We start from the raw sequence: 135223 nt of genomic DNA, 5'->3' as shown, positions 1-135223 counted from the left end.
AGCTCAACAAACCTTTTCCTGCCTCCCTGTTTCTTATCTCAGTTAATTACATCACCCTTTCACTGGAGCTAAATCTTTGAGTCATCTTTGACTTTTAAAAAAGTAGCCTTTTCTCTCTTCCCTGCCAAGTCCACTTAATTTTATTTTCAATCTGGAGCTCAATGTCTTACATCACTTTTGGAAAATTTTCAGCCATTCTCTCTTACTATACTGCTTTTGGCCCCTTTTTTCTGTAGGCGCTTTCTGAGAATCCAGAATGGATGCTGGTCTGTGGGTAGCACTCTGACCATCACTTCTGCATTTTCCAGGCTTTTTGCCTCTATCTGTGTTATTCTGGGTATCTTCTGACTTATTTTTAAGTTCTTTTATTTCTCTCTCTACAAGGTTCAGTCTGGTAAAACTCCACTCATTGTGTTCTTAATTTCAGTTATTGCATTTTCAATTTTTGAACATTTAGTAGTTCTTTTTCAATTCTGCTATGTCCTTAAATAAAATATTTCCAGTTCTCTGCTGAAATTTTCAACACTGTATTTTATTTCCTGGAACTCAAGGAGCTAATTATTTTAAAGTCTGATCAGTGTCACTTCTGGGGACCATGTAATTCTGTGTCTATTTTCTACTGGTTTTGCTGACTCTTGTTCACAGTATCTTATCTCAGTCTGTGCTTCGTTTTCTTTGCTCGTATCCAAAATTATATTTGAAAATGGCTTGTAGAATTTTTTAGAAAAAATGTTGGTTTATTTTAGACTTAAAATAATGTGTGTGTGTGTTTTTTTTTTGTTTGTTTGCTTCCTTTGTCTCCAGAAAGGATTTCCATTTGCTTCTTTCAAGAGCCTGAAGGCGTTAGCAATCTGGACTGTCTTTAATCCAGTTGAAAGACCTGAGATATTCTGGGCCACCCAGATGATCTGACGTTGGGCTATCAGCAGTGTGGAGGCTCTTTTTCTTTCAATTCACTCTTGTTCCTGAAATGCAGTACTTCAGGGTCCCATCCCACACTGCTGTGTTTTCCCCAGCATCCACCTTTTATGTCTATACCAGGCTACCAAACTACTCAGATATCAAATACTAGCTTTGTTATAATTAGCAAATGCTCCCAGGAGAAAAGTGGCCTCAAATGTCAGGCTTACTTCTCTGGACTTGCATCTTCTCCCAGATGGCCAGATGGTGGCCAGGTGATTTTTCACTGCCATGATGGTTCCACAATGCTTTTGAGCAGACATTAAAAACATTTTTTGTTGTCTTTTCTAGTGTGGAGTTGGTCTGAACTACCTAGTCTGCCATTAATGGATGCTGAAGTCCCTTTTAATTTTATCTTTACAAGTTCTCTAGAACTAATTTATTTCCCTAAGGTTATTATGGTGTTAAATTAAACCTCAAATATCAGCAAATGTTTATTTCTCTCTTGTGTTACTATCTGAGTGTGGGTTGGATTGGGTGAACTGGAGGCTTATTCCAAACAGTCAGTCAGGCACCCAGGATTTATTTTTTCTCCACTTGCCATTTTGTAGTTCACAATTTGGAACATATAAGCAATTTTTAAAATATACTTTTCCAGATTCTTTTCCATTATAGGTTCAGTTCAGTTCAGTCGCTTAGTGGTGTCCTACTCTTTCCAGCCCCATGGACTGCAGCACACCAGGCTTCTCTGTCCATCACCAACTCCCGGAGCTTGCTCAAACTCATGTCCATCGAGTTGGTGATGCCATCCAACCATCTCATCCTCTGTTATCCCCTTTTTTCACGTCTTCAACCTTTTCCAGCATCAGACTCTTTTCTAAGGAGCCAGTTCTTCGCATCAGGTGGCCAAAGTATTGGAGTTTCAGCTTCAGCATCAGTCCTTTCAATGAATAGCCAGGACTGATTTTCTTTAGGATGGACTAGTTGGATCTCTTTGTAGTCCAAGGGACTCTCAAAAGTCTTCTCTAACACCACAGTTCAAAAGCATCAATTCTTCAGTGCTCAGCTTTAAGAAAGCTGAAAACAATTATAGGTTATTATAAGATATTGAATATTGTTCCATATGCAAGAACCCTTGTTGTTTATTTTACATAAGGTTATGTGTATCTCTTAACACATACTCTTAATTCATCCACCCCTTCGCCCTGCCCCCCTTTGGTAACTGTAAGTTTATTTTCTATGTCCGAGTCTGTTTTTTTGTATGTAGATTGATTTGCATAATTTTTTAGATTCCACATATATGTGATATCATATGTTTGTCTTTCTCACTGTGACTTACCTCACTTAGTATGGGAATCTCTAATCTGTCCCTGGCGCTGCACATGACAATATTTCACTCCTTTTTGTGGTTAAGTAGTATTCCATTGTATGTATATACCACACTTCTTTATAAGATTTGATATCACCCTGAAAAAAGACATGGGGAGGGAGAAGGAGGCACGCTGGCTTTTCACTGCCTTACCTGGAAATGCAGTGTTATTTCTGCTCCTAGTTTGGGTGGAGAATAAAGGAGAGCATGTGAATTATTGAGAGAGCACTAGTTGCTTCTGTTACTCAACTCTACTAGGCAGAGGTCTTGTGAACTCTCACTTGGCACATTGAAAGATTCTCCAAACCCCAAAAATGCCAAAAATGCCGTGACTGTGCTACACGGTATTCTGGGAGATTGAAGCTAAGTTGTAGGGAGCAAATCTTGTATGGAAGAGCTATTTTGGCCCTTTCCAGGAGAAACCAAAATTGATATCTTTATTAGAATCAAAAGCCACTAGAGTACAATAGATTTTGGTCTGATTCAAACCTGGCCTTAACAGCCATGCGGACCAATTTGAAGAGCTAAGGAAGCTGAAATTTTCTTTAAATTTCATTTCTCACTGGATCCTGGACCTTATGCTAGGCCCTTTCCATATATGATCTGATTTAGTTCTCATGGCCACTCAATGAGGACATTTCAACTATTTATTCCCAAGTATTTAACTATTTATTAAAATATAAATGGCGTTTCAGAGCAGAACTTATACTCAAGAAATCTAATGGCCATATTTTCATCTTAATTCTTTTTTTAAAAGTTGAAGTATATTGATTTACAATATCATATTAATTTTAACTAAATATTAATCTTAATTCTTGATGTTTAATCTGGTCTCCACCTGTTCTCCTGGCTGCAGTAATTCCAGACAAGGGTATTTCTTAAAGTCAGGAGAACATCCCAGTAATTTCAGGAAGGTGTGAGCAGACTGATGGAATAAGCTCTGGTCGTTTGATCCAGATCCCAGTCCAAGGCCAGATGAAAAACCAGATGGACAGGTGAGATCTCTCTTCTCACCAACCACTGAACTGGAGTGAGATGGAAGAAAACCCCTAGGGAAAATGGGGCCCCTCTATTTTCCCAATTTTCCCTGGTTACCCTGATAGGAAGGTTGAACCCAATGCTTGCTCTGTGTGTGTGTGTGTGTGTGTGTGGTGTTGTTGGGGAGTTGCAGGGGGTTGCCAGAAGATTGAATTTCTCTCAGGCATCCAAGATATGGAAACACAAACAGTGCCCAGATGCTCAGTACATGCCCTGCACAGAATAGAGGCTCAATAGACATATTCTTCAAAATCTGATGCATTTAAGGATGATTATGCTGGAGGAGATTTTCAGGTTGATTGGTCAAACATGGCAGGTTAAATGTAAGTCTACTTCCTAACATTATAATAAAGGAATAAAAGAGCATATAAATTTTCCAGGACAAAGAAAAAGGAAGAGACAACCACATTTGGGGAGTGAAATAGGGATTTCACTCCCTATTCACTTCACGTCAGCTTTAACTGACTTAGGCAGAACCAAGTCAAAAAAGAAGGAAGCTGTTTTGTGTTACCAAATGAGGGGAAGCTGAGACGTTGGCGGTACGAGGGACAGGTCCCTCTGGAGAACAGAGTGAGTGGGTAGACTGGCTTTAGAGGACGGGAGCTGAAAACTCAGGGCTGGTTGAAGGTTAGAAATGTCTGATGTAGCAATCCTAGGGAACGTGCATGTAAGGAGTAGCCTTAACTGCAGAGCTCACCCACTAAAATGCCCCTCCCCACACCTAGTGCACAATGGGACAGGAAATCTCTGCATTCAAGAACACTTGTCATAGCTGCATATAAATTCTAAAAGGTAGAGACTTCAGTCTGTTTTGGTCACTGATGAATCTCAAGTACCTAAAACTGTGTCTGGCATTTAACAGTCACTTGGTAAATATTTGTTGAATAAGTGAATAAATGAATGAATGAACCTCATTAAACACAGGGGTTTAATTAAAAGTTTCCATTCTAAACACTGAAAACTTCCAGCCACATTCATGCACAAGTTTCCAAAATGCTGGTCCTCAAACTCATACCCTCTAGGCAGGAGACCTAAGAATTTACAGTGTGAGGGGTGGGAACTCACTTTCTAAGAGAAAGGCTTACAGTCATTGACATTTTGGGGTTTCCCCATCAAAATAAGTAGACCCCTGCCCAATCCTTTCCTGTGGAGACCACTCACCATGCCCTCCCAATGGGAATAAACATTCATTCATTCAATCTACAGTTATTTATCATCTATAATGAGCATTTCAATTATTGAGCATCTATAATGGTCTAGGCACTGGGAATAGAAAATAAACGAACAAAACAAGTCTCTGCTCTTATAGAGCTTACATTCTAGAGGGCAGACACGGCCAGTAAGCAGGTTGATAATTAAATTCAGTATATGGCATGTGAGAGGGTGATCAGTGCTAAAAGACAAACATAGATCAGGGTAAGCGGACAGGGGGTGAGGGGGTTGGCAGTGAACTTTCAGCAGAGACCTAAAGGCAGTGAGGCAGCAAGTCAGGAGCCTATTTGGGCCAAGGGTTCCAGGAATAAGAAAAAGCAAGTACAAAGGCCGTGCATGAAGTGGGAATACACCTGGCATGTTTAAAGAACACCAAGTCTTTTAAAGTGATCAGGTTCTAGATGTGTTTCGAAGGAAGACAGAACATTTGCTGAGAAGCAGAAGACTGGGGAGGATCAGACTTGGTAGGGGGAGAAATCCAGGATCAAAAATTTTGGATATGTTTGACTTGGGAATTTTATTTGCCTATTGATTGCTGAGTAGCAATACCAGTGGGCAGTGGAAGGCAGTCTGGGATTCAGAGCAGAGGTCAGAGCTGGAGCTGTACATTCATGAATCATTGTCATATCACACCGAAGGTAGTTAAAGCCACGAGACCCAGATGAGATCATCAAGACTTGCACGTGATTGAGCCCTGGGAGCACTCCAACAGAGAGAGATGTCAGGAGATGAGGAGGAGATGGCAGAGGATATGCAAAAGTGAGGGAGCGGGCTAGAGAAGGGGACCCAGAGAGGATGGCACCCTGCTGCTAGGTGAAGAAAGAATGGCTTGGAGGAGGGATGGTTGTTAGCTTAGGGTCTGGGCACAATTAGTTGCATCAAAGCTGCTGTTAAATGAAGTAAGAGGGCTGAGAATGGGCCATTGGAACCGGCGGCATGGAGGTCACTGGTGACCTTGATAAGAATCGTTTTAATGTAGTAGTGAGGATAAAAGCCTGATGGAGTGTATTCAACAAAGCCTGGACTTTTTACTGTCTTCCTCTTACATCTGAATAGACAGCCAAAGACTGCTGAGAGTTCAGGAAAGTTCCCGATACTAAAGACAGAGGTCAACACTGATAGGGAGGAAGGTAATTGGAGGAAACCCAACATTGCAGGGAGTAGAACAAACCTTAATCTAAAAGAGAAGAAACGTTACTGCGTGAGTGATGCAAAAATAAGTTTTTATTTCTTTTTTTTAAAGGAAGAAATGTTCAGAGAAGCAGATAGGGCTAGATAGAATCTTGAGTCTGGGAGGTGACTACGACTCCGGGGCTGGAAAGCTCTTCCAACACAGGAACAGAAACAACACAAAGTAACCCCTTTTTCTTCCTTTTCCCCCTTTCCTCCCTTCCCCTCTCCCTTCTCTCTCTCTCTCGTTTTGTTTAATGACAAAATTAACACAACTTCGTAACGACTCTGGTGTCCTTTATTTAAGGGAAACAAGCCGTGGCTGAGGGGCGGTAGGGAGGGGTAGTTCGATGCTCACTAGCCGTGAAGCAGTCTTCCAAGCGATTCTGGGCAAGAGAAAATTTGACAAAATGTTAGCAGGGACAACTCAGAAGCTGGGTGTGCTTGGCTAGGAGGTCGAGGATGTGCTAAGAAGGCGTGCAGGCCCTGTTTTCCAGAATGAGGTGAGCTCACCAACGCTGAGTCGGAGGATTGACTGGGGTTAGGTTTCCCCGTCAGGCGTATCCTGTCAAGTGCTGACTGAGGTGTGATTTGCGGCGTGGGCGGGGCCATCTTGGGATCCTGACGAGTTGAGGTAACCTTCTCCTGCCTGATTATAATGTCTGGATGCTGAAGTAAAGTTGAAGTCAAATTACTCAGACATACCACGGATGTGAGAGACTTTTGACCCTTTCGGCCAGCTGTACGATGACCTCTGTAGGATCCGGGTCAGCTGCCAGGTGGATCTGCTTCTCTTCCTTTCCTCAGCTTTATCGGGTGAGGCTGGATGGAGACACGTTTCAGTCAGGCTTGTGGCCGGGCAGAACTAACCTGCCGTATGAAAACGAGGAGAAGAAGGGGAACGTGTGTTGATGAAGTTAACTCCGCCACAAATTTCGTGCACAGACAGTCTCACAGGAAAAGGAGGAGCGAAGACAGATCCCGAAGCCGGTTGTGTGCTTACTCACTCAGTCCTGTCTGACTCTGCGACCGCATGGACGGCAGCCCGGCAGGCTCATCCGTCCGTGGGGTTCTCCAGGCCAGAGTACTGGAGTGGGTCGCCATGCCCTCCTCCAGGTGCTCTTCCCAACCAGGGATCGAACCCAGGTCCCCTGCACTGCAGGCGGATTCTTGACGGTCTGAGACACCAGGGAAGCCCAGGAATACTGGAGTGGGTCGCTATTTCCTTTTCCAGGGGAATTTCCCGACCCAGGACTGGAACCGGGGTCTCCTGCATTGCAGGCGGATTCTTTACCACCTGAGCCACCAGGGAAGCCCCCTGAAGCGGGTTAAAGCCACTCTTGCTGTGGGTCGTGGTTGTGCAAGTCTGTGGAGACCTGCAGACTTCTCAATATGAGGTCTACAAACACCCAAGAAAATATGAACCAGATGGTAAGTTGTAACTTCTCCCCAAAAGTCATCTGGAGAGAAGACTTATCAGTAATCTTCTACAGCTGCTGTCATAGTCTCAAAGGTTCCCATGATCCAAAAGAGTCTAAGATTGGGAATTCCCTGGCAGTCCAGTGGTCAGGACACTGGGCTTGCACTACCAGGGGGCACTAGTTGGATCCCTGGTCGGGGAACTAAGATCCCACAAGACACACAGCATGGCCAAAATAAAATAAAATAAGATTTGACTAGAACTACCAGTACTAAATTGAAGGAAATCTAGTAAATTGTAGTCACTGTCTGAGATGCTCTTTGTGGAAGACTGATTCTCTAGCTTAGGCGCCTGGCCTTCTCATAGTCCCATTTTCTTTTTTCTTTGTGGAACTTCATTTTCTATCATAGTTCCCATCACCTTCCTTCATTTGGAGTCTTCGTCCTAATCCTTTCCCATACCCCCTTTCTTCTTTCTCTACTGTTTAATAGATCCACTGGGGAGCTTGGCTTGTAGTGGTGGGGCAGTCAGGTAGGCAGGAACTTCTCCAATTTATTTATCATCTTTTCACACTGTTCCTAGTAGTGATTATAAAATATTGACATTAAATAGATAAACTCATTTTGAAAATACTTGCATGTAGTTTGAAGCTACATGATGTTTGACCATGATGTGTACTAAAGGGTGATGAGAAACACCCCAGAAAGATAATGTTGACATCCTTGATTGGAATGTAACTGTGAATTAATGGAAAATACTATGAAGTACTGTGAATAAATAGCCATAAAGCCTGGTTAAATATTATCACTTAAAGAACCATTAAGAAATAATGCTATTTATATAACCAAAGTGAATTCCATTTCTCTGCAGATCAAACAATTACGCACAGCAAGAGCAAGCATCTTGGCTTTTACTAATTACAGAATTTTTTTTCCCACAAAATAGCTTTTCATATTTTGATAGTGCTGATTGTTTTAAAGTTGTTCCCAAGGATTCATGTTCAAAGATCATCTTTCAGTCTATCACATTTTTAAGAATGATGTAATGCTTTCTTGATTATTTCAACATAACATAAAATGGAAATTCCATGGTTTGAGGTTTGCAGATAGTTCCTTTTTAATCTTCTTTAGGAACACATTTCATAATGAGTTTTGGTTTAAAATGTGATCCTGGTTTTCATCAGAATTTCTCTCACTCTATTTTTGTCTGAAATGGGGTAAAGAGTCAAATGACTTTTGGCTCTTTTTGGTCTAGTGTTTGTGGTTTCACACGGTTTTAATATGCTTGAGGATAAGATTTCATTTTTTGTAGAGAAAGATTTAAGGCACCGGTTGTCCAGCATATCCCTGTGAGCTGCACTCTCTCTGATGAAGGCCATAATATTTTATCTTTTTTAGAGAGATCGAAGACCATAGCTTTTATGGATGGATTCATTACTGTTTTAAGGATGAAACTGGTATTTAAAATATGCAAATGTTATTTTACTCCTATTTAAAACCCCAGAGATTTCTGTATTACTTGTCTATCACTTCAGGGAAATCACCACTGACTTTATGTCTTTGAGACACAAAACTGTGTTCAGGCTCACACCTCTCTGGGTTGGCTATTTCAGCAGGTGGTTCTTCTCCTGGTCTCCCCTGGGGTCACCCTTGTGACTGCTCATCTTGTGCTGGACTTGGTTCGGATGACCCAGATGGCTTTGCTGGCTGTGGTGCTAGCTGTCGGCTATAGTGCCCTGGTTCTCTACCACATGGCCTCACATCCTCTGACTGGCTAGACCCAGCTTCATTACATGATAGACATTATAGCTATAATAGGTACAATGCCCTTCTTACAGTATAAGAAGGAGAGAATGGAAGCAGTAGGGGCCTCTTGAGGCCAAGTCTCAGATGCCTCACAGCATCACTTGTCCCACATTTTTTGGCTCCAGAGCCATCCCCTGTTCAAGGAGAGGGATGATAGATTTCACCCCCTGATGGAAAGAGCCTCGAAATCACATTGCAATGGGACATCCATATTGGGTTGCAAGGATTATAGTGATCATCTTTGCAGGCAAATCTACCATAGCTTCTCATCTCAACTAAAATAAAAACCAGAGTTTCACTATGGCTCCCAAGTCCCTACATCTTCTGACTTCCTTTTCAATTTTGTATTGTTCCACACTTCCCTTCGTTCATTGCCCTCCTTTCTGTTACTCAAATGACCTCACCTTGTTGTTTTCCCTGTCTCAAATGCTCCTTCTTCATATCTAGGCTCCTTCTTGTCATTCAGGTCTTAGTTAAATGTCACTAAAAGTATATTTTAAAAAACACTTTATTGAGGTATGACTGAGACATTAAAAAGCTATGCTTATTTAATGTATATAACTGTATGAGTTTGGGAATAAGTACATACCCATGAAACCATCATCAGTGTCAAGGTCATAGACAGACCCATCACCACCCAAAGATTTCCCCCCATTATTAGTGTGTGGTGAAAACACTGAACATAAGATCTATACTTAGTGAATTTTGAGTATACAATACTGTTGGCTAGACACCGTGCTGTGTAGTAGATCTCCAGAATTTATTTTGCATAACTGAGATTTTGTACCATTTGACCATCACCTGCTCATATCCCTTCCTTGCTTCCTAACCCCAGTGACCACAATTCTACTCTGCTTTTGCGAGTTTGACTTTTTTTTTTTTTTTTTGCCACACGGTGCAACACATGGGATCTTACTTCCCCAACCAGCGATCGAACCCATGCTCCTTGCAGTGGAAGAATGGATTCTTAACCACTGGCCCACCAGTGGTGGTGAGGGGAGGTCCTGAGTTTATCTGTTTTAGATTCCACATAATAGAACCCTCATAATGTCTTAAGTTGCCTCTTACACTTTCTTAGCAACTCATTATTACTTGTATGCTTTTATCTATTTTATTTATCACTTTCTAAATTATCTTTCTTTTTTAATATGCTTATTGCTTATTTTTTCCACTGGAATTTAGGGTCTTTGGGAGCTAAGGCTTTGTCTGTCTTGTTTATTCCTATTTATTCAAGGATGAGAATGTGTCTTTGTAATGGTCCTTAACTTTGGCTACACTGTAGAAGGTGTGGGGTGATGCCCAGGCTGTACTCCAGACAACAAGAAATGCCAAAAGGATCCCAAAGAGCAGCCAAAAGGAAGGACCACTGGCTAGCCTGAAAACTTCAGAGAAGAGCAGGAACCAGGGCTGGGTCTTAAAGAGAAGGCAAGATTTAGAGACATGGGTCGAAGAAGAAAGCCTTCCTCTCAGAAAGAATGGAGGAGGAGCAACAGGGAAAGGAACTAGATACTGCAGAATGAGTAACGCCAGGAATCGGCTTGTTAACTTGATCTGATAAGCTGTTGGTATATTGACCGTTCTTCCTGAATTTTCCAGACTAGCTGATTTTCAATACTGTGTTCCATTTTCCATGTAAATCAACAACGCATCTTTTAACATTTGAGCATCTAAACTCCAACTCTAAGGCAGAAGCAACACAAAATCATAGTAAAATGATGAATCGTTTTTTTTTTTTAAATGATGAATATTTTTTAGAAAATATTAGGTTGGTGCAAAAGTAATTGTGGTTTTTGCATTGTTGAAATTTGCCATTTGATATTGGAATATATTCTAAATAAATGTGGTTATGTTATACATCATTTTAATGCACATTTCTTGCTTTTCATTTTTTCTAATGGCTTATTGCTTACTGTTTATATTTATTTTAGACTAGAGAAATAATGTTAGACAAAAAGCAAATTCCAGCAGTTTTCTTGTTTGAGTTCAAAATGGGTTGTAAAGCAGCAGAGGCAATTTGCAACATCAACAGCCATTTGGCCCAGGAACTGCTAATGAACATACAATGTAGTGGTGGTTCAAGAAGTTTTGCAAAGGAGATGAGAGCCTTGAAGATAATGAGTTCAGTGGCTGGCCATCAGAAGTTGATAACAACCAGCTGAGAGCCATCATCGAAGCTGATCCTCTTACAATTGAAAAGTTGCCAAAGAATACAATGTCAGCTATTCTTCCATCATTCGACATTTGAAGCAAATTGGAAAGGTGAAAAAGCTTGATAAGTGGGTGCCTTGTGAGCTGACTGGAAATCAAAAAGTTGTTATTTTGAAGTGTCATCTTCTCTTATTCTATGCAACAATGACAAGCCATTTCTCAATTGGATTGTGACGTGTAATGGAAAGTGGATTTTATACAACAAGCTGAGTTGCAGAAGAAGCTCCAAAGCACTTCCCAAAGCCAAACTTGCACCAAAAAAGGTCATGGTCACTATTTGGGGGTCTGCTGCCAGTCTGATCTACTACAGCTTTCTGAATCCTAGTGAAATTATTACATCTGAGAAGTATGCTCAGCAAATCAATGAGATGCACTGAAAACTGCAATGCCTGCAGCTGGCATTGGTCAACAGAAAGTACCCAATTCTTCACAACAGCGCAGGACCACCTGTCACACAATCAACTGCTTCAAAAGCTGAATGAATTGAGCTTTGAGGTTTTATTTCATCCGCCATATTCACCTGACCTCTCGCCAACTGACTACCACTTCTTCAAGCATCTTAACAACGTTTTTCAGGGAAAATGTTTCCACAACTAGCAGGAGGCAGAAAATGCTTTCCAAGAGTTCATTGACTCCCAAAGCATGGATTTTTACACTACAGTAATAAACAAACTTATTTCTCATTGGCAAAAATGCATTGATTGTAATGGTTCCTATTTTGGTTAATAATGATGTGTTTGAGCTTAGTTATAATGACTTAAAATTCACAGTCCAAAACCGTAATTATGTTTGCACCAACCTAATAGCTACTCTGATATAAGAAATCTTGTCATTTAAGAAAGCAACTTTGTATCCTTAACTAGGGGCACAGGAGTGATAAAAGTGATGTTTTAGGATTGTTCTGTAAGAACACATTGGAGATTAGAGGCCAGAAAAGGAAAGAGGTAGGTACCCCAGCCATGCTGGTGTATTTATCCACGTGAAGTGAATATGGGTCATGGTGATGGGGACATAAAGTCGAGGGTGGATGTGAGAGGTATTCAGGAAAAAGAGCAAGTCATGATGATGATGGGTCAAATCATGATGATGGGTCAGTAGTGTAACAGCTAGGAGGGAAGGGTGGCCTTACCCTCATGGGTTAAATTATTTTGGTGAGCATTTATATTGATCAGTTTCACAGAATTAAATTCACGTAATGCTGTGTGTTACCTGAATGACAGGGCAAAGAGCAGAGAGAAAAAGCCTGGCCCCATGTTTCCAAAACCTAAATCCTTTAGTTTCTAAATTGAGATATAATTCACATGCCATACATTTAACTCTTTTAAGGTGTATAATTCAGCGGCTTTTCATACATTCAAGAGGTTGTGCAGTCAACATCACTGTCTAATCCAGAACATTTTTATCACCCCAGAAAGAACCCTGTACTCATTAGCAACCATTCCTCATTCCCCTTTCCCCATCTCTTGGCAATCACTAATCTACTTTCTGTCTGTGGATTTGCCTATTGTGAACATTTCATATACTTCTTTCATTTCTTCAAGGTTTATCCATGTCGTAGCATATGTGGGGATGCATGTTCAGTTCAGTCATGTCCGACCCTCTGTGACCCCATGGACTGTACCTGCAAGGCTCCTGTGTCTATGGGATTATCTAGGTAAGCATACTGGAGTGGGTTGCCATTTCCGCTTCCAGGGGATCTTCCCTACCCTGGCATCAAACCTGCCTCTCCTGTGTCTCCTGCATTGGCAGGTGGATTCTTTACCACTGAGCCATCTGGGAAGCCCATTGTAGCAGATATCAGTGCCTTATTCCTTTTTATGGCGGAATACTATTTCATTGTATGGATATACCACATTTTATCTATTCATCAGTTATTTGGGTTATTTATGCTTTTTGACTTTTATGAGTAATGCCTAAACCCTGCATTTTAAGATTGTCTTTACTACATTCTACATTCTCGTGCTATTCTCAGTATTTCAAGGGACTACTGGAAACATCCCTTTGGCTCACACAGATGTTAGAATGATGCCATTAAAATGGAAGGTCAGGCCACTCCTTTTCTCAGAATGCTCCAGTGACTCCCTTCTCACTTGTAGTAAAAGACAATCCTGAGTACAAACTCAGACTGTTTTCCTAACTGTGTCTCCTGGCCCACCCTTTGTCTCAGCTGCCCTGGCCTTCTAGGTGATACTCAGCGCACTGGGCAGGCTTTCGCTTCTGGTTCTTCCTTGCCCCTCTTCTCCCAGGGATCTCAATGGATCACTGTCACCTCCTCACTCAGACCTTTTCTGATCTCACAGTTGAAAAGAACACCCTTGTACCCCCACTGTACTTTGCATATCCCATCTCCCTTCTTGCTGTATTTCCCTTAGAACTTATTCTATCTATATATTTTATTTTCTTATTTATTGTCTCTCTTCATTAAAATGCAAACTCTGTAAGAGTAAGAAACTTGATGTATTGTGTTCATCCATATATCCCCAGCACCTAGAATTGCATTTGCCAGATAATAGGTGTTAAATATTTGCAGAATGAATGAGTGAATATACTTCAAATTAGGCTGCTTAGGCTATTTAAAATAACAGATTTTGGGGGGGGGGCGCTGGGGGTTTTGACTGAAAGGATAACCATTCAGTATGAAAGTGTGTCTAACTCCTGCTGATTGAAAGTTCTTAAGAGCCTAAGTCTTTGACTATACTCATTAGTTTGACTAATGTAAAAGAAAAATACAGGCATTGTCTCTCAGATGCACCAGTTTATTTGGCAGAAAAAACTTCAGAAACCTGGGTCTCTCCTGGGGGAGGCTGTGGGGAACACAGGGAGTGTCTGATGGTAAGAAATTTGGGAACAGCTACTCTAAACAGCTATCTGAAAGGATGTTGGTTAATGTGGTTGGTTAATTACTGAGAAATTCCAGGAAAGAAAAAAAAGCTGCATTTTAAACAAACGTTTATCAGCATGTACCATTTGACTGGTCTACTGTCCAAAGGTTCCTGTTGCAACTCTTTTTGGCAGCACTTGTGTAAAACTGAGGCAGCAGTAAGTGACAAAGGTTTTATTTATCTCCCGTTATTACCTGTTGACTTTTTAAAAGGCTCAGTAACGAACAGCAGCAGGGTTAAGCAATGTCTTGTGAGGCCTAGGGTTCCCACGAACCCTCGAAATTTTCTGAACCAGTGAGAGAGAACATCAAGGAATCTTTTTATTATGTAGCTGTGTGAAATGAGGCTCCAAAAGGGGAAGTAATGTTTTTAAAGCCACACTGTAAAATAAGAATCTGCCAAAGCAAAATGAAACTAGTACTAATTTGAGAGAATTCATCTGAGTTGTACTGTGATTACACTGGACATTTTCTATACACAGATTCTATACACATATTTCATCAGTAGTGTGACCTTTGAGATAGAAGTTATTTTTTCTTTTTACTTTCAAGAGATCTGAGACTGACAGAAGCTGACTTACCCTAAACTTCAAGTAAATGGCAGAGCTAGGATTCAAATCTCCTTATTCAGATCTGTTATGAAAATCTTTGGTCTCTTTCTTTGAAGTCTTGTGTCTCCAGGTGGGAAAATCTCAGTACAGATCTCATAGTTCCCACCTCCTGACATTCACAAATAATGATGATGATGGTGATGATTATAACACATACTTACTGTGTGTCTACATTATTCTAGCTTCTGGGGTATGTTTTAAAAAAGCAAGAAAAATTCCTGCCCTGTGGGGAAAGAAAGACAATCAATACAATATAGAAACAGTTTATGTAGTTTTTCAAAGTGATATATGTGATGGGGAAAAAAAATAGAGCAAAGTAAGGGGCATGTTCAAATAGAGTGATCAGGGCAACTTCACTCAGAAGGTAATAGTTGAAGGAGTTGATGATACAGTTATCTGGAGTGAAATGTTTGATGAAGAGAGAAGAGCGATTGCAAAGGCTCTGAGGTGGGATCATGCCCTATGGGTTTGAGAGAGAGTAAGAGTGGTCAGTGTGACACCCATGGTGAAAGTGGAAGCAGGGAATGTTGCGGGAAGGTGAGATCAGGTGGGACAGGGGCCAGATTGTGCCTCATAGGTTACAGTTAAGACATTGGTTGGCTTTTACTCTCAGTGAAATGGGGGAGTCTTTGTAGGATTTGGGGAGGAGAATAAAAGTTACACATTAAAAGGATCCCACTGGCTGTTGTGTTGAGGAAAGTGAAAGGGGAGAAAGATGGCCACACCAGATACGTGCCTCCTTCAGAAATCTAGACAAGCAATGGTGATGGCCTAGACCAGAGTGGTAGCAAGAGAGGGAGAGAGAAGTGATTGGGTTCTGGATAAGATTTGCTGAAGGATTTGAGAGAAAGAGAGGAATCAAGGATACCTGTGACTTCCCCACGAGACATCTCCCCACTGAATCTTCTAAGCAACTCTGCTGCAAGGCAGTTGAGGGTTCAAGAACCTTCACGGTGTGTGTGCATCATATGGCAAAATACTTTAAAGTGTGAAGGGGAACGAAAAAACTTAAACTATTTCATCAAAACAATCACTCTATATAAGACACAATATCAAGTATCAAGAATCAGAAATCTACTGCTGTTATCTATTTGATCATGGTCAGAGCTACTTCATCTTTCTGAGCCCCAAGTTCTTTTTCTGTAAGATTGGGATCACTGTTATGCTGTCTCAATTATAAGACAGTGTGAACTCTGAGCAGTGATTTGTTTGGTTAACCGCTGGACTCACACTTAGAATGGTGCCTGTGACATTGTAGGCGCTCAGTAAACTCAAATGACTAGATGGAAGAGAATGTACTCAAGGACCTTGGGGGTGGGAATTGTAAGTCTGTGTTAGGTTTATTATTAAGTAAGACAACTGCCAAGACAAGCAGCTTTGGGGGAGACCTAAATTAACAGGATAATTACTTTGCTTTGACTCAGCCTGTCACTTTTGATTGTTCATATAATGAAATGATGAGGACATCCCCTCAGAGTTTCTAGCCTTTGGTACTCATATGCCTCTTCATAAGCCAGCAGCACCTGGACTTACGTAAGAACAACTTTGATGAGCATCCTCTTTTTAATTAAGGACATCTGCTTTTTCTGTCTGTCTCATTAGAGAGTTTCTTTGCACCATGAATCTGATCGTGGGTGAAGCCGATAATGAAAATATACAAGGTGCATAAAGTCGAGGGGAACTGAATTCTGATCTCCAGTCAATGACTTAATACATGGAAGCCCTTAGAACTGTAAGAAAATGCTCCAGAAATACTAGCCATTCTTATTATCTGTTTGTTCATTCATCCGTTCATTCATTTTCCTCCTCCCTCCATCCGTCCATTTCCTCCTTCCTTCCTAACTCACTAATCCATTCATTTTATGGTGTTTTCTGACACCTATTTGTGAAGGGTCTTGTGCTATGTGTAGGGCATATAAAGATGAATGAGATACTGCCCCTACTGAGTGAGATGTTCACACGAAGCCAATTAGAAAACAGTGCAGCAATGGCATCTGTCCAGCACATCTTTTTCCTGACATCCATGTTGTTATTGTTGTTGTTCAGTCACCCAGTCATGTCTGACTCTTTGAGATCCCATGGACTGCAGCACACCAGGCCTCTTTGTCCCTCATCATCTCCCGGAGTTTGCCCAAGCTCATGTCTATTGCATTGATGATGTCATCGAGCCATCTCATCCTCTGACACCCTTTTTTCCACTGGAGGAGAGAATGGCAAACCACCCCAGTATATTTGCCATGAGAACCTCATGAACTGTCTAAAAAGATTAAAATGACATTATATTAATGTAACAAATACCTGAGTGGGTGGTCCTAAGTTCCCCAGACTTTTGAGGTCCCCCTTTCTCTTCATATGGGAATAGAATGTTTCCAGCCCCCATTGCACGTGGGAAATTCAGCACCCTACGAAGAAGCGTTCTGATGATTCCTGTTTGTCAGTTCTCACCCCAGTTTCTGTCTTGTTCTTCATTAGTCATCTTGTCTCCTACTTTTTCTGTGCTAGATCTGAATGGATTTACCACAAGCAACCCAAGCACCACTACTCAAGCTTACTATGGATAAGAGATTTTTATCATGCGTTTTGTGTGGATAATGGGAGATGGAGTGTGTAATTTAAGCACAGAGTAGGAACCTAAGTTCATACTCGATGTCTTAATGCCTTGAAATTATCAGCCTTTCCTGCAATTCCCCTGTTAGAAATGCTCCCCTTTTCTACTTAGTGTCTTGCTCTAGATGTCACTCTGTTTTATTCCCTGTAATTTTCTCTTATAACCCCTCCTTCTGGTCCTTCTAGAGACTGGGGTAGGGGTTGGGCACAAGTATGGAAGCAAGAAGGCCAGAAGGAAAGTTGTGGTGGAAATCCAGGCAGCCAGTGATGACGATGTGGACCATCAAAAGGGGAGGTGATTAGTGAGCAAACAGATCTAAAAGTTTTTTTGAAGGTAGCGTTGTCAGGTTTGCTGATTTATTGGATATGGGGTTTTAGAGAAAAAAGGTCCAGATAGCCCCAGGATCATTGACTTGAGCAACAGGAAATGTAGAATTAGTAAAAGTAACTCATGTTTGGGCTTTCCTGGTGGCTTAGATGATAAAGAATCCGCCTGTAATGTGGGAGACCTGGGTTCGATCTCTGGGTTGGGAAGATCCCCTGGAGGAGGGCATGGCAACCCACTCCAGTATTCTTGCCTGGAGAATCCCATGTACAGAGGAGCCTGGCAGGCTACAGTCCATGGGGTCACAAAGAGTCAGACATGACTGAGTGACCAAGCATACACACACAACTCGTGTTTAATGCAGAATATCTGGAAAATATTTAAAATATAATTAAGAAAACAGCCATTATCCAGAGTTTCTGTTACCTAAAGATCATCATGGGTAACATTTCCCTGTATTTCCATCCAGTCAATTTTTTGTTCCTTGTTAATTGTTTTAGGTTTTTTCCCTCTGAATGTGTATATGTTCATATATACAAAAATGTAAGTACACATATAGAGCAGTGTATATATACATATACATATATTACTTTAGCTATTCAGTTCAGTCACTCAGTTGTGTCCGACTCTTTGTGGCCCCATGGACTGCAGCATGCAAGGCTTCCCTGTCCATCACCAACTCCTGGAGCTTACTTAAACTCATATCCATTGAGTCAGTGATGCCATCCAAGCTTCTCATCCTCTGCTGTCTCCTTCTCTTCCTCTCTGTACAGAAACCTATTTATCCTGCTTTTTAAAAACTGTTCATTCATTCGATTGTGTCCAATCTTAGTGGTGGCACATGGGATCCTCACTGTGGGGCAGAGTCTCTAGCTGTGGCACACTCGATCCTCACTGTGGTGCATGAGCTTAGTTTCTTCATGGCTTGTGGGACCTTAGTTCCCCGACCAAGGATCAAACCCATGTTCTCTGTGTTCCAAGGAAGATTCTTAACCACTGGGTCACCAGGGAAGTCCCTATGCTGCTTTTTAAAAAACTTTTAACCTAATTATATCTTTGAGCTATTCATATTCAGCATTTCTCTGTCAGCAAGCAGTGTAGTACCACCAAACTTCCTTGTAGCATTATTTTCTGATATTCTGAATATTTTCCCCTAGGTCAATAGATGGTTTCGGAAGACATTTTTAATAGATGCATAATGTACCACAGTATAGCTGTAGCATAATGTCTTTAGCTGCTGCTCTCTTGTGGACTTAATTTCCATATTCCTGCTATGAAAAATAATGCTGCAATCTTTGCCTGTAAATATTTGTATGTGTCTGATGATTTCCTCATGAGAAATTGCTAAACATGGAATCAGCAGTCAGTATTTTAAAGGTTAAAAAAAATGACTTCTTGATAATTGATCATTTCTCAGCATTATGCCTAACACATTTTGATGATAAGTTGAGAGTTTAAGGTCCCCAACAGTGAATCATTTAAACACTCACTTATTTAGTTTCTCACCAGGCTTTTAAAACTAGTGCCTACTTCTCTTCCAACTTTGATTAAACTGAAAAGGCTAACTATAATTAATCTGTGTTAATGAGCATGAAGAGCATTTGAAAGTCATGTAGAAACTGATGATTATGAAATCTTTTCATCTACCACGGTGCCTTTTATTTCACAGGAGAAGAATTTCCTTTTCCACCAACCCTATTCCCTTCTCTGCCCCTTATTTGGCATGGTCCTGGGCCCAGTAGTAGACATGTCTAAAACTAAGAGCCAAATCTAAAAACAATGAACGTTTTTCTAAACTTACAGCTTCTCTGGATGCTAGCCAAGAATGTCACTTAGGATGATGACAAATAACTGGAACCCAGTAAAACTGTTGGAGGGCTCCAGAGGCTTGGGCGTGAAGCATGAGGACAAAGTTAGGTCTCTGGCTAAAAGGCAGCCTTAGACTTGCACAGTAAACCTTGCTGTGTGCTTTGGATTCTGATCTGGCTTTGCAGGGTTGCAGCACGTGTGGGTATATCATTCTTCTGAAATACACTTAGATTCACTTGTTATTTATATTCCATTTGGGTCTCTCCTTCCCACCCACTGCCTCCCTGCTTGCACTCATACCCTCATCTTAGTTGATGTTATCTGATTATTTTTGGCATTTGAAACATTCCCATAATTCTAAGAGTCAAGGCTGTCTGAAAGGTATGTTCAGAGAAGTATCACTGCCCACCTCATCCCTGCTACCCCATCCCCCCTTCCCCCATTCTTCCCATCTCATCCCACCCACTCCTCACAGAAAACACTCTCATTAGTTCCTGGTTTATCTTTCCTGAATTTCTTTTGGATGGAAGCGTGTATGTTTTCTCATACACTTCTTTCTTACAGGAAAGGTAGCATACTGTATACATTCTTTTGTACTTGACAGTATATCCTGGAGACCATAGCAACTGCTCATAGAAATCTTCCCCGTCTTTACTTATTTATAGCAGCATAATGCATTCTCTTGGCAAAACTCTATTAGCCTTTGCCCTGCTTCATTTCGTACTCCAAGGCCAAATTTGCCTGTTACTCCAGGTGTTTCTTGACTTCCTACTTTTGCATTCCAGTTCCCTATAAAGAAAAGGACATCTTTTTTGGATATTAGTTCTAAAAGGTCTTGTAGGTCTTCATAGAACCCTTCAACTTTGGCTTTTTCAGCATTACTGGTTGGGGCATAGGCTTGAATTACCGTGATATTGAATGGTTTGCCTTGGAAACGAACAGAGATCATTCTGTCGTTTTTGAGATTGCATCCAAGTACTGCATTTCGGACTCTTTTGTTGACTATGATGGCTATTCCATTTCTTCTAAGGGATTCCTGCCCACTGTAGTAGATATAATGGTCATCTGAGTTAAACTCACCCATTCCAGTCCATTTTAGTTCACTGATTCCTAGAATGTCGACATTCACTCTTGCCGTCTCCTGTTTGACCATTTCCAATTTGCCTTGATTCATGGACCTAACATTCCAGGTTCCTATGCAATATTGATCTTTACAGCATCAGACCTTGCTTCTATCAGCAGTCACATCCACAACTGGGTATTGTTTTTGCTTTGGCTCCACCCCTTCATTCTTTCTGGAGTTATTTCTCCACTGATCTCCAGTAGCATATTGGGCACCTACTGACCTGGGGAGTTCGTCTTTCAGTGTCCTATCATTTTGCCTTTTCATACTGTTCATGGGGTTCTCATGACTGGGCCAGTCATAAGGGTCACCTCATTTCTTTCACTTTTCTCAGGGATGATAATCCTGAATTCTACTATCCAATGTCTAAAAAAAATCCTTTGTTTCATACATTTTGTCTGCTTTTCTAGTTGTTTAAGGTAAGAGCTTAAATTCAGTCCCTGTTATCCCATCAACGGTGTTAGCATGTGAAAGTGAATAAGCTGGTCCAATAGTCAACTGATAAGACTTCTAGACACAGAGAGAAAATTATCAATGATTATCGAAGCAATAGAAAAGAAAATTCTAGAACTGAATAGACACTTTCTCTTACACTGAAGGGGCTGAAGAAGTTATAAGCAGAGTAAATGCAACCACATCCACCCTGTGAAAATTCATAACTCTAAAAGAATAAAGGAAAAAATGGAAAACTTATACAAAGGGAGAAAAAAGAAAAGAGAAGGGGAAGCTTTCTGTGTAAAAGAAAGAAGAGCCGAGTAGGGACAGGATTCTCATTGCCAGAATGCTAAAAGATAGCAGACCAAAATTTTAGAGGCCTGAAAGCATTTGATTTTGAATCTAAAATTCTATAACCAGGCAAATTAAGATATGAGTGATAGTAAAATTTTAAGAGAATACTGTGGACAGCTTAATAGGAACAATTTAGAAAATAAAGTTGATATGGATTATTTTCTTTGAAAATATAGATTAATAAAAATTGACTTAGGGAGATGTAGAAAAATCAAATAGACCTGTATTCATAGAAGTTGAAAATTAAATTCAGTATATGCCTATTAAAAGGCACCAGGCCCAGAAGGATCTATAGGAAAGTTCTATTGAGAACAGATGAAAAAATTATAAAAATCTTTCTCATTCATTCTAAGAGGCTACCAGACCATGTTAACAATGCCAGACAAGCACAGAAGACCAGTGAAGGTCCAGTCAGAGACAGAAGTCTTGCCAATTGTTGAAAATGATGGAAAGAATTGATAACTAGTTGTAAAGTTGTTGCTCAGGTAACCAAAAGGATAAAAGGAGAAGTCTAAGGTGTCAGAATTGTAGCAGCTGCAAGAAAGCAGTTTACACAGTAGGGTATGAAGGAATAAAGACGTTGAACATATTAAAATGTAGACATATGAAGAAGGGAGCCCATGAGCTGAAACTCAGATCTCTGAAGAGAGGCTGCTGCCATACCTGTGCAGGTGTATCAGCATTGTGGGGAGATGGAGGGAAGTGGTGGTTGCTGAGGCTGCTTCTGCAAGGGTCAGGAAAGCAACAAACTGGATTCAGCTGTTGCTACGAGAAGAAACTGCCCTGGCTGGGTGAAGAAGTGTTGCTAGGATACTGTACATAGGAAAAGGAAGCAGACAGCAAGATCCCGGCAAGCTGTCAGGGAGGAGCAAATCCCTTCTTCCTCTTCTAGCCTCGTCATCTCCTTTGTTAGTCAGAGACTAGGAAGAAGCCAGATGGCGAAGCAGAAATGTGGTTTGTGCAATTCCAATCCCAGCATCACAAATCAACATATAGAAGAGTGGGCTTGGAGCTGAGAGAGCTCAGAGAGCACATACACAAGGAAAATTTACACCCATCCCATATTATAAATGGATGAAAAAAACTAAAACATCAACATATTAAACCTAACAATGTAGAAAAAAATATATCACAGCAAAGTAGGGTTTATCGCAGGAATACAAGGAAGCTTCAACATTCAGAAAGCTATATATCAACAGATGGAAGTAGATCGATTCTGAAAAAGCATTTGATGAAAGTGAATGCCTGTTCCTGATAAAATCTCTTAACAAAGCTAGTTAGAAAAGCATCATTGTATATAATGGTAATACATCAGAAAAATTCTTACCAAAGTCAGAAATAAGACAGAGGCATATTATCACTGCTCCATTTCAACATTAAACTGGAGGACTTAAACATACAACTTAATAAGAAAAGAAAATATTTACACTTGAGTAGAAGAGATAAAATTGTCACTTTTGGTAAAAATCTGATGTACTATTTTTTAAAAATCCAAGAAAAACAACGGAAAAGCTAGTAAGACTAATATAAAAATTCAGAAGGATACATACATGATCATATGATAAGCTAGAAACCATGTCTTTCTGAGTGTCAGTGATGATCAATTAGAAAATATAAAACTCCTGTTTATCTTACAATAAAAGTGTAAAACACATATCAGAAACTTAAGATTTGTAGAGAGAATAAAAACTATAAAATATATATAAATAAACCTAAAAATGTACAGAAAGTTCTATTAAAGGACACAAAAGAAAGTTTGAATAAACAGATCTAGATGGGAAGACTGAATTCCATAAAAGTATCACTTTAATTCAATCCCAATAGCAATTACAGCTGGATGTTTTTAAAAGGAAAACTAATAAACTGATTTTTAAAGTTCATCTGATTGGAAAAAAATGGGCCGGAATAAAAATTTTTTGAGGAAGAAAAAGGTTCTTGCCTTACCACACGGTAAAATGTACTATAAGGTGATATTAATTAAAATAATGTGACACTTAATGTGGAAATAGATAATTTGATCATTGACAGAGAAGACAACATTTAGAAACAGAGGCATACATTTATGCAATTTATGGTAAAATTATCATTTCAATAGCATTGGAAAAGAGAGACTATTGAATATTGATTTGGAAAAGAAAGTTAGGTCATAATTAACCACCAATTCTCAGATTAATGGGATACGGTTAACTAAGAAATTATTAGGAAAAAATATGTGACCACGTATTTAAATCTTGAAAATTAGAATGACTCTCCTAAGCAAAATATAAACATAGGAACCATAAAGAGAAAGAATGGATAGATCTGACTGCAGAAAATGGAAATTATTTTACCCAAAGAAAGACACTGTATTTAAGAAATGTATGACTGCTTGGGGGAATGTTTTTGCAACATATTTATCAAAAATGTACTTATAATCCAGTCACTGTGCTAATTCTTTGCAGACATGATTTAGCCCTCAGAGCAAGAGGACTAATTGGAGTTGATATTATTTGTCCCCAATCTGGCAGAGAGAAAACTGAGATTTGGAAAGTATTTATAAGCATCTTGCTTAATTTCTCACAGTTTCTAAGTGGTAGGGCCAAAGTTTCATACCAGTTCTGTTTGACTTTCAGAGCTCTTTCCCATGACCTTTTTTCTTCCTAGTGCTAGCTTAGTTTACCTTGAACATATTTAAAATTGCACTGTTATCTCATATGAAGTATTCTCTGACCTCATCTCTTATGCTGTGGTCCTATGGAGTATAGTCCCTTAAATCACCCATAGCACAATGAAAGAATAAATGGATTATATGGATAGTGTAATGTCAATGAGTCTACAAATATTTATTCTATGCAAAGGGAGAGGGATAACCTTATCATGTCCATTCACAATTAAAAGCTTGGCATAAACAGGAGCTAGTAGAGAAATTTGAAATTGGCCAGTTCTCTGATTTGTCGTGCGGTATTGTCAGAATTATTCATCAGGCTAGCTTCATGCTGACAAGTGATAATTTCTGCAGGGCAACTGAATTTCATGACCCAAGCCCACAGGAAAATCTTAAGCATGGAACTTGAAGCTTGCTTTATCAATGAATGACTCTAAACAAAGTCTAGATTGGGATAAAGTGGTGAAAAAAAGAAGTTCCCAGAATTTGGGGGAAAAAAACAAACCACAAACCCTTTATTTAGATAAAAACCTACAGCTCCCATTTTCTACCTTATCTTTGGCCAAATATTTGAACAGAGTTGCAATAACAGAGCTAAACTGACAGTTTTCAGTTAATTTCTTTTCATCTATTTCCTTGTGGTGCTGCTAGATTATGACTCCTGTTCCCTTTGTTATATGGGATTATTAACATTTCCTGAGCTGATCATTCCCATACCTCGTGGCTGTTTCCACTGTCCTCTGTCGTTTTAACGCTGGTATTTTTTAGACCTCTACCCAAGGCCTTTTCTGCTAGTCTCATCCAACCTATAGCTCCAGTTACTAGGATGTGCAAGTGATATCTGTATTATTTAGGGAGGTTTTGGCGACATCAGAGGACCCAATAATGACCTAACGATGATATCAGGTACCTCACAGGACAAGAAATCTGGAGATAGTGTGTTCCAGGGTTGGCTCAGGAGTTCAGAGACGTCATCAGGTACCAGGGTACCTGGTACCTCTTTACACCTTTCAGCTCTGGCACTCACGGAGCCATGTTACCAGTTTCTAGATGGCAGATGAAGCTCCAACCTGTTTCTCACATAATACTTTTAAAGTGGGAAGGAAGGGGGTTTTGAAGGCAGAAGAGGGCTCTCTTCTCATGTTGCTCTTTGCTTTTTAAGAGAGGAAAATCTTTCCTCAGTGGACTTCACTTGCCTTAGAAGTAAGTCATGTATCATATCAATGACAAAGAGAAGTGGGGTTACCAGGACTGACTTTGAGTGTGTGTGTGAGTGTGTGTGTGTGTGTGTGTGTGTGTGTGTATTAGATGCTTAGTCATGTCCAACTCTCTGTAACCCCATAGGCTGCAGCCCACCAGGCCCCTCCATCCATGGGATTCTCCAGGCAAGAACACGGGAGTGGGTTGCCATTTCCCTCTCCAAAAGGAACTATAGAAAGAAAGAAAGTGAAGTCGCTCAGTCGTATCTGACTCTTTGCAACCCCATGGACTGTAGCCCACCAGGCTCCTCCACCCATGGAACTTCCCAGGCAAGAGAACTGGAGTGGGTTGCCATTTCCTTCTCCAAGAATTGACTTAACCAATTTTTATTTCATTATTTGAACTGAGTACATAGAGCTCTATTAGCAAGGAAGATGGGAAGGAGTGGTCATTGGATGGTTAATTAACAATGTCAAATGTAGCACCCCAAAATCAATATCTTCAACCCAAATCTACTTCATGAAGTTTAGTCCCATTTATGCAAATACCTGCAAGACATCTATCTCACACTTCTCAGATTCCATAAACTCGCCACTTTCCCTGACAGTCCTTTGCCTAAACCCTGAGGTCCCGCCCTATTACACACATAGACCTTCTGCTTTAATGAAACAAATGACATTGCCATTCATTCAGTTTCCCAAAATAAACACCTAGGTGTAAACTTTAACATCCCTTATCCCTTAATCTTCACATTTAGTCAATCACAAATTCCCAATGTGTCTTCTTAATATGGCTCAGATCTTATGCTTTTCTTTATCTTCCTTTCCATAGAAACAAGCAAAATCACTAACAAACCAACTCATTATATAATATTTACAAAATTTTCAAATTGTATTTCTAAAATTTTTTTATAAAACTGTTTATGGTTTTAGTAAAAAAATTTGTATTTTAGTTATTGATGGATAGCACACATTTTTAAATTTTTAAGCAAATTCTGTTAGTGTACAGTCCCTAGAAAAGAGAGTATGAAGCAAAATTTACACACTTATTGGAGAAAAGGATGCAATCCTGAGGACATAGGAGAGGGGAAAAAGGGAATAAAGTAGAGAAGGAGGGAAAACAATAGAAGCTGATGTATTGTCAAGCTTAGGTATGCCTTCTCAAGAAAACATTGCTAGCTAATGTGGGAAATCTCCTGAGTGGTCAGTCATGTGGATTCACTGCTTTTCAGAACAGTCCTTTGTGAAAGAAGAATAAGGACATGGCATGTATCTGCAGTCTTGTTTCCATCTTCTGGCTCATTGGTGAAAACCTGCCTACAAGGCATTGAGAATCTCACACTTACCCCTTTATTACTCAGCCCTTTTGGACAACCACTGGCTGGAAAAACTAGAGTCTTCATGGAGTTCAGCCAGGTTTTGCCTCACACCAGACTTGCTATAGCTCCCGTGCTGTTGGCACAGTGGAGCCCGTGTCTCAGCCCAGTCCTCATCCCAGGGGAGGCTGAGAAGATTGAAGACGTTAGGATATGAGGCAACGGTGGCAGCAGCTGGTGTGTGAGCCATCTCTGGGATGGCTCCCATCTGGGAAGAAGGGCAAGTGACCCGTGCTGGAGAGTACATGAGGATGAGCAGATCTGGTGCGTGCGTGAACTGAACATCACACAATGCACGAGAAACGGGTGAAAGGGTGCGGGAAGTGCTCAACAGGTGACAAAAAAGGTAAAAAGTGCATATGGCAGAATTCTTTCATCTACTGTAGTATTTTTCCCGATACTTTTGGATGTCTTTTGTTTAATAATGTGATCTTGTTTTTTTAACTTATCCCTCAAATGTCAGAAAAGTCATAATTTTGTATTTTCAGAATTATACATTTAAATTTAAGTTTACATTTATTTTTCCATAAAGACCTGTATTTGAAAAGCAAAAGTTCAAAATTACTAGAATAAGATATTGAAGCATATTTTCATGATTTAAGGCAGCAAAATAATTTCTTAATCAGAAGACAGAAGCACAATTTGTAGAAAAAAGAATTCACATTAACATGTTTAAATTCTGTGTATCAAAATTGAAAGATAGCCCATAGGCTGAGAGAAGATCTTTCCAATGCATATAACCAGAAAGGTTTAGGATCCCACATATATAAAGAATAGTTACAAATCAACAAAAAAATCTAGGCAACCCAGTGCTAAAATGGGCAAAGAATATAGATGCAGGTCACAGCATCGGAAAACTGAATGCCAAAATAATAAATAATAAATAAATAAAAAGTTGCTCAGTCACGTTTGACTCTTTGCAACCCCATGGACTATATAGCCTACCAGGCTTCTCCATCATGGGATTTTCCAGGCAAGAGTACTGGAGTGGGTTGCCATTTCTCCCAAATGCCAAATAAACCAGTAATCAAAGAAATCCAAAATAAATGTGTTATTATTTCATACCCCAAAGTATAAAAACTGACCATATGATATGCTAGTGAAAATATAGCGGAATAAGAGTAGAAATTGGTAGAGCAAGCTTGTAGAGCAATTCAGGAGTCTTTTAAAGTTGAAACGCTACATCACTACAGTTTAATTTCTAGGTGCATATCCTAGAAAACATTTGAACCTGTATGCCTGGCGTTAGATGCAAGAATGCTTGTTGCAGGATTGATTGAAATAGTGAAAAATTGGAAAAAATCTTCATGTCCATCTATGGGAGAGTGACGACGTTGCGGATAATGATGAAGTAGAATTAAAACAAATGAATTAGAGCCTAGTGTTGAAGAAGCGAGTTGCAGAGTAATGTGCGTAAAACTTATTCCAAGTGTGAAAACAGAGAAGAGCACTGTGTACTGTTTGTGACTTGGTATATAATAAAAATGTAATATGTGCAGGAACGGCCACACACAAAGCTCATTACAGTGGCAAACTTGGGAGAAGAAGGAAAGTGGATGGCACTGGGGGTTGACAGCACCTTCAACTACATGTAAGGTTTTATTTCTTTCAAATAAGAAAATGAACCAAATGTGATTTTGATGAGTTAGTGACTTCTCGGGGTTTTAAAAAAAGATACTCTTTTTCTGTATGGTTGAAGACTTCATACCAAAAACATTTATAAAAGATAAAAATCTAAAAGAAATTAAAATTATATGCTTAAGAAATTTAAATAGAAAATTTAATTTAAATGTAAACTAAACGTATATTCAGAAGCATTTATTGGAAATGGTTGGAAAAAATCCCATCGCATATAAAATGCTAAAATTTTTATTTACAGCCCCAAACAATAGAGATCTGTCAACTTGATAAGAGTCTGCAGAATGATTCTACATGAAAAAGGAAAACAAAAAAGCCATAGAAAGGAAATGAGAAGGGCTGACTCTAATGGATAATCTGATTAAAATGCCTGTCACAGTATTTATTGATGCTGTTGATGTTTGCCAATATCTGTGTAAAGAGGAATATTAGGCAGGATACAGTTTTAGTGGCTGTCACAAAGAACCAAAAAAATAGCAGCTTAAACAAGGGAAAAATATATTTCTCTGTTGCACATAGCCTAGGTGTGAGTAGTCCAGAACTGACGCAGTAGTTCTAGAGTGTCAGAGGCCTGAACTCCTATCTTGCTGCTCTGTCAATTCTCAACCCACAACCTTCTCTTTTGGTCGAAGATGGCTGCCCCAGCCTTCACCATCATGCCCACATTTCATCCAACAGGAAGGAGGTGCAAAGAAAGTGGAGGGCGTGCGTCTTCCTTGTAAGGACGTGACTAGTGAGTTGCTCTGTCAATTCTCCCATTCCATGGCTGCACCTGGCAGCAACGGAGGCTGAGAAAGATTGTCTTCGTTCTGGGTGTCATGAGAACCCAAGCATTCTCATTCTTAGCACATGAAGGGTAACAATTAGGAATCTGAGGTCAAGTGGCAAAACTTCATTCTTTAACAGCTGGTAGAAAATTCTTAGGGTGAGAAATGTCTTGTTTATGGAACTATCTTTCAGTCACTTGGTGTGAAAACATATGCAGTGCAGAGACTAGAAAGAGAAGGTGCAGTAAAAGGAATGTGGATGTTTCTCTGCATAGGTAAATTTGCATTTCTTTTCCTACAAAGAGGAAAGAGGGAGTGATACTAAGTTATTTGACAGAAGTCTGGACTCCCCAAACAGTTATCAAGTCTGCCACTCAAAGAAAGGCTCTTTGGGGACTTCGTTAGTGGTCCAGTGACTGAGACTCCATGTTACCAATGCAGGGCGCCCAGGTTTGATCCATGGTCAGGGAACTAGATCCTGCATGCCACAACTAAGAACCAGCACAGCCAAATAAATAAATATATTGTTTTAAAAGGCTCTGTGAAGTTGGATTTTATATATTGATGTGTAGAAATCTAGGAAAGGACTGAGTTTCGGTGTGAGCCAGTATCATGCATGACAAGAGATTACTTGAGAAAGTAAACAGTTCACAAATGAAAGTATTCAGAATCACCTGTCAGCTTTCCATTGGTTTGTCCTTGAACCCAGTTTTGGAGGAGTTATTTTCCAAGAACCTTCTAAATTTTCATAGTGAATGAAGCCCTGGCAGGTCTCTGTCGTGTCTGCCAGATATGCTTGAGTTTTAAGAAGAGCACAACCCAGGCTGAAGCTACAGGCTTTGCTAATCTCAGTCTGATCTTGGGGGCATCCATTTACCCTCGGCCCAAGCTTCTCCTATCACTGAGAGACAACGTGTAACATTAAGACTCCACACCAGAACACTGTATGAAGTCACTGAGATTTGTTTGAGAATTTTGGTGGACATAGTCACAAAGATGTTCAGACTCTTAAATGCTGGCCATGGCTTGAAAGATCTCTAAGCATTAACTCTAGTACTTTTAAAAAAAAGTCCATATATTGTGGCATAAGATTAAAACTTAGGTTTAAATTGTTAGTATTTTAAAAGTTTTTCATATCTCAAGGACTTAGTTAATGATGTTGATTCATTCATTGACTGTGTTGTGGAAGATAACACAATGTATTAAATATGGTCCTTGCACTCATGGAGCTTTTCATTAATTGATTGATTCATTGAATATTTATGGAGCACCAGCTGTATACTTGCCACTGGGTTAAAAGTGAGGAATGAGATCTGCCAGCAGTCCTCAAGGAGTTTCCTATGGATGAAACAGACAAGGAGATAAACAATTACAAGACAGTGGGATGCATGCTATGAAAGAGGAAAGCTTAAGGTGCTGTGCTTGTCGATAGCAAATATACAGCTTTTAAAGCCAGTTACTTGTGGGATCTTTAAAAAAGAAAAAAAACTACAGATTGGGAGAGCCTTCCCAGTTTTCAAAGCATCTGTGATTTCTCTGGTCTTGTTTACAGAACAGAGCCTGAGAAAATCTTTCCTGCTAACAAGCCAGAATTTAGTTTATAATTAGACAAGAGAGCTCAACAACCAGGGGTGATGGAACATTGCCGAGAATCTTGGAGAGGACCAAGGGAAACAGTTTACAATTAATTTAAATTTTGAGGTTTTAAAAATGTCCATTTATTTTTCATGGAAACCAATGTCAACCCATCTCAGAGACTGGGAATTTAAGGGTGGAATTCTTTGTGGTATCTTCTACCTGCTTTAATCACAAGTAGCGACTATTGATGGCTCAGATGGTAAAAAAATATGCCTGCAATATAAGAGACCTGAGTTCAATACAGGAGACACTGGATCAGGAAGATCCCTGGAGAAGGGAATGGCTCCTCAATAGTCCAGTATTCTTGCCTGGAGAATTCCATGGACAGAGAAGTCTGGCAGGCTATAGTCCATGGGTCACAAAGATTTGGACACAACTGAGTGACTCACACACACACAGTGGCTGTTGAACACTAACCATGTGCCAGTCATTGCTTGATGCTTTACACTTTCTATCTTATTTTTTCTCTAAAGAGGCTAGAGGGATAGAGGATGCAAGTGTGAGATTCAAGATTTTGCCTCAGTGAGACTTTGCTAGTGGTCCAGTGGTTAAGACTTTGCTTTCCAATGCAAGGGGCACAGGTTCAGGGATCTAAGATCCCACATGCCTTGCAGCCAAAAATCCAAAACATGAAAGAGAAACAGTATTGTAACAAATTCAATAAAAACTTAATAGTCCACATTTAAAAAAATCTTAAAAATAGTTTTACCCCAATCAGTATCTGAGTAACCATCTCATCAAAAGGATTTGTGTTAACTTAAATGTAGGGAAGAAGCTGAAGGAGCTGAAGATGAATGGTTCTATGAAGACCTACAAGACCTTTTAGTACTAACACCCAAAAAAGACGTCCTTTTCATTATGGGGGACTGGAATGCGAAAGGAGGAAGTCAAGAAACACCTGGAGTAACAGGCAAATTTGGCCTTGGAGTACAGAATGAAGCAGCACAAAGGCTAATAGAGTTCTGCCAAGAGAACACACTGGTCATAGCAAACACCCTCTTCCAACAACACAAGGGAAGACTCTACACATGGACATCCCCAGATGGTCAACACTGAAATCAGATTGATTATATTCTTTGCAGCCAAAGATGGAGAAGCTCTACACAGTCAGCAAAAACAAGACCGGGAGCTGACTGTGGCTCAGATCATGAACTCCTTATTGCCAAATTCAGACTTAAATTGAAGAAAGTAGGGAAAACCACTAGACCATTCAGGTATGACCTAAATCAAATCCCTTATGACTATACAGTGAAAGTGAGAAATAGATTTAAGGGACTAGATCTGATAGACAGAGTGCCTGATGAACTATGGACGGAGGTTCGTGACATTGTACAGGAGACAGGGCTCAAGACCATCCCCATGAAAAAGAAATGCAAAAAGACAAAATGGTTGTCTGAGGAGGCCTTACAAATAGCTGTGAAAAGAAGAGAAGTGAAAAGCAAAGGAGAAAGGGAAAGATATTCCCATTTGAATGCAGAGTTCCAAAGAATAGCCAGGAGAGATAAGAAAGCCTTCCTCAGTGATCAATGCAAAGAAATAGAAGAAAACAACAGAATGGGAAAGACCAGAGATCTCTTCAAGAAAATTAGAGATACCAAGGGAACATTTCATGCAAGTATGGGTTCGATAAAGGACAGAAATGGTATGGACCTAACAGAAGCAGAAGATATTAAGAAGAGGTGGTAAAAATACACAGAAGATCTGTACAAAAAAGATCTTCATGACCCAGATAATCATGATGGTGTGATCACTGACCTAGAGCCAGGCATCCTGGAATGTGAAGTCAAGAGGGCCTTAGAAAGCATCACTACGAACAAAGCTAGTGGATGTGATGGAATTCCAGTTGAGGTATTTCAAATCCTGAAAGATTGTGCTGTGATAGTGCTGCACTCAATATGCCAGCAAATTTGGAAAACTCAGCAGTGGCCACAGGACTGGAAAAGGTCCATTTTCATTCCAATCCCTAAGAAAGGCAATCCCAAAGAATTCTCAAACTACTGCATGATTGCACTCATCTCACACGCTAGTAAAGTAATGCTCAAAATTCTCCAAGCCAGGCTTCAGCAGTACGTGAACCGTGAACTTCCAGATGTTCAAGCTGGTTTTAGAAAAGGCAGAGGAACCAGAGATCAAATTGCCAACATCCGCTGGATCATTGAAAAAGCAAGAGAGTTCCAGAAAAACATCTATTTCTGCTTTATTGACTATGCCAAAGCCTTTGACTGTGTGGATCACAATAAACCGTGGAAAATTCTGAAAGAGATGGGAATACCAGACCACCTGACCTGCCTCTTGAGAAACCTGTATGCAGGTCAGGAAGCAACAGTTAGAACCGGACATGGAACAACAGACTAGTCCCAAATAGGAAAAGGAGTACGTCAAGGCTGTATATTGTCACCGTGCTTATTTAACTTCTATGCAGAGTACATCATGAGAAACCCTGGGCTGGAAGAAGCACAAGCTGGAATCAAGATTGCCAGAAGAAATATCAGTAACCTCAGGTATGCAGATGACACCACCCTTATGGCAGAGAGTGAAGAGGAACTAAAAAGCCTCTTGATGAAAGTGAAAGAGGAGAGTGAAAAAGTTGGCTTAAAGCTCACCATTCAGAAAATTAAGATCATGGCATCTGGTCCCATCACTTCATGGGAAATAGATGGGGAGACAGTGGAAACAGTGGCTTACTTTATTTTTTGGGGGGGGCTCCAAAATCACTGCAGATGGTGATTGCAGCCATGAAATTAAAAGATGTTTACTCCTTGGAAGGAAAGTTATGACCAACCTAGATAGCATGTTAAAAAGCAGAGACATTACTTTGCCTACAAAGGTCCATCTAGTCAAGGCTATGGTTTTTCCAGTGGTCATGTATGGATGTGAGAGTTGGACTGTGAAGAAAGCTGAGCACCGAAAAATTGATGCTTTTGAACTGTGGTGTTGGAGAAGACTCTTGAGAGTCCCTTGGACTGCAAGGAGATCCAACCAGTCCATCCTAAAGGAGATCAGTCCTGGGTGTTCATTGGAAGGACTGATGCTGAAGCTGAAATCCCAGTACTTTGGCCACCTCATGGGAAGAGTTGATTCATTGGAAAAGACCCTGATGCTTGGAGGGATTGGGGGCAGGAGGAGAAGAGGACGACAGAGGATGAGATGGCTGGATGGCATCACTGACTCAATGGAGATGGGTTTGAGTAAATTCTGGGAGTTGGTGATGGACTGGGAGGCCTGGCGTGCTGCGATTCATGGGGTCGCAAAGAGTCGGACACAACTGAGCGACTGAACTGAACTGAACTGAAATGTAGGGATTCATAGTCTCACTGAGAAATAGCACTAATTGGCATAATTTTCATTACGTATTTAGGAATCCATTTGAACCAAACTTGCTTTCTTTTTTTATTTTTTGTTGTTTTTTGTTTGTTTGCTTTTTGCTGAACCAAAGTTTCTTGTTGAACATCTTTTTATGCAAAATGGAAGCAAGAGATAACTGTGAGAGAAATCAACTATGTAGGTATTTTTCCATCTAATCTGGGCTTTGTGAAGTGTAGTCAAACAACTTATTCAAGAAACCATTTTACTTTGCTATTCTTTCTTACCAATCAACAAATGGGGAAAGAGGTATTAAAAAATAGAAAGTAGCTTCTGGGCTTAGAAGGAGATGAGAAAAATATTTGTAGCTCTATTAAGACTGTTGGAGCTATTTCCTCTGCCACTTTATGTTTTTTGTAAATTATCTAGTTTTGCTCTCTTAGCTCATGATACTGCTGTCCTTTATCAACCTTCTTTGAGGAAATCCTTCTTTTGTTTTTAAAGTCAATTTATTTAAACTAAAACTAAAAAATAAAACCCAATCCACCTATTTCTCTTACTCCCCAACCTCTGCTTCTGGCGAATACCATTATATTCTTTGTGTCTTTGAACTTGTATTCCCCCCCCCCCCAGGTATATATATGTTTTTAATTTTTTATTGAGTTATATTTGATTTATAATATTATTTTAGTTATATGACATAGTGATTCAAATTTTTATAGGTTATACTTCTCTGAAAGTTATTATAAAATATTAACTATGTTCTCTGTGCTGTACAATATATCCTTGTAGCTTATTTATTTTACAGATAGTAGTTTGTACCTCCTAATCTGCTACCCATAGTTTGTCTCTCCCCACATCCCTCTCCCCATTGGTAAACACTAGTATTTCTCCATTTCTCTGAGTCTGTTCCTTTTTGTTATAGTCACTAAGTTATTTTATTTTTAAATTTCACATATGAGTGATAACAGATACTACTTGTCTTTCTCTTTCTGACTTACTTCACTTGGCATAATGTCCTCCATCCATGTTGTCACACATGTAAAAATTTCATTCTTTTTTATGGCAGAGTAGCATTCCATTATAGCTGTATAACGCCTCTTCTTAATCCATTTATCTACTGATAAACACTTAAGTTGCTTCCATATCATGGCTGTTGAAAAAAATGCTATTATGAACATTGGGGTGCATATTTCTGTTTGAATTAGTATTTTCATTTTCTTCATATATACACACATGAATGGAATTCTGGATCATATATTTTTATATTTTTAGTTTTTGGGGGGAACTATTTTCTGCAGTGGTTGTACCCATTTACACTCCCATCAATAGTGTGTGAGGGTTCCTTTTTTCCCACATCCTTGCCAACACTTGTTATTTCCAGTCTTTTTGATAATAGCGATTTTAACACATTGTGGTTTTGATTTGCATTTCCCTGGTGCTTAATGATATAGAGCATCTGTTTATGTACCTGTTGATCATCTGTATGTCTTCTTTGGAAAAATGTCTATTCACATCTTCTATCTGTTTTTAATCAAATTATTTGTGATTTTGCTATTGAGTCATATGAATTCTTTATATATTTTGAATATTAGCCTCTTATTGGATATATGATTTGCAAACATTTTCTAACATTCAGTAGGTTATCTTTTCATTTATTGATGGTTTCCTTTTTGGTGATTTTTAGTTTGATGTATTTGCACTTATTTACTTTTGCTTTTGTTGCTTTTGCTTTTTGCATCAGATTCAAAAAATCATTGCCAAGACCTATGTCAAGGAGCTCACCACCTATGTTTTCTTCTAGGAGATTTATAGTTTCAGGTTTTATATTTAAGTATTTAATCCATTCTGAGTTTATTTTTGTGTGTGGTTTAAAATAATAGTCCAGTTTCAGTCTTTTGCATGTGGCTGTTCGGTTTTCCCGACACCATTTATTGAAGAGACTATCCTTTCCGCATTCTGTATTCTTGCTCTTTGTCATATGTTATTGGACCATATGTGCATGGGTTTATTGCTGGACTCTTTATTCTCTTTCATTGATCTTTATGTTTATTTTTACTACTGATAACACAGTTTTAGTTACTGTAGCTTTGTAATATGGCTTGAAATCAGGGAGTGTAATGCCTCCAGCTTTTTATTTTTCCTCAAGATTGCTTTGGCTATTCAGGATGTTCTATGATTTCACACAAATTTTAGGACTGTCTGTTCTATTTCTGTGAAAAATGCCACTGGAATTTCGATAGGCAGTTCACTGAATTTGTATTTTTCCTTGAGTAGCTATCCATTTTAGCAACATTAATCTTCTAATCCATGAGCGCAGAATATCTTTCCATTTATTTGTATCTTCTTTAATTTCTTTCATTAATGTCTTGTAGTTTTCAATATATAGGTCTTTTACCTCCTTGGTTAAATCTACTCCTAAATATTTTATTCTTTTTGATGCAGTTGTGCATGAGATTGTTCTCTTAGCTTCTCTTTCTTACTGTTCATTATAAGTATATAGAAACATAACATATTTTTATATACTGACTTGTATCCTACAACTTTACTAAATTTACTTATTAGTTCTAACAGTTTCCTGATGGAGTTTTTAGCATTTCCTATACATAAAATAATGTCATCTGCAAGTAATGACAGTTTTACTTCTTCCTTTCCTGTTTGGGATGCCTTTGTTTATTTATTTTTTTATTGTTGAATCTCTCTGGTATTGATATCCAGTACTGTGTTGAATGAAAGTGGCAGCTTTTTTTCAGCTTTCCATTGATGAGTATTTTATTAGCTGTACAGTTGTCATATTTGGCCTTTACTAGGTTTAATACATTCTCTCTATATCCACTCTGTTGAGAACTTTTTTAAATCATGAAAGGATATTGAAGTTTGTCAGATGCTTTGTTCTGCATCTACTGAGATGATCATATATGATTTTTATCCTTCATTTTGTTACTGTGGTGTATCATATTTAATCTTTATAAACATTTCTGTGGAAATTCTTAGTTTCATTTTACAAATGGATAACTGAGTGTCAAAGTATAGTCTGTCTCGGTTTACACGGTCAGAGGGAAGAGCTGAGATTTAAACACAGTGTCTGTGAGATTCAAGCCCTGTTCTCTTAGTCCCTAAGCTGCAATTCGTCCCAGATGCTACCATTCTTACAATAAAAACATTTTAGCTGTCTATCATTTACAACTTTATGCTCTCCTGGCTACTTTTGAAAAACACAGCTAATAAGAAACATAGCAATAAATGTTTAAGAGAAGAACAGTTGTGACAAAAATTAAAGGGAAATCAAAAGCCCTTTGAGGCGGGGACAATATCACACTAAAATAATCACATTAATCATTTTCCATAAATGTTTGTTGAACGAGCAAATGATAGTGATTTTAAGCTTAAAAATTCCTAGAAGCTGGAGCACGAAGAGGAGCATGATATGTCTAACATAAGAGAGCATATCAGTTCAGTTCAGTTCAGTTGCTCAGTCGTGTCCGACTCTTTGTGACCCCATGGACTGCAGCACGCCAGGCCTCCCTGTCCATCACCAACTCCCAGAGTTTACTCAAACTCATGTCCATTGAGTTGGTGATGTCATCCAGCCATCTCATCCTCTGTCGTCCCCTTCTCCTTCCCCTCAATCTCTCCCAGCATCAGGGTCTTTTCCAAGGAGTCAGCTCTTTACATCAGATGGCCAAAGTATTGGAGTTTCAGCTTCAACATCAGTCCTTCCAATGAATATTCAGGACTAGTCTCCTTTAGGATGGACTGGTTGGATCTCTTTGCAGTCCAAGGGACTCTCAAGAGTCTTCTCCAACACCACAGTTCAAAAGCATCAATTCTTTTGCGCTCAGCTTTCTTTGTAGTCCAACTCTCACATCCATACATGACTACTGGAAAAACCTTAGCTTTGACTAGATGGACCATTGTTGGCAAAGTAATGTCTCTGCTTTTTAATATGCTATCTAGGTTGGTCATAACTTTCCTTCCAAGGAGTAAGCATCTTTTAATTTCATGGCTGCAATCACCATCTGCAGTGATTTTGGAGCTCCCCAAAATAAAGTCTGCCACTGTTTCCACTGTCTCCCCATCTATTTCCCATGAAGTGATGGGACTGGATGACATGAACTTAGTTTTCTGAATGCTGAGCTTTAAGCCAACTTTTTCACTCTCCTCTTTCACTTTCATCCAGAGGCTCTTTATAAGAAAGCAAGTTATTTTGTAGACTTTAATAACTGGGGTAACATAACTGATGATATTGTTTACTGTAGTATTTCAGAAGCAGAAATTATCTATATATATAAGCTATTTTTTGTAATGATCTTTGAAAAACAGATGATAAATCCTTATGAAGCATCTTATAAGGAGCTAAGTTAATATGCTCTAGATAGGTCTCCTTCTGTTAAGCTAATGTGATGATTCTGATTCTTGCTTGGGAGGAAAAGCACTCCTCCCAAAGATGTCCAGTACAGGGAAAGAGTGAGGTGTCAGAAGGCTGGTTAGTCTTGGTTCAAGCCCCACTGCTTGGCCATTCTAGCCTCTGACCTTAGGCAAGCTCCTTAACCAGCTTCAGCTTCCTCAGCTGGAAAAAGAAGAACAGGATCTACTTTGGAAAGTTTTTGTTAACATACTGAGGGCAACTGTATGCAAAATGGCAGCTTACAACATAACAAAAATGATGATGGCTATCAAACTGATTCCTCTCTGTGCAGCCGTCAAGGTCTAAATTAGAATTTATTTCAATTCTCTTCATTCACTTTTGCTTTTTTCTTTTTTTCCCATTTTGTTTTATGTGAAGTATCTTTGGAGTTTCCTACATTATGTGTTTCACAAAGATAGGAAATGTATCCGTCTTATGTACTGCTGTATGCCTAATAACTGGCCCTGAGCAGGGGCTCAGTAAATATGCATTTAAATGAAAGATTGAATGAATGAATGGATTAGGGTGAATTGGGGTGAGCTGTTGCTTATACCTACAGTCTTCCTCATCATACCATACACCAAGTTTTCTGGTTTGGAAATACTAGAAGAAGTACATTGCTCCTCAGGGTACAATGTAATATTACATTGTAATATGTTCTTCTAATATTATATTGTACCTCAGTATGAGTTTTTCTGTTTCTGAAGAGGTCAGAGGAATCTGGACCCTCCCCACACTCTCACTGGTCTGATTGATAGTCACAGGCTCTATTTTCTGCTATTGCTGAAAACCTATTTGATTTTCATAATTTCCTCCTCCATCTTACTTTCTTTTATATTTCAGGAAGAAGAAGATAAACTCCAGATATGACTACAACTTTAGATTTTATATGTTCTTGCTATAGACACCTTTTCCTTATTTTATCCCATAGGCAGTAGTTCTGCTTTTTCAATGTAGTTTGCTCAGCAGTTAAGCCCAGGGAAGCCCACATTTTCAGATAGATGATTTAATATTATGCTTAATAGCAATACTTTAGCTATCTTATTAATGGAAAAGCCCACAATTAGTTGTATTTAATCGTTGGCAATGGATTCACAGAGACGATACTACCAAAATGATTCATAGAGACTAGTGTTTAGAACTTAATTTTTTTAATCAATTAAGAAGCAATGTTAGCAAAACAGGTATTCAGTACTCATAGACAGAGAGTAATAGAATCACAAAGAAAAGCGGAAATTTCTAAAATTTTTGTTCAGTGAGAGAGAGAATGGGAGGAGGTAGCATCAATGAAATTTAACTCAGTAATTAAATCCTAATGAGTAATGATCTAGCTTTCTCTATAAAATAATGGTTGGCCCTGTTCTGGTAATAATCTGATTCTCTTTGATAAGCATAGCAGCAGAAAGGGATAATGCTTTCAAAATGGGCTTTGTTGAGTAACAAAGAATTCACTCTTTTCAGCTTCATCTATGATATCTGATCCTCAAATCTGATACAAACACCCTTCCTTTGCCTGCAAGCAGGAAAGAGGAGGCTGGGCTGACAGCATGTTATGTCTAAGGTAATTCATCATTCTGCAGTGAGATGTGTCTCCTTAAATTGTCACCTTGTATTATATCCTCCCACTATAATGGATGATGATGAATCACTGTAGTAGTATGAGTTTATTTCTCAAACATAAACTCCAGAGATTGGTATACAGAGTCAGCTCATCTTTTACCTATTGTTTTGGTCCTGCTTGTAAGACACCAGGGCTTCCCTAGTGGCTCAGATGGTAAAAAATCTGCCTGCAATGCAGGAGACCTGGGTTCAATCCCTGGGTGAGACACCAGTCTGAGGGCTTATACCCAAGGGGTGGCATCTGATTAGTTGGGCTGGACCAGGGGGAAAATTTGCCAGACATGTTAAAATCGATGCTCTCAAAAACTATAGGCTGCATGGTCCGGGAAGGAATATTTCAGCCACAGAAATACCACTGAGGTTTTAGATCTAGAAATGAGCAGGTTTAAATCTCAGGCCAAAACTCAAGAGTGTGAAAAATAGTCCTGTTTCCCATTTTGCCAAGTTGCCAAGAAATTAAATTTTGGTCATTATTGGCACTCCACCTGGTGTTGTGTCAAGTTCTCACACATAATCAAAGCTCCTCCAACCATGGAACGTCACCCACCGTGTTCACGGTTGGGCTGACCTTTGTCCCAGCCTGTGGGCCTCTGCAGCTCAGTCACCTCTGTGCTACCCTCAGGTTACCCAGTTTTTTGGCAGTGTTTGGAACTATTCTACACAGCCCTCCCTCCAGAGGGGAAGTTGTTAGAAATGTGATTTTGAGGAACATGGCTGACAGTGGAACATTTTACAATCAGAGCAAGTAGGATGAATAGTCTAATATTTATTCCAGAAACGTTAGAATTTCATTATAAAACTATGTATATAAAACTATTGATAAAGCATTTGGGAGGTTGGCTTGAATCAAAGAGACCTTCAGGGACCATCCCAAGAAACTGTCTAAATCATTTAAGAGCTTGTTTAATTGACACCGTTTTACCATAAAGGACAAAAGCTGCAATTTATTCAGGATTTACTCTGTGTTAGGCCCTGTTCTAATTTTTTACACACAGGATCTCTAAATCTTTACAGCAACTTTGTGAGGGTGATATTATTGATACTCCCCATAGCTCAGGATGAAGACACTGGGAAGCAGAGAACATGACTGATTCAAACCCAGGTTGATTTGTGCAGCGACAGCTCAATTTAGAGGGAGGGTTAGTGATACTGTATTCTCCCTCAAAATCTTTTAGCAACTTTGTATTTTTCTGATGGAAAGTTTTTCTCTGAATCTCATTTAAATTGCTCATGCTGCAGTCGAAGCCCTTTTTCTCTTTGTCTCCTTTGTGACTACAGAGAACAGCTGGTCACCATCCCACTGAAAATGCAATGATGCATCGTTCAAGGAGGGGACAGTAATTGTCCTCCTTCAGAACTGACAGTCTCAGCTCCTTGAACTGTTTTCCCTTGGCCCTATTTTCCCCCAAACCTTCAATTACATCTTTGTTTCTTGCCCAGTCCTTTGAGGACGGCTCCACAGATTAACTCCTCACCAGCACTAGATGTGGGGCAGGGTGAGGTTCAGGCAGTTTGACTTTATGTTCTTCTGAATTTCCTTAAAATGAGCATCACTGGGCTGATTCTAATCTGCAGTCAGCCTCAGGGGCCCCTTGGAGTCCCTCTTGGATCCCTCCTTGGATCCCTCCAAATGCAGGTCTTAGCTTCCTGTGCGTCTGCTCCCAACTATAGAGGGCACACAGACCTCCGGTGACCTTCATCTCATTTTGTTACAATTTTTCACGTCTCCCTATCTCTGCCTCTCCCCTTAAAATGCCCTTCCCCCACTCTTCAAATATCCTCACAACTTCCTTATCTTCAAAGGCTTTGCTCAAAGACCCAGGCCCCCCTGATGGCCAGGAGAATGGACTCTCACCCACCTCCAGCCAGCCATATACCTTTTCTATTTCTCTCTAAGGTCTTTTGACTTTCTGCTCAGAATATCTGTGTCCACATCATATCATTCATTTAAAAATTGATTGGCAGTTTTATTTTTAAAATAGGCAGTGCATGCAAATAGTATTCAATCCAAAATGTACAAAAGGCACACACTACAAACATTTTCCTTAATACTTTGTCCCTGCAGAGGCAAGCAGTTATTGTTATCAGTCTCATATGTATTCAATATAATTCTAGACATAGCCTATGTATCTAGTTTGCAATTTTATGTATGTATTTAACAGCAAACACATTTTTCTGTACTTTCTTTTCAATTAGTAATATAGCTTGAATACTATTCCGTTATAAGCGTCTTTATCTTCTTTGTGGCTGTGTAATATTCTCTTTCGTGGCTATACAGTAATTGACTTCACCAATCCCTGGTGAAGGACATTTGGTTTTAAGAGGAGAGGATTTAGAATCAGACTACCTTGATAAAATTCTTCTCATCGCTTGTTAGTTATATGACCTTGGGGGAATTACAATAGTGCTTTCTTCCCAGGCTTCCCTCGTGGCTCAGATGGTACAGAACCTGTCTGTAATGCAGAAGACTCGGGTTTGATCCCTGGGTGAGGATTATCCCCTGGAGTAGGAAATGGAAACCCACTCTAGTATTCTTGCCTGGGAAATCCCATGGACAGAGGAGCCTGGCAGGCTACAGTTTATGGGGTCGCAAAGAATCAGACACAGCTGAGGGACTAACACTTCTTCCTAGGTTGTTGAGAATTAAATATGTTAATCAATGTAAAGTACTTAGAATAATGTGTGGCACATAGTAAGCTCTTAATAAATGCTAGTTTTTGCTTGGATTATTTCCCAAATTTTGCTATTGCATTCTATGCTGAAGTAAATGACCTTGAACATAGGAGTGATATCCAGATATTTAGCAACACTTATAGCACCAGCACTGACCAATCAGAATGAGGTTGGCCATAGTGCTGAGCATGATCCCGGAGCCCCTGCAGTATCACCCATTATATCTTGAGTTACTAGGTCTCGGCTCAGGTCGGTACTTACCAATGAGTAATGCAGGAGATCTGGGTTTGATTCCTGGGTCAGGAAGATACCCTAGAGAAGGGAATGGCTACCCACTGCAGTATTCATTCCTGGAGAATTCCATGGACAGAGGAGACTGTGGATTACAGTCCATGCGATTGCAAAGATTTGGACATGACTGAGTGACTAACACTTACTTTCTTTTTCAAGCAACAGTTTCAACATTTTAACAATCAGTACAGCAGTTCTGGAATATATAGGCGAATTTAGCTGTTGTCATGCATCATTTCACCTATCTGTGCATATATCTTTTAGAATAAATTCCCCAAAGTGAAATTGCTAGGTAAAAGCTCATGCACACTTGCAATTTGTCCTTCTTAGAGGTTATACCAGTTTATATCCCCATCAACAATAGATGAAAGTGCTTACCCTCACTGGCACAGTATGTTACTGAATTTCTTTTTATCTTTGCTCATCTGATAGGTGAAAAGTGATATCTCAGTGTGGTTTCAATTTGCATTTCTTTTATTATGATTGATTTTGGATATCTTTTTATATGCTTCTTGGTCATTTGTATCCTTTTTGTTTCATCTTTTCATGCACTTTACCAGTTTTTCTTTGGTGTTGTTGATCATTTTCTTATTGATTTGCAGGAACTCTTCATATATCATATTACATTCACTCTTTTACTTAACTGTGGAGATTCATTGGTCACCTACGGCAGGCTAGGGATATAGAGATTAAAAACAACCACAGAAATTGCCTCCAAAGAGCTTACAGACTCATGAGGGAGACAGACAAGGAAATAAACCATTGTGATAAAGAATAAAAAGTACTGTGAGATGGGTTCGCCTGGGATGCTTTGGGAGTGCAGGGGAGAGAGAGCATTTGTGTGGACTGTGTCTGATTAGGGATCTGCAAAGGATATCCAAGCCTCTGAGTAACACATGCCTAAATGCTTGTCCTTTGTATAAAGACTGGTGTTTTAAATACCTGGTTGACTCCTCTTCAGACTCATTTCTAAGAAAATCAGCATTATTATTTCATTGTATCTGATTCTGCTTCATGGTCATGACTTATATCTGGCAAACACAACAGGAGTAGTGTAGATACCCCACCGCTACTCTAAAAGCATACTTTCCTGATAGTAAGTAGCTTTGTCTCCGTTGAAGACAGATAGTTTACCATTGAACTATCATCTAAATTTCCCAAACAGATAGAGGCATTTCCAAATATAAAATAGGCCATATCCCCAAATGTGGTCCTTTGTTCTATCTATTAACAATCTTTTTCAGCAACCTTTGGGTTTTAAATGCAGGTTGGACATAATATAGCACTCAGGCCCAACAATGACCTTCATCTTTCTATTGCCTCTTTTATTTCCCTTATTGAGAACCTGCTGTGAATGTTTTAAATCTAATTAACCCGTTTAGCAACACATGGCATTAAATGGGTCATCTTATTTTAAGACCTTTTTTTTTTTTTTTTTTTAATGTGTTGAATGCAGTTTGGACAATCCACTCCAGCTGGGGCTGGAACAATGAAACACAAGCCTTGGATAGAACAGAAACTCTAAACAGCTTCTCTTCTGTGTTGTTCTAATGCATAGCAGACTTTTGAATTCCTGTATCATAAACCATCTAAGCAGCTCGTACTTGATCCCCCGAGGTACAGAGTCACTGCTTCAGCTCTTAGCAGTGCCAAAGTAAATAATTCCATTTTTTATCAGAAAGACTTCCTGTTGTCTGAATTAATACACTGGACCAGCTACATACTTTGTGGGGCTCAGTGGAAAATGGAAATAGAAAGACCTTTGTTGGAAAACTAAGAATTTCAACAGAACAGCAGCACGATGTTAAATCAAGCGTATGGTCTTCTAAGTGAGGGGTCCTGTGTGAACAAACAGGTCACATACTCATGAGGCAGCCCTGCAAATGGGTTGCGGAAAACTACAATATGTCAGCCTAGCACAGCTGATCCCTTCATCAGGCCTGTGGCACCACAGATGCGGAAGGAAACTTGGCTGTCCTCTTGTTGAACATCCTTATCTTCCAGGTAGGGAAACAGGCATGGAGAGATTGAGTTAAGATCCAGGCAGAGCTGGGTAGCAGCAGAGTCAGATCTATAACCAAAGATACAGTGTGACTAAAATACATGGACAAGAGAGGTTCAGATTACTTATCACACCCTTTGAAATTGATCATTTCTCCTATTCTAAAACCATGACTTAGGTTATGTGTACCTTTGAGAGTTTTGTCACATTTCTACCAATACTTTTCCAACAAAGAAAGTAGATGGGATATGTGTCCTTTCTCTTTGCCCTTGGCTTCCCACCCCACCAAACTATGTCCAGAATCCAAGTCCATGGGCACTGATTCAATGATCTTTTGACTGATCACATGCTTTTCAAACTTTCTTAACTCTGACCTTGGGACTTCGCTGAAAGTCTGGTAGTTAAGACTCTGCACTTCCTATGCAGGAGGCGCGGATTCCATCCTTGTTTGGGAAGCTAAGATCTTCTGTGCCACACAGACAAAACAAAATGAGAAATCAAATGTCAGAAACTATAAATGAGTACTTGTGTAATGTCGGGGATGAAAGTGTCTTTCTGAGAATAACACCAGAAGCATCAGCATTAAGAAAAAGACTGATGCATTTTACTTTGCAAAAACTAAAAAAAAGAATTTCGTATGTTAAAAGCATCCATGATATCAGTTCTCTGTCAGATACATGTATTAAATATTGTCTCACAATCTAAAATAAATGTAAATAAATAAGCAAATAAACTTTGACCTTACAACTGTGTTATACTGAAATCTAGTTTGCAACAACACCCGCATACATAAGTGACACCACTTCCTTAATCAGTGCTTACCTTTCTGCTTGCAAAGGAAATATTTGCTATGCTATTTAAAAATGCTATTTCACTGAAACAAACAAATGCTGGTCATGACCTACTAAACTGATTTTGGGAACAACAATGGGTTATATCGTGCCGTTCAAAAACCTCGTTTGAATTTCCATGTTGATTCTCTACTGGGAGGGGTAGGTGAGGACTGGAAGCATCTCACAGAAATGCTCTTCTGGAAAAAAGAATCACCAAGGCCCCCATGTGCTGGCCAAAGGGCAAGAAATAGACACATTTGGATCTTACTAGGGGGATAAAAATTGGCACGATCTTTCTGAAGGCAGTTTGCTAAGTTTACTAGAGTCTTGGAAGTGTGATCACTCTGACCTAGTAACTCCGCCTCTAGAAAACAAGGCCAAGGACATAATCACAGATGTAGCCAAAGATTTAAACTACCAAGGATGATCATTGCAATGTCATTTATAATGGAAGGAAATTAGAAATAATTCAAAGGTTCAGCAGTAGGGGTTCAGTCAAATGAGGGCATATGCCTGTGAATTCAATAATACATCTCCATTAAATTGTTTGGTATTATGTATGTAATGAAATATTTAATAATATCAAAATAGTTATGATACATTAAATGAGAAAAGCATATTCAGAACAGTATATGCCATATGACACCATTTTTTAAGAGAAGACTTGAATGTATCTATTTTTCATTAAAGAGTTTGGGAGAAACTATATCACAGTGTATTCTATACACTATATCATAGTGTATTCTGTGACTCTGTGGGTTTTAAGAATATTGTTGTTCAGTTGCTAAGTCATGTCTGACTCTTTGTGACCCCATGGACTGCAGCATGCCAGGCCTCCCTGTCCCTCACCATCTCCCAGATTTTGCCCAAGATCATGTCCATTGACTCGGTGATGCTATCCAACCGTTTTATCCTCTGCCACCCTCTTCTCCTTTTGCCTTCAATCTTTCCCAGCATCAGAGTCTTTTCCAATGACTCGGCTGTTCACATCAGGTGGCCAGAGTACTGGAGCTTCAGCTTCTCAGTCCTTCCAATGAGTATACAGGGTTATTTCCCTTAGGATTGACTGGTTTGATCTCCTTGCAGTCCAAGGGACTCTCAAAGAATCTTCTCCATCCAGGTTCAGATGAAGGTTTAGCTGCATTCTTCAACATCTGCAGGAGGGTTCTCTCCCTACTGCAGACCCAGTGACTCCAATGAGTCACTTAGAATAGCTGAATGCAGAGGTGGGTGGAGTCCTTATAGAGCTTCTATTGGTAATTTCTGGAAAATTTCCTATCTAATGGGGCCAGATGCATCCCTTTGCTGTTTTATGGTGCACATCTTCATGTGACATTTCACATTGATCTTCACAATAAAAGAGGAATTTTCCCTGTTGTTGCTGGTACTGGGAGAAAATTCAGACCCAGAGATTGACTTGCTCAAGGTCATATGGTTAGACTAGTCAGAACTCAAATCCATGCCCCTGACACTAACATCAGTGCTTTCAGCAGTGCCTCTACCATGGTGCCCTTGGTTTTGGAAGCTTCTTCTGGTTATGAAAGCACAGCTTCTTGAGAGTGGTGTCTTACTGATAGCTTACAGTGAACAATGTTGGATTTGTGATCTCCAAAGAAGATTTAGCTTCAGGACCAGGGACCAGGCTTGAATATGCAGAGCTTTTGTGTAGCAGAGTTTTATTAAAGTATAAAAAGGACAGAGAAAGCTTCTGACATAGACATCAGAAGGGGGAAGGAGAGTGCCCCACTTGCTAGTCTTATCAAGGTCTTATATACTTTTACCAGACTCACTCCCACAGCATACATCTTAAATTAACAAGATTAGAACTAACAGTAGAAAGGTCTTACCAGACTCACTCCCAGGATATACAATTTAAGATAACAGGATTAGTTAGAAGGTTCTTAAGAAGGACAAACATGTCCTCGAGCAGGATACATTGTTATATAGTTTAAGATGAGTTGTTTTGTTGTATAATCATCAGCTCTGGGCTTAAAGAAAGTTAGTCTTAAAGATTATTGTCATAACTCAGAATTTAAAAAAATATATCTTATGTGACTAAGACAAAGCAATGTAGAATAAAACATTTATTCCTTTCTCCTCCTTGAGAGCCCTGGACTTCTTATCAACCTATCTAAGAATTAACTCTCTCATTACCAAGGAAAAGACATTATTCACAGCTGTAAAGACCATTGCAGATGGAACTTTCTGATAGATACATGTTGGAGCAGAGATTAATGCTCACAGGTAAGCCTGAGTCAATAGGAAAAGAGGCCAGCATCAATGACCCAAGCTCTTCCTTCCTTCCTTTCTTCTGTGCATCTTAGTGTCTGTCTGTGAAGTTGAGTGCCCTGGCTCTGTTCTCTGTGTGATCACCCAGGCCTCCTAGGCTGGGTTTCACCTTGGCTGTCCAAGTATTCAAAGTTCACCTGTTCTACTTCCCATTTTTACCTCAGGATATTTTATAGTCCCTGATCTGGGGTGAACTCAATCATTAGAGTTGGGGAGGGAGTGGATTTTTCCAAAAAAGGACGAAACCTGGAGAAGATAAGAAAGTCAACACATTAACCAAGAAACACTATCAATGAATGGAGAGTTTTGTTTTTTTTTTTTTTTCAGAATGGCTTTTCTACTATATACTTAATACTGTATAAAAGTTGGTCACTGTCAATATGGTAATGACTTCCTTCATCTGTATTCTATTCAGCAACTAATTAAAATAAGCCAGTATTGAGAAGCACTTCATAGAATAAATATTTTGATTTCACTTTGCTTGGATTGATTGTAGAACAAAATATAGGAGAAAATATCACAGTTTTGGAGAAAAGAACTGAAAGCCCAGCTTTCTTGCTTTCATGAGCCATTGAATGTCTAACTCTTACTTTCCTCATTTAAAAAATGAAGAAAATACTTCATAGCTCCTAAATTACAAAGACAACATGTAAGAAAGTCCTCATTCCCCCAATGGTGGACTGAGTCAACTTGCCCTGGCCCATGAGAGCCAACAGTTTTCAGGTTTTTCTGAACTGGTTGTTAAACACAGCACCTATTAAAAGTTAAATTACATTAACTTATAATTAAAGACATTTAAAAATCAAGGGTAATATGTACTTAAAACTCTTTACATTCTAACTATTTTAATTTCACAATTATGTATGCTCTCGTGGCTATTCACATCTATTGTAGGTGAATGGTGGAAATTCTAAGCAATTATGTGCCTCTGTACATCTCTTTCCATCTCTGTGTTCAGTCACATCATAATGATGGCTTGAAATTGACCACCGTGAAGATATTCACACCATGGGAATGAGCTAAATGAACTAAATCTACAAATCTGTACTTCGTTTACTGTTTTGCTAATTGTCTAACACTGTTTCTTGATGCTTTTGTGCTAAGTCACTTCAGTTGTTTCTGACTCTTTGTGACCCCAAGGACTGTAGCCTGCCAGGCTAGGGGAAATCCTTGTCCATGGGATTTCCCAGGCAAAAATACTGGGGTGGGTTGCCATATCCTTCTGTAGGGGATCGTCCTGATTACACCCACCTCTTTTACATCTCCTGCATTGGCAGGCGGATTCCTTACGTCCAGTGCCACCTGGGAAGCTCCAGTGTTTCTCAGCCTCAGCACTATTGACATTTGGGGCTCAACAATCCCTTGCTCCAGAAGGATGCGCTGTGCGCCATAGGGTTTTTAACAGCGTCTCTCTTCTCTACCTACTAAATGCCACCGGCACTCCCTCCGAGTTGTGACAACCACTGCTGTCTCCACATATTGCCAATATCCCCTGGTGGGCAAGACTTCCCCCACTTCTTCCCTGTTGAAACCCGCTGGCCCAAGGGGTTGGCAGACTAAGGCTGGGGGACAAAATTTGGCCTATGGATGTTTTTGTACAGCCTGCGGGCTAAGAAGAGAGTTTAAATTTTTTAAAGTTTGAAAAATATGACAGAGACCAGATGTGGCTGCAAAGCCTAAAATATTTACTTTTTGGCCCTTTAGAGAAAAAGTTTGCTGACCTCTGGTCTAAGTTGTGGTGATGTTAATAATGCAGATTATTTACATTGTGAAGAGCACACACGAAACATTGAATAAATGCTCTTCCAGTATTTGAAAGCTATTATTTGATTCAGCAAAAAAGCTGTTCATATCTCTGATGAACTAGTGAATTTCCAACATATGTAGTATTGGAGCCAAAAGAGCATTCAGTTTAATGAATGTAATTTGTGTGAGACTAAGAGTTTAACAGTACATCATGTGTGTGATATCAGGAAAATAAGTGTATTGGGAAGGAGTTAATGGAATGGAATGCAGGTCCATTTGTCAAACCATGCTTGAACTGCAACCATAAATTAGCTACAAGAGTTCAGCAATATTTTCCTCCTGACATTTCAGACTGTCACATTCGCATGCCTGGACTAGATCTGAAGGATCAAGGGTGAAAGGTACTGAGAAGGATAAAAGGGAGCATTTCAGGATAAGGAAAGGTTCTGAGGCACGAGCGAGCTTGGAGAACCCCATTAAGTAAAGAGAACATCAGTGTTTTTCAACTAAGAGTGCGGAGGAACTGTGAAGAAATAGGGGTAGTATAGGTGGGGGCAGTGGTGTGCTGGGAAGTGTTTAACAACCAGCTCTCAGGGGGTACACACACACATACACATATACTCCCAGGTACATATACACTCTCAAGTTTATTTAAATTTTCTCTGATGTAACCGATGTCTAATATGTTTTTACAAATAATAATAAAATATACAATTTATAAAAGTATATAATTGTATAAATATATACAGTTTATATATGCAATTGTATATATGTATGTATACAGCTCCAGGTAGTCAGCTGATTCTCACAGAATTCTTTCAGCCTTCACCTTCCACAGCTGATGAAGAGAATGAAGTCATGACAAAGGCTTTCATCATCCAAGAATTGGTCTGGGAGTCATGCCGGAGCCCCTTGGGCAGCCCAGAGCGGCAGAGTCCACTGTGTGTCATGGGAAAGACTCTTCAGATTGGCAGGGGAGTGTTTACCAAGGCTAGGTTTTCCCTCTTCCTGGTAATAGAGGGTAGGGGTGGTGTGCTTCAAGACAGAAGAAGCCCATGGGGTAGGGAGTCTGAGCCTGTAGGACCCACAGATGCTATTTAATTATTAAATATAGCTTTCCTAATAGATTTAAGTGTAGGCCTTCCACCAAGTTTTTTCCATAGTTTGCTATGATCCACACAGTTAAAGGCTTTGGTGTAGTCAACAAAGCAGAAGTAGATGTTTTTCTGGAACTCTCTTGCTTTTTCAATGATCCAGTGAATGTTGTCAATTTGTCCTCTGGTTCCTCTGCCTTTTCTAAATCCAGCTTGAACATCTGGAAGTTCACAGTTCATGTACTGTTGAATCCTGGCTTGGAGAATTTTGATTATTACTTTGCTAGCATGTGAGATGAGTGTAATTATGCAGTAGTTTGAAGCCTTTCTTTGGGACTGAAATGAAAACTGACCTTTTCCTGTCCTGTGGCCACTGCTGAGGTTTCCAAATTTGCTGATATATTGAGTGCAGCACTTTCACAGCATCATCTTTTAGGATTTGAAATAGCTCAACTGGAATTCCTTCACCTCCACTAGCTTTGTTTGTAGTGATGCTTCCTAAGGGCCCCTTGACTTCTCATTCCAGGATGTCTGGCTCTAGGTGAGTGATCACACCATTGTGGTTATCTGGGTCATGAAGATCTTTTTTGTATAGTTCTTCTGTGTATTGTTGCCACCTCTTCTTACTATCTTCTGCTTCTGTTAGGTCCATAACATTTCTGTCCTTCTTTGTACCCATCTTTGCATGAAACATTCCCTTAGTATCTCTGATTTTCTTGAAGAGATCTCTAGTCTTTCCAATTCTATTGTTTTCCTCTATTTCTTTGCATTGATCACTGAGGAAGGCTTTCTTATCTCTCCTCGCTGTTCTTTGGAACTCTGCATTCAAATGGGAATATCTTTCCTTTTCTCCTTTGCCTTTAGTATCTCTTCTTTTCTCAGCTATTTGTAAGGCCTCCTCAGACAACCATTCTGCCTTTTTGCATTTCTTTTTGTTGCAGATGGTCTTGATCACTGCTTCCTATACAATGTCACAATCCTCTGTCCACAGTTCTTTAGGCATTCTCTCTATCAGATCTAATCCCTTGAATCTATTTGTCACTTCCGCTGTATAATCAAACTGTGGAAAATTCTGAAGAGATGGAAATAACAGACCACCTGACCTGCCTCCTGAGAAATCTTTATGCAGGACAAGAAGAAGCAGTTAGAACTGGACATGGAACAACATACTGGTTCCAAATTGGGAAAGGAGTACATCAAGGCTGTATATTGTCACCCTGCTTATTTAAGTTATACGCAGAGTACATCATGTGAAATGCCAGACTGGATGAAGCAGAAGTTGGAATCAAGATTTCCAGGAGAAATATCAACAACCTCAGATATGCAACTGACACCACCCTTATGGCAGAAAGTGAAGAAAAACTAAAGAACCTCTTGACAAAACTGAAAGAGGAGAGGGAAAAAAGTTGGTGTAAAACTCAATATTCAGAAAATGAAGATCATGGCATCTGGTCCCATCACCTCATGGGAAATAGATGGGGAGACAGTGGAAACAGTGTCAGACTTTATTTTTTTGGGCTCCAGGATCACTGCAGATGGTGACTGCAGCCATGAAATTAAAAGACGCTTACTCCTTGGAAGGAAAGTTATGACCAACCTAGATAGCATGTTAAAAAGAGAGACATTACTTTGCCAACAAAGGTCTGTCTGGTCAAGGCTATGGTTTTTCCAGTGGTTAAGTATGGATGTAAGAGTTGGAATATAAAGAAAGCTGAGCACTGAAGAATTGATGCTTTTAAACTGTGGTGTTGGAGAAGACTCTTGAGAGTCCCTTGGACTACAAGGAGATCAAATCAGTCAGTCCTAAAGGAAATCAACCCTGATATTCATTGGAAAGACTGATGCTGAAGTTGAAGCTCCAATACTTTGGCTGTCTGATGCGAAGAGCCAACTCATTAGAGAAGATTGATCCTGGGAAAGATTGAAGGCAGGAGAAGGGGATGACAGAGGACAAGATGGTTGGATGGCATCACCAAATCAATGATATGAGTTTGAGTAAGCTCTGGGAGATGGTGAAAGACAGGGAAACCTGGCATGCTGCAATTCATGGGGTCACAAAGAGTTGGACATGACTGAGCAACTGAATTACAACAACAAAATGTATTGGGTGTTTCCTCTTTGTCAGGCAGTTTTATAAACATTTTATGCATTTTAAACTGTGCATGTAATTCTCACCACCACACATAGGACAGTTACACCATCCTCATCTTATAGACAAGGAAACCAAGACTCAGAAATGCTGAGTGTCTTTCCTGAGGTTGTAGCAGATGAGCAGTTATATCACCAGAGCCCCACACTTTACGCTGCTATGCAATTCAGAAACCAGAAGAGAAGAGTGAGAGGCCAAGCAACATTGTTCTTCAGAAGGGAAGTGGTGATAGGCCTGAATCAGCAGAGGAGCACAGTGGGTTGGAAACAGGAGACATTAGAAAGATGAAATCTGCATTAATCTGTTACTCTTTGATACAGAAAGCCCAGGAGAGGGAGAGTCGAAAAGGTTCAGAGTTGCTAACTTCAGTCCCTTGTAGGTGGTGGAGCTATTGAAAGCAGTTGGACAAAGAGAGGGAAGATGACAATTCAGTTTTAGATGATGTGTGCAGAAATCGGGGTACCTGGGACCCTTAAAACACAGCCTGCGGAGAAGTGTTTTCAAGGCTTCAGGGCGCCCCTCTGCTTTGTTACAGTCCCTGTCCAGGGGCTTTGGGAGTTCGTCCTGGGAATCTCGAGCATGTCCCAAGGTTCCTTTCTCTGTTTATATCATTTAGCAGGGAAAGGACTGTTAATGACTAATCTCTGTCCATGAGGCACAGAGCCAAGGCAGAGATGCTGCTGCTAGGCGGGAAGGCCGCCCGTGACTGGCCCCGGCTCCTGCTGGAACTCCCTCCTCCTCACCCCACTGTCTCCTGGACTCGCCCCAATGCAAAATCAGATCCTGAGCATTTGTAGCAAAACCACTGCGTTTTGGAGAGGAAGACTGGACTCAGAATCTTCCCAGGGCTTTGAAAGTTCACCTCCAGCCTAAGACAATCTCAGTGAGTACCTAATTCCTCTGGGAGTGGGGTATCCATCCCAAAACAGCAGAGGGGACATTGTCATTGAAAGTTTCTCTTTAGCATCAGGAAGTTTGGTCGATGAATGAATTCTCAGTTGGTAGAATTTGATGGTTTTTAAAAAAATAAAAAAATTCTTCAAAACAAAGAAGCAGAAATCAATGGGTAGTACTCTACTGAAAAGTAAATTGCTTTTCTTACTGAAAAATTATTTTGGAATATCTTTTCAACATTGTGATCACCCAGGAGAATGACTGGAGACTGTAAATTTCAGAAGTGTCTCTCTTCTGATTCCGTAGGCAATCTCGTCTGTATAATGTGCTGTGATTTATCAAATCCTAATGCAAGTTAGGGAATATTACTAATGTCAGAAGACTTCAGATCTAGGACTTGGATGACATTTAAGCTATGCTTGATTGAAAGTTTTTCCTAGAAGAGTAGGTTTCAAAAGCTTTCTCTTTGGAGTCCTACTGCAAACTTTTCTATTGGTTTCCATTTCTCATATTAGTATCAGATGGAAATATTAAAATAAGATGGAAAATGTTAGGAAGAACTTTATTACTAAAATTCTCCAAGGTCTGAATCTGCAGATAAAGCATCTCCTGCTCTACATGCTGCCATAGGGTATTAGGCAACTGTGAGCAAAGCCTGGGTCATATTTCTCTCAACTGAGTTTTTATTTAGAAGGGAGGGGCTGGGGAAAGGGATGCAAATGACTCATGCTGGATCCTTGGTCTGAGAAACTCACCTGAGCTTTAAAGAAATCTGATGATGTCACTGATCCTGCCTTAGAACCACCTCAGCAGTATCAATAAGGGGAATAGAGACAGCCAACGCCAGGATTTTAGTGTGTTTTGTAAAATGATAGACACTGTTGTCTCTGAGTCTCCCCCACCCTCCAAATTGTGGACTGTGCCATTTGCACCGTGGACTCTTCTGTTTGGCTGAGAATGTTGCAATATGGCTGATGCAACTAGAGTTAGCTGATAAAATACTGGCCAGGGATGATGCTTTCTCCTGAGTCCCTTCATCAGGATTTGCAGCATTGCTTTCCACCACACACCTCTGCCCTCTCCCCACCAGTTGGAGAAGCAAAGTAATGTAATTCCTGTCCTTCCTTTTATTTCCACACCTCCAAAATCTGGCCACATGGTGGTGGAACACCCAGTCATTGTGTTTGGAAGGAAAAGAAAAGAACTGTGTATGCAAGAGCATGTACCAACATGTCAGAGACTTTGTCTAAATTGCCTGTTTCGTTCTCACAATAACCCTGAATGGAGGTTCTTATACTCATTTTTACCAATGAGAAAACTGAGGCTCAAAGGGAACAAGTAACCTGTCTGCAATCACACAGTTAGGAAGTAACAGGACCTGAATATGAGGGCAAGTCTTTTTAACTCAAAAGTTCTTTTCTTGCTACCTCGGTATTGCTGGAGGTTGGGAGAATTTGAAATCTGGAATGATGGGAGGAGAGCAGGTGGACCAGACCACGAATGTTTCAGGTTAACAGGGGTGATTTGTTAAGACCTAGCACAATTGTGAGGAGAAGGCAATGGCACCCCACTCCAGTACTCTTGCCTGGAAAATCTCACGGACAGAGGAGCCTGGTGGGCTGCAGTCCATGGGGTCGCTAAGAGTTGGACACGACTGAGCGACTTCACTTTCACTTTTTACTTTCGTGCATTGGAGAAGGAAATGGCATCCCACTCCAGTGTTCTTGCCTGGAGAAGCCCAGGGATGGGGGAGCCTGGTGGGCTGCCGTCTATGGGGTCGCACAGAGTCGGACACAACTGAAGTGACTTAGCAGCAGCAGCAGCAGCAGCACAGTTGTGAAGATTCCCAGAACTTCTTAGGGCATTTTCTAATAACTACACTCAAGCAGGGCAAGTGGAAAGTTATTAGCACTACTTGCTTTAACCCAAAGGTCAATCTAGGAGAGCTGACTGGACACCTCAGTTATTGTCATCTTAATTAAAGATTCTGTGAACCTTCCCTGGTGTTGTGATCAGGGACTTTCAAAAGGCGCTCAGAACTGCTGTGTTTCACAGAAACCTCGGGTTATGAACACCAGGAGAATACGTATCGCCTTGTGATAGGTTTTCAGAGACTTGCATTGTCATTAGGTGGGTGGATAAAGAAAAGAATGGAGGTTCATGTTCTTTTCTTGATAGGGAGTGGTTTTCCTTCGTTTTGCTCAGTCTCATTTTTCTCTTAAATCTTAGCAACATACATCACGAAGGGGCTAAGAAAAACATGGACAGTTTTTTCTTCCCAGGTATCTCTTGTTGCCGTGATGTTTTCTACCAGTGGAAATGTACGAGGCGTCACTCTATGCATCCTCAGTCACCCAGCTGTAGGGGAGGCAAAAGTCATCAGTACCTAAAAACATCTACCCTCCTCTCTTCTGCTACCTCCCTGTTCTTTCATCCCAGTCTGCAATCCCCTGGAACCCTTGCCCTCCACAATGAGTTATTTTCTCCTTTAGTTTGCCCCTTTCCAGTCTGGGCAATAAAGGAACGTCTGCTCTTCTTTTTCTCTTCTTTGTAAACTTGTTTCAGTTCAATGCCAATATAATGCAGCTTGATTGCCAAGGGAAGTATTGTATAAGAAAGAAAGTATTACGCAGGAAAAATATGTTTTTTCCTTGTTAGGTCTAAGAATGACAACAGTTCTGGCGACCAGAATCAATAGGTGTGACTATAAAATAAATTTTTATTAATTTTAATTTTTCTGTATAAAAGTCCAAATAAAGCTTTGATATTTCAGTTCCCATTTTAAATAGAAGCAATGCTACAGTGAACATTCTTGTGTACCTGTGCAAAGCTTTATCCAGGGAAGATACCTAAGAATTAGAATTGTACTTTTATTTTTCAGAATATACTGCTAAAGTGTCCTCCAAAAAGATGTAACAACTATGCCCCCACTAGCAGTGTGTGAGAAGGTGTATTTCCACACATCTTCTTCAATTTTTAATATTATCAGACAAAAAAGCATTGATAATTCAGTAGGTGGAAATAGTATCCAGTTGTATTAATTTGCATTTTTCTAATTAATAACTAGCTTCAGATGTTTTTGTATGTTCATCGACTACTTGTATTTCCCTTTTGGTGAATTTCCTCTTTGTATCCTTTGCCAGTTTCTTCCTTGAGTTGTTTATCTTTTCTGTTTTTATTTATAGGAGTTAGTAATATGTTGTTTGTACTAATTTTTGGCTGTTATTTATGTGGTAAACACTTTCTCCCAGTTTATTTCATATATTTAGCTTTGTTTATGGTGTCTTGATTTTAATGTAGTCAAATTGATTCTTTTCTTGTTTGTTTCTTATTCAGTCTTTTTTTCAATGCCCTAAATTCATAAAGATCACAAATGTGTTTTTCTATATTTTCTCCCAATAATGTTTATCATTTTAAAAGTCTTTAGTCCACCTGAGACTTAAAATGATACAAGATAGGACTTTTAAATTTTTTACCCCAAAGGAATCATTTTTCTTGATATTGGGTCTTGAATAGGCCTCCGTTCTCCACTGGTTTGAGCTGAGTCCACTCACTGCAGCATGGAGGACAATGTATGGCTGCTTAGAAGACAGCCTGCTGCTTTCCTCCTATGGCCATCCCCCCTGCATGCCTTCTGCTTAGTTTAGTGCTTACTTCTTAGAGATTAAATTCACGAACCAGCCCCCCACCCTCAAAAAGACTTTCTTTCTCTCCTAGTCACATCCATGCTTAACACGCATCAGTAAGACTCCCATTTAGAATAAATTTGAACTCCTTATCATAGTCAACAGGCCATAGAGAGGTGCTTACTCTCAGACCTCATCTCCTGCACTGCCCCTTTGCTTACTCATCTCCGACCTCACTGGGCTTTCGCTGTTCCTCCAGCACCCCAAGCCAAGGTCCTTAGCACTCGCTGACCACTCTGCCTGGACTTATTTCCCCCTTTTTCGGCTTACTTCTTCTTCTCCTCCACATCTCAGTTCAAATGTCCACACTCTAGAGAGCTCTTCTAGTCACCATCTCTAAAATAGTGCCTAGTTCCCAGATGGCGCTAGTGGTAAAGAACCCGCCTGCCAGCGCAGCAGATGTGAAGACGCAGGTTCAATCCCTGAGATGTGGAAGATTCCCTGGAGGAGGGCATGGCAACCATTCCAGGATTCTTGCCTGGAGAATCCCATGGACAGAGGAGCCTGGCAGCCTACAGCCCATGGGGTCGCAAAGAGTCAGACACGACTGAGTGACTTCGCATGCATGCATGCACATCACTTTATCCCTTATCTTCTTTATCTTCTTGTTATCATCATTCAAGACCTTACTACTTGTTTACTTGCAAATTATCAGGATTTTTTTTTTTTTTAATTCTGTCTCATCCATCATTCTATTTCCAAGACCCAGATCAAAGCCTGGTGCATGGTGAACAATTAATGAATGCTGAATGAGTGAAGCCTTTGCTTGTGCTCCTGAAGGGACTTGTGCTTACCTCTAGTATAGCAATCCCCATACCGTTTTAATTGGGTTGTTGTCCTTATCTGACTTTTCCACTGAGCCTCTTGAAGGATCATGATTTTTTTTTTTTGGCCTGTATCTGTTCAATGCCTGACACAGAATCAATACATATATATTGAATGAATAAATATGTGAGTGAATGAATTCTCTTGGCATTGATATTGGAAGTGGACATTGAAATGCCACTTTAAAAGAGAAAATGTAGTATTTTTAAGCAAGGGCTCTCTTTTTTAGACCCAGTAAAACAAAAGACAACATGCCATACTGTTCATTTTGGGAGATTGTATCAGTTATCTAGTACCATGTAACAAGCTACTGCACAACTTAATGGCTTAAAAAGATAGTAATTTACCATTTCTTATAATTCTGTGAGCTGCCTAGGTGGCTGTTCGCTGGTTTTTCCTGAGCTCAATCAGGTAACATATCAACTGGAGGGTCAACCAGGTCTCATTCTCACGACCGGGGCCTTGATGCTGGCTGTTGACTGGGATAATTGAAATGACCCAGAGTCTTTGTCCTGGAGTGTTTCATTCTTGGCTTCTTCATGGCATGGGGTCTCAGGACAACATCCCAAGAGGATGAAAGTGGAAGTAACAAGGTTCTCTTGAGGTTTACCTTCAGAAATACAACAATTCTGTTGGTCAAAGCAAGTCATCAAAACAGCTCATTCAAGGGTGGGGCTTTACTTATTTCTAAGAAGAATTGCAGAGTTAGCTTTTGGTTTAAGATAACATTGCTCTCATTAAACCTATTTGCTAAAACACTTTGTGGATTTCTTATTAGTCTTTTTGGGACTTGCTCCATGCCTGAAAACTTACCTCCTTAATTTTTTGAGACAAACTTCTCTCTACTTTGGACACATCAAGTGTTGTGGGATAATGCCTGGAATTCTTAGAAGTTCTTTTACCTGGTTGTGAGGGTCTCCTAGGCACCTCCTTATGTTTTTTGAGCTCTCAGCAAAGGATCTTATAGCCACATTCATGATTTGATATTTACTGTGGAATCATTTATTTTGAGACTCTTATGTCATATGGAAGAACAAAAGTGTACAATAGTCTTGTTTATCAACCCAGCACATCCTGGACCTCTCACGTGCTAAGTTGCTTCAGTCGTGTTTGACTCTGTGCGACGTTATGGGCCTGCTAGGCCCCTCTGTCCATGGGATTCTTCAGGTCAGCATACTGGCATGGATAGCCATGCCCTCCTTCAGGGGATCTTCCCGACCCAAGGATCGAACCTGGGTCTCCTACATTGGCAGGCAGATTCTTTACCACTGAGCCACCAGGGAAGCCCAAAATGCTGTACTATGCTGTCACTTCAAATCCTGCTTAAAACGAATAGCTCCTTCCTAATTCCTCTCTGTCTTCATGTACCTATCATTCACAGCTAAAGACACCGCTTGACACATTCACCCTACTATTTGGAGTTCTCCTTAATCCCAAAGGGAGCCACAGAGGTACTTGGAGGTCAGTGGGGAAAAGGCTCTGCCACTCCTGAAACCAAACCAGACAGAAACAAACAAAAACCCACAGATTCATTAGGAAACTGTGTATCTTCCAAGTTGAACAGTTTTGCCCCTCTGTGTGTGTTGGGGAGGTGGGGGGATGGGTGGCAGGAGAGAGTGCAAAATACGACCTACTCATTTTTCAGCTTCCTATAGTAAGTTCCTCCCCACCCTTCCAGTTTCTACATGTCCTCACTGCCCTTCCAGGTTCTGTCCACCTCCTAATCCCAAAGCCAAAGCTATTTGTTTTAGCCTCTTTTTTTTTTTTTTTAAATCATCCCCCTTCTAAGTACAGGTTTCTGTAGCAGTTGTTTATTTCTTTGTAACAACTACCCCAAAGTTTAATGACTTAATTCCCATATTTCCGTGAGTCAGAGGAGCAGTTCCTCTGGTAGTTTTGCCTGGGCTCACTCAAGTGATTCTTTCTGATGGACGATCAAATGAAACAGAAAGTCCAAGATGGCCTCACACAGGTCTGGGGTCCTGGTGTGACTGTCAAATGTGACAGCTTGGATAGCTGAGTGCTCTCTCCGTCAGGTTTTGTATCTGGGGCATCTACAAATAATGTGACAGTTTTCCCGGCAGCATTCTTAGACTGAGGGGACAGAAGTTGCAGTGCCTCTTAAGGGCAAGCTCAGAAGTCTCACAACATCACTTCCGCCATTCTAGTGATCAAGGAAGTTACCAGACCAGTTCAGGTTCAAGGGCTGCGGAAATAGCCTTCACCTATTGATGGGTAGTGGCAAACCCTCATTGCAAAAGGGCATAGGGAATGGGAGAGGCCATGGTGGCCACTTTTACAAATAACAAATGATTTATATAAATAATAGTTGGGATGAGGTGGGAAGTGTGAGGAAGGTTCAAGAGAGAGGGGCCATACATATACCTATGGCTGATTCACGTTGAAATATGGCAGGCAGAAACCAATATAGTATTGTAAAGCAATTATCCTCTAATTACACATAAATTGATTTAAAAAGTAATAGTCATAAAATTTCAGAAGATCTAATGAATTATTTGAAAAGAAGATAACAAGTCAGTCTTGACCATTTTGACTATAGCAGATAATGGGGAGAAACTTCCCTGGCTGTTAAGAATGAATGTTAAGTAGAACAAAAAAACTATTCCTGGTAGCTCTCCAGGAAGAGAAATTAACAAAGGGAGCTTTGGGAGGATTATTAAAACTATTTCCTGGGGTGGTCAGTCCAAGTATAAAATGTAGGGGATCACTGCTTAAGAGATTTCCAACAAGAACGGATTTTCACTTCACTAATTAGGACTCCTTTGTAGGGAAGCAGCCTTAGTTGTCAGGTTTTTTTGTGTGACTAAAAAAAAGTGCTTCTTCAGCTCTTGCATGTGTTTTTATCCTACACCTGTATTTACTGTTGATTCTGTGGCTGAAATAAGACTGATTCTAAAAATGGTTATCTGGTGAGATATATTATTTATTTATTGTTTATGTGTTTAGTTCACTTATTCATTTGTTCATCAGTCAACAAATAATTAACTGTGTATCTAACGTGTACTTGGCCACGGACTGTGACTGGAGATCCAGGGTGAGCACCCCTGGAGCTGATGGTCCAGTAGGGATGTGTGCGTGCATGCGTGTTAAGTTGCATAAGTCGTATCTGACTCTTTGCAACCCTATGGACAGTAGCCTGCCAAGCTCCTCTGTCCATGGGATTCCCCAGGCAAGAATACTGGAGTGGGTTGCCATGCCCTCCTCCAGGAAGAGGATCTTCCCTACCCAGGGATCAAACCCAAATCTCTTTCGGCTCCTGCATTGGTAGGCAGGTTCTTTACCACTAGTACCACCTGGGAAGCCCCCAGTGGGGTGACCGACAGCCAAATCACCACAAAAACAAATGGAGAATTACAGCTGGACGCATACTCCAAGAGGTGCCCAGTGCTATGATAGTTTGCTGGAAATCAGCCCTGGTCAAGGTTGAAAAGGAGGCCTAGAACTAGAATAAGACAAATGAGATAACCTAGGGTGCAAAATGTAAAGAGTCCTGACTCTCGAGTTCATGGCCCTGGGGGCCTTTATTCCAAGTGCTTCTTTTGCACTTAGTTGAAAATAAAGGTTAGCCACTCTTTGAGCCCTATTGTATAACCTCCAAAGCACAGAAGCTCAAAAGTAGAGGTCTGGTTGACTCAAAAATATTTTTATTGTACAACACCTGAAGGAAGTGTACCTTTACATGGTGACTTTATTTTTTATTATTTAAAAAATAATTTATTTTTTGTTTGTTTATCTATTTGACTGTGCTGAGTCTTAGTTGTGGCATGCAGGATCTTTAGTTGTGAGGTGCAACTCTTTGTTGCAGTGTGTGGGATCTAGTTCCCTGATCAGGGATTGAACCCAGGCCCTCTTAGCCACTGGATGACCAGGAAGTCCCTAAATGAAGACTTTAGAAACAGCAAAGAAGTTTGAAAAGAAGCAAAATAATATGACAGGCAAACTTTGTAAAGGCTTACTTAATTGTGCGTATAAACAGATAGTGTTGAAATGCTCTAGGCAGAATTGACCTTGCAGAAATGCCAGCTCACCCTCACTAAGCACTGCTGAGTAGTTAATGACAGTCTCAGTGGGAGAGTTGCATGAGAAAACATGAATTTAGAGTTAGGTGGTGGGTTTACACCCCACTCTGGTTCTTACTAGCAGCATGACCTTGGAATGTTTGCTTAATCTCTCTGACCCTCAGTTTTCTCATTTGTCAAACGTATATATTATTACCTACTTGGTTTATTACAGATCAAATGAGATAACATAGCATGAAAGCTGCCGCATAGTAAGTACTCATAAAATAGTAGATATTATTTTAATCTATTTTCACAAAAGATGTAAAGGTTACTGTGATAGCAATAAAGGTCATCCAGTTCTTACAGGGCACTACTCTCAGAATAATGTGATCACAATGGCCACACATTGTCCTTTAAATCTCAACTTCGGAAAGGATCTATTCTCTTTTCCCTTTTTTCCCCCATGAGAACAGTTTGTTTGTTTGTTTTCTTTAAAACTTTTTATTTTGTATTGGAGCATAGTTGATTAACAATATTGTGAAAAACCTTTTTATTTTGTATTGGAGCATAGTTGATTAACAATATTGTGATTATTTCAGTTGAACAGTAAAGGGACTCAAACGATACATCTACAAGTATCCATTCTGCCCTAAATGGAAAAGATCTGTTTTTCTAAATCTGTATTTTGGCCCTGGAAAGAATCACTTTGGTTTGATTACTTCTGGGAAAACCAAATCCCCTGTGAAATAAAACCTTTTCTTCTAGAACTCCTTTCTCTTTTCTCTTAGGAACATTCTTTCAGCCTTGGGCTGAATCCAGGACTTCTGCTGAGCATGAAATGATGATGGTTAGAAAAAGTTTATTTTTTATTGCCCTTTGTGAATGAACTACATAGATGTCCCACAAAGTGTATGCTTTACCACCAGCAACTGGGTTTATCTGAGAAAAATGTCACTGAGAAGGGTGACTTTGGGTGTGGAGAGTTCATGGGGAACCAGCACAAGAAACTGTTTTTTTATCTTCATTTTCTGAGAGCTGAGATTCTTCTAAATCAGAGTCAAGGCCGTTTAATTGCAGCAGAGTCTTTCCAAGGTCTCTTCCAAATGGGTTGTGCTAAATCAGAGAAGCTCCATCCACCATGAACTCCCTGTGACACACACTATCTAAACAAGTACAAACTGATAGCCAGAAAGTAGGAGTCCAAGCTACCAGTCACTCTGTGTCTTATCACTTTAAAAACAAATAGTGCTTACCACTTCTGAAATGATTCCTGGGCCCTTAAGTTAAGGCTTACATTACATCATAGTACAAATAAACATAAAGTAAAATAAACACTTTGTCCCTGCTTCCACCAGTACCGGAGTCTTAAACTTTGTATCATAGCCTGCTTTCTCTTCTTCCCCCTCCTCTCTGTAAACTGTACTCAAGTCACTTCCTTTCCATCTTTACAGAAACCACCTTGCTTTGAACCTAATCATCTCACTTCCGGAATGAGAATTTCCTGAATTTTCCTTCTCCTTTCACTGCTTACCCTCCTGTCCCGGTTTCTCATAAGAGTAAGCTTCTTGAACATAGATTTTATTGTGCTATTAAAATTTCCAGCAGCACCTCATTGACCACAGTTAAAAAGTCCCCAATATTTTATAGCTAGGAATTACTTCCTCCTCAAAGCCTCAAAAATGTGTGTGTGTGTGTGTTTGTATGTTTAAGAGTGTGTAAGAGAAAATCTCTGTTTGAGTTTACATATCTTTATAAATGAGGAAATTCTTCAGATATATAATTTCATTCATTCTTTTAAATTATGAAATATTTCCAACATGAACAACATTGATTAATATCATCAGCTTTCTTGTATTTAACCCCTAGATTAAGGGGAGCATTAAAGATGCTTTGAAATTCCGTATGTATCCACCCAGTCATTCTGACCACGTCCTAAATGTGGATTCAACACTTCCAGGCTTGTCTCTACAGGTTAGTCAGGGATCACAAGCTTTTTCTATAAAGACCAGAGAGTGAATATTTTAGGCTTTGCAGACCACATGCAATTGTGTTGCAACTACTTAACTCTGCCACTGTGGTGTGAAAACAGCCATACAATATGTAAACAGAAAGGCATGTTTGGTTCTGGGCAAGCTAGAATTGGCCTCGGGTTCGTATTTGCTGACCCTCGCATTAGGGTATCAGGATTAATATGTAGCATTGTTTTGCTTATCTTTAAACTTACATATACTATATCAAACTACATGTATTACTCTGCAACCTGATTCTTTTCCTCAATATGAAGTTATTCAGTTTATCCAAATGAATACTTAGTCCAGTTATTTAAATGCTGTATAGCACTTACAAATATACTTACAGCACTATGCATATGCTATTTCTTTATTGTACTCTTTCATTAATGGACATTTATTAATGTTTCCAGTGTTATTTATTTATTTATTTTTTTACTGTTGGAAACAATGCAGTCAAATTTTTGTGCCTGTCACTTTCTCTATGGACATTTATGAAAGATTACCTTATAATTTTACATCATTCTATTATTTCGATTTTTAAACATTTAGCTGAGGGTGTATAACGGGGCAGAGTGTTAAGTGCGTAGTTGCAGGTTATAGATGAAGCTATGAAAGGTCAGCACTGGTTCTCCATTCTAGTCTTCTTCTTTTTCTTTTCTTCAATCGCTGGGTCAGGAAGATCCCCTGGTGGAGGAAATGGCAACACACTCCAGCATTCTTGCCTGAAGAATCGCATGGACAGAGGAGCCTGGTGGGCTACAGGCCGCAGGGTTACAAGGAGTCAGACATGACTGAGTGAGCACACACGCACTAGTTGATTTACAGTGTTGTGTTAGTTTCTTCTGTAGAGCAAAGGGACTCAGTTATACACACGTACATATACACATGTTCAATATATTCTTTTTCATATTCTTTTCCATTATGGTTTGTCACAGGATATTGAATACAACTCCCTGTGTTATACAATGAAGTTAAAGTCATTCAGTCATGTCCAACTCTTTGCAACCCCATGAACTGTACAGTTCATGGAGTTCTCCAGGCCAGAATACTGGAGTAGGTAGCCTTTCCCTACTCCAGGGGATCTTCCCAACCCAGGGATTGAACCCAGGTCTCCTGCATTGCAGGTGGATTCTTTACCAGCTGAGCCACAAGGAAAGCCTGTGTTATACAGTAGGACCTGTTGTTTTTCCCTCCTGTATATAATAGTTTCTCTCTGCTAATTCCAAACTCCCATTCCTTCCCTCCTCATTCTAATCTTCTCATGTTTCATCCCTCTTGACATCTGTCTTGGGCCACAGATATTATTTCTGTGTATGCATAACTCTGCCAGCTGTGAGAGGGGATACAAAAGGAGCATAGCTATGGTTCCTGCCTGCTGGGAGTTTACAATATAGTGGAGAAGACAACAGATGAACTTAAATCATTAGTGACCACATGAGGAGCAGGGAAGATAAATGATAGGGGATGCATTCCTGGAGAAGTTGGGACATACATGAAAGAAAATGTACAAAATTGAGAGTTATAAAAGCATGTTTGAATAAATGAAGCCACAACTTGCCCCTAAAAGACTAAACTGAATATTATAAAGATATAAATCTTCCTACCTAAATATATAGGTTTGGTACCATATCAAACTCCCAAAGAAACTTTTCTTAAAGAATGTGATACAAGATGTGATAATTTATCATAGAGAATAAGAAAGTAAGAATATCTTAGAAAAGGTTGAAAACAAATGAACAATAATAGGAAAGGGTGATCTTGATGCAGATGTAACTATATGATCAATGGGAAACTAAATTCAGTCTCAATAAAAGAAAAATTATAAATCAATGGAAAAGGAAAAAAGTATTCAGCAAGCAATTCTCAGAAAAATCACCCTGTACCAAAAACTAAAACTAAAAAGCTTTTAAAAATCTAATATATTTAACTACATACAGTGCAAATCTTTTCAAGTAAAGATAATTAAAAGACAAATGAAAATGTTTGTAATAAATATATCAGAATGCTAGTACACTCAATATACAAAGAACTCCTCTAAGTGAATAAAAAAAGCAAACTTCCATAGACAGGTGCAAAGGACATAAAAAATATCTATCACATACAGACAATAATGATGTAAAATACATTTCTTTTCAACTTCTTCATATTCAAGGAAATATAATTTAATAGAGTGGGATAGAATTGTCGCTGGCACATTAGAAAAGAATGTTTGAAGTGGGAGCAAGTAATGCCAATGAAGGTGTGATGAGTCAGGCACCCAGATCCACTGCTGGGACGAGTGTAAATTGGAGCAAAATTATAGAATGCCACTTGGCATTTTGTAAATACTTTTCTCTGTTGTCTGAATTTTTAGCAATGACCTCCTTATTTTAAAAATGCTTTCATTTGAAAAATAAATTGTAACAGCTTTTCAGGAAAATAGTGCATGAAGGTAGAGAAGGTATTTTTCTTTATCTGCTGCGATTCCTAACTTAATGCTTTGTGTGTTGATACATGCATGAATTCACCTGAATAGAAAGGATGGCTTTCTGTTAGCAGGGATTTTATCACTAACTTCAGAGATGCTTAGGCGCTCTCTCTGCAGTTGTTCAAAGTTCATTATTAGCCAGAACCTTTACCTGTATTTCTAAGAAGGTGCTCCCCTGGTGTGTGTGCTCTGCCAGTGCTGGCGCTGGCTGTCACCCAACAGTGGCGTCTTCCTTCCTCATCTGCTTGCTCTTTCCTCCACACTAGATGGTTGCCTCCATTTGTGCTCTGGAACACAGAGGGTGAGCCACCCTATTTGTAGAGGAAGTCTACTAAGCACCAATATGAATAGCTAGTAATAAACTTACTCCAGAAAAAATTTGTCTAAACATTTAAAATACTGAATTCATTAGAAATTTTTTTAATCCAAATTTGTATACAAAACTTAGTTATAGAAAATATGATAGAATATTCAGTAATAGACATTCAACCATATGTTAGGATAAAATTCTGCAGTGTAGTGGAATGCAATGGGAACTCAAAAAAGGACAGGGATGATTAAATTTTTTTCCCAATATTTAAAGAACATTTCCTTGTATTTCTTAGAATGATGAAGAAGATTATTAAGTTGCTGTGGTATTTAGATTTAATTGAAGAGATTTGAGTGATGTAATAACATGTAAAAATGTCAATTTTTGCAATATATCAGCAATTACAGTTTTTGAACTAGTTTATTTTTTAGTAGAAAACTTTAGATGCCAACCCAAAAATGTGTTGAGGGAGCATATCATTTTTTTTAAAACTTCATTTTTGGGGGTAAGCAAGCAAAATTCAAAGGTCACTAAGGTAGAGAATATTCATTTTCTTATTCTCAACCTATAAAATGACTCCTTGTATGGAAGAGAGAAATCAAGGAGGAAAAAAGACTCCAGAGCTACGATCTTTCTTAGATCTTCCAGGGAGATATTCTCCTATTGTGAAGCAATTCCCCCAAAGGAAGGGAAGAGTATTGGAGAAAGGAAGACACAGATGTGTGGAAACATTTGCTAAATGCTTCAGACGTAGTTTTTGTTGTTCAGTTTCTCAGTCGTGTCCAGCTGTTTGTGACCCCATGGACAGCAGCACACCAGGCTTCCCTGTCCTTCACTATCTCCCAGAGTTTGCTCAAACTCATGTCCATTTGGTTGATGATTCCATCAAACCATCTCATCCTCTGTCACCCCCTTCTCCTCCTGCCCTCAATCTTTCCCAGCATCAGGGTCTTTTCAAATGAGTCAACTCTTTGCATAAGTGGCTGAAGTATTGGAGCTTCAACTGCAGGATCAGTCCTTCCAATAAATATTCAGGGTTAATTTTCTTTAGGATTGGCTGGTTTGATCTTGCTGTGCAAGATCTCAAGAGTCTTCTCCAGCACCACAGTTTGAAAGTATCATTTCTTTGGCACTCAGTCTTCTTTATGGTCCAGCTCTCACATCCATACATGACTACTGGAAAAACCATAGCTTTGACAATATGGACCTTTGTCGTACATGGAAGGTGCTCATTAAATCACAGGATAATTAAGACTAAAGCTGCCAAACCCAGGAAGGATCTGTCAAGAGGCAAAGAAAAGTCTACTATCATGATATGTATAAAATTAAGTGGGGTCACACCCCCAAGGTACTCATTATAGTTATTCATAGTTTACTATGATATTACTTTGATTTTTAAATTTTTCTTCTATTCTTTATATAAGGCAGGAGGAAACAATCTTTTCCCACAAAGGGGCTAGATAGTAAATGGATTTTGGTTTTGTGGGTCATACAGTGTGTGTTGCAACTATTCAACTCTGCCATTGCAGGGAAAAAGAAACCATAGATTGTCCAGAAACAAATGAATGTGTCTGTGAGCCAATAAAACTTTGTTGATGAACATTTAAATGTGAATTTTATATAATTTTCATGTCATGAAATTTCTTTCTTCTGATATTTTCCCAACTATATGAAAACGTAAAAACCATTCTTAGTTCACAGGCTTTACAAAAACAGGTGGTAGGCCAGCTCTGGCCTACAGGCAGTAGTTTGCCATACTCCAGTTTAAGGTATGGGGCCCTTTATGCTAAGAGTGGATACAGTATGAGAAGGATACCCAAGAAACCAGCTCTGGTGGCAAGGGAAAAGGGTGACAGAACTCAAGGAAGATTTATTTTTCAGTGTAGTGTTTGAATTGCTTGCCATGTGCTTATGTTACCATTTCAAAAATTAAAGAGTTTCCTTTGTACTAACCCCCTTCAGAAATCATAACTAACAGACCTGATTTGAGCAGACTTAGTCAACTGTCTGGATTCTGGGAGATTTTTGTTGTTAGCCTACCAGGGGCTTCCCAGGTGGCTCAGTGATAATCAGCCTACCAAGGATGAGATGCAAGTTCAATCCCTGGATTGGGAAGATCCCCTGGAGAAGGGAAAGGCTACGCACTCCAGTATTCTTGCCTGAGAAATCCCATGGACAGAGGAGGCTGGCGGGCTATAGTCCACGGGGTCACAAAGAGTCAGACACAACTGAGCACGCACACACACAGCTAGCATATGAGTATGAATGTGGTCCCATCAGTAGTGACAACTGAATTTTTACTGGTTTACTCCTCAGGACTTCTAGTTCCTTATCAAAGCCCTCCTCTCCCTGCAGATGTTTTAGGAATGCCCTGGGATCTCTTTATGTTCGTTCATCATCAAGTCTACTCTGGCCACTGCTTCTGTTACTTTTTGTGTTCATGGGGGAAAGCAGTGCCCAACAAATGGTCACAATTCCTCTGCTGGGCACGTTTCCATGGGTTATGGTGATACCTAGATGGTACCACTGTTTCACAGATGCCCCAGAAAGGCCCAGAGTCCCCTTGGAGTCAAAGCTTCTGTGATTATGATATGTTGCAGTTGTTTGAAGGTGGGGATGGAAGTGAGATGAGCTCTCTCCTCCCTGTTTCATTCTTTTGGAAGTTCTATCTTACAGTTCAATATTTCCAGACTCATCTTTATTTATACCCCTCTCCCTTCTTACCTCAGAGTGTCAAGAAGACCTCTTGAATCTAATACAGGTTGGTCAAACACTGTGCCACATTGAGGATTACACATTCCTCTAAGGACCGAGGCTTTACTTTGAGGTGAAGATCATGGTTCCTGGTTCCCTCTGACTTTAGGATGAGTTTTCTCCTAACAAGCCTCTTGGCTTATTGGACAGTAGACTTTGGTAGGGCTAGGCCAGTGGTTCACCAGATGGACTCAGGTATGTCTGCAGTCCCACAGTGGATACAGCTTGTATCATTTCTCAACAGCCACTCTCTCCTGTTTCTTCAATCTCTCTGGTATATTCTAGATGTGACCTGAAATTGCTTGTCTTTATTTTTTTGTTTTTGTTTTTTAATTTTTTAAATTAATTAATTTATTTATTTTACTTTACAATATTGTATTGGTCTTGCCATACATTGACTTGAATTTGCCATGGATGTACATGTGTTCCCCATCCTGAACCCCCCCTCCCATCTCCCTCCCCATCCCATCCCACTGGTCATCCCAGTGCACCAGCCCCGAGCACCCTGTATCATGCATTGAACCTGGACTGGTGATTCATTTCACATATGATAATATACATGTTTCAATGCCATTCTCCCATATCATCCTGCCCTTGCCCTCTCCCACAGAGTCCAAAAGACTGTTCTATACATCTGTGTCTCTTTTGCCATCTCGCATACAGGGTTATCATTACCATCTTTCTAAATTCCATATATATGTGTTAGTATACTGTATTGGTGTTTTTCTTTCTGGCTTACTTCTATACTTACTCTGTATAATAGGCTCCAGTTTCATCCACCTCATTAGAACTGATTCAAATGTATTCTTTTTAATGGCTGAGTAATACTCCATTGTGTATATGTACCACAGCTTTCTTAGCCATTCATCTGCTGATGGACATCTAGGTTGCTTCCATGTCCTGGCTATTATAAACAGTGCTGCAATGAACATTGGGGTGCACGTGTCTCTTTCAATTCTGGTTTCCTCAGTGTGTATGCCCAGCAGTGGGGTTGCTGGGTCATATGGCAGTTCTATTTCCAGTTTTTTAAGGAATCTCCACACTGTTCTCCATAGTGGCTGTACTAGTTTGCATTCCCACCAACAGTGTAAGAGGGTTCCCTTTTCTCCACACCCTCTCCAGCATTTATTGCTTGTAGACTTTTGGATAGCAGCCATTCTGACTGGAGTGAAATGGTACTTCATTGTGGTTTTGATTTGTATTTCTCTGATAATGATATTTCTCTGATAATGAGTGATGTTGAGCATCTTTTCATGTGTATGTCTTCTTTGGAGAAATGTCTGCTTAGTTCTTTGGCCCACTTTTTGATTGGGTCATTTATTTTTCTGGAATTGAGCTGCAGGAGTTGCTTGTATATTTTTGAGATTAATTCTTTGTCCATTGTTTCATTTGCTATTATTTTCTCCCATTCTGAAGGCTATTTTTTCACCTTGCTTATAGTTTCCTTTGTTGTGCAGAAGCTTTTAATTTTAATTAGGTCCCATTTGTTTATTTTTGTTTTTATTTCCAATATTCTGGGAGGTGGGTCATAGAGGATCCTGCTATGGTTTATGTTGGAGAGTGTTTTGCCTATGTTTCCTCTAAAAGTTTAATAGTTTCTGGTCTTATGTTTAGATCTTTAATCCATTTTGAGTTTATTTTTGTGTATGGTGTTTTGTGTATGGTATTAGAAAATGTTCTAGTTTCATTCTTTTACAAGTGGTTGACAAGTTTTCCCAGCACCACTTGTTAAAGAGATTGTCTTTTCTCCATTGTATATTCTTGCCTCCTTTGTCAAAGATAAGGTGTCCATAGGTGAGTGGATTTATCTCTGGGCTTTCTATTTTGTCCCACTGATCTATATTTCTGTCTTTGTGCCAGTACCATACTGTCTTGATGACTGTGGCTTTGTAGTAGAGATTGAAGTCAGGCAGGTTGATCCCTCCAGTTCCATTCTTCTTTCTCAAGAATGCTTTGGCTATTCTAGGTTTTCTGTATTTCCATACAAATTGTGAAATTATTTGTTCTAGTTCTCTGAAAAATACCGTTGGTAGCTTGATATCCAGTTCCATTCTTCTTTCTCAAGAATGCTTTGGCTATTCTAGGTTTTCTGTATTTCCATACAAATTGTGAAATTATTTGTTCTAGTTCTCTGAAAAATACCGTTGGTAGCTTGATAGGGGTTGCATTGAATCTATAGATTGCTTTGGCTAGTATACTCATTTTCCCTCTATTGATTCTTCTGATCCATGAACACGGTATATTTCTCCATCTATTTGTTTCCTCTTTGATTTTTTTTCACCAGTGTTTTATAGTTTTCTATAAATAGGTCTTTTGTTTCTTTAGGTAGATATATTCCTAAGTATTTTATTCTTTTCATTGCAATAGTGAATGGAATTGTTTCCTTAATTTTTGTTTCTGTTTTCTCATTATTGCTTGTCTTTAAAAATTGCCCTCAAAATCACACATTTTCCTCCAGCTACTTCCCTATCTTGACTCCTTTTCACATCCCTTTCCCTCCTGACTTCAGGGTGGTGAGAAGGCCTCTTGAATCTAATACAGGCTGGTCCCCACTATAACATCCTCATCTATGCCTTTATCAGCAGCTTTCAAGAAAACATGTAATCATCTGTGTATTCCTGTGATTGTTTTTTAATGTCTCTATTCCTCATTAAGCTTGATATCAAAGATCTTGGATGATATTTTTACTGTTATTTTATTTTCAAAGATCCAGCACAGAGCTTATTCCAGAATAACTTCTCAATAAATATTTGTTGAAAACATGAATAAATGACTGCATACAACAAATGTAGTCTGGTGGACTACCTTACCAGCAACCAAATATCTGCTTGAACTGTCACTTCTGCTTGATCTGGAACATCTTGCTGAGTGAGGAGGAAACAGAGAGCTGTGAATAATAAGGAAGTTCTAATGAAATAAATATTTGCCCAACAAACCCCCTGTATTCTCTTTCTGAGTTGTAAATATAAGTAGTTATCTGTAAATGAAATGATTTGTTGGTAAAGACAGGATTAAGAGTTTAAAAACCATCCTCAGAAGATGGCCTTGAAAAAAGTGTTCTGAGAACATACCTTTTCATTATTCAACTTTTTTCATTACTTTTTCAGGGGGTAGAAGACATATTGGAAGGAGGGAAGGAAGAACTAGAAATATAGGTAAAAGTGAACACTGCATCTCTTGGGCTTTTGGATATACCCTGGACATCTTCTCAGGATGAAACTTCAGACGTTTGGGTGAGACTTACCATTATTTTTCTTCTTGCCATAGCTTCTTTTACCCTAGATTAAATACATGACAAAGTAGACCATGAGAATGAAAATGTAAGCCCCTTAAATTTTCTCTAAAAGGCAAAAATAAAGATCTTGGATGAACATCTTCTGAATTTTTTATCTGCTAATATGAAGCCTACTCAACTTAAGAAAATTCCAAGGAATTCCTGGTGGTCCAGTTGATAAGACTATATGCTTTCACTGTTGGGGGTGTGGGTTCAATCCCTGGTTGGTGAACTAAGATCCTATAAGCTGCACAGTACAGCCAAAAAAAGAAAATGAAAAATTCTGGTAGGAAGTGATCTGAAATCATTTTTGTGTCTTGCAAAGACATGTTCATCTTCAGTGTAAAATTTAAGATATATTGATTCACCCCATTTTTAATCAAGGCTTTTATATTTGTTTTTGTTTTTTCTATACATAAAATAGACATATCCAAAATATCATCATATCTTGCCCAAATCTCCAAGTGCTGAAAACAAATGAAAACATGTGGTATTTTCCCAGATAAATTAGAGAGTATCTATTCAGAAAGCATATATCTTAGACATTTGTAAGTCCAAATGAGTGTAAAAATGGTAATTATCAAGGAAAGACATGTAAAGAAAAGCTATGATAAAATGTCTACAAATGGAGTCTTTTGTGCTTGTTAAAATTAGCTTGCTCTGTCTCTCCCTCTCTTTCTTAATCATCTCCCCACCCTCCCTAACACTCTATGTATTTATTTACCTTTCAGGGGATTTTTTTGAAGACTACCATAACGAAGGTAATACATTTTCAAGTAGAAAAGTTTGGATGGGATCAAAAATGAATCTCATTGAACACTCCCACTTACCTGCCACAGATGAATTTTCTCTTTCTGACAATTTATTTGGTAAGTTGTCAAGTTCATTCAAATATTAGTAAAAAAAACCAAACAAACAAAAAAAAAAAACACAACAAACTGCAATTTGGACATACAAAAGCAAAAAAACTTAACTGTTAAGTCCAGAGAGAGTCCAGAAAATTTTTTTGTTCCAAGTACTCCATAGACATTAGCTACTCTGCAAGGTTAGAGATAGATCAGACCTTGGATTCATTGAACGTAATAGTCTTTTTTATAGATGAGAACTGCAAGAGTCAGAGAGTTTTGTGACTTGTCCAAGGCCACGGGGCTAGATAATTAACAGAGCTGGGAGTAGAAATACATTCCTGTCTAGGGCTAATTCTAATATTATTATAGGATGTACTAAAGTATGAAATCATGATTCTTACGGTTTAATATTATACCTATTAAAGGCTGAGGTTACTTAGATTACAGCTCCGTGCTGCGTTTCCTTTCCGCCCTTCTTCCGGTACTGGAGAGATATGGCACACTGTCAGGATTAGTCATTTAAACTGGATTGAGCACAAATTGTACTAAGCTGTTTTCAGTAGATCTGTAACTAGATGATACCATAAAATGATCTATTGCTCCACGTTATGCTTTTATTAAAAAAAAAAACACCTCATTATAAAGAGTTTGAATTGAGAACATCAGCAAAATGTTGGCAGGGGCAGTATTTTGGGTGGGGTAGAGCAGCTTTCTTCCACTCTTAAAATAGGTTCCCTTCTGCTTTGTAACTCTGCTGGGAGGCTTGGATACTCGCAGTTTTTTACGCTATGTTGAAATATGAACCATGATCGATGATGATAGTGAGAATGCAAACACTTGAAGTTACACAAAATTCAATGTGTTAAGGCACCATCCCCTATTTGGTTGCAGAAGTCCCTGGAAGATATTAATCAATAGCTTATACTATTACCTACTAGTCATTAGCATTAGTGTGAAGTGGTTTATCAGGTCATTTCCAAGAAGGGGTCATTATTATCCCTTTACATGACTACCTGCCCCCATTCAGTTTAAGAGCATCTAAGGGCAGTGACTATATTTTATTAATCCTAGTATCTACTTAATAAGTAAGACTCAGACATTAAATAATAGTAGGGAAGGAGAAAAGAGGTTTAAGGGGAAAAGATGTTTATCAGTAACTCGCAGAGAACTAAAGGCAGCAGTAATTATTTATGAAATGCCAGTTCTCAGACATACTTGCTACATCTTATTCCTTCCAGTTGGCTTTTCTTCATCCTGTGGATACAGTCAAGGGCAGTGGGACATAGACCTCCATGTCTGGACACTTGACCATTTACTTCCAGCCTACCCTTCTATGGGTCCTTAGAAATATAATGCATAGATATCTTTATAGTATTGTATCTACTCATCAGAACTCATAGGATGATTAGGACTGTAGGTGCAGATCATAGACTAAGGAAAGTTGCACTTGAGATTATTTTTTTCACATATAGACTCCATTTCCTGCTCTGAAATTTTATGACTGCATGTTAAGATCTCCAAATCTAAACTCTGATGTCATCATTATTAAACAAATCCATCCAGCTTTAATTTGTATATACATCAAGAGGAAACTGTTAAGATTTTTCTTACAAACTAGTCTACTTTAAGCAAGCTCATCAGATTGAAAGCTGACCTGAGTGGTGGTGAGGTGAAAAAGAGGTAAGTAGATAGAGAAAAAGTTGTGAAGGAGCTGTCAAGTTAGAAACATCTGAAAATGATTTCTATAGAAGCATTGTGGTTCATGCTTTCTGTCAGTGGTGCTCTTTCCTCATCTCTTCTTTGCAGGACCATATCCTTATCCAATTTCCTAACACTTTCTGTAATGTTTCTTAGAATACATAGCACAAAATGCATAAGCTGCAATGCATGGCTCTTACTCTTCAGTCTTCTCTATTAAGTTCTAGAGCCGGGTCTAAGGTTTTTTTTTCTCCCACATAGCTTTCCCTCAGGGCCTCTGTCTCACTGTGTTCAACATACCTAAGCAAAGTCTGATGAAGGGGAGGATGAAGAGCATTCTGTTATCCTTCCTGCCCATCTTCTTTCGTGTCTTGATGACACTGATGCATTCTCTGGACCTCCCACTCTGAGCCTAGGGTACAGAGCACCAGGGAAAAGACTGTGGCTCATGGATGAGTAGCCCACAATACCTACGTCACCACTTGTAGATCTTGAGATGTGCCCAAAATTCAGAAATTTAACTCACAGGCTCAACTAACTGGAGAGCTCGACTCTTTTCCTATGGTCTAACTATGTACTGAAAACCAGCCATCGTGTTGTTATAACAAGAGCAACTGAAGTTTATGGTATTGCGTATGGATGGCTATAATTTCTTCCATCTAGACATTGAACACTGACCATATGCTGGATGTTGGAATAAAGCAGGAAATAAGACAGGCAAGATCCTAGTGGAGAGTAAACTCTCAAGAAACCGGCAAAGGAATAAATAAATGAAATAATATCAGGTAGTGGTGAGTGCTGTGGAAACAACAAAAGAGGGTGATGTCATAGTAACTGAAAGAAGGAGGCTGCTCTTACTTGTGTGGTCAGGGGAGGCCTCTGAGGAGCTGACAACTGAGCTAAAAAAGACAGTCTTAATCTGAAGAGGTATTCTGGGTAAAGGAAATGTAAATGCAAAGGTCCAAAGTCTAGAATGACTTGGAAGGGCTTTGTCTTCTCATTTTTATTGAGGAAAGTTGAAAGAGTCTAGAGAACTGGCTCTGGACCCCATATTTCCATTAACCAACATTGGTAAAAGGAGATTATTAGGCTGGGAATTCTAGGACCCCTAGAATTCAAGTCCTCAAATCTCTACAGTTGTCATGTGAGGAAGTGGCAACTTGGACTCAGTGGTACTCACCTGACATATGATGTGACTTTTAAGGTGGTCCTGGGCATGGTCCCCCTTCCTGCAGGTCACCCAAAAGGCCATAATTAAATCCCAAGGCACTGACATTTAATTTAAGACATTGAGAAAGTAACATAAATGTTACTCAACAAATACTGATGAACACTCACTAATGGGCTGTGGATACACTAATGATCTCATGAATGAGGTCTTTCAGCTGCTTCCAGAGAGGACTGTGGGCCCCTCTAGAAGGCTTTGCTTAAGGAGAAGGGGAAGCCCTTCCATCTATATAAATGGTTACCCTGAAAAGCAGAGCCTGAAGCAAGGATTGTGTGCAGACTTCATGTGAGAGATGATCCTAGGGAGCAGAAGCCAAGCACTGGGGTGATAAGACAGGGAAGGAGGAAAAACCAAGACGAGGTAAATTATAGAGATCACTGCTGTGGGCAAGGAGAGCCTGATTGCACTGGGAGAAGCAGAGAGAATTGTCCACCAAGGCACCAGGCACTGGAGAAGTTATTAACTGACCTCTGCTCCCTTTGGTTGAGGGTCACTCGGGGGGCATTAATGCCCTGCACTTCTGAGCTGCGCTTTTGCTACTCCCAGTGCAATCAGGCTGTGTGGTCTGCCGTGTCCTTGGAGAAGCTCTGGGCAAAAAGCAGAGATGTGCAGCCTGCTCGTGAAAGGACAGGTGCCGGTGTGAAGTGAGTCGAGCTTCTGCATGACCCCCTGCTCCAGCTCCAGCTGAAATGAGAGGTGGGCCAAGGGTGTGCACCGTCACCAGAGGGGCTGCCACACAGTGCTAATGGGATCCCCCCGGTTCCAGATCAGTCGGAATACTCAAAGGAAAGCTAAGATGGGGTGGGGGAATGGTGTACATTTGTTCTATAGTTCTCTTTTCTTCGGTTGGACCTTGTAGAAAAGAAGGAAAGAAACAGAGTTACAGAGATGGGTCTGGAATCACCTTGTAAGATCACTTGACTCATTCTGTGGCCAGGCCTGCCTCACAAATCCACATGGGGATCCAACTCATTGGTAACTCAATCCATACACAGGACTCAGGATGGAAGGGCATGGTGACCTAAAAAAGACAAGTTTCTTTTCCTTTGGGAGATTCCAAAAGCCAGGAAACTTGGTCAAAGATTAATTTGAGTGGGTTAAGAGAGGCTTCTCTGATGAATGAAGAAGGCAGAGTCTTATGCAATTAGTACATAATAAAAGGTAATAATGACAAAGTCCACAGCTTCCCATGGTCTGACATAATGAATAGGGTAGAATGTGACATGTCAATTAAAATCTGTCTTCTTTTAGCAAATTGTGGTTTAAGAACTAAAGGAAAAAATCACAGAGTTTGAAAGACTCAGAAAATAGAAAACCATTCTTATAGCACAGAATAAGCAAGAAAAGGTACAATCTTTTTTATTGGAGTGTAACTGCTTTATAATGTTGTGTTTATTTCTGCAGTGCAACAAAGTGAGTCAGCTATATGCATACATATATCCCCTCCCTCTTGGACCTCCTTCTAACCTACTCCCCACGACAGCCCCTCTAGATCATCACAGAGCCCTGAGCTGAGCTCTCTGTGTTATATATACAGCAGATTCCAAAGCAGCTATCTGTTTGCACATGGTAGTATATATATATATGTCAGTTCTGCTCTCGCAACTCATCCTACCCTGTCCTTCCCCAACCTGTGTCCACGTGTCCATTTTGTATATCTGCCTCTCTATTCCTGCCCTGCAAATAGGTTACTCAGTACAGTTATCCTAGAATTCCATGTATATGTGATAATATACAAGATTTATTTTTCTCTTTCTGACTTACTTCGCTCTGTATGGCAGATTCTAGGCTCATCCACATCACTGCAAATCTTATGTTCCCATACCAACTATTTCAAGTACGATGAATCCAGTTTCTTTAGCCCGGTGTTACTGGGAAAAGTTCAATGAGTGTGAGTGGAAATAAGTGATGAAATTGAAAGAAATAAAGTCTCAGAGGCAGTTGAGACTCTGAACTTCAGTTTTCTTCCCTGTAAATTGGGGTTAATAATAACACTTCACTGCTTGTTGGAGGATTGAATGACTGTGTGGGAAAGTGTCCTGTAAATCTGAAGGCATCATAAAGCAGTATAGCTCCTCCAGGGTTTGAAATGTAGTTGTTATTATTTAAACTGTTGGAATGATAAGCACCGCTCTACTTATTAAATGGAGGAAATTCTGTTGATCTTAACATTGTTGAGTGCTAAGAATTTTCAAGGAGCCAACAGAAACCAACAGTATCAAGCTAAATTTCTGGGTGTTCTAAGGGAAAAAAAACATGTTCTGTCTCAGGTTGGCATTACAGCATTGTTAACAACAGCTATGGACTCTACATTTTTGTGTTACTTTTATTATTGTTTCTAACAGTGTTTCCAAAGCCCCGTTATGAATGAGGTCCAGCAAGTCACAGGAGGTCAGATCCTAAATAATCCTATCCGCTTACACTTCATTTCCTTTAGCTACTTCTCATTACGTTATGCTTTTCTCAGCTGTTGATGTTCATATTCTCTGTATAGCTTTATTTTTATTGAAATCTGGTTCTTGCCTATGTCTTTTGCTTAAATTAAAAGAAACTTTCAGATGTTGCAGAACCAGCCAGATGGTTTTAAAGTACAATTAAAGGTCTTGAGATGCAATGTTGTATAATATTTCTGACATTTGATTTCAAGTCTTTTTCCATCTCACTTAGTTTAACACAAGTCAATATAGTTCTGACCTGGTGGGTGAATCAAAGCTGAAAGTTTCCAGAAGATGGAAAGTACCATTGTCTCAGACAAAATGGAGCTTTGCTTTAGCCTTATTTAAATATTTTGTTACTACCTTTTATTACCCGTATCTCTACCACAGATTGAAGCAGTCTCTAAGATTTTTATTAATTCACTGTGGCTTTGGTTTTTCCTCTCCCAGGATTCTCTGATCTGGTACTGTGGTTATAAGGTTAAGAAATGGGAGAAGGAAAATGAATATCAGTAGAACCTTTCCCTATTACAAAATAAATGACTGCTTCTTCTTTCTTTTTTTTTAATAAATGACTGCTTCTTTTAGATAGGGCATGCATCGTTTGGAAGAGGCATGCAGTGAGGTACCGGCTGGCCAGCTAGTTGGTGAATCCACTACCATCCAAGGCCTGGCTCTCAACCTTGCAGGCTAAGAAATAGGTCTCAAGGACTCTCAGGATAACCAAACTGAGAAAGGTTGACTATGAGATCAGGCTGCAAATTTATACATTTACAGCGGTTAAAAAAGAAAAATGTGATCATAACCACTGCCGTTTCTTGAGCCCTTTCTACATGTCAGGCATCGTGTGAAGCACATTTTAGATTGGTTAGTGGATTCTGCATTCAGTCCCATCTATGCCAGTCCCATATCACTGGTATGAGGTCATAGGCAGATTACTTAACTTTGTGCGAGTTACTAATCTCATTTAAAGAATTCTCAGAGGAATGCCTGGCACATTGTAAATACTCTATTTACTATTAATGTTAATTCTCATAACACTTTTATAGGGTAGATACCATTACTATTCCCCTTTTGATGATGAGAAAATAGAGATCTGAGGATGTTAAATAATCTGCTAAGATTCCATAGATAGTGAATAGACAACCAAAGTATAGTCCAGACCAGGAAATCAGATTTGGATGAATAAGGATTCAGGCTAAGAGAACACTCCTATTCACCTTCTCAGTGGAGAAGGTCTTTCCAGTGAGACTGTTGGTCAAGTCTTTTCTCAAGGATAGTTCTCAGAAAATCATTGTTAGAGTTTGCTCTGGGACTTCCCTTTTTTATGGCATCATAGCTAATGCCCCCATTTGGCACAACTGGCATATCATTCACATTGTTCCCAAGTACCATCTGCAACAGTGCTGTCCAGTAGAACTTTCTGTGGTGATAAAAAATGTTGTAGGTTTACTTTGTCTAATGCAGTAACCACTACTGATCACTTAAAATGGGACTAGTGTAACTGAGGGATTAATTCTAATTTAATTTGAATTAAATTAATTTAAACTCCAGGACTTGGTGATAGACAGGGAGGCCTAGCGAGGTGCAGTCCATGGGGTCCCAAAGAGTTGGACACTACTGAGTGACTGAACTGAATTTAAATTTAAGTAGCCATATATGGGGAGAAGGCAATGGCACCCCACTCCAGTACTCTTGCCTGGGAAATCCCATGGATGCAGGGGCCTGGTAGGCTGCAGTCCATGGGACCACTAAGAGTCAGACACGACTGAACGACTTCACTTTCACGCATTGGAGAAGGAAATGGCAACCCACTCCAGGGTTCTCGCCTGGAGAATCCCAGGGAAGGGGGAGCCTGGTGGGCTGCCGTCTATGGGGTCGCACAGAGTCGGACACGGCTGAGGCGACTTAGCAGCAGCAGCAGCAGCCATATGTGGGCAGTGGCTACTGTTTCAAACAGCACAGACCTTCAGGGGAAAAATGTATTTCGAGGATTGAAAACAGCTTTGAAAATGGTTATTCTTGGTTGAGCAATCCAAACTGAAATACACCCAGGAACCATCACTCTTTCCTGGCAGTGAGGGCAGGTGTGCTTTAGCTTTTCCACCACAAGTCTCTGAGTGAGAAGACCTGGATTAGAGCCTTAGCTTCATCCCTTAATAGCTGGGTAACTTAAGACAAATCACATAAGTTCACTGAATTGCTTTCCAAGTCTGCAAAACAAGGTAAAAGATAGTGGGCGTCAGAAATAATACCTTCCTCAAGGTGCGCAAGTAAGAATCAGGTGAGATAATGGGTGTGTGTGTGTGTGTGTGCGTGCGCTTAGTTGCTCAGTCTTTGCGACCCCATGGACTGTAGCCTGCCACTCACCTGTCTATGGGGATTCTCCAGGCAAGAATGCTGGAGTGCGTTGCCATGCCCTCCTCCAGGGGATCTTCCCAACCCAGAGAGCGAACCCAGGTCTCCCACACTGCAGGCAGATTCTTTACCATCTGAGCTACCAGGGAAGCCCAATGCATAGAGAGCCACTTTGTAAACCTGTCAAGGTTGTAGAAATGGCTTAGCAGTGATTATTATGTTTATATAGATCATGTTTGCCTTTTAAAACTGCTTTCATATGTATTATGTCATTTTATCTTCACAGCAGGTCCACGAGGGAAGCAGGGCAGGAATTATGTTTTACCATCTGTTGATCTGTCTGGTTGCATTATCCCTGAGCTGAACCCCAGAACTACTGAGTCCTATTCTAAAGCCCTCCCTTCCAAAAAATAACCCACAGTCACAAGCTTGGTATCCACAGGTTATGCCACAGAAATTATTCTTACTCAGGAAGCAAACCACCCTACATTGTGAGTCCAAGGCTGAATAATGAAAATATCAATATAATGATGATGGGTAGCCACCCAGTGTGCTAAGCATTTAATAAATATTATTTGATTTAATCCTCATAATAACTCTCTGAGGTTGTGTGGTTATCAGTCCCATTTTGCAGATGAGAAAACTGAGGCAGTGGTTTGTCTATGATCCATAGAGCTAGTGAGTGCCAAGGGAGCCTGCATGTATCAGTTGGCTGAGGCCGCTGTAATAAAATACCACATATTGGGTGGGTTAGATGACAGATGTATTGTTGTACCAGTTTGGAGGTTAAAAGTTCAAAATCAAGGCTGAGTTGGCTCTTTCCAAAGGCTGAAACGGACAGATCTGTTTCTGGCCTCTCTTCTTAGCTTGTAGATGACGTTTCCCTGTGTCTTTTGCATCACCTTTTCTTTGAGCTTCTGTGTCTGAAATACAGATTTCCTGTTTGCATAAAGATGCCAGTCATATGGGATTAGGAACCAATCTAATGGCCTCATTTTCACTTGGTTAGCTCTGTTAAGACCCGGTCTCCAAACCGTGTTGCATACTGAGGAGCTAGGAGTTAGAACTTCCACTTGCTGACTGTGGGGAGGGGACACAGTTCTACCCATAACACTGGGTATAAACCCAGATTAATTGGCCTCACACCGTTCAGTATTATGCTTTCATGTTTCCTGACATTACAAAATTATACCATTCTGTACCCTTTTGAGAGGAACAAATGCCAAAACATAGAACATGGCACTAGACCCTCAAATCCACTTTTAGAGCCACTGAACCAAAATCTATCCTCTGAAAACTCCTAAATTGGAATGTGCTCCCCCAAATGTTTGTCTAAGAGGCTGCTTTCCAGCTTACTAGGCGATTTGGCATCGAGGACTTTTCCCATAAACATTTACAAATATTCTGCTCAGTAATGAAGTTAATCAGTAAACCGCACAACCTCTGGCCCCTGTCACTCCTCACCTAGTCTCATTTTCAGTTGCTGTGAGTAAGCTAAGAATGGTAATGCAGTTTCAGGAGTTAGAAAATCCAGTCCAAATCAGTCCTTGTCACAGCCACACGTCTTCAGGATTCGCCATGGAAGTGATGAGCGTGAAGCCTGCCAAAGGTAAGAGAGTGTTCACAGCTGCTCACGATGGAGCTTCTGCCAATGGACTGAGGCAGCGTGGGGGACTTTTGCTTGAGATTTCAGCAACAGAGCTCCCTCGAAGATGGCTCAGTCAGAACCAGAGACGGGTGAAAAGCTGGCTGGGGTGGTAGGGTTTGAGGTAGGTGAATATCTCATAGAGATTAAATCTAAGTGTGTTTTCCCTACAATTCTTCACTGGATATGGTGTCAAAGTGGCACAGTTCTTCCAAGTTAAACGCTAGGCAGCTAAAATATTAATGCCCTCGGACACTTGAAAAGACATTTTAAAGTACATTGTTGAATGCAATGTTTTTAAAATGGCAAGTCTTACATCCTAGTGGGTCATGACGTCTATTTTGTGACTTGTGACCAGCATTAAAAATTTAGAATTGAATAAGTACAGTAGAAATATCAGAGTGCAGTCAGGGGTAAGGATAAGTGTTATTTCATGGAAATTTTGTTTCAGATTATTTATACATATGTATAAGTGTGTATAGGGATCATGATATAAGATTTATTTCAAACTATGGGTTGTTGTGAGAAAAATAAAAAGAGATCCAAAAAATTTATTGAAATAGTTTCACAACAGGTTTCCCCCAATAGCCAATGGAAAATCAGATGAGTAAAGAGTTCAGCATTAAACCCGGTATGTTTTTTTTCTCTGAACTGTAATACAGATTATAATTAAAATGTAGGTAGTATAAATAATATTGTCTGTTTTCATATTTTTTCAAAATAGAATCTTACCTTTTGAATTTCCAGCTAGAGAAACTCATCATTTTTACAATAATTATAATTTTGAACATATTTCTGATTGTAGACTTCACAGCATGTTATTTTGGTTAAATGCATTATTTAAAAATGACTGAGACTGTATTTAGAAATGGAAAGTAGATAGAAGGCCGGAGAAGCAAATTTCCCATCATTTCAATTTAATAAACATTTATTAAAGATTTAAACTGTGTCAGGCACTGTGTAAGGTGCTACAAATGAAGGAAAAAAGGGAATATAATATATAGTAATCCAATGTATTCCCCAAAAGTCCACAGACTAACCACAACAATAGCAAAAAGTATTGAATGTTTATGCTTAGTCAGGCACTGGGCAGTTCACATTCTTTTTCTTAGGTTATCTTTAACCTTTCACCTAGGTACTAGATTTTGTTTCAATTACTATATTGTCCTAGCCTTTTTAAAATTAATTTTTATTGGCATATAGTTGTTTTACAATGTTGTATTTGTTTCTGCTGTATAGCAAAGTGAGTCAGCTATACGTATACATTTTTCTCTTCTTTTTTTGGATTTCCTTCCCTTTTAGGTCACCACAGAGCATTGAGTAGAGTTCCCTGTGCTATACAGTAGGTTCTCACTAGTTAATCTGTTTTATACATAGTAGCGTATTAGATTATCCCAGCTTTATTAGAAAGGAACAGAAGCTTAAAGAAGTTCAGTGTTTCCCAAGTTCATACATCTAGCTTGTTGCAGGTAAACTGAATCCAGATTTGTCTGCATGGCAGGGCGCTTGTAATGCCTATGTCCTACCACCTTAAATGATATAGCATGAAACATGAGCCTGTAAACCAACAGAAGCAATGGTACATGCTTCTGAGTGTGCAGTACCAGTGTGTGCAGAGGGGAGGAGAGATTAATTCTACCTAGGGAAACTGGGTCAGGCTTCACAGAGCAGGCGATGGGTTGACAAACTTGGTGGGAAGAGGTACCAACATCACAAAGGCTGGCACCAGGAACGGCAAACAATTTCACAAACCAAGTCGTATCGTCTACTTGAGGAACCATGGGTTAGGAAACAAAGAAAGGACAAGAAGGCAGTTTTTCCATTCATGAAACATTTACCAGAGTCAGCATTGTGCCAGGGAGAAAAACTGCATATAATATGAACCCTTTATTGGGCTCATCAGCAGTTAACTACAGGTTCAAGAAAAAGCGCCATCCTTCTCACATGAACCTGATTCTCCCATCTGGGTACCCAGTGGTTCTGGTCACAAAGTCCTTAGAGCTGTGCTGTTGGATGTGGCCATCATTAGCTACACGTGGCTATTTTAAATTTTAATTATTTAAAGTTACAGAAAATGAAAAATTCATTTCCTCATTGTCACTAGCCATGTTTCAAATGTTCACTATTCCACATGGTTAGCAGCTAACATGTTGAAAGCTATAGAGGGCTTCCGTCTCAGAAATTTCCCTTTGGTCTACTCCTTTAGAGAAACTGTTAAATGCTACTAAAGGACTCTCTACCCAGAAAAATTTTCTTCATTTTGCAGGGGGTCTCAGGCTCTCCTGGAGTCCATTCAAGTGTTCCCATTTAAGAACTCTTCCCTAAACTCCCACAGAAAATTTCCTATTGTAAAGAAATCCAAATTCTCCTATTTCTTGATAAACTGATTCTTAAGAAATCATTCATAAATTGTATTAAAGCAGAAATAAATTTACCTTTTCAGAAAGTAAACTCTAAAGTTGACCTACCTTTGCCCTCTCAACATCTCATGCTGTGTCAGAAAATTCTGTATTCGTTTACTTGGTTTTATCCCAGCCCTTGACATACCTTCAACCCCGAGCACATGAACAAGAGAAAGTCTGGGGCCTCTCCTGTCTCTTTTCTGTCTTGTTCACAAGACAGAACCCAGTTCTGTGTTTAGCAAATTGTAAGAGAGAGATATATATACACACACACACACATATGTACATATATGTATGTATGTATATATATGTATATATATATACGTATATACATGTATATATATATATATCTTATTTAAAAGATAGCTAACATATCAAAACAGATCAATGTGTATTAATATTTACTAATTAACTATCAATTAACTGTCATTAGAATATATGTATATATATGTATATATATATCTTATTTAAAAGATAGCTAACATTTCAAAACAGATTAATGTGATTAATATTTACTAGTTAACTATCAATTAACTGTCATTAGAATCAAGATTTTGCTGGATTCTTTAGGAAATGAACATGCCTTTTTATGGTGTTTAACTTACCAAAACTTTTTCTCAGAAACTGTATCTTATACTCAAAACTACCTTGTGAGATAGGAAGGCTGGTTGTTAGTAGCCTCATTTTACAGGAGAAAACAGAAAAATGTTAGGCAGTTGTTTAAAATCTTATAGTCAGTTCATGGAAGCTCTTCTTGTTCCACTATTTTGGAGCATGGTATTCATGCTGGATTTTTGTAAGTTGCCTGCATATTTATTGTCTCTACTCTGTGGGGATTTGGTGGAAACACTATGAAATACTAGAAGTGGATGTGCTTTGAGAATAAAGGTGTTATTTAATAATACTGTGTGTGCTGCTATCATAATCTCACCCTGTTTATTAATTTCATATAGTAGAATTGATGTCTTTATGAAAGCTTTCCATTTTAATTTGAAATGATTCCAGAGATTGACATGATACTGATAACATGATTTGACTTGAGTTGGAACTCCATGGTGTCTCTTGATTTGTAAAAGATTTATTGAAAGAATGCTCAGAGATCTTGGAATTTTGAAGAGAAAACAACTATACATTTCTTTATATTCTAGAGAACCAACATTCTCTCTTTAATTGATTATGTGACTTCAGGCAAGTTGCTTAACCTTACTGGACCTGTAGATGGAGAGAATCTGGGGCTGGGGGTGGGAATGGGGAGTTGAGTAGGGGTAAGATGGGTTGGAGGATAAATCTAGGTGAAACTAATGATTTTAATGCTTTTAACTATTTTCAGTTGTATTCACTCCAGGAATTTTAATCATATTTAACTACTAAATAGATCAAAATTTTGCTTATGTTTTATCTTTTTTCTGTAATAATTCCATATTTTTATATTCTTCCATTTTGTGGTCATAAGACAAAGCACCATTGCCAAAACTGTTTGACTGTCAGATATACTGACTCAGCACTAGTTTTATATAGATAAGTTGGGCATGAAAGAAACAAAATTGATTTCACACAGGTACTGTATACTTTGTGTTGCATTAATCATTTCCTGGATCAATGCAGAAAGCTTTTTTTTTTCTCAACTAATATTTAACATACATATTTTCCACTTTGTCATTGTAGAATGGCTGTTAATTGTAATGCCCATAAACTGTTGGTCATAAACTTATAGAGGTTTTGATATAAAGAAGAACTGTAATATTATGAAGCATGGAGTCTTCTCTTTACAGATAAGGGAGGCTTAGGCAGGGTAGGTAAGTACATATAACTAGGTTCAGAACCCAGGGTCAAGGAATACATCCCAAGAGAAGCTATACTTAATGGGAAATTTAAAGATAAGTGGAGAATAGTGAGATGATGCTCTTGGAGGGGGTAGCTGTGTGGAGGACTCAGGAAGCAGCATGTGGGAGAGGTTTTGACTCTGGAAGTGCAAGGCACATTCATGGAATACAAAGTCAGAACATGGGAAGTGGCTGGGAAAGAAAGAAATAGTAGGGTCATTCATAGTCTTGCAGGCCTGGTTATAGGTTACCTGCAAATGGAGGCACTGAAGGGACTAGTAAACTCAAGTATAAAAGAAGGAAGAGAAAATCTTTACCATCATTCTTTGAAACATCACACATTTGAAATCATTCCAGAGAGGAGCAATTCAGCACTTGGGCTTTGAAGTCAGATTCAAAGTTCAAATCTCAGCTACTTAGGTGTGTAGGAGTAAAGTTGCCGAACTATTCTCGACCTTGGAATACTCAGTTGTAAGTGAGGATAATACTATTACCCACTTCATAGGATTTCATGAGACAGAAATGAGAAAAGACAGCATTTGTATGTTTACCTGTTACCTTTTTTACTGTGAATTGTTGAATGTTGTCCAACTTTCCTTTTTGTTTTTCTTTTAAGCATCATTGTATGTTTTCCTTCTTTCCATGTTGAATATTTTCTTATTGATTTGCAAAAGCTCTTTATATATTAATGACATGAGTGTTTTGTCTGTCCTCTATGTTGCAAATATCTTTCTGAGCTTTTAATTTTGTCATTTAATCTTTTAATAGTTTTTTTTTTTTTTACTGTAAAAAAGTTAATTTTTATGTTAAAATTTTAATGTAAATATTTAAATATTTCAGTCTTTCCTTAGAGCCTGTACTCCTCACCATATGCTAAACTGCCTCTTGTTTATAGAATGATGGTATCAATTCCAGTTTTGTTGTCACTTTTTTCCAGGTGTACTGACAGAACAAGTGGCAGGTCCTCTGGGACAGAATCTAGAAGTGGAGCCGTACTCACAATACAACAACGTTCAGTTTCCCCAAGTTCAACCACAGATTTCCTCTTCTTCCTATTATTCCAATGTGGGTTTCTATCCCCAGCAGCCTGAAGAGTGGTACTCTCCTGGAATATATGAACTCAGGCGAATGCCTGCTGAGACTCTCTATCAGGGAGAGACTGAGGTAGTGGAGATTCCTGTAACAAAGAAGGCCCGACTGGGAGCCTCAGCAGGGAGAATCAAAGGGGATGAGCTCTGTGTCGTTTGCGGAGACAGGGCTTCTGGATACCACTATAACGCCCTGACCTGTGAGGGATGCAAAGGTAAACATCTTTTGGTTGGCAGTTTTCTCCTTACTAAGGTTTTTTTATATTTGTTGTTGAAATCCCTCAAAACTGGATTCTTTCCTTTTCCCAAATAACTTCCCATTTCTCTTCTTCTGCTTCTCCCTCTTCTTATCTCCTCACCTTCATTGGGATGTCATAGGTTTCTACTTATTAGAGTATTTAGCTTGGATATAAGTAACCTTTTCCCTATTCACAACCTCACATATAGTTAGAAGGAATTTATGATTGTGGGTTTTGTTTGTTTTTATTGTCTTTTTAAGAAAGAGACATTGCTGAACTCCTCTGTCTTAAAATTAAGGTCAAGGAGAATAAGACTTTATTCAGTAAATATTTAAAAATACATTTTCATGTACTCTAGTTAATTGAGAAAGAGACAGAGGAAGGCAAACAGAAGGAAACAAAAAGGAATAGCTAATATTCAACAAATATTTCACTTAACAGGGACATAGCAGTGCTATAGGGGAATCAATAAAATTGCAATCCATATAGGATAGATAAAATACAACATATGAAACATGAAAATGACTCAGTATGAATCCCTATGTGATCATTCTCCTAATGAGGGCACAAATGATAAGTTTGTATAATTTGAGAGGAAGAACGTAGTGGACTAGTAGGTTCACCTATTTATTTTTTAATTTGTTCATTCAGTAAGTATTTATGGGATGCTACCATGTTAGCTTCTAGGTCATCGAAAGCTGATTAAGAACTATCCCTTGAGTAGAATCTGTTGAATGCTATGCCAATTTAGTGTTTCCAGATGCCAGTGATTGCCACAAAAATAAACAGAGGACCCAGCTACAGAAGAATGGTCGAGGACATTTCAAACTTTTGAAAGTTCAGATGATCACTTTGTCTAAAACTTGGTGTGACTTCATGAGATTTTTTTCCCCAAAAACAGTATTTATACCCCAAATTAAAAAATTAAGACAGATCTATAAAGAAAATTTTAAAGATTCTTTTATGACCTTCAAAATACTTTTATCCTTTTTGTGGAGGGTCAAGTCCATGTGGATAAAAAGAACATATAAACTCTTTGAAGACATAGATTATGTCTTTTTCAGCTTTGCCACACCTCATAGCATCTAACACAGTGTCTGGTATGTAGTAAATGTGGAGAAAGTGGTTTTTTGGAATGACATAATGAAAATCCGTGCTCATCACTTCCTAGATAAGAAGGGACATAGCCTCAAATCTCCTGCTTCTAAAGCTGACTCCAGAGCATTTATTACTGCTCTTTGAGCTATTTGTTCAAGCCAACATTGACTAACTTGGTAGTCAAAGGAAGAGAATCAAGTGCTCCATTTAGGCATTGAGATATTGGTGTTATCCAAGCCAAGGGAATAAAACCCTGAGGTCAGTAACCTGGGCCAGATCACCCCCTTACAGGTGAAGGCTGGCGTGAAGTCTGGTTCTCCTCAGAATTCTCAGCTGTGGTGGAGTGAGTAGAGGAACACCAGAGTGCTGTGGACAACCACAAGAAACAGCCACTCCAAAAGCAGACGGCATGAGAAGCCCACAAAGGATATAGAAGAAAAGTCAGAGCTGGGAGGCTGGTAGGCAAGTGCAGGGTTAGACAAGGGTACAGAAGTCTGGTCTAAGGAGGGCTGATTCTCAGGGCAGTTCAGGGAGGACAAGCTGGATCTGAACCTGGATACGTTTGTAAGAGCAGAGAAAGGCAGAGCTTTTCCATTGATTTTGATATGAGACTTTGCCCCCATGATGACAGCAAAAGGACAAGAGTGCAAGACAGGAAATGAGACAGAGTCAGGCAGGGCCCATGTTCCATATCAGGGGCTGGCAATTTTTTTTCTGTAAAGAGATGAATAGCAAATACGGTAGGCTTTGCACTGTAGCGGTCTTTGTTGCAATTACACAACTCGGCAACTCAGCTATGGAAGAGTGGCTTTACTTAGCCTACAAAAATAGGCAGGAAAATAAAAAACATGTAGTGGGCTGAATCTGGCTTCTGGGCCTAGCTGTAATTTGCTGACCCCTGTTCTAGAGCAGTAACTCTCCTTGACCTTAATTTTAAAAGAGTTGAGTCCAGCATCAGAATTAATTGGGAGTTGTGCAGTGAGAGAGCCCAGCACTCAGGGTATGCATGAAAGAAAAATATTTCTTCTTTTATGTAACTGGGTTTAATCCAATTTCGAGCCCTGGTGGAAACCTCATTTCATTAACTCAGGATGATTCTACTGAATTTTCCTGAGGTTTCCTCTGAATTCCAGAATTACATAGCATTGTGGAGGGATTGGGCTTCCCAGGTGGTGCTAGTGGTAAGAACCTACCTACCAACGCAGGAGGTGTAAGAGCCACAGGTTCAGTTCCTGGGTCTGGCAACCCACTCCAGTGTTCTTTCCTGGAGAATCCATGGACAGAGGAGCCTGGCAGGCTGCAGTCCACAGGGTCGCACAGAGTCAGACACAACTGAAGTCACTCAGCACACACGCTTGCACATGGAGGGAGTGGGCCCAGAGGTGGGACTCAGTCCAGCATCCGTGGGAGAATGTTCTTTCTGGCCTTCAGTCACCAGTGGGAAAGGCCTCTGAGCCCCTGTTCTGGTGTCCTGACCACACCCCTCCTTCCTGGCCAGCCCCACAGGGTCACCTGGAAGGCCTGGTTCTCCAGGGAGACCCCATAGCTATATCATTTGCTTCTGAGCCTCACTGGGTGCAGGGAACCCCCGGGGCCTCCCCATACTCTCCCCTGGAAAAAGCACAAGAATCCCTCCATTCCAGGATTCCCCAATGATGTGGAGCTCCTATAAGCAAGCTTTCAGTACAGTATCCAGGACTCGGTCTGAGAATTAGGGGGTGGCAGGGACAGAGGGCGGGACCTTCTCAGATATTCAATGTGTCATTACTCTTTGCTTGTCTGCCTCTTCCAATCTGGGGAAACTTTATTAGTGTCTGGGATCTTGGGGCTTAGACTTTAGTGACTGAAAAGTCAATAATTGGCTCCTTCATGCTTTCTTGATGAAAAATCTGTCTGCAATTCGATTTCTGGGTCAGGAAGATCCCTTGAAGAAGGGAATGGCTACCCACTCCAGTATTCCTGCCTAGAGGATCCCATAGACAGAGGAGTCTGGTGGGTTTGTAGTCCATAGGGTTGCAAAGAGTCGGAAACAAATGAAAATTGTTCTAGCTTAGTGAACGGGGAGGAGGTGCACAGAATAGGGTAGAGTACAAGCCAAAGCACCAATACCTGCGGGCCTAACAGCTTAGCCAACTCGGTGTCCCCACCCCACACCCCTTGGGTATCTGCATTTACCACACAAAAGGAATCTCACTCCATAATGCTCCATCAAAGGGAGTGTGAGCTCTGGGATTTGACAGGCATGCACGGAATCTGTACTTCTCGGCTGACTAAGCAAGTTACTTAACATATTAATTAGTCAATGTTCAACAAAGTAAAGCAGAAACAGAATTTTAAGAAGAGAAGAATCCATACAGGAAAAGTTGGAAGGGCAGAGGAACAGCGTCTGTGCTGTGTTCCAGGAGGATAGTCTAAGTCACATGCAGAACTGGAATGCCAGGGCAGTTGTTGTCCAAGAAGATGGGGAGGCAGGAAGCTAAACTGTTGACTTCAGGAACACAGCACCATATCTGCCCTTTAGGGACAGGGAGCTGCCTTACTGCAATTACTGGCTCCAGAGCCATGGCGTGCCAGCTAAATCTGTACATACAAAAGATGAAGGCCCTGTGACAACTTTCTTAGTGCCCTGGAAGCTAGCAACTGGAAACCAAGATGCTGCCATAGCAGAACTTTGCAATCCTGGTTTCCAGCACAAACAGCAGAAGCATAGCTTTTGTTTCACTTTCACTTTTCAAATATCTTACAAGATGATCTGTTTGGCAGAGGTTAAATCATATCCACATTTAGCAGCAAGGGAGTCTGGGAAAGACTGTGTTCAACTATCCTGCCCTTACAGTAGAGAGTGCACGCATCCAGTTAGCCAGTCCTTAGCTGACAGAATATGTAACTTCTTTGAACCTCCAGTCTGCAAACTAGGGTTAATATCTATTTCACAGAGCTTCTGAGGATTAAGTAAGATTTTTAGATGCAAAGATCCTGGTAGCTCTCTTGCCTTAGGACGTCACTCAGATCAGTCACGGGTGTAATACTTTAAACACACACACACTCATACATACCCATGAGAAAATTTTTTAAAACTTAAAAACAAAGGAAAGATTTTAAACTTTGCTAAACTTCCTGATTTCGCTGTTAGAAATATTTTAATTTTTCTTAAAGGTTTGATTTGATATAAACACTTATGGCATCAATAAGATAAATTCTGATTCTTTTTTAAAAATGTAATAACTACAGAACACAAGCATAAGGCCGCGTGACAGTGGCTGTCGTTTGCTCGGCGCGAGATTAAATCGAGACCTGTCCCTCCCTTCAGTTATCAGTGGAGCATATGGAAATATGCTAAGGTTTGGATGAATTTTTATTCAAACCTCAAGCCTCAGCTAACGAAACTGATCTACATCTGACTGGATATTTCAAATGGCTGCATTCACAAATAGGTCAATGTCACTCACAACCCATCTCCATGCCAGGAAAGTCTAGCCTATCAGTGAGAAAATGGTAGAACTTTTAAAAGGCATTTTATGAGTAAATGAGAGGCTTTTCATCCATTTGAACATATTTTTATATAACGTAGTGAACCCACTTAGTTCTGTAGTTTAAGAGAAGATTCCAGAATTATTGAAACAATTGTGGTATATTGGGCAAATATAGTGTTTCCAATAGATCTTTTGTTTATGGATCAGAGTTGAGATACCCTGACTTACTTATCAGTTCAGTTCAGTTCAGTCGCTCAGTCGTGTCCGACTCTTTGCGACCCCATGAATCGCAGCATGCCAGGCCTCCCTGTCCATCACCAACTCCCGGAGCTTACTCAAACTCATGCCCATCGAGTCGGTGATGCCATCCAGCCATCTCATCCTCTGTCATCCCCTTCTCCTCCTGCCCCCAATCCCTCCCAGCATCAGGGTCTTTTCCAATTAGTCAACTCTTCACATGAGGTGGCCAAATTATTGGAGTTTCAGCTTCAACATCAGTCCTTCCAATGAACACCCAGGACTGATCTCCTTTAGGATGGACTGGTTGGATCTCCTTGCAGTCCAAGGGACTCTCAAGAGTCTTCTCCAACACCACAGTTCAAAAGCATCAATTCTTTGGCACTCAGCTTTCTTCACAGTCCAAACTTACTGAAATCCTATTTGATTTTGGGGTCTGATTTTATAAAATGCAGTAAGGGTCTCAAAGAACTCTATAGGTCAAATTATTTTAGAGTGTGATTCAAGGGGTAGGGTTTAAAGAATTTCACTGCATGGGATGCCTTTTGTAATAAGTGTTACAAAATCTTGGGAAGAGTAGGACTCAGAAGGCAGATAACCTGGATTCCAACCAGCTGATTCTCTTCCAAGTAACTTAATGTCTCTGGGCTTCAGAGTCCTTACCTGTAAAATGAGGATAATAATAAAGATGAGGAGGAGGAGGGTGAGATGATGATGATGGTAATGTGAGGATGAGAGACAGATAAATAACATATATTGAGTGATGATTTTGTGCAGGCTTTATCTGGAGACTTTACATGTACTAACACCTTTCATTTTCAAGAAAGCCCTTTGACATAGATTTAAATAAGGTAATATGTATAAAGCAGTTAACATAGTATAAATGTCCTTCCACTATTATTATTGTTATCACTGGATTGCCATGAAGAATAAAATGAGACATTGATTTTAAAACATCTAGCTTTGTACCTGGCACATTTGGGTGTTCAAAAAGCAAATGCTATTTTTGTTTTGTTGATGAATTCCTGCTATTTTATCATTGTTATTCTTATCTTCATCCAGCCTCCCTAATTTGGATCATTTGTTGTTGTTGTTCAGTCGCTAAGTTGTGTCTGACTCTTTGCGAGCCCATGGACTGCAGCACGCCAGGCTTCCCTGGCTTCCACTGTCTCCCAAAGTTTGCTCAGATTCGTTCCATTGAGTTGGTGATGCTATCTAACTATCTCATCCTCTGTTGCCCTCTTCTCCTTTGCCTTCAATCTTTCCTAGCATCAGGGTCTTTTTTAGTGAGTTGGTTCTTCACGCCACGTGGCCAAAGTATTGGAGCTTCTGCTTCAGCTCAGTCCTTCCAGTGAACACTCAGGGTTAATTTCCTTTAGGATGGACTGGCTTGATATCCCTGCAGTCCAAGGGACTCTCAAGGGTCTTCTCCAGCATTGCTGGTCCTTTATTGGACTAGAACCTGGTGGTCTGGAGTTGATGATGAGAGAGTGAAAGAAGGAAAGAGGCTAATATGCCCTGGGTTACGCAGCCGGCTGTCGCACTCCAGGGAATCAGCCAGAAATAAAGAGAGAGAGAGAAAGAAAGAAAGAAAGACACGGGACCCAAGCTCTGATGGAGCAAAGGTGCTTTACTGAATTCTGTAAGAGTATGTATACCAGTAGCTTCTTTAGATAAAGATCAAGAGACCAGACTTTACAAGTTTACCAAGGAAGCAAGGAGCAATAGAGGCCATAAGGCCAAGAGGCGATCCGTAACAAAAGAGTGTCGTAAATAACCCCTTTCACCAAATGGAAAAGCTAATGAAGGAAATCCTAGGCAAGCATCCCATCTCTTTGATCTCCGTCCTGGGAGAGAGAGGCTTGCCTGCTCCTCTTGCCCCTGACAGGGACTGATAAGGAGCAGAGGGCTCAAGAGAGATAGGAAACAGCATAGAGGAATCTTACTGTTAAATGCTTCCTGACACAGCATCATAATTCGAAGGCATCATTTCTTCAGTATTCAGCCTTCTTTATGGTCCAACTCTCATGTCTGTATATGACTACTAGAAAAACCACAGCTTTGACTAGATGGACCTTTATTGGCAAAATGATGTCTTTGCTTTGATTTTTAATATGCTGTCTAAATTTGTCATAGCTTCCTTCCAAGAAGCAAGCATCTTTTAATTTCAAAGCTGCAGTCACCGCCTGCAGTGATTTTGGAGCCCAAGAAAATAAAATCTGTCACTGCTTCCACTTTTTCCCCATCAATTTGCCATGAAGTGATGGGACCAGATGCCATGATCTTAGTTCTCTCTTCATATTAGTTAACTAATTAAGCCTCTAGCTGCTGGGAGTTTGAATTAATTCAGTTTTTTTTCAGTAAATATTGTTAAATGCCAGCTATACTCCAGGCATTATTCTAAGCATAAGTAAAGTATGTAAAGTCACTCAGTTGTGTCCAACTCTTTGTGACCACATGGATGATAGCCTCCCAGGCTCCTCTGTCCATAGGATTTTCCAGGCAAGAGTCCTGGAGCGGGGTGCCATCTCCTTCTCCGTATTCTCAGCCTAGGAAATGCAATGGTGACAAAGCAAACTTCTTGCGCTCAGTGTCACCATTTGAAGCAAAGTAGGAAAACAGTTCACACAGCTGAGCTAAAATAAATAAAAGGGAGAAATCAGTAAAACAAACAAAAAAGGTTAAAATTACAAAAGTAATAAAACAGTGTCTAAAAGAACATGCAGAAAAATGAAATGATAGAAGGGTGATTTCCAGTGGATAAAAAGTGATATTTTTAATAAGTATAGAGCAGTGATATAAGAGAAACTGAAGACAATAAAAATTAGATTTAAACAGAAAAAATGTTTAAATATATAAGCAGTATGTAAATATGAAAGTAGTGACTAAAGGGAACAGTGTAAGCCTCCAGCGCCTGGAAATTTGCCGACCTGGGAGTTTAAATGTCTGTTAAAGACCTGCTAGGCAAACTCTGCAGAGTGACATTATATTTACTCTTATTCTCCCAAAGATACCCAGTAGGGGTGAGGGTGTCAGTGGTTTTTGCTTTCAATTCCTTTAGGCACTGAGACATTTTTCAAAGCAATGAGCACACGGTTTTCAAAAGTCAAATGGTAGAAAAGCCCCTGCCCAACCATTTCCACCTCAACTCCTGCTTCCAAGAGGCAAACACTGATAAGCACTTGTGGTTTTGTTTTGTGTGTGTGTGTTTTGCATTTTGGTTTTTAGTCATTTGGATAGTCTTTATTTTCACAGAACTATCTTCCCTCCTTACAAACACAGATTTAGAGATATAGAGAAGGTGCATATAATTTTTAAGGTAATATTTCTTTATTATGTTCTTAATATCCATGGGATTAGCAGTAATGGCCCTCTATTTTTTTTTTTTTTCCTGATAGTAGTAATTTATGTCTTCTCTCTATCTTGGTTTACTCAAGAGAGAGGAAGCACATATTTGTATCAAACACTGATGATGGTTCAGTCAGGATGAGCACTGAGAACTGAATCAAGTGGAGGATCCTTTTCAGTTGTGGTGGGGTAAAGTCTAATTGGCATGGGTTTAAGAGAAAACAGAGGAGATCAAGTGGAGACAGCCAATGTGGACTACTCGTTAAAGAAGTCTTGTCACAAAGAGGAGCAGAGAGCAGGGCAATGAATAGAAGGATGGGGGCTAAGGGAGGGTTTTGTTTTAGGGTGGGTTTGGTTTAGAAGAGGACCAGTCCATCTTTAGTAAAAGGAAGGAAGGCAGATTATGTAGTACAAATACAGACAGATTGATGGATTTCATGGTGGTACACATGGAAATTCTCTTCTGAAAGGTTTAATTTTGTCAGTTAAATAAGAAACTCAGCCGTTAGCTGAGAGTCAGCAGTATGGACTGGTGTTGAGAGATTGAAAAGGCAAGTTTGTAACAAAGTCTAGGAGAGGAGAGGATGCTGGCTAGGGACATGACAGGATTGCCTGCAGGATGGAGGACCCCACTCCAGATGTGTCGTCAGGAATAAATAAAACTATTAAGATGGTTGTGTGCTTCTTCCTGGCACATTGAGGCTACATAAAACTATTAGGATGGCCCTCTTTTTTTCTGATAATAATAATTTATGTCTTCTGTCTCTCTTGATTGACTCAAGAGAGACGAAGCACTTAATTATGCAAAGACAATTCCCAAATAACTAGAAACAAGAGTAATTTCATTGAGTAGACAAGGATATTCCTTGTCCACTTCTCTAAGGATGCTCTTTGTGTTTCTGTAGCCTGCTTTTCCCTGTCAGGAAGGAGGACAAGATTTGCTGTTAGATGGAATGTTCTGGTCCTTGTCGTCTGAGCATAAGGATTCCCTGTTCCTCCTTGCCCTCCCTCACTGACCTGGATTTGTTTCTTGAGACTGCATGCAAGTACTACTGCTATCCCTGGCTTAGCATGGGGGCTGGCAAACACTTTCTGTATGTAAAGAGGCAGAAAGTTAGTATTTTAGGCTTTACAGGTATTAAGGTCTCTGTAACAGCTCTTTGAGTCTGCCATTGTAGTGCAGAAGTAGATATGTAAACTAATGATTATGGTTTTGTTCCAATAAAACTTTATTTATGGATGCCGACATTTAAATGTCATGTAATTTTTACATACTACAAATATTCCTGTTTTGATTTCTTTCAACCATTAAAATGTGTAAAAATCATTCTCAGGTTTGTGGGCCATACAGAAATAGTCAGGAAGCTAAACTGATCCTTTAAGCTGTAGTTAGCCAACCCCTGGCTTAACCCAGTGCTCCTCATCAATGCTTCAGGGCCCTCTCTGCATCTACTTGTATCTGAACTTGGAACTTCCCCATTGCTACTACTCCTGAACTCTTCTGCACCAGTCTTGGGCCATGTTTCTTCATAAATTTACTCTGATTTCTGTCTTTCTGAGGTTCGTCAACATTTTTGATACACTGATGAAGTTGTATTCAAACATTTTTTATAGACTATGATATTTTATTGAATTTTTCTCTTATTTCATGGTATTTTTTTCCCCAGAGGGAGTATAGAAGTATAATGAATGCCCTGTGACTACTTAGTTGTCTGCAGATTTGTCTACTTTAGAGTAACATTAGACAACTTCCAAAGATAATTCAAAGTCGGATCTTTTTTAATTTATATAAGGTAAAAAGATTATTACAAATTGTAGTGGACTTCCCTGGTGGTTAAGAATCTGCCTGCCAGTGCTGGGGACACGAGTTTGATCCCTGGTCAAGGAAGATTCCACATACAGCCGGGCAACAAAACCCATGTGCCACAACTACTGAGCTTATGTAAGACAGTTACTGAAAGCCCACGGGCTCTGCAGCCCATACTCTGCAACAGGAGAAGCCATGGCAAGGAGAAGTCTGTGCACCACAACTATAGCCCCTGCTTGCAGCAATGAAGACCCAGTGAGCCAATAAGTAGATTTATTAATTAATTAAAAAGAGAAACGGTAGTGATCAAAGTAAGTGTTGAAAAACCAGGTTGACATATTTTTGTGACTCCCTAAGAGTTAAGATGGGGGGGACTTAAAAAAACGTTGTTGTTGTTTAGTCACTAAGTCGTGTCTGACTCTCTTGCCATTCCATGGACTGTAGCCCACCAGGCTCCTCTGTCCATGGGATTTCCCACGCAAGAATACTGGAGTGGGTTGCCATTTCCTTCTCCAGGGGATCTTCCCAGCCCAGGAACTGAACCGTGTCTCCTGCACTGGCAGGCGGATTCTTTACCACGGAAGCCATTAGCGAGGACTAAATAGTTAAGACTAATTTTCACCAACTGTAATTCAAGAGTTTGAGAGTTTGCTTTTTGAAAAACAGTGATTTAAAACAGTCACCTGTCAGGTGATTGGGAGTCTGTTGTTGAGTTCTAAAATTTTCAGCAAGCAACTCAAAGAGAAAAACTGAGATCCTGAAGTCTAAGAAAGTATGTGATGGAGACCAAGTTTACCTAGTTTAGTATTGGCAGCAATTCTCTCTAGTTTCTGCTCTGTTGCAGCTTTCTACCAGTGAGCAGATGTGGAAGAGACAGCTGAGGTGGGAGAGGGAGAATAGGATATTTCTGAAGAAGTTCTGGTTTTTTGCTTTAATTATCTATTTATTTATTTAGCTCTGCTGGGTCTTAGTTGCAGCATGCAGGATCTTTAGCTGCGGCGTGCGAACTCTTAGTTGCAGCATGTGGGAGCTAGCTCCCTGACCAGGGATCAAATCCAGGTCCCCTGCATTAGGAGCGGGGAGTGTTAGCCACTGGATCAGCAGGGAAATGTCTGCGAAAGTTTTGGGGATAGGGATGAAACTGTGGAGCATTTCACAGGAATTAGGGATTTCAGGAGATTAATGTCAAAAGATAATTTTTAGAAATGCATTCTTACCAGAAGGAAAGCATGATATAGTCGTTACGTGCGTAGAGTTTGGAACTGAGCCTATCAAGGTTCAAATCTGAGCTCTACTATTTACTATCTATGGGACCTTGAGCAAATTACTTAATTTCTGTGTAACTCAGTCCCCTTATCTGTAAGACAGAGATAAGAATAAGTCTACTTCATAGGGTTGTTATAAATGTTAAGTGAAATACCATATACAAAGTGTTTTAAAGTGTCTGATACAAAATAAGTCATATATAAGTGAGTGTTAGTCACTCAGTCATGTCTGACTCTTTGTGACCCCATGGTCTGTCCACAGAATTCTCCAGGCAAGAATACTTGAGTGGGTTGCCATTCCCTTCTCCAAGGGATCTTCCCAACTAGGGATGGAGCCCAGATCTCCTGCATTGCAGACAGATGCTCAGGGAAGCCCCAAACAAAAAAGCAGGATGTCCAGTGTTCTGCATAATTGAGGGGTCTGTTTTTACCATAGCTATTCACCTGCCCCCCCCAGGAACCCTCCTAGTGCAACTTACCCTTCAGATGGCAATGCCAGCCCTGTCTACTCATCTTTGATTACCAGGGAGCCTCTGTTCCTCAGAGAATTTTCTTTCTATTCATTTTCAAATGACTTTTTTGATATGGGCATTGTTGAATATGCACTAGATAGAGGTATGTGTATGGATGGATTTGCATAAGTATAAATACTGTATATGTAGCCTTATTTAACTGATATAATGATAGTATTGTGTTACCACCTCAGAGTGAAAGCTAGTTAATTCAGCTATTGAGATGATAATGATTTCCTTCTCAGTATTAATGCAATATTAACAGAATAAAAACAAACAAACAAAAAAACGCTGCAGAATTGTCCTAGCACTGTTCCTTTGACTCATCTTGGAATAAGGAATTTTATTTCTGTTAATTATTGAACTATCAGTATTGATCATGATTTTAGAGGGAATCATCCTTGGGAGGGGCTGAAAATTAGCGGAAATATTAGCTCAGGTAGGCTTAAGTGGTCATTGAGTTCAATCATTTAGTACCAGGAAAAAAAAAATCTTTTTTTTTTTGTCTATAGTTTCTTTTTAAATGCATGATCTGGTATTTGCACTCCCAATATCAACATTGATCTGAAGCACAGTCTTTTTTTAGACTTCATGTGGTTAGATTTGACATTTAGGAAAATGGTAGTATCTTTCCTACTGAGAGTTACATGAGCTGAGAAATTTACAAGCACATTTATGACTTGCTTGACCTTGATGTCGCTAACCTTTTCTTCAGCCTGTTTTCATACTGAGTTAGTTACCCAGGCCTGAGTGTGCCTGTCGCCCCCTCCCTGTGTTCCCTGCCTCTAAGTCAGGCATCCATCACCCTCTGGCCACAACAGCCTCTTGTCTCCAGTCTCCCGGTCCCACCTTGATTTTCCTCCAAAGCATCTTCCCAACATACAGATTAGGTTAGATCCTCCCCTGCCAAAACCCTTTAAAGGCATTTTAGCTTCTTTACTTGGAGTTCAAGGTCATTTAACCATATTCTGTCCCACCACATGCCCTCATCCAGTTCCCACTAATTCTCCCCACACTCTACCCTCCCATCAAGATGGATTATCAACCCTCCTTTGGAATTTCCATAACTCCATGCCTTTGCTCATTTCCCAGTCTTTCCTTCCTCCTTCAAAGTCCATGTTTCAAAATTCTACTTATTCTCTGATGTCCAGCTCAAATTCCAACTCCATCGTGAGTTCTGTGACTCCCCCATGCTTAGTCGCTCAGTCGTGTCCGACTCTTTGTGACCCAGTGGACAGTAGCCCGCCTGGCTCCTCTGTCCATGGGGATTCTCCAGGACAGGACACTGGAGTGGGTTGCCATGCCCTCCTCCAGGGGATCTCCCCAACCCCCACAGGGATCGAACCCAGGACAAGTCTAGTGTCTTGATGAAAAGATATCATATGGACTCAGAATAGCCCTGAATAATTCCAAGTGACCTCCCCTACTTAGAATTAATCAGGGTCCCACGGACGGAGGAGCCTGGTAGGCTACAATCCACGGGGTCACAAAGAGTTGGACACAACTGAGCAACTTAACTTTCACTTACTTTCATTCCCAGCCCATATAATGCCTTTTCTTCAAGACTCTAGCTTTCTCAGTGATGGGAAGGTGTCATATACTTATCTTACTAGAACAATTTTCATTGCCTTCTGCTTGGGAAATTGTAATAACAAATGTGCAAGTCTCTAAGTCTATGATGGAACTGCTGTCTCCCCTTTAATGTGGCATATCCTTCACAAGAATTTAGAATGGCCATGGAATGATCACTTTTTCATCTACATCACAATAATTTATTACTTAATTAGCTCTCCTATTACTCTCCATTGCATTATACTGTGATTTCACTTCTTTGTCTTGCCACTCAGTTGGAAGCTCTGAGGACAGGAATGTTTTCTTCATCTTGGTATAGCTCTTGCATTCTTTGATGAAGCGTGCAGATAGTAGGGGATTAATATTAAGTGATTCTCTTGTGATGTGAGAGGGGCAATTATAGCCTCATGGTTAAGAGTATGGGGTTTGGTGGATGATTGCCTGGATTTGAACTTTCTAGTCTATCTATTAATGATGGGCTCATGACCAAAGTACTTAACCTCTATGTACCTTTTTTCTTCATCTGTAATATGGGGACACATAATATTATCTTCATAATAAAATTGATATAAAGACTAAATAAATAATGCAGGTGAAGTGGTTAGAACAAAAGCCAGTGGGTGTTTGATAAATGTCAGCTATTATTCCAAACAGGAAGGATACAGCTGTCTCAGTTTTGACAGAGGCATGAAGACAATAGATGCTATAATTCTAAGCAAGCCCATCTTGTGGTGGGTAGTTAAAGATTATTAAATATTGTGCCCACTTTGAAGGTTTGAAGTGAGGAGGAAATTACAGAGGGAGCTTTAAAGGCTTAGGAAATGTGACTAGTGTGCTGGTAATCCCACATCCCCATTGCAAAGGGGTGGGGTGCAGCTGTCTGCCCCTGAAGGCCACCACTGGAAGTTCAGTTCAGTTCAATTCAGTTGCTCACTCATGTCTGACTCTTTGCAACCCAATGGACTGCAGCACACCACCAGGCTTCCATGTCCATCACCAACTCCCGGAGCTTATTCAAACTCATGTCCATCGAGTCGGTGATGCCATCCACCATCTCACCCTCTATTGTCCCCTTCTCTTCCTGCCTTCAATCTTTCCCAGCATCAGGGTCAGTTTTTGGCATCAGGTGGCCAAAGTATTGGAGTTTCAGCTTCAACATCAGTCCTTCCAATGAATATTCAGGACAGATTTCCTTTAGGGTGTACTGGTCGGATATCCTTGCAGCCCAAGGGACTCTCAAGACTCTTCTCTAACACCACAGTTCAAAAGCATCAATTCTTCAGTGCTCAGCTTTCTTTATAGTCCAACTCTCACATCTACACATGACTACTGGAAAAACCATAGCTTTGACTAGATGGACCTTTGTTGGCAAAGCAACATCTCTGCATTTCAATATGCTGTTTAAGTTGGTCACAGCTTTTCTTCTAAGGAGCAAACATCTTTTAATTACATGGCTGCAGTTACCATCTGCAGTGATTTTGGAGCCCAAAAAACTAGTCTCTCACTGTCTCCACTGTTTCCCTATCTATTTGCCATGAAGTAATGGGACCGAATGCCATGATCTTAGTGTTCTGAATGTTGAGTTTTAAGCCCAATTTTCCACTCTCCTCTTTCACTTTCATCAAGAGGCTCTTTAGGTCCTCTTCACTTTCTTCCATAAGGGTGGTGTCATCTGCATATCTGACGTTATTGATATTTCTCCTGGCAAACTTGATTCCAGCTTGTGCGTCATACAGCCCAGCGTTTCTCATGATGTACTCTGCATATAAGTTAAACAAATCAGGGTGGCAATATGCAGCCTTGACGTACTCCTTTCTTGATTTGGAGCCTGTCTGTTGTTCCATGTCCGGTTCTAACTGTTGCTTCTTGACCTACATATAGATTTCTCAGGAGGCAGATCAGGTGGTCTGGTATTCCCATCTCTTTCAGAATTTTCCAGTTTATTGTGATCCACACAGTCAAAGGCTTTGGCATAGTCAATAAAGCAAAGTAGATGATTTTCTGGAACTCTCTTGCTTTTTTGATGATCCAGTGGATGTTGGCAATATGATCTCTGGTTCCTCTGCCTTTTCTAAATCCAGCTTGAACATCTGGAATTTCACTGTTCACGTACTGTTGAAGTCTGGCTTAGAGAACTTTGAGCATTACTATGCTAGCGTGTGAGATGAGTGCAATTGTGTGCTAGTTTGAACATCCTTGGCATTGCCTTTCTTTGGGATTGGAGTGGAACCTGACCTTTTCCTGTCCTGTGACCACTGCTGCGTTTTCCAAATTTGCTGGCATATTGAGTGCAGCACTTTCACAGCATCATCTTTTAGGATTTGAAATAGCTCAACTGGAATTCCATCACCTGCACCAGCTTTGTTCGTAGTGACGCTTCCTAGGGCCCTTGACTTAGGAAGACTTGACTTCTCATTTCAGGATGTCTGGCTCTAGGTGAGTAATCACACCATCATGATTATCTGGGTCATTAAGATCTTTTTTGTATAGTTCTTCTGTGTATTGTTGCCACCTCTTCTTAATATCTTCTGCTCCTGTTAGGTCCATACCATTTCTGTCCTTTATTGTGCCCATCTTTGCATGAAATGTTCCCTTGGTATCTCTTAATTTTCTTGAAGAGATCTCTAGTCTTTCCCATTCTATTGTTTCCCTCTATTTCTTTTCATTGATCGCTAGGGAGGGCTTTCTTATCTCTCCTTGCTGTTCTTTGGAACTCTGCATTCAAATGGGAATATCTTTCCTTTTCTCCTTTGCCTTTAACTTCTGTTCTTTTCACAGCTATTTGTAAGGCCTCCTCAGACAACCATTTTGTGTTTTTGCATTTCTTTTTCTTGGGGTTGGTTTTGATCACTGCCTCCTGTATGATGTCTCAAACCTCCATCCATAGTTCTTCAGGCATTCTGTCTATCAGATCTAATCCATTGAATCTATTTGTCACTTCCACTGTATAATCATAAGGGATTTGATTTAAGTCATACCTGAATGGTCTAGTGGTTTTCCTACTTTCTTCAATTTAAATCTGAATTTTGCAATATGGAGTTCATGATTTGAGCCAGTCAGTTCCTGGTCTCGTTTTTGCTGACTATATAGTGCTTCTCCATCTTTGGCTGCAAAGAATATAATCAATCTGATTTCAGTATTGACCATCTGGTGATGTCCATGTGTAGAGTCTTCTCTTGTGTTGTTGGAAGAGGGTGTTTGCTGTGACCAGTGCGTTCTCTTGGCAAAACTCTGTTAGTCTTTTCCCAGCTTCATTTTGTACTCCAAGGCCAAATTTGCCTGTTATTCCAGGTATCTCTTGACTCCTTACTTTTGCATTCCAGTCACCTACAATGAAAAGGACATCTTTTTTGGGTGTTAGTTCTAGAAGGTCTTGTAGGTCTTTATAGAACCATTCAATTTCAGTTTCTTCAGCATTACTGGTCAGGGCATAGACTTTGCTTCTTCAGCATTACTGGTCAGGGCATAGACTTGGATTACTGTAATATGGAAAGGTTTGCATTGGAAATGAATAGAGATCATTCTGTCATTTTTGAGCCTGCATCCAAGTACTGCATTCCAGACTCTTTGTTGACTATGAGGGCTACTCCATTTCTTCTTGCCCACAGTAGAAGATAGAATGGTCATCTTAGTTAAATTCACCCATTCCAGTCCATTTTAGTTCACTGATTCCTAAAATGTTGACGTTCACTCTTGCCATCTCCTGTTTGGCCACTTCCAATTTACCTTGATTCATGGACCTAATATTCCAGGTCCCTATGCAATACTGTTCTTTACAGCATCAGACTTTACTTCCATCACCAGTCACATCCACAACTGGGTGTTTTTGCTTTGAGTCCGTCTCTTCATTCTTTCTCAAATTATTTCCCCACTGTTCTCCAGTAGCATATTGGGCACCTACCAACCTGGGGAGTTCATCTTTCAGTGTCCTATCCTTTTGCCTCTTCATACAGTTCATGGGGTTCTCAAGGCAAGAATACTGAAGTGGTTTGCCATTTCCTTCTCCAGTAGACCACATTTTGCCAGAACTCTCCACCGCAACCCATCCATCCTGGGTGGCCCTACAAGGCATGGCTCATAGTTTCATTGAGCTAGACAAGGCTGTGGTCCATGTGATCAGTTTGATTAGTTTTCTGTGATTGGGATTTTCATTCTGTCTGCCCTCTGATGGATAAGGATAAGAGGCTTATGGAAGCTTCCTGATGGGAAAGACTGACTGAGGGGGAAATTGGGTCTTGTTTTGGTGGGTGGGGCCATGCTCAGTAAATTTTTAATTCAATTTTCTGTAGATGGGAGGGCTATGTTCCTTCTCTCTTGTTTGACCTGAGGCCAAACTATCCTTCAAAGGCCAAACTCTTATCCTTCTCCATCAGAGGGCAGAGAGACTGAACATCACAATCACAGAATACTAACCAATCTAATCACATGGACCACAGCCTTGTCCAACTCAATGAAACTATGAGCCATGCCGTATAGGGCCACCCAAGATGGATGGGTCATGGTGGAGAGTTCTGACAAAACGTGGTCCACTGGAGGAGGGAATGACAAACCACTTCAGTATTCTTGCCTTGAGAACCCCAGAAACAGAATGAAAAGGCAAAAAGATAGTGCACTGAAAGATGAACTCCCCAGTTCGGTTAGGTGCTGAACTAGAATCAGTTCATGAACTCCTTATTGCCAAATTCAGACTTAAATTGAAAAAAGTAGGGAAAACGGCTAGACCATTCAGGTGTGACCTAAATCAAATCCCTCACAGTTATATAGTGGAAGTGAGAAATAGATTTAAGGGACTAGATCAGATAATCAGAGTGCCTGATGAACTATGGATGAAGGTTCATGACATTGTACAGGAGACAGGGATCAAGACCATCCCCAAGAAAAAGAAATGCAAAAACACAAAATGGCTGTCTGGGGAAGCCTTACAAATAGCTGTGAAAAGAAGAGAAGTTAAAGGCAAAGGAGAAAAGGAAAGATACACCCATTTGAATGCAGAGTTCCAAAGAATAGCAAGGAGAGATAAGAAAGCTTTCCTCAGTGATCAATGCAAAGAAATAGAGGAAAACAGTAGAATGAGAAAGACTAGAGATCTCTTCAAGAAAATTAGAGATACTAAAGGAAATTTTCATGCAAAGATGGGCACAAGAAAGGACAGAAATGGATTGGACCTAACAGAAGCAGAAGATATTAAGAAGAGATGGCAACAATACACAGAAGAACTATACAAAAAAAAAAAAAGAACTATACAAAAAATCTTCATGACCCAGATAATCACGATGGTGTGATCACTCACCTAGAGCCAGACATCCTGGAATGTGAAGTCAAGTGAGCTTTAGGAAGTACCACTACGAACAAAGCTAGTGGAGGTAATGGAATTCCAGTTGAGCTATTTCAAATCCTGAAAGATGATGCTGTGAAAGTGCTGCACTCAATATGCCAGCAAATTTGGAAAACACAGCAGTGGGCACAGGATAGGAAAAGGTGTTTTCATTCCAATCCCAAAGACAGGCAATTGCAAAGAATGCTCAAACTACTGTATAATTACACTCATCTCACATGCTAGTAAAGTAATGCTCAAAATTCTCCAAGCCAGGCTTTAAAAATATGTGAACTGTGAACTTCCAGATGTTCAGGTCAGATTTAGAAAAGGTAGAGGAACTAGAGATCATATTTCTAACATCTGTTGGATCATCAAAAAAGCAAGAGTTCCAGAAAAATGTCTATTTCTGCTTTATTGACTATGCCAAAGCCTTTGACAGTGTGGATCAACACAAACTGTGGAAAATTCTTATTCTGAAAGAGATGGGAATACCAGACCACCTGACCTGCCTCTTGAGAAATCTGTATGCAGATCAGGACGTAACAGTTAGAATTGGACACAGAATAACAGACTGGTTCCAAATAGGAAAAGGAGTATGTCAAGGCTGTATGTTTGCACCCTGCTTATTTAACTTGTATGCAGAGTACATCATGAGAAATGCTGGGCTGGATGAAGCACAGACTGGAATCAAGATTGCCGGGTAAAATATCAGTAACCTCAGATATGCAGATGATACCACTCTTATGGCAGAAAATGAAGAAGAACTAAAGAACCTCTTGATGAAGGTGAAAGAGGAGAATTAAAAAGTTGGCTTAAAGCTCAACATTCAGAAAACTAAGGTCACGGCATCCATTCCCATCACTTCATGGCAAGTAGATGGGGAAACAGTGGAAACAGTTGGAGACTTTATTTTTGGGTTCCAAAATCACTGCAGATGGTGACTGCAACCATGAAATTAAAAGACTCTTACTCCTTGAAAGAAAAGTTATGACCAACCTAGACAGTATATTAAAAAGCAAAGACACTATTTTGCCAACAAAGGTCTGTCTAGTCAAAGCTATGGTTTTCTGAGCAGTCATATATGGATGTGAGAGTTGGACTGTAAAGAAAGCTGAGCATCAAAGAATTGATGCTGTTGAACTGTGATATTGGATAATACTCTTGAGAGTCCCTTGGACTGCAAGGAGATCCAACCAGTCCATCCTAGGGAAAATCCGTCCTGAATATTCATTGGAAGGACTGATGTTGTAGCTGAAACTCCAATACTTTGGCCACCTGATGTGAAGAACTAACTCATTTGAAAAAACCCTGATACTGGGAAAGATTGAAGGTGGGAGGAGAAGGGGATGACAGGATGAGACAGTAGATGGCATCACCAACGCAATGCACATGAGTTTGAGTAAGCTCCGGGGGTTGGTGATGGACAGGGAAGCCTGGCATGCTGCAGCCAATGGGGTCGCCAAGAGTCGGACGTGAGTGAGTGACTGAGCTGAACTGAATGCATATAATGGCGCCCTCCTTCACAAGTTCCCAGGCACGCACTGCTGTACTCAGTGCCTGCACCGCTGCCGCAGGCCACCGCTGGCCCACGCCTCCGCCAGAGCCTCTGGGACACTCATGGGCAAGCCCGGGTCAGTCTCTTGTGGGGCCACTGCTCGTTTCTCCTGGGCCCTGGTGCACACAAGCTTCTATCTGTGCCCTCGAAGAGTCTGCTTCCCCAGTCCTGTGTAAGTTTTGGTGGCTCTGTGGTGGGGTTAATGGCGATCTCCTCCAGGAGGGCTTATGCCACACCCAGGTCTCATGCACCCAGAGTCCCTGCCTACTGGCATGCCACTGCTGACACATACCTCCACAGGAGACACTCAGACACTCAACCCCAGTGGGAGAAGTATGGGCTTTTATGAGAATTAGGAAAAGACATCCCTCTTCCCCAGATAAGGTCTATACACTAAGGAGGCCCTGTTGCCCTGCGCCCAATGGAAGGGTTGTCAATAGGATCACTTGAGGAGACTGACAAATATTCTCCGCAGCTGAGGGACACCAGAGACTGATGTCTGTCTTTCACCTGAGGAGTTGAAAGGTCAAGAGAGCAGGCAGCTGACTGCTCATGGATAGGTGGGAGAAACTTTCTCTGAGTTTGTTGGAGAAAACGGCATGGGGTTAAGTCCATGCTAAGAGCACCACATGGAGGGACCTCAGAAGAAAGAAAATGGAGGTGAATTGCCAAATTCCTAGAAGCAGAGGAAGATACAAGCCATGGGCTAGAAGAGAGACATATTTGCCCTCATCAAGGAACTTCATGGGAGAGGGGAGGAGTTCTCAAAATAATCCAACCCATGGGAGAAAGAGTCAATTTCAGAAACTTGCTAGGTAGAAACCAGCTTCTGACAACACCAGGCAAGTAAGCACTTCCCTGTCACTTCCTCCCATGCCTCCCACAATTCTCTCTTGATTTACCACCGAAGAGTCAGGAGCTAGGGTCATCCAGGTCCTTGGGTGGACGAGGAACAGGAGAAGCAGAGAGCGAGTCAGTCAATCCCTTGCCCTACTCCAGACAGCTGAACTGAAGCAGCAGTGGCTATGGCTACATCCTCTTCAGGGAGATGCTTATTTTTAAAGCAAGGTTTGCATGTTTATTATTATACCAAGCTGGGTATATTAAGTACTGAAATGAAACCTTAAATGTGACCTCTCCCTGTCTGCCTGGTTAACAGTCTCTTGTTTTTTAAGACAGCTCATTTCTCGCTTCTGAGTCTGACCTCTGCATCCAGAACTGACCATTCAGCCAGCCTCTTTTCCCCAGCACAGCCCAGGAACACGGAGTTTCACTGATTTGGTTGTTTGCATCTCTTTGCTCTCAACCAACCCGTAAATTGTAAGAGCGCTGGGATGACTTATTCAACTCTTTACCACTAGCACCTAGAGCTCATTAGTGGTTAATTGTCTCTCGGTAAAGATACACTAATGAAAGTAATCAATCTTTTAAAACCAAGAGTTTTTCTGAGAGAGGCTATCATTCAAGCATGTCTTTATTTTTGAGAGATAAATCATTAAAATAGTAGCCAATCTGGACCATGCAGGGCAACTGAAAGGACATTTGTCACAGGTATGGTCGGGGATGGCCTGGGTGCCCTGCAGGGGTTCATGAGAAGGTGCTCTGCCATCTCTCAAGCCGAGTGTGTTGTTCGGAGCCTCTTACTCCTTTCTGTGTTTCTTCTTCAGGTTTCTTCAGAAGAAGCATTACCAAAAACGCCGTGTACAAGTGTAAAAACGGGGGCAACTGCGTGATGGACATGTACATGCGAAGGAAGTGCCAAGAGTGTCGACTAAGGAAATGCAAAGAAATGGGAATGTTGGCTGAATGTATGTATACAGGTATTTGCATCAAGCAATTAAATTCCACTAAAAGTCTCTTAAGGAGGCAGATGTCAGGTAATGCATATGATTAGAATGGTAGGTCACAAATTGAGGAAGGGACTTAGTAAGCCATCTAAGTTCTTGAAAAGAATAATGAACCACTGAAATTGTCCAAACTGTCAGCTGCAGAGCACTTCATACACCTGAGAGAAACAGCTGTATTTGGTGTTCATTCTTGCGATGAATTATATGTGAAATGAAGTGGCTTTAACATACAGCCAAAATAGCATGTTTTAATTAGCTACAAAGAAAAAAGTCTAAAAGTTTCCTCCAAATATGATTTAATATCCTGCTTACTTATTGTTTAATTAGCATAAAAGTTCACAGCTGTGGGGAAAATTAAGAATGTTTTATAAGGTATAACTGCCTCTGAATTGTCTAGATAGAGTTTTAAACCAAGTCGTTTTATTAAGATTCCTTCTCTTTGTGCAGCTTTGAACCAATTTGTATAGGTTTACACAGGAAATTAACTACTCCGAGTTTTAATATAATTTGGTCTTTCGATCAGATAAAGAGACACTGTATTAACTGCTGGCTTTGTGAGAAACCGTAATCTTCATCAGAATTTGGAATACACGCTAGTATGTAACATATTAATTTTTATTCTGAAAATTCTGCAGACCCCTCAGATTCTGAGATATGTCCTCTTCCTTCTCAAAACACAAATAGACAAACAAACATCACCAAGGAGATGGTAACATTCAGAGACGGAATGCCACATGAAATAAAAGCCTTTGGAAGGTGACTCCAGTTCTATTGTTCTCCAACCACAGGCAACTGGGATGGACCCAAAGAAATAATGCGTGCAGGAAGGGGAAGAAAATAGGACAGTGTAAATAATCCAGCTCTGGATGGATGAAAGTTTTATAGTGGCCGATCACAATCTCTTCTTAGCATGTATGAAACAAGAGACTGCAGCAGGGGCTGCGGCTGGAATCCAATCTTACAGTGGAAACACTCACTTGGATCCGAGGGAGTTCATGTTCCTCATCACTTAAATATGAACCTGTTCCAGCTAAGTCCTGAGGACATTCTTCATGATCCTACCTACAAGAGTCTATAATATTATTTATGAAAACACAGACTCATCCAGCAACAGATACAGGAACTTTTGTATGAGCCTATAAAATACATGCCCCAGACAAAGAAATTCTTGGAGATTTCTTTCATTAACACTGAGAGAATGAGGAAGTTAAATGGGAACATGGGAGATTGTTCTCCACTATTTTAGATTGTTCCGTTTAAGTGAAAATTCATGATGATATTGTATGATTATTCAAAGTGTGAAAGTGTTAGTTGCTCAGTCATGTCCTACTCTGCGACCCCATGGACTGTAGCCTGCCAGGCTCCTCTGTCCATGGAATTCTCCAGGCAAGAATATTGGAGTGGGTAGCTAGTACCTTCTCCAGGGGATCTTCGCTACCCTGGAATCAAACCCAGGTCTCCTGCATTGTAGGCAGATTCTTTAACTTTTGAGCCACCAGGGAAGCCCCATGATAATTCAAAAAAAAAATTTCAAAGTCCCCTGCAGTTATTTTCATCTATAACTATATTCTCAATAATTTATACAATTCTGAAAATTAACAAGACTTTAAAAATTTTCCCTAAAGGATGTTGACATCATTTTACCCAACACATTTACTTCTGTGTTTAATGTGAAATTGAATATACTTCTTATAGTACATTATGTAAACATCAATGAAAAATAATATTAATACTATGCTTTGAAACACGAGCATTTGAGGCCCCCTAGGCCAGGAAGAGTGAGTGTCATCCACCTTCTTTTACTGACTACCTTACATTTGTACAATGCTTTGTTATTACAGATTCTTTGTTTACTCTTTTTAAAAAGTGACCTAGTCGTATTTAATCCACAAAAAACTCTATAGGGTAAATATCATTTCCATTTTATTAAGGAAAAAACTGAGACTCAGAGGAGATACATTTCTTGTCCAAGGTCAAGTCTTAGAGTGTCAGCAGGGCTAGAACCAGCTCAGTGCCAGATGGCAAAGGAGAACTTTAGAGCCGACTACAGCTCAGCTGCCTTGTGACCACAAACACTCAATAGGACTTTCCTTGGATGGTGAAGACTCTCTGCTTATTTTTTCAGGCTTGTTAACTGAAATTCAGTGTAAATCTAAACGACTGAGAAAAAATGTGAAGCAGCATGCAGATCAGGCCGTCCATGAAGACAGTGAAAGTCGTGACCTGCGACAGGTGACATCGACGACCAAGTCCTGCAGGGTAATGACGGGCCACGGTGTGGTCAGAACCAGCGGCTGTGAGCTTCCAGGATGTCGTGACACGGGCGGGGGTTTTCAGACGAGGGCCACAGCCACAGCCAGGATTTCATTTCAAGTGTGCATCAACTGGATATCTTCTTTGCTTTTTATTTATGTATTTTAAATACTTATACATTTATTTGGCTGCGCCAAGGCTTAGTTGCTGCAAACAAGATCTTGAGTTGCACCACATGGGATCTAGTTTCCTCACCAGGAATTGAACCCGGGACTCCTGTGTTGGGGGCACAGAGTCTTAGCCACTGGCCCACCAGGGAAGTCCCTCTTCTTTGCTTTTTAATCAGAAGAGTAATATATGCTTCCATGTAAAAATTCAAAAGATAGCAAGAGCCATTCCCTTCTCCAGGGGATCTTCCCAACCCAGGGATCAAACCTGGGTCTCCTGCTTTTCAGGCAGACTCCTGACCATCTGAGCCACCAGGGAAGCCCATGTAAACACGGGTGAAGTAAAATAAGTACAAGAGTCCCATCTCCTTGACCCCATTCCTCTCCTGCTTCCCTGAGTTCGCCAGTGGGAATGGCTTGGGATATAAAGAGGATTTTTTAAAACCACATTTTGATGACATTTTTTCCTTGTCATTGAGAAGGGAGGCTCAGACTAGAAAGGATGTGGATTCAATAGAGGCTTGTGGATTAGTCCTTCTCAAGGGGTAAGACGGGGTGAATACACATCTGTGGATCAATAGAGAAAGGCCATTCCCACGGTCACAAATTACTCAAGAAATCCTTTCAGCTACTTGGACAAAACAGAGGAACAGCATCTTGGATGCTTGGCCAAACATATGATGACGCTGCAGAGGACTTTTGGAAAAATTTTAACTTTCCATTAGTTGAAAAACCAGTAATCCATGATCAGTCAAGTCATACCTTTCTCAGTGTTATACCACTGATGAAAATGTCATCCATGTTTAGTTTTGCAACTATGTTCTGTTGTATTCATTTCAGAAAAAATAATTTTATGTTAAAAGTACAGATGACCCTTAAACAGCATGAGGGTGACTAGGGGTACCCACTCTCAGGCAGTTGAAAATCCACATGTCATTTCACATGCTAGCCCTACAGTAACCTCAGTTCTGCATCCGTGAATTCAAAAACCAACCACAGATTCTGTAGTGCAGCAGAACATGTTTAACAAAAGAAATTCATGCATAAGTGGACCCACATAGTTCAAACCCTGTGTTGTTCAAGGGTCGGCTGTATTGCTTTGCCATAGTGCTTTGTCAATAGGTTGGTAAAGAAAGCAACAAGTTGACATAATTATTCTCATCTCACAAAAGATGCTAATCAGAGGGAAAGAGGTGTTTGGGGTCTGAATTGTCCAGATTGATGACTCACTACTTCAGGGGTTGGTAACATTTTTATAAAGGACCAGATATTTTAGGCCTTGGCCACACAGTCTCTGTGAGAACCATTCAGCTCCTCCATGGTAGTACAAAAGCAGTATAGACAATACACTGAAAAGCGAGTGTAGTACTGTTGAAATACATTTTTAAAACCAGGTGGATTTGATCCATGGGTTACAGTTGGTTGACCCCTGTTCCACATAACTACACTTATGTGGAGTCTCCATTTTATATGTGGGAAGCTGTTCTTAGTTATGATTAAACTTTGAATTTTCAGTAATTTTATGAATTTTCTTGATAGGCTTCATATCCAGATTATTATTTCTTCATAAGAAATACATGAAAGGAATATTTTGCTATCCCCGTTTTGTAGATAGGAAAATTAGCCACTTGGGACAAATTTAGTGAAATGTGATATAGCTTGCCCAATGGCCCAGAGAAAGTAAGTACATATTATAACAGAGTGCATGCAGTGTTTCTGCCATAATTAGGGCTTTTCTCAACATTTTTTCTGCTAGTGGTTTACTCTAGATGAATGTATATATGGGAAACATGCCTTATAACCACCTTCTCTAACACCTTTTATTTTTTTGCCAGTGTAGGAGAAAACTGAACTCACCCCAGATCAACAGAATCTTCTTCATTATATTATGGATTCCTATAGCAAGCAGAGGATGCCTCAGGAAATAACAAATAAAATTGTATGTACAACATCTGAAAATTATGTGTTTGAAGTTAATATTTTCTGGAGCTTTGACTACCTTGGAGGTCAAATTTATATATGAATATGTTACTTTAAAATGATTAGGGCTTAGAATTAAAGTTATACTTTAAACTTTTTGCTACATTAAACAAACAGTAAGTCTCATATTTAGCTTGGTAATAGCATTTGTTCTCCAAAGATCTGAAAATATGAGTTGGGTCTTAAATTTTATTATCTAAATATGATTCTGTAGTCTAATAATTTTATGTTGATTTCTCTGATCTACTTATTGTTTTTTTTTTTTTCTTAAAATTTAGTTAAAAGAAGAATTCAGTGCAGAAGAAAACTTTCTCATTTTAACTGAAATGGCTACCAGTCATGTACAGATTCTCGTAGAATTCACAAAAAAACTTCCAGGTATCTTTGCACGAACTTACTTCTCTACTATACTGTACAATATTCTTGTGACATTGAAAGGCAGGTGTCTGTTTATCATCGAATGGAAGTCATCTCACATCTGCTCTAAATTCATGTGTCTACTACAGACATGAAATATTAGAGCCAGATCATGTTCCACTCATCAACAAATCATTTATAATAATTCACCAAATGATAGATTAAAAATTGAAACTTTACGGAATTGTCATTCATCCATTTATTCATCCAATAAGCATTTTTGATACCTACTCTATACTAAGTGAAAGTTGCTCAGTCATGTCTGACTCTGTGTCTCAACTGCTGTCTCAGATGGTAAAGAATCTGCTTGCAATTCGGGAGACCTAGGTTTAATCCCTGGGTTGGCAAGATTCCCTGGAGAAGGGAATGGCTACCCACTCCAGTTTTCTTGCCTAGAGAATTCCATGGATAGAGAAGCCTGGTGGGCTACAGTCCATGGGGTTGCAAAGAGTCAGACACGACTGAGCAACTAAGACATTCCCTTTCACTATACTAAGTACCTAACAATTACCTTCAAGTAGAGTGACTAAAGGCTAAAAAAAATTTTTAACGTATACAAAGCGCTGTTTGAACAGAGAGAAAGTGGTTCCTAATTGTATCTGAGAAAGACCAGAAGGCTTCAGAAAGAATCTTATTTGATTTGGGTATAAAACAAAAAAGGAGTTTTCCTGGTGATATGAAAGAAGGGGCATTCCAAGTTGAGAGATCTGCTTGTGAAAATGTAATGAAGCATGAACAAGAATAGGATCATTAGAGATGGGAGAGAAGATTCAGTGTATCTATGGTGGGCTCCTTGGTTTGACATGAGGCAGACTGGTACCAGGCTGATGAGGACATAACTAAAGGATTTAATTCTTATCTCCTGGATGGTAAGGAGTTTTGGTGGCTTTATTTATTTATTTCTGAAGTAGAACACGATGAAATTTATGTTACAGAGATATGACTTTATTGGGTTTGTATCAGATGGATTTGAAAAGGGAAGCATTGCAGGTAGTCAGAATCAGTTAGTATGCCTACTGCACCAATCTAGGTAAAGGGCTTGAAATAAAGCAATAGCAGTGAAAGAGAAGAGGAAATGAAGAGAGACTCAAAAATTGATAGGGCTTGATGAACAATTGTATGTGGGGGATGAGGGAGAGGGACTTATCCATAGTCATTTAGATTGTGTGTGCATGCTCAATCGTGTCTGACTCTTTGTTACCCCATGGACTGTAGCCCACCAGGCTCCACAGTTCATGGGATTGGCCAGGCAAGAAGAGGATTGCCATTCCCTTCTCCAGCTGATCTTCCCGACCCAGGGATTGAACCTGCGTCTCCTGAGTCTCCTGCATTGGCAGGCAGATTCTTTATCACTGAGCCACCTTGGAAGCCCCATTTAGATGGTGCCAGTGCAGAAACTGGAATTCAAGATTCTTATCTCCCAAAGTTACGCCCCTCCCCACCCCCCATTTTCCAGCCGCATTATCAATGCTAAGTCAATAGGTTTAAGTTGTTTCAGTGTTTTTAAAATATGTTAGTACATTAGAAACCCATGGTCTAGTAGAGTATATAGAAGGTAACTTCTGATGTAGGATTTTAATTAGACATTTAATTTGCTTTCTTTTGCCAGCATTATGCTATTATTTTATTAAATGTGTCATGGATAGACATAAGCTTATGTAAAAGTCATAAAATGTGGGGAGAGAGTTCTTGTTATCATTGAAACATTAATATATCTCATTCCTTTATTAACAATGAAAGGGAAACTTAATTTGTTGTATGCTAGTTTAGCTAAAGCAATCTTGATCAAAACCAAGATTGTACAGGAGTGGAAACTGTGTGTGTGGGGTAGAACATCATGAGAATATGATGCCTTTGATTGTTTATGGGAAAAGGTTTTTCAGTTCAAATGGTCAGTTGGTATTGAACCAAGAAATAACTGAAGAAAAGAAAGAATCTTATTTACAAGAAGGTAGCTTATCTGAAAGCAGTGGCAAGAATCTTTTACACCTCTTCATTTCTAGTGCCTAACATAGTTCCTGAGGGAGAGGAACAGTTAAGGCATGTTTGAATAATTAATGCATGTTTTATGAGTAAAGTAGAAGGAAAAAAACTTAAATACAGCAGAAAATTAAAGGCAAGAAAATCCTGAGAAACTAAGAATGTTGATTAACAATAACTTTAGAAATGACAACATTATTATGTATAATAATAATAGTGATATAATACCAGTATGAAAGGGTGTTTTGTGAAAGACACAGCAAGTCTTTCAGCACTTGGAGCATAACCTGTGCCAGGCACTGTCCAGGGTGCTGGAGACTCAGCAAGGCTCCTGCCCTCAGAGGAGCTCTTAGAGTCTTTAAGGTAGTGACTTTTTTAAAAAGAGACAGAAAAGACTCAGATTCTTAGAACAGGGGAAGGCTATTCATTACCAATTCTTAGAACAAGGGAAGGTTATTCATTACCAATAGGAGAAGAGATGGTCACAGCAGAGCTGCTCCTTAGAGATGTTCTGAGACTCGCCTTGATCAGGCATTTGTGACACTGAGATGAAAATGAGACTTTAGGACTGATTTAAGTTTCTGGGTTGTATTTTAGGAAGAGAAACAAAGGGGCACAGCTTCTAAAAGTGTGATTCAGAATGTTGGGTAGGAGGTAGACAGGGAATATAATTTGAAAAAGCTTATTCTTTACTCTCACAATCTGATTTTACACTTGGGAAAAACACAAATTATGGAAAAGGGTTTAAATGTTTGCTTATCAATTGGGGGATGAATTTAAAAGATTAATGGACTTTGATAAAAAAAAAATTCCTACCAGAGACCTTTCCAAACCTCCTTAAAACCATACCTCATAGATCTGGGCCATCTCAGAAGGCAGGCTCGGCAGGAAGGCAAAGAAGGAATCTTTCACCCCATTTTTAAAGTTTTAGATGGAAAAACTCTGAATAAATTGGTGTCCATTGTAAGTAATTCAATCACCTGACCCAAACAATGCAGAAATACATGGAGCATAAAGTTAGGGTTAGAAAGTCCCCTCTTCACCCACTGTATCACCTTTATTCTAGGCCACCATTAATAGAAGTCTGGTTTGATTTCTTTCACATATTTTTATCTCTACAAACATACACATACATAGGTTTTTTAACATTTAATGAGATCATATAATATATATTTCTTTGAGAGTATTTTTTTAAGCATCTATGATTTTCCCATGTCCATATGTGTAAATCAGCCTCATGCTTTTAAGAACTGTATAATATTCTATTGTAATAATAATAGTTAACATTATTTAAGTACTTACTGTATGTCAAACACTGTACTAAGCATTTAATGCAATTGCCTCATTAATACTTCTGCCAATCCTAAGGGGCAGGCACTTTTATAATCCCCATGTTGGAGATGAGGAAAGTAAGGCACTAAGATTATGTTTCCTAATACCACGAAGATAGCAAGTGTCGGAGACAGAATTTTATTCCAGGCAACCTGATTTTAGAGACCTATTGTATACTGTCCTCCATACTGTCATCATATTTTATACTGATTTACCATAATTTATTTAGGTAATCACCATTAATGGACTCTAGCTATGTTTTCAGTTCTTCAATTCATTCATTTATTCATTGAGCAAGTATTTTTGAATGCCTGTCATCAACGTAGTGACTTTTAATTTTTGGCATTACTCTCGTCTCTGAATTCTGTTGCTCTTTAGTGCTTTTCCAGGGCATTTAGACTCTGATGGCATTAGTTTATTTCTGTCTGTGTTCATGTGTCCATGTGTGTCTGTGTATTAATACATATATGCACACGAGTTTGTGTTTGTTTCCCATTCATTCATTTAGTCATTATAAAATTATTTAACAAATAATTCTTGGATACAAGTTATATGTCAGGCACTTGGAACAAAAATGAATGAAACAGGCAAAGTTTCTGTCTTCAAAGTTTATACTGTAGGAGAATGGGAGACAATTAACAAATAAGCCAGTAATCCTATAGTATCATGTCAGAAAGTGTTAAGTTCTATGAATGAAAATAAAGAAGGTAGGGACTAGTGAGTGCTGGGAAGTACTATTTTAGAAACGGTCACCTTGAAGCAGAGACCTGCCTACAGTGAGGGAGTGAGGCGTGGGGATAGTGGAGAGCAAACACCCTGGAGCAAAGCAGACTAGTGGGCTCACAGCAGAGCCAGGAGTCAGTGTGGCTGGAGCACAATGACTGAAGAGGAGGTGATGAAGGAGAAAGTGAGGTCCAAGAGGCTGCTGGGGACTGTAGCCTGTAGGCCTGCATAAGGACTTTGGATTTTCCGGGCAGCGTTCTGTTTCTTCAGGTCATCAGTTCTTTTCCATATTTCTCTTATTTTCCCTACCCTGCATATGCAGTGCTGAGCTCAGACCAGACACCTCAACATGGCCCTAATTGTGTTTTTGGCCCCTTCTTCACATAAATTAAAGACTCATGAGGTGGTCAAATATTCATTTAAACCTCTGAGCACATGTAAAATGTTTTCTGGCTTGTGGATACTTCCATTCTACAGAGTTAACCCTCTCTGACCCTTTCTGACATGACTAAAATAATGGTTCAAAGACAACATGCTTTGTCTCCAGTATTTCGTCTGAATCAGCCTGTGTCTTCTATAATATACAAGTATATATATTTGGTATAGACTTGATATCCTTTTTTGCCTAACTCATTGAATGAATCCCACTCAATGAACATAAAAGTCAGCTTCTATTTGGGGAGTACAATAGTTACTTATTAACTCAATTTGGCTACTCAGTCTTAAAACAATTACAAAATCACTTTATGGAAATGTTCTATCAGTGGGGATGAGGAAATATTGTTATATAACATTCAACTTTTTGATACTGATTTGATTATCATCTTCATTCAGGATTTCAGACATTGGACCATGAAGATCAGATTGCTTTGCTAAAAGGATCTGCAGTTGAAGCTATGTTCCTCCGTTCAGCTGAGATTTTCAGTAAGAAACTTCCAGCTGGACATACTGACCTACTGGAAGAAAGAATTCGAAAGAGTGGTAAGTAATTTGGTTAATCCTAAAAAGCGTTTGTTCCTGCAAGTAAGAATTTGAATATGCCATGAAGGCAGGCCTCTTGCCTGTCTTAATGCAATTTATGCCCATTGTGACTAGCATGGAAAATGACACAAAAAAGAAAAGATGCAATTTAAATAGATGCAAATTTAGTGACTTGGTTCCAAAATTCTTGTTGTAATAGCAAAATACCAAAAATACCCTTTTCACTGCATTAAGATGAAGGACCAAAGGAGAAATTTTTTTTAATACTGGAAAATTAGTCTGATTTTTAAAATAACATAAAGGAGTGGGGATTATTCAGTCTAGAAAAAGATCCATTTATTCAGAAACTTCAGCTATGAATGACTATGTATCAAGCTATTAATCTATCTCAGTTCAAAGTCAAATAAGAAATAATACCAATAGCAACATTTATACATCACTTATTGGGTTTCAGGCACTGTTCTAAATACTTTATGTATTGGTTCCTCAAAGCCTCACAAAAATCCTTTAAGTACTATTATTCTTCCCATTTTATAGGTGAAAAAAACTAAGAGAGAATGGTTAAATGATTTTTTCAGAGATAGACAGGAAGCCTGACTTCAGAAGCCACGTGTCCTAACCGCCATACCTCACTGCCTCTCAGATAAAATGAAACAGTGAATGAATAACACAGTTTAACTTACTGTGGAGGAATACTGTGATGGGGAGGGTATGGAAATGAGAATGTATGGTCTTTGCCCTTGGGGCACTCACAGACTAGTGGAGAAGTAAGGTGTACAAGCAAGTGATTCCAAAGGAGTGTAAGAGAGACTATAAGCAATATGTATGTAAAATGAAGTAGAAGCCTAAAGATGTGCCTCCCTTCTGCCAAATCTTCCTGGTGAGTCAGAAAATGCATATAATCAGTTGAATCATGGAGGATGGTTAGGAACTTGTCAAGCCACAAAAGTCTGAAAAAGGCATTCCAAGAGATATAGCCTTTACAATATAATAATATAGAAATTGCAGGTAATAATATAGAAATAATATAGAAACTCTCCACAACGTTGTGGAGAAATGAGAGAACATCCATGTATAGGACTGAAAAATACCTTGATATTGCTGCAAGATAATATTTGTGCAGCTGAAAATGCAGTGAATGCTAGATTATTAAGGATGTTGAATGCCACAAAAGTAGCTTTAGTTCTTATGTAATTGGGGTTCTTGGTAATATTCTGAACAGATACGATATGACCATAAAAGTACTATGGAAAGATCTTTATTGTGAAGAAAGGCTTGGAGGAATTAAGACAAGTAGCAGGTCTCTATAAAGAAACCAGTGAATAACTAGGTGAGAAAACATGAGGGTCTTACAGACTAAAAATATCTAGTGATCAAAAAGAAAAAACCTTACTTGATAACATAAGTTACAGAACTTGTAATACTGCAAATTTCAGAAAAGTTCAAGAATGAAGTTTTCTAGAACAGTCTGTATAAAGAAATATGCATGCCTCCGGCTCATAAGATACTATACCCAAACATCAGCCACATATTGTGACAACGAAAACCATCCAAATTCATGTGCTGCTTCATATTTTTAATCTATAGTGATGCTTCCGTTTATTAATGTTTATGAATTTGCTTCCCCCAGTGGATTTTCAGAGCATTGCCTTTTCCCCACACCATATAAAAACCTGATCTTGCAAGATGACCTTTCAGAATAACTTTATTTTTATGCAAATGTAACACATTCTTATTTCTATTGTATGTTTAATTCCAGAATAACATTACATTTCAAAGTTACCCTGTTTAAACCTACAGAGCTGTTTAAAGAATACAATGTGAAATTTCTTTTTCTGTTCTTCAAATTCGTACTCTTTTGTTTGCCATTATTAAATCCCATTACATTCACCAAGATACTGTCTGCTGAGATACATTTACTTAGTGAGGATTACAGTGTTTATTTATGTTAATTGAGGCTTCAGAATATATTTCTGACACAACCTGTGGCTGAGTTGTTTTTTCATAATTCTAGTGCATCAGTTTTTTATTCCTAATGTGGTATTATGTAAAATTCACTTATAACCTGGAATTTTTAATAAAAATAGGAATAATCATATGATACCATAAAATATGATAGAACTGAAAAGGGCTGGCCGACACTAATTAGTTTACATTTTTACATTAGGGAAATTAGCAATAACTTCTCCCAGACTTAACAACTTGTTCTGTTATGTTCACTTCAAATAGAAATAACCTCTGAAAACTACAGTGAGTTTTGGCTTTTTGATTACCTGCAATAGACATAAGTGAAATATTCAGTTCAGTAAGTGTTTATCAAGATGACAATATACCTTATGATTTTGCAATGGTTTGCTTTTACAAGCATCATCTTCTTAGTATTTCCAGTGGCCTCTAAAGGTGAGGGCTATGTTCCTATTTTATAATCAGGGAAACAGGCTTACATGGGCTGGGTGGCCTGCCCAAGGTCATACAGCTAACCAGTAGACTATCAGGAGATGAACACAGGTGTTCTACTCAAAGCCCAGCACTGTCTCTATACGTTGTACCTGCCACTTGCTAAGACCTAACATTTGCCCAGCTACTAGCTGGTGGGGAATATAAAGACCCAGTAAGACACGGTTCTTCCCCTTTGGCTGAGTAAGAAGGCACAAGCAGCAGCTATCAATCTGAAATTGCATTTAAGCAAATAATAGAATGAGTAGAGACAATGAGGTCAGAGGAAAGAGAGATGCTTACTAGAGTGATGAAGTTGTTGTAGCATAGTAAAGCATACCATACATAGTATATTTTTTCTACTTTTTAAATATATATGATTTTGCTGCTTTAACTTTGGTAACTCACACAAAATGAAAATCGTTATAAAAGCTAAATTCTCTAATGAAGCAGATTTAAACTGTCAGTTCATAGACTGTCTTTGAAAGAAAGGTTGGAAATGTATAGAGACAAATGACAGAATATTTATAAGAAAGTTTTAATTCTTAAATTTTAGAAATCTTACAGCTTCTCATGTTGCTTTTCAAAGTGGTCACATGATAATTTTGGCATGGGACAAATTTGGGGGTAAAATTATAGGGAAGAAACCCCTTCAAAATAAGAGATAGTATTAAAGTAACATGAGTGTCAATATTTCTATTGCCCCTCAGCACTAATCCCCAAGCCTGTTTTACTTGTCCAGTTTGGGACATTATGTATTTATTTATGCATTTGTCTCCTCCATCAATCTGTGAACTTCTTGAGGACTGTTCCCAGCACTAACACAGTGCACAAAAATTGGTGAATTGGTTGAGATGGATCTGAAATTTGACAGTCCAAACCCTGGCAATGCCTAAGCACCATTATCCTAAGATAAATTTTAGCCACTCAGACTACTGGAAAGTATTAAATATCTTAAATATTTTAATCAAGGCCAACAGTATGGCAAAAATGACTCACTGAGTGGAGGTTAGCAGTTGAAACAGAGGCCAAGGTCCAATCTCTCAGCACCACAGGAATATTTCCATTGTCTGAAAGGCCTCCTTTCTCCTAGTACATCTCACAGCTCTTCATTGCTAGGAACAAACAAAACATAATATTGTGTAATTTAACAAGCATTTATTAATCTCCTGCTGTGTCTCCAGTAGAATGCTAGTTACTAAGGACACAGATATGAATAAGAACCATCTTTATTGGTCAGGCAGTGTGCCAAGCACTGGGGACAGAGCAGTTGACTCCTGTTCTTATAAAATATAGATGGTATTTCACACTCTAATGGGAGGAAGAGATATGAATTGTGAGAGGTGCAATAGAATTGAACATAGAGGAGGGAACAGCTAATTCTGCTTCAACATGACAGGAAAAGCTCCACAGAAAAAGCAAAATTTGAACTTGACCTTGAAATATGAGTAGGGTGTCCTAGCCAAATGAGGATGCCTTGTATATGTGCATTTGTGTTTGATACACACACACATACCTCTGCTTTATTTTTGCCCCCAATTAAAACTAGGAAGTTAATTAGGAAATAAATACATTTACATTTAAAGTAACTTTAAAGAGCATAGTGTTTATTCTATCACATGGTTATTCTCTCAGAGAATATTTATCATTGGAAAATTAATTTATCAATCACAGACTTTTTTAAGGAAAACAAAAAACAAAGAAGCAGAAACAGTGATTTTTTTTTTCCAACTAACATTTTCATAGTAGGCTTTGTGATTAAATTAGAAAATAGCCCCCTCTTGTGACCAAAAATCAACTAATTGGACTTAGAACAAGTTTCTGGAGGAGGAGGAAGCAGGAAAACAGGAAAAGACTGCCCCTTCAGGATGATGCTGTTGTTATATTGCTTATGTTAGAAATTGCTGGCTCATAAAACTTAAAGCATCTCTTTGTTTATGCTGGCATGATTAATTCTGATTATCCACTCTAATTCCAAAAGCAACTTTATATTTATCTATCCTGTAGGAAAATAATTTTTTAAACTCTTTTATTATTTATTTTCTACATTTTTTCTATGTTCACTGTTGGTCTTTAAAATGAAAATTTACAAGATGAACATTTTTAATAAACATTTTAACCTGTTTTTTTCCCCCAAAATTACCAGTTGCAATTAGATAGCTAATGGTATCATCTTTGGTAGGTGAAAGGAATTTAGGAAAACAAAATAAGAAATTAGGTAGTCAAAGATGATTTCATAAATATTTTCAAATCAATTGCCTGCTTCCTTGGTAGCTCAGTTGGTAAAGAATCTGCCTACAGTGCAGGAGATGGCGGTTCAGTCCCTGGGTTGGGAAAATCTCCTGGAAAAGGAAATGGCAATCCACTCAGTATTCTTGCCTGGAGAATCCCATGGACCAAGGAGCCTGGCAGGCTATAGTCCATGGGATCACAAGAGTCAGACATGACTTAGTGACTAAACCACCACCAACCTTATCTCCAAACCTTTATGTATGATTTAAAATAAAGACAGTTGGTGAATTATTTTAGCTAACCACAACTGATGAGTGTAGAACTCAAATATAGAAGACTGCTGTTTCTCAAAAGTGAAAAAGAGTGGCCTTATTAACAGATACAGATCTTAGCTTAGCTTTGATACCTAGAAAAATACTGAGGCAAATCACTGATCAGCCAGTTTGTATTCATCTCTAGCAAACTGCAGAATGCAAAAACAAAACAAAAAGCAAAAATACAGCTTTGTAAATACAAATGTACATGAGCTTAATCAAACATTAAGATGGAATGAATGTATTGACCCAATTTCCTGAATAATGACAATAATAGTTCTTATTATGATTATTTGCTCTAACCTTTATGAGGGTTTAACATTTACTGAGAGTTTACCATGAGCCAGGCTGGATGCTCCATCTGAGCTGGTGACTCAGTCCATGGGGTTGCAAGGAGTAAGACACGACTGAATGACTAACATTTTCACTTTGACTATACTAAGTGAAAAAGAAAGTGAAAAGTGAAGTTGCTCAGTTGTGTCCGACTTTTTGCGACCCCGTGGACTGTAGCCTACCAGGCTCTTTCATCCATGGGGTTTTCCAGGCCAGAATACTGGGTTGCCATTTGACTATACTAAGTACCTAACAATTACTTTCAAGTAGAGTGACTAAAGGCTAGGCATGGTGCTAAGAACTCTACATATTTTGTCTCATACAATGCTATTGTTACAATTCACATTTCACAGATGAGGAAACTGCGGCTGAAAGAGTTTAAGTAATGTGTCCAAGATCAAGTCATAGGTCAGCTTTTAGGCTCAGACTTACTACCTCTTTAACTACTATGTCTGTTGGCAACCAGGACTAGTAGTTCCAGCCTACATACTCCAGCCTTCTGAATTTTAAGTTGTATCTAGCTTGATCATGGGCATTCACTTCAATCTGTAACAGCTGGATAGAGGGCAGTCTTCCACATGATGTCATCCCCAAGTTGTTCAACAAAGACACTATTGTTAAGAGAGCCCACTGGGGTCGATTAAGCATTGAAGGGGAGAAAAGTGCTGTTTTGATTAAAAGAGAGAAAGGCCAGGGATTCTGTTTGAGAAGATTCTTCAGATTCATCTAAAGATGAGGATTCAGACTTTCTGATCCTGTGAAATGTACTATTAGATGATAATCAGACTCTTTTAGCATTTGGAATTCAATTTTACTTTGGTATGTTTCAACCTAAGCTCTAAGGCTTTAGGTCTAGTTTGGGATGGAATAGAGTTGTCTATTGTGAACCAATTCTGGGAAACTCAGTCTCATCTTAATTCATCCATAAGTCACAACACAACCTTTCTTTTTTTTTTCTTTCTGCACAATTCCCTAATCAAAGCTTTTCTGGAGTGGGGCCAAGCACAGAACAGGCGCCAAACTAATAGCTCTTGAATGACTGGAGGAAGTGGCACAAAGGAATCCTAAATTATGAAGAGGAGTAAGTTATAAAGGAGGAGGATATTGCAAGCAGAGAAAGTAACATGTACAAAACTGAGCAATAAGACTTGTCTAGGGAACTCCAAGGGCCTGAACACAGCTGGAGTAATGGTTGTGTGATAGAAAGATGGTACCCCTTAGTCACAACTAAGAGCCAGGATTCTGGGGCCTACTAGCTTTGGTTTGAATCCTGGTTCCACTTTTCACCAGCCGTGTGTCTTTGGTCAAGTTATGTAACCTCTCTGTGCCCATCTTATGGGGTGTTAGAAAGATTAAATGAGTCCCAGTGCAAGAAGTGCTTAGACCTGCACCTAGTACATAGGGAGTACTCAGATGTTCACTCCTGTTGTCATCACGTGGGTGAGTAGTCGGTGGTGGGAAAGGCAGGGGACAGGGCCTAGAGTTTCCTGTGTAAAAAGGAAGGCGTTTATGCCAAAACCATGGAGAGGTTTTTGAAGGTTTGAAAGAACTGGGGAGACACGAGGTGGTTTGAATTTTAGAAGGGTGATTCTGGGATGGATTGAAAGGGACCACACTGAAGACGGGAAGACCAGTGAGGAGGCAGGTGGAGTAATCCAGATGAAAACAGTTAAAAACTTAAACTAGGTCAACCAGGAGCCAGGTGAGAGTTAGCTGGTCAAATCCAGAGGACCCAGTGCTGGACTGAGTTGGAGGGAGGCTGAATCTTGGTTACCAGGTGGAGACAGTTGGGTGGGTGAGCACACCAGTCACTAAGAATGGGAACATCAGGAAAGAAGTGGATTTGGAGGGATGGGGAATTTAGTTCTGTACATGGTGTCTTTGATTTTAGACATGCTGAGTTTGAAGAGAAAAGCTAAGTACCATTGCTTGGTAGGCAGTGGATAAACAGTTTGGTACTTCAGAGAGAGATCAGAACTCTGTTAAGAACTCTAGCTAATGTATAAAGTAGAGTTTATACTTCTGGACTAAAGAACAATAATTTTTTGTTGGTTAAGATGCTGTCTATGTCTTGATTATAGATAGTGATATTTAAAAGATTAACTAAGCCCCATCTAGAACATGGTGAAGTTCAGAGATTCTTTTGATTATTATTATTATTATTATTATTTTGCTTAGAGTACCTTTTAGCTATTCAAATAACTTTTTCTTTCTTTTTTTTTTCTTTTTATTAGTTGGAGGCTAATTACTTCACAACATTTCAGTGGGTTTTGTCATACATTGATATGAATCAGCCATAGAGTTACACGTATTCCCCATCCCGATCCCCCCTCCCACCTCCCTCTCCACCCGATTCCTCTGGGTCTTCCCAGTGCACCAGGCCCGAGCACTTGTCTCATGCATCCCACCTGGGCTGGTGATCTGTTTCACCATAGATAATATACATGCTGTTCTTTTGAAATATCCCACCCTCACCTTCTCCCAGAGAGTTCAAAAGTCTGTTCTGTACTTCTGTGTCTCTTTATCTGTTTTGCATATAGGGTTATCATTACCATCTTTCTAAATTCCATATATATGTGTTAGTATGCTGTAATGTTCTTTATCTTTCTGGCTTACTTCACTCTGTATAATGGGCTCCAGTTTCATCCATCTCATTAGAACTGATTCAAATGAATTCTTTTTAACGGCTGAGTAATATTCCATGGTGTATATGTACCACAGCTTCCTTATCCATTCATCTGCTGATGGGCATCTAGGTTGCTTCCATGTCCTGGCTATTATAAACAGTGCTGCGATGAACATTGGGGTGCACGTGTCTCTTTCAGATCTGGTTTCCTCGGTGTGTATGCCCAGGAGTGGGATTGCTGGGTCATATGGCAGTTCTATTTCCAGTTTTTTAAGGAATCTCCACACTGTTTTCCATAGCGGCTGTACTAGTTTGCATTCCCACCAACAGTGTAAGAGGGTTCCCTTTTCTCCACACCCTCTCCAGCATTTATTGCTTGTAGACTTTTGGATAGCAGCCATCCTGACTGGCGTGTAATGGTACCTCATTGTGGTTTTGATTTGCATTTCTCTAATAATGAGTGATGTTGAGCATCTTTTCATGTGTTTGTTAGCCATCTGTATGTCTTCTTTGGAGAAATGTCTGTTTAGTTCTTTGGCCCATTTTTTGATTGGGTCATTTATTTTTCTGGAATTGAGCTTCAGGAGTTGCTTGTATATTTTTGAGATTAATCCTTTGTCTGTTTCTTCATTTGCTATTATATTCTCCCAATCTGAGGGCTGTCTTTTCACCTTACTTATAGTTTCCTTTGTAGTGCAAAAGCTTTTACGTTTCATTAGGTCCCATTTGTTTAGTTTTGCTTTTATTTCCAATATTCTGGGAGGTGGGTCATAGAGGATCTTGCTGTGATTTATGTCGGAGAGTGTTTTGCCTATGTTCTCCTCTAGGAGTTTTATAGTTTCTGGTCTTACATTTAGATCTTTAATCCATTTTGAGTTTATTTTTGTGTATGGTGTTAGAAAGTGTTCTAGTTTCATTCTTTTACAAGTGGTCGACCAGTTTTCCCAGCACCACTTGTTAAAGAGGTTGTCTTTTTTCCATTGTATATCCTTGCCTCCTTTGTCAAAGATAAGGTGTCCATAGGTTTGTGGATTTATCTCTGGGCTTTCTATTCTGTTCCATTGATCTATATTTCCGTCTTTGTGCCAGTACCATACTGTCTTGATGACTGTGGCTTTGTAGTAGAGACTGAAGTCAGGCAGGTTGATTCCTCCAGTTCCATTCTTCTTTCTCAAGATTATTTTGGCTATTCGAGGTTTTTTTGTATTTCCATACAAATTGTGAAATTTGTGTAAGGTTTTTGATTTCTGCTATGAACATGACTTAGATACTGAATGACGGTCTGATGTAGCAGCGATCTCTGTGGTTCTCCTGAGTTTTCTTCATTCTTCTGATGCTTTGGATGATTTTTCTCTGAAATCTGTCACCTGCGCTTTTGTTTCTCCTTTGGTCATGGATTTGTTTCATGGTGATTAGGAGGATGGGGTTAGAGAATGAGAGACTTGTGTTCTGCTTCTGGCTTCATCACTCCCCGACTCTGAGACTGTGAGGAACTTATTTCACCTCTGTGGGTCTTAGTGCCCTTGTGTGTTACGTGGGCTAGTTGTGCCATTCTCTTCATAGGAAAAGTACATAGAATTCTTGACATGGTGATGGGCACAGGGTAATAATATCTGCCTTACTACCCTTAATGATTTTTTATGCATAGTTGCCTAGAAAAGATCCTGAAGGCAATTTGTGATTTTCCAACAGGATAAAATTTGTATACATATATATATATATATATACACACACACACACACACACACACACACATATATTTAATTTTTTCCTTTACTTCTTCTGTTTAGATGCTGAGATAGTTTAGATGTTTTGTTGTAATTGTTGTTCAGTCAGTAAGTCGTGTTTGACTCTTTGCAGCCCTATAGACCGTAGCACTCCAGGCTTCTCTGTCCTCCACAGTCTCCTGGAGTTTGCTCAGATTTATGTCCATTGAGTCAGGGATGCTGTCTATCCAGTTTATCCTCTGCTTCCCCCTTTTTCTTTTGCCTTCAATCTTTCTCAGCATCAGGGTCTTTTCCAATGAGTTGGTTTTTCGTATCAAAAAACCACTTTCGTGGCCAAAGTATTGGAGCTTCAGCTTTAGCATTGGTCCTTCCAATAAATATTCAGGGTTGATTTCCTTTTGGATCGACTGGTTTGATTTCCTTGCAGTCCAAGGGACTCTCAAGAGTCTTCTCCAGCACCACAGTTTGAAAGCATCAATTCTTCGGTGCTTAGCTGTCTTTATGGTTCATTCACATCCGTACACGAATACCAGAAAAACCATAGTTATATTTTCAGTTATATTTAATAGCATGTGATAAGTAGGTGAATTAATATACAAAATTATGATTAGACTATGAGACCACATTAAAGTGTTAAAAGAAAAACACAAAATAATTTCGAAAGAGAAATATCATTTCATTTGGCTTATATGACAGTTCCTGAATTGACATGCTTCCAAATTACTAAATTAAGCAAATTTGCTAAATTTTTTTAACCTTAGTCTACAAATAGAGTCACAAGTAGAATATGAAATATGCAACATAAGACTTTGAAAGGCCAGTGGAGCATGGTGCAAGAATATTATCATTTATTGTCACACAGTTGTGACTAAAACAAAGGCACAGTCAAAGATCAAAGATTGATTAGTTTATATTTTAAGGATTTTGTTAACCGATCTTTTTTGCAGTGCCTCACCTTTAGCTGGGATATTTATATATTTTATATAGTCATTATTTAAATGTATGCTGCTGCTGCTGCTGCTAAGTCGCTTCAGTCGTGTTCAACTCTGTGCAACGCCACAGACGGCAGCCCACCAGGCTCCCCTGTCCCTGGGATTCTCCAGTCAAGAACACTCGAGTGGGTTGCCATTACCTCCTTCTCTGATTTAAATGTATACATATGGGTATAAATATTGTCTGTGTGTGTATAATGTGTTTGTAGTTTTACACTTTTCAGTCATTCAAAAATTTTATTATGCCTCTGCAATTTTTCAACTTTCCCCCATAGGTATCTCTGATGAATATATAACGCCTATGTTTAGCTTTTATAAAAGTGTTGCAGAATTGAAAATGACTCAAGAAGAGTATGCTCTGCTTACAGCAATTGTTATCCTCTCTCCAGGTAATTTCAATGTTATGTATTTATTTTTATTCCATTTTTCGGTTTTACTCTCAAGGATAGTATGAATATTAAGGAAAATCTTGGATAAAAAACATGAAGAGAAAGTAAAATGGCCTATAATTCCATCACTCAAATTGAACCATTGTTAACATTTCAGTGTAGTTCTTCTCAGTGTTTTTCTGAAGATCATGCTCATTCATTTAATAATTGCATTTTGAACACGTTTATACACTCAACATGTTTCCAGACATTGTGTGATATAGCAGCAAAGAAATAGGCAGGATGTAGTTTACATCCTAGTAGAGTGAGAAAGACAATGAATAAAGAAACAAACAAAAAGAATTTTCAGGGAGTGATAATACTACAAAAAAATTAAGATGTCATATAAGGAAAGAAAGTGGCAGCAAAATGCTGTTATAATCAATAGTCAGGGAAGGCTTATCTAAAGGGTTGAAATTTGAGCAGGACATAAATGAAACTATATACTTTTTTTAATGTAATAAAGAATATACTGTCTTTATACTTTCTCCATGTCATTAAAAATCATACTGGTAGAAGTTTGTTGCAATATGTACATCATGTTGTATGATGTATAATCATTTACTCAGTTGTTACCATGTTTGGATATTCAAGATGTTTCCAGATTTGTCATTGCTGTTGTTTTAAACAATTTTGAAATGAATCTCTGTACATAAAATTTGTCTATATTTTTTGATTAGTTATTTGGGAATAAGTAATGTCATGTTCCTGATTTGGAAAGCTTAATTACAGTGTTAGCCTTAAGCCATTTTAATATGTGATACTGTGGCAGAAGCCATTAATAGTTGTTACTTTGTTTTACCATGAGAAATTATAATTTTAGAAAGAATGACCCAGAAATTCTACTCCTCAGAATATACTCACCACAAGTGACACCTATGTCTATTCTTGGGGTTACCTTTTGGGTGCATTTGTTACCAAGTCCAAGCTCCTACTGCTCCCCACATGGTGGTCCGAAAAATCAAGAGATGAGTTGTTAGGACAAGGAATAGCAACTTTATCTGGAAAGCCAGCAGACTACGATAGTGGACTAGTGTTCCAGAGAACCATCTCACCCAAGTTAGAATTCAGGCTTCTTTGATAATAAAATTGGAGGGGGTGTGGGTGGTTGCCGCAAACTTCTTGGTGCTGGAATCCTTTGTTCTCGCAGCTGTCCAGGTAGGTCTGGTTATAATGTTCCTATAAACCTCCAGCAAGACAAATGTTATTCTCTGCTCTGCAACATTTTATCTCTAAATGAATGGAAAAGTGTCCTACCTTTAAGGTCAGAGCCTTGAGAATGGGTTATTCTGTATATTTCAGGCTCCAGGCAACATTCTACTACAAAGTGCAGAGTCAAAATGACTAAGCACAACTAACACAGCACACAGTTTAAAACCAGAGGAGTACTGTTAGTCTTTCCCGAACACATTCATTGGAAGGAGAATTTAGGCAGGCCTCTGGGGGGCAGTAAAGGTTTTATAGCTTGATCTAGTTGTGATTACAGGAGTATATATACATGTGTGTAAAAATTCATCAATGTGAACATTTTGCCCGTTTTAAGTGTACAGTATTTGTAAGTTACAGTTCAAAAAAAGTTAACCTTGCTGTAATTATGCCAGATTTTTACTTTTCCACTTTTCTTGTCCTTTTTTTTTTTTTTTGTCCTTTTATTTTTGAACTTGAAAAACAGACAGACAATACATCAAGGACAGAGAGGCCGTAGAGAAGCTTCAGGAACCACTGCTTGATGTGCTACAAAAGTTGTGTAAGATTCACCAGCCTGAGAATCCTCAACATTTTGCCTGTCTTCTGGGTCGCCTGACTGAGTTGAGGACATTCAACCATCACCACGCAGACATGCTTATGTCATGGAGAGTGAATGACCACAAGTTTACGCCACTTCTCTGTGAAATCTGGGATGTGCAGTGATGAGCACTGCAGAGGCAGGGTCCAGCTCTTCATTTTCCTGATATAAATCTGATACATAACTTTCTTTTATTGCATTTGTACCTGGCTTCATGCCAGAATTTTCCTCTGTATTTATGTGGTAGTTATATAACCCTAACAATTGTAAATATGGGGCTAGGTTGAAATACTGTCTCTACATTGTATTTTACAAAGCTTCAGGGAATTTTTCATTCAAATTGGCATGCCCTGTTTGCCAAATTAATCATTACTGTAAATCTGTTGAAATAGGGGAAACTCTCATTTTGTTCTTCATTTTACCTTATTGCATATATTTTATTAAAGAGTTGTGTTCAATTTGGGCAATAAACCGAACATAATGGCGACAGGCTTTTCTTTGGGAACAAAATTTGAAAAATATACAAACTTATTTCTTTAAATGATGAATGGCATCCTATTGAGTCTGAGGGGTAATTTCCAAAAAGATAAACTCTTACAACATAAATAGTGCTTTTCTCATCCCCGGAAGTCCTGGTGAATATTCATTCATCTATGATAGCCCTTTGATAATTTCTTATTCTTCAAAGTTCACAGAGCATAGCATACAGAAGAGTTAATGATTCTCACATAAAATATTCCCTCTAGCAATTTATTTCCCTACTTAGGGTCCTGAGGTGGCATTTACAAATTCAGAGCATGCAGATAACTCCAGTGGTGGGAGGTTCCCTTTTCTCTCATAAAAGTGCTCTCTACTGGCTTCAGTGCATGTAATTACTTGTTTTTCATTTATTTGTTTGTTTTGCTTTTGGAAAACACTCCTTCAGCTGGGTGCACAGCTGTGTGTAGTTCCCCTAAAGCAGGAATTAGTTCATTTCCTTCCTTCATTGTTATATTGTTGCATTCTTCTCCCCGCCATCCTTCAGTAAATATAATAAAACACCTTCTGCAAGTAACGGGGTTTACATGTCCCTTACTCCTGAAATCAGCCAAATTGGAGCTTGCTTAGCAGCAAAGAGTTTTTCGTTTTAAAATGTTAAGGCAATCCTGAAGTTCTAACAAAGGCTAGTCAGTAGAAAAAGGAGTGAACTGGGGCTAACATTAGTTGAATTCCACTTGTTTCAACAAGAAAAAAGACAAGTCCCCACTAAGTAAAATCTTTATGCTAATCTCCATGGGAGATATAAAGATGATTAAGACCCAGTAACTGCCTGGAGGGGCTTAAAAGAAGAGCAGAAGAGAATGCTGTGGGCTTCCCTAGGAAGGTCTCATGGAGGAGGTGACATTTGCCCTGGGCTTGGAAGAATAGTCAGGACTTCATGGGTCGGGGTAAGAAAGGGGAGGGTTCAAGGTGAACATGGTGGCAAGAGTAAAAGAAGGAGAGGCGGGGGGGAGGTGGACAGATGTTTAAGGACCACAAGTAACGTGGGGCGGGGCGGGAG

At 39.6% G+C, this 135223-nt stretch overlaps 1 protein-coding gene across 4 annotated transcripts; it reads left to right on the top strand.

The window, feature by feature from the left end:
* The first annotated feature begins 53685 nt into the window (after window positions 1–53685).
* NR1H4 (nuclear receptor subfamily 1 group H member 4) lies at window positions 53686–134728 on the top strand. Of its 4 annotated transcripts, none has more exons than XM_043882469.1 (11): window positions 53686–53820; window positions 73015–73140; window positions 73913–74050; window positions 88556–88921; window positions 110797–110937; window positions 113102–113235; window positions 115237–115335; window positions 115655–115754; window positions 120663–120809; window positions 131745–131858; window positions 133570–134728. In XM_043882469.1, the coding sequence occupies exons 3-11, from the start codon at window positions 73972–73974 to the stop codon at window positions 133806–133808; spliced, it is 1419 nt and encodes a 472-aa protein (XP_043738404.1). In that variant the 5' UTR covers window positions 53686–53820; window positions 73015–73140; window positions 73913–73971; the 3' UTR covers window positions 133809–134728. The 4 variants fall into 4 exon arrangements, with proteins under 4 accessions (XP_043738404.1, XP_043738402.1, XP_043738401.1 ...); XM_043882467.1 differs by having other exon boundaries at window positions 110797–110949; XM_043882466.1 differs by lacking the exons at window positions 53686–53820; window positions 73015–73140; window positions 73913–74050 and adding an exon at window positions 82836–83357.
* The last annotated feature ends 495 nt before the right edge of the window (window positions 134729–135223 follow it).

This window comes from Cervus elaphus, chromosome 22 (genome assembly GCF_910594005.1).
Source record: "Cervus elaphus chromosome 22, mCerEla1.1, whole genome shotgun sequence".
Taxonomy (NCBI): Eukaryota; Metazoa; Chordata; class Mammalia; order Artiodactyla; family Cervidae; genus Cervus; species Cervus elaphus.
Note: the sequence above shows the minus strand (reverse complement) of the source record. Positions and strands in the feature narration are given on the sequence as shown.

Coding starts and splice junctions, on each gene's coding strand:
- NR1H4 (XM_043882465.1), top strand. CDS start 83,249: ATGGTAATGCAGTTTCAGGAGTTAGAAAATCCAGTCCAAATCAGTCCT. Junction 115,336..115,654: donor AGGAAATAACAAATAAAATT/GTATGTACAACA, acceptor CTTAAAATTTAG/TTAAAAGAAGAATTCAGTGC. Junction 115,755..120,662: donor ATTCACAAAAAAACTTCCAG/GTATCTTTGCAC, acceptor ATCTTCATTCAG/GATTTCAGACATTGGACCAT.